This window comes from Lathamus discolor, chromosome 2 (genome assembly GCF_037157495.1).
Source record: "Lathamus discolor isolate bLatDis1 chromosome 2, bLatDis1.hap1, whole genome shotgun sequence".
Classification (NCBI taxonomy): Eukaryota; Metazoa; Chordata; class Aves; order Psittaciformes; family Psittacidae; genus Lathamus; species Lathamus discolor.
The window spans coordinates 44,180,245-44,324,423 of NC_088885.1; the positions used below are offsets into that span (position 1 = coordinate 44,180,245).

The following is a 144,179-nucleotide window of genomic DNA, read 5'->3' on the forward strand; positions in this document are numbered from 1 at the left end:
AGAGACTGTCTCCTCAGCAGGTCTTCTTCAGTTCTTCAGAAAACTAATTTCTTTAAACATCTGGAACATGCAAAAGCAGATTGGTTCTGAAAACACCATTGGGCAGGGGGTTTAGAACAGATGGTCAAACTACAACAGTGTCATGTGAGGTCAAATGGGAGAGAAATGCATTTTAGAAGAGTCCTGCTGACTGGAGCAGATTACATCACAAATGACAGTCTAAGTAAGATGGTGGAATAGGGAAAAATAACAGCAGGGTGGATTTGAGCTTTTGGATGCGTTCTCTAAGAGAACTGGCTACAAACAAAAGTGCCTGTATCCTGTTATTCTTGTGTAGGGCTCTTCTGAAATTCCTCAGAAAACAAGAAAAATGAGAACACGGGATGCTAAGAGTTTACAGGCTAGCACCAGTATAGAGGGTAAGTGCAGGCATAGAGCTGAATTTAGGTGTTCTTAAGAGATCTTCTGAGTGTTTGAGAGACCTGGACTGACAAAAATCTTTGTGGCCTTTTTTTTTTCTTTTTGGGTGGGGTGGAAGGGGAAAAGGACACAATAAAAGCATAACCAACAGTCTGAAAATGTCCTTTGTACTTGGCTGCTGCCCAGTATGTTTTGTTACATGCCTCTGGAGCATTAAGACATGACACCTCAGCTGAGATAGTGTGAAGGAGGTATTAGACTGGTTTAATTGAACTCTCTGTAATGATACATGGCCTCACAGGAAAGTTGTTGCACTCCTCTGCCTCTTTCCCAGATTTTTCCAAGCTACATTTTTTTTATCCTCTGTAAGAAATAAAGAGATACTAAGGCTTTGCAGAGTGGGGCCTTGTCAAAACATCTCCAGTTTTTGTGGTGTAATGCTTTATTGTGTTGGCTTTGAGAAGCATGAGAAGATGATGGCTTTGCAGCACTGTGATAAAAATCATTAAGCAACAGTAAAACATTCTAAAAATTTCTTTTCTTTTCCTGTCCTTTTGACATTGGAGGGACACAACCTTAATTTATTTTAGTGAAACTCTTTAAGATAAGCCTTGTAGTTCTGGAGCTCTTATGTTCAGAACAGACTTTAAAGAAGAGAAGCTATTGTAGCTGTTCCCTACCCAGCCTAGTGGATAACCTAATGGGTCAGTGCAAAGTCTTGCAGAGTAGCTATATTTCTGTCTGCTGTGCACACTGTCTTTACTGTTCTTTACTGGTTCAGGTGTAACCGCTGTCAGGTGTTAAATTAGTCCAAATATTGATGTTATCTGCATCCAGAAGAATCTTTTTCTAGAAAAACTGCAAGCTTGATTATTCCCCTGGATCTAAAATGATGGATCTTTGTGACTAATCAGAAGGGGTTATTCACTGGCCCCTCTTTCTAGTTTGTAATAATAAGTATCCAAATGATATTTTGATGTCTGTCTTTCCTTAATAATGTACTGACAGATTCCAGGATCTATCTATTGTGCAGTAAACCAGAGTACATCAAAAAGTAAAGAATTAATATTTGAAGTGCCTTTTCCTGCTTTTGTTCTAAACTCTCAAAATGCAGGAATTATCAGCTATACGGTTCAAGTGGCTTGCCAGACACCTCTCAGATGAACTGGAGAGAGAGTGAAAAAAATCACAGCCAAGGTCAGTCTTTAGAAGGTTGGAATTCAATTGCCAGCTCTTGCATTTTGATTTCAGTCTCAAATGTTTCCTAGTGGGTGATCTGTAGTTCTTAGGCCTTGGGTTTGTCTCATTGTGTGTTCTTGCCAAAACTTCATGTAAGACTTCTGACGGTAACAAGGATGTATGGAATACATTGACATATGCAAATATAAAAAGAGAACCCCAACAATTCTGAGAGGATAGTTCAACTCACACCAGATATTCAAGGTTCATTTGAAAGCGTAGATTTTGACAGGCTTCAAAGCCGAAGGCTTTCAAAACTGCAGCACCACAGTCCTCAATCTCTTGTTCCAAGCACAAATGTGGCATTTTCAGAATGAGAAGAACTAATGAAATATACTAGTGGGATAGTGGCAATGTGCACCAGGTTTAATGCATGCTCTGCATTATAAATGTCACCTCTTCCCACCTCACAGTGGCTTCCAGGAAACCTGTGAAGTAGCTGACCAAAACTGTAGCTGGATTTCAAATTCTTCTGCCTTTTCTGTCTTTTTAAATGTGGATACATAAAGAGGAAAAGCCAGGAACAGCAGAAGTAATGGAACAGCCCTACAGTTAAGTAGTAAGAAGGAAGTCAGAAACTTAGCATTATGTGATGGTGAAGAAACTAGTTTATTTTACTTTCAACTATCCCTTGGCAACCATCTTTTTTTCTTCAGGTTTCCTACAGGCTGAAGTGAGTCCCCATTCATTTACCCCTCCTAAGTGCAGGAATGCTCATTTGAGATTGAAAGTTTACTTTATTCTGGGAACTTTAGGCTAGTTTCCTGCCTGAAATACGAAGATAAATGTGGGTAGACTTTAAAAACTGTCTTAGTTAAAATGTGTGAACAGCTGCATATCATTAGTAAGAAGACTGAATTGGTGCCTTAGCTGTTCCCATGTACTCTAAGGTAGTCTATGTTTGGAGTCTTGTTCATCTTCTAAAATCAGAGTTTTTCCCAGCTCTGGCAGAATTCCTCTTATCTGTCTTTTTTGTCTTTTCAATGTATTACTTTTGTTTTGACCTCTTCTCTAGATGTCGTTATTAGTGTCTGACATGTTCAACAGCTGCAGTGGAAGCAAAGCAGTGACCTGACTTCTCTTAACAGTTGTTGCTATGGTCACATAGGATATCATGACTTTATTTTGTGTCTCTTAGTAGATAAAAAAAGAAAGTTTAATAAAGCAGCTGTGAAAGTAAAAGGATATGACACCTAAAACTATTTGCAGGTGATCTGAACCTCACCATGCAAAAGTAAAAGCGTTGGTTTAGCTACCAGCTGTATTACAGGAAGGAGATAATAATCAATTTAACAGCACAGACTGTTTCATGGAGTTCAGGTCTGCACTGGAGAACTTGTCACTGCTCTGTAGAAATAAACAACTGCATTGGTGGAACCGATCAAGCCTGGAGTAGTTCATGACTGTGAGCATTTAGGAGTTCAGGGGCTTGGCATCTTCAAGGACAATGTGGTGCTGGGATAATTCAGTTAGTTTGAAACAATCCCAGTTCAATACTACATCAGTATGAATCTCCAGACGGGCTAAATCACTGTGTGGGAAACCAATTAGTGTTACAGGGAGAGCCAGAGATGTTTTATATTTGTCAGAGAGGAAAATAAAAGCAGTTGTGATTCAAGGTGTGGGGATCAAAAATCAGGCAACATGGAAGGTGTTGCCCACAACACTGAACTCATTTGAAAAGGGTATGTGCTCCTCACTGAGAGAGGTCTCAGGTCTGTCTCCTGATGGCTGTGGTTCTGGGAAGAGAGCTGGCTCTTCCAGTTGCATCCACTGATGTTTAAAATTTTTGAGGGTAATTGTCTTTTGGTAGATGTTGCCTTCAGTGCTGCTTGACCTTACTGAAAGGTGTAATAGAGACTACTTTCTGTGAGGTGGTTAAGGGAAAGCTTGGCATTTCTGGGGAAATTGGTAGCTCAAGGATATGTCTCATGTGAAAGGCTCAGCCTAGTACATGCAGGGTCAAGTTGCTTGGGGTTCCTGGCAAACTTGCAAGACCTCTCTTTCCCCATAAATATGTTCTGCATGAATAGTTGGGCTTTGAAAAGTGCTGCTGCTTGTGGTGATCTTGTCTATATGAATGGACAAGGTTGCAAGGTACTTGAAACTGCTTCATTCTCTGTAGTCAGTCAGGTCATCCCCTTTGTGCATTTGTGGTTCTTACCCACAATTTTTTTTTGTATTTATTTCTTGTAGGAGGAGTTGCCTTTTGAATTGTGAGCCAATTGTGGATTTGGTTGTGGTGATGCAGATCTACCTAGAGGGTCAGGCCTGGATGGCTGGGATTTAAGGTGAGGCCATGCTGAGAAATGGATGCAGATGTGAACCAAGAACTATGGGGTGTTGTTTTTCTTTTTTTCTCCTGGAGCTGTTTGTATCAGACATTTAAAGAATAACTCATGTATGCCTCCTAGTACGTATGTAGCAGTAATAAAATGCAGTGTTATAAGAGAACTGATGTCAGGCAGTTTCTTTCTTGGAGGTATGATATGCACCGCTTCAGTTGTTTTGCTCCAAAATTATATGGGAACTGTTTTCCTTGCAACTTGCTGTAGCTTATGAAGGCTAGGGGAACACAGTGTAAAGTGTATAAGTTTGAACAAAAGCTTATTCTGCTTGTTTTGACATCTTACCAAAAAAAAAAAAAAAGAGAGAGAGACTCGGGACAGTGCTCACTTTCCTATGTGATCAAGATCTTGAAAAGTTGGAAGGACTTGCAGTTGAAAAGCAAGACCTAACCTTGATTCCTGAAGATTTGAGTTTGGATTCCGTGGAGAAAACGGACTGAATATTGACAATTCTGTTGTATGAAGTCTCCTCCAAAAATGTTTGGAGCAAGCATATTCAGATCACAGTTATTAGCTGTATGCTTTCTGTGTAGTGAATAAATTTAATGAAGATGAGTGGAAGTAGCCTGTTCTTGCAAGACTAAAGCATGTACTGAAAACAGTCCTTGAATTTAGGTTTTTAAGGGTAATACGTACTTAAATAACTTCCAACAAAGACTCAAGTCAAGCCTTCAGAGAATTCCTGGAGGAATATGTACCATCATAAACTGGTTGTAACCTTCCAAAGATGATGCTGTTAGACCATGTAAATGGGTATTCTGGCTGTATTTAAAAAAAAACAACCCATAAATCAACAACTAAAATCCATAATGATTATTTTAGTAGACAATTTAAACAACCAGAGATTGTTAACAATACATAATTTACAGACTTATCATGACTAAGATAAGACAAGGCATAGCTTAAGAAGGTCTGATGACTAAACCACAGGCTCTTTGGATATAATCTTCAGATGAATGTATTTAAGTTTTTCCACAGCACCTTGAATACTGTGCAGTATTTAATATATCCATAACTGGCTTATAGTGTAGATTCAGTAAGATATTATATGGACTATCAGACTGTAAAAGGGTGGAAGAAAATTAGTGATCTCTGGAGGTCATGACCTAGCTTTCTGCTTTATTGCTGGAGTTGCATCTGGGTAAGATTGTCCAGTTGACTTTAGAGGCTGGGAAACGCGCAGGACATTATTAGATTGAGTCGCTTATAGTCTCTTTCAATGTCATTCCAGTAAACACAGTTTATGAACAGATATTTTGGGCTTTTTTTTTTTTCCCCTTAATTTACAGTGCATTGGCTTTGCTAGCAGCATAGCATTTATCATGTACTGCCTGTATTGTGTAATGTCCACATAAGACAGCAAAGCCGAGGCTTCATGTGTAAGTTCACGTGCTGTCTTGCTGGACAGTTTAACAGCCCTGCATATATACAAAAAACATGCAAAACCATTAAACTCTTTCATTTCTGCTGTCCAGGATGGAACTGAAACACTGGGGATGCCCAGTTTTTATAAATCCCCTGTCACTGTCCTTCAGGTTACTGTCACATGTTGAACACCTGTGCTGCTTTCCCTCTAACCTCTCTGGAAACTTCATCCTCTCCCTTCTGGGGATAAAGGCAAAACCATTTATTTCTTGTTCATTTTCTCAGATGTCAATAAGCCTGTTCTCCCCTACTATGTTTTCAATTCAACTACTTTTCTGAATACTTTGTAAGCTGAATTGTTAATGCATGCAGTGTTTTAAAAAAATTATGCCATGCAGTACCTCACAGTCTCTTGCTGTCCCAGAATTTTTTGGGCTTTTTTTCCTGTTTTGAGAACAGTTTGCTTGAACTTTTGTGCTTTACTGCTACAGAACACTAGTACCAGACTTACTGCCAAAATTAAGCTTACAGGGAGTGTCATCCTATGAAAAGTGGTTTGCTGTTCTACAACATACCGTAATGCTTTTGTTAAAATGTGTTTCGCGTAGTACCTGTTGTGCCTGGTGTTCTCTGGCAGTGTTCCTCATGCTCAGTTTGCCTGAGGGTGGAAGTGTTAACGCTGGATTAGCCTGGTGTCTTGTAGACAAGGTCCTCAGTTGTGCTTAACAGTGTACCAGCTCTTCACCTTCTACCTTGTTGGTAGAGACTGGTCTTTTGCTATTTTTGTTCGTACAGCTCCTCTCAGGCTTTGGGAATGCACCACTTGAACACATGCTCAAAGGTTGGATTTGTTTGTTTGATTGTTTAGGCATTGTGGATTTTTAGCAGATGTTGCCAGGTGAAAAACGTGGGATGGAGAGAGAACACAAGCATCTTCCTTACTGCTGCATCTCTCTTCAAATGAATAATTATTGGTAAGAAAGGAAGCTATGCCCAGTGCCACTCACAGAAATTTAACATCGCATCTCTGCACATGTCCTGGGTTGTTGCCAAATGTCCATAGCTATTTATTATGGTCAACAAAACAGCATCCTGACTATTTGGGAGCTGTAAACTTCAGATGAAACCACTAATCCATTCAGTCTGCTTCTTTCTGTAGCAAGGCTTTTGAGGAGCAGCCTGTCCACCTGGGTCATTTCTTCCGAATTTCTATTCAGTGACAGTGTTTCTAGGATCTGAATAACTTTTGCCTCTTTCCAAAGCTTTGGTTGCACTGTCCTACTGAAAATGTCAGAAATTTTCATTTTAAGGAATATTTTGTTTCCATGAAGCTGTAATGATTCTATTGGTGTGAAGCCATGCAAAGCAAGAGAAGGTCAAGAAATCTGAGAAGCCTACTCAGTTATATTGCTTTTGCTAATTTCTTTGAATTGCAGATTCTAACTTCATTAGTAGCTCTACAAGCCTTGGTGTTCAAGACTAGCAACTGATACCTTTTCTAAAAACAGAGGGAGGGAGGAGAGGGTGCACTGTGTTTATTTCAACAATCAGAAGCAACATTTCCAAAATATACTGCGGTTGTATTGCAGAGTTATGAATCTTAAGTTATCTAGCAGTGACTAACATGGTGAGACAGTAGCCTAATATGTCCATGCTTTATTTAGAAAAGGTAGTACTTATCGGAGACAAGGAACACTAGTGTTTCATTCACTGTGTTTGCTGAATCCCTAAGTGCAGATATCTAAGGCTGTCAGCAGTTCACGCTGCAAGATACAGAAGTTTGCCTCTCAGGGTCTGACTGCAAGTTCTTGAGGATTTTGCAGTACAGAAAGAAACTCCTTTTCTCCCTCCACCTTCTCTCCTTCCAAATGCACTTTTTAGCCTGTCCTATGGTTTGATCAAAGTTAGCAAAGGGCTGTGATATCTCTTGATCAGATAGATCTTTTTCACTTACATTGTGGTGAATTCTTCTAACACTATTATCTCACTGGAATGGTGGTTCACAAATAGATTCTGAGTGCTTTCTACATTCTTCAGGCACAGCCTAGATGATATGAGTTGTGACATTTAGAGAACCCTACAGGTTAAAAAAAAAATTATTACTTCCTCACAGCAGAGTTTAACCCATGGAGTCTATGTGTGTGTCTACTGTTCCACATACTTCAAAATAAAATGGAAGAGCTAATCTTCCCTTGCAAACTGGGAGATCCTCAGTTTGGGGGTGGGTATATACAGTTTGCATTGAAAATAAACTGGGTTGGAGGGCATAGGCTTTAACACAAAATACATGGCTTTATTCCTCCAGACAGTGCAGCCAAACGGGATTACTGAAATCTGTGGGACTGTACCCCCTGACTTGCCACCCACCCTCTCATCAGGCATAGGGAGTTGCTTGGCCTGTGGCAAGCACACCAACTGTAATATGCATCTGATAGTAAAAGAATGAAGAGTTAGTTCTCTTAGAAAGACAAAAAGTGTTTGTGTTGTTTTTTTGTTTAGGGTTTTGTTTTCTAGGGTGTTTTTTTGTTTGTGTTTTTTTTTTTTTTTTGGGGGTGGGTTTCTTTAGTTTGTTTTTGTTTTTAAGATAAATAAAAAAATCCCCTATGGGTCATTCTGGGCTCTCACAGAAACTTGAATATGCTAAATGAGCATGGCTCCCTAGCTGAGCCAATAGGGATGGCCAGACACAGGCAACACTTTTATCCCACGAGAGGGAGGAGGGGTGAATGAGCTAGAAGATATAAGCTGAAACAAAGCCATGCTGTCCTTCTGAGTCATTCGCATACACTGGATGGGTAAGGCTTCCTGCTTCCTGGGACGCAGAAGTGGGGTCATGATTCTAACAATGGATGCTGGTAAGTCACTTTTTATTAAATTTGTTTGTCTGTTTTGTTTGTTTGTTTTTTTGTTTTTCTGAGAAGTCTCTCCTTCCCCTTCCCAGCTGGAAAGAGATATTTGTAAACTGGGAAGCTGAATTGTTAAATAAATGCAAGCTTAATCCAGACTTCTCCAGCTGTGTGCACTTTACTGTGTGTTACACAGTGTTACTTCTTGACTGTTACTTATTCAATTATATACCCTCTCTTGCAATGCAAGGCAAAAGTGCATAAATCATCATCATCTTCCATGTTGTGGAAAATTATCAAAAGTGTGTCTGTTAATTTGTACTCTGTCTTTCTGGGGACAGAACCTGTGGCATGATGTCTCACTCTCTTTGATAAGAGGTAATAGCCTCTGGAAGATACATGCTAAATCTTATGCTTGCTGTAAAGAGCTGGTGGTGACCTAATGTATTCACTTCCTCTATATTTACAGAAATTTTGTACTGGGGAGTAAGAGGGAGAAATTGCTGCATTTCCATGGTAATTTTGCTTTGTGTGTTTACAGCCAAAAAAGTCGATGTAAAAAGAGCACACACAGGATTGTCATTTTTTTTTTTTTTTCAAGTTAGGTGCAAAGTGAAATCTTTAACATAGTTCCCTGGGTGACAGGGAGAGTGGTTTCTATAAAAGAAACAAGCAATCCCAGTCTTGCCTCTTGAGAGGGGGTGTGTTTCCATGTCATAACTCACATCCTTCAAATTCCAGAGTAATAAAAGACCTTGGGTTTTAAATGGTTATGGATAGGACATAAAGCACCAGTGGTTGTGCCTTGGCAGCATGCTCACGGCTGCTTTCTCTGTTACCAGTTGCAAGCATGCCTGCTGCATTTTTAAGAGCTCTGTTGAACTTTTGTCAGCAGTTGGTTCAGCTACTTTTTTTCACCACTGTGCAGAAGCATAATGTGACAAGTTCTACAGGCTGAGTTCAAAGTGATAAACTTATTCAGGCAGATCTTGCTGGTCTGTTTTGTCTACTTGTCACATGCTCAGTTTAGTCCAATGCTAATGGAAAGCTCACTGACTCCTGTTGGGCATTTGCTAGGGCCTAAGGGAAAACTCTGTGCCTTCTTCCAGTTCTTTGATTTTTCTGAGACTTCCAAAAGGTGACCCAGCTGTGATCTGCATGCTCAGTTTAGAGGAGATAGCAAACCACTTCATTTAACCCACCCACACTTAACTGAAGTTGCTTTGTCACCATCTGTATAGGCAAGATTGACTCTTTTTGTGTTCAGGTTACGTTACCTGCCTTGCAAATCAGTTAAAACCCAGACCCTTTAACTGAGATGATAAAATTCAAGACAAGCTCAGAGAAGCATAGAATGGCATATGGCTGATAATTTTCCATGATGTAGAAGATGATGATGATTTATGTACTTTGCCCCTTTCATTAGGGTACTTTCTAGAGGAGGCATATTTCAGGTACTTAAAGCAGTTTGAATACCCAGAATTAGCAATCCCCTTCTACCCTTGTTTGTGCAAGTATAACTGATGCCCCAATGGAGGATGTCCTGGTAATGTTCAGGATTTATGTGCTTGTGGGAGCTACAGATCCAGGCTTTGCTCGTGAGACACTTCTTCCCCTTTGAAGTCCAGAATTCCTGTACTGCACTGAAGTAATTGAAGTCTTTGTTTTGGAAAGACTGAGGAAATGTTAATAACATATGGTTAAAAGAAGTACCTTTTATTTGCATATACTTACGTACTTGCATTGTGCGCTGTTTCTTTGTGCTGTGAGGTGAATCATAAAGAAGTGACCCTGCTCACCTGTGTTTCACCGGATTCAAACCTGTATTTGATTCCAGAACGGTGTCACTGCACTAGTTTCTCAGAAATTACAGTGCTCTAGTAGTCCTAGTGGTAATTTTCAGAGTTAACACTGACTTCTAAGGTTAGTAAACATATCTTTTGGAACCTCCCAGCTCCTTAAGAATTCTTAAATTACAGTTCTCTGGTTCTTTGTGGGAAAATGCTTCTAACTACCTGAAATGAAACATTATAATTCAAGGATTTATAACAGTGAGTTCTAGTACTTCTCAAGTATATTTAAGTTACAGAAAAAATATGCCAGCAGTCCAATGCTCTATGACTTAATCTGGGGCACAGATAGTGCTCCATGAAGTTTATCTGCTTGGTTTCACCTGCCTTTTAAAGCTGAGCTTGCTGTTCTTGGAACTGTTTGCTTATTTCAGATTTTATGTTTGCAATACAAGTCAGAGCTAATTAATTAATTTACTTAAATGGGCATCACGTTCTTAAGTTGTTTTTTAACAGAATAAAACTTGTGTTCCTTAGGATAATTGTAAGAATACTTGGGCTTGTGTTTCAGATTTTCATTAAATGCATTTTATTCTGGTGTATTTGCCATTGCAGCTTTTAAATTCTTGCAGGAGCAAGACTAAAAAAGTTTTGGATGGGGGGAGTGAAAAGTAGAGCTGCAAGATAGAGTTGAGAGTATAACTGGATTTGAAGCTGCTACAGGCTAGGACTGCTGCAACAGCTGATTTGATCCTTCTGAGTTTCAAGAGCTATTTATGGTAGATTAGCTGTATCAAAGCTCTACTGTTCCAACCATAAAAGGCTGGTCCTATGTGAAGTTGCCACACTGCATTTGGCTTAGTCTTCCAAGGCTGGAGAGCCTTATAGCGTTTTATGTGGATAAATCCAGTGATGGATGGAAATACTAAAGGCAGATCAAGGAATAACACTGTTGAGGACTTCAGATGGCAGCGAACACTTAAAAGGAGATTTTCACTAATAAATTTTTTGCTCTAGTGTTTGGAATCAGCACTTGGATATAGCTCCAGCATATTTACTGCATTTGGTGAACGCATGCTTTTAGGAAAGCTCTGTTCTAAATTTATCTGACTTATCTGAATCATCTTGACTGCACATATACTTGCCAGCCTTGCATGTTGATATTTGGTAACTTTTGTGAAGTCACTTTTCTGTTTTCTTAGTGGGTGAGCATTAGGTCCTTCAGAAGGGAATCTTAGCCGAAGTGAGAAGCTTTTCTAAAACAAGAATTATGAAATACCTGACTAAAGAGAGCCTTGGGCATTATCTGTAACTATTTTGAGAAGACTTTGACCCCTTCTGCTGCATCTCTTACTTCTTCCTTTCTTCCCCTGTGTAAAGGCAGACAAGTGGATTTTTTACAGGATTCTGAAGTAAGTAGCACGTCATTTGGAGAGCTTGTGCGCAGTCACTCGAGCCAGTTGTAAGAATATTTGCGGCTTTGTCAGGTTGAAATGTGAGTGGGTTTATTCCAGCCTGTGCATGCCACTCATTCAACCTTCCTTAAGGCATTTTGTGTTTTTATTCTCGTGGTTTTGCTTAGAGGATGAGTTCATTCTGCTATGAATGGAAAATCCTGCCACTAGCTGATTTGTGTGTGAGGTGTCTCTCTTTCCTTTGTCACTTTTAATAGGTTAACCTAAGCCACAGTAGTACAACCAGCTATAAGAACACTTATATAAACCCTGAATCTTTCAGCAGTAATTTTCTTTTGTGTTGAAGAAATTCTATAAATACATATGAATACTGTTGCATTGGATAACTCTGTATTTTGAGACTTGGAGTGTTTTGAAGAAAGCCTCCTCCAACTTTCCACTCTCTTATTTTTAAATATTACCAGGACACCACAGGTGGAAGTTGCTTGCAATGTTTTACCTTGCTTTTCTGTAGCAGTATCAGCTGGGGGGGGGAGGAGGAGGGGAAGCATAAGGAGCAGTGAGAGGAGGTTCCTTGCTTCAAGACTATTCCAGGTGGTGTATTCTAATCATAGAATCTCCAGAAACACAAGAAAGTTATCATTGCCAGAAAAATGAATTTTGTATTTTTGAGTTTCCCTTTCAGGAACTAGCAATTTAAGGCCATCTTCCATTTCCTTTGTGTTACAGACCCGTATTTCTCTGTCAAATGGACCTAGAATTTTTATTCTGAGTTATATAAACTTCTGTTTTAGCCTAGAGAATACCAGAAGACAGAACATGTCTGGAGAATTACTGTATAAAAACTACTTTATCAGTTTAGGTATAGGCATATTTTGTAGAATAAAAAAACCCCATATATGTAATCTTTCCCATGTGGACTTTGTGAGATATACATTTAAATATTTGCCTCCATCTATGTGTTAGATTTATGCTGATGAAGTGATTTGAAAGCTTTATATAGTCTTAGTACATTTGTTTATGCAAAATATTAAGAATGTGTAGAATTTGTGTTGTTTTTTTTTTAATGCGGCACTGTCATTTTCATTGCTTAAAACATGTTCACAAGATCAGCTTTTGTCTATGAATCGTTTAATGTAATGAACATAGGTGCAAATTGCACAAGCTTATTTAGTTAAATTGCCATTGTTTGTGTTCATGTTTGTTCCCCAGTGTCTTGCCTGTTACAGGTGGCAATTTCAGTGCAAAGAGGCAAAGCCTCTTTGCAGACTGTTTGCAGAAACAGGGCAACTGAGGCTTAAGCACTTTGCAGAGGCATCATGGTTCGCAGTGTATTTCTTGCTGAATGCATAGGCTTCTGTTTCTCCACAGAAAAGCCTGAGTTTGGCATAATAGAGGGGAATAGTGAGCTCAAAGGAATCTGTATGCACACTGGTCTTGCATTATTAATTCACTGTTTTTTATATTTTGCCAACTAGGCACATTAGAGTTAACAGACACCCTGGAAGGTCGTGATTTTTAATGAGCAAAACATGTCCTAGTTGGAATCTGCTTTAAGCAGATAAGAATGCATTGGGTAACTGGTGATAAAAATGTTTCTGATGTCACTTTCTCACGTGGTGGTGTGTTGAAAGGGAGTCTTTCAGTAGAGAGGGTACAGCAGTTACACAGTAAGTCTTTGCTGATTTGGATTTGGTGGGATGGTCTCTCTTGGCTGTAATGATGCCAGTTCTCAGAGTTTAAAAAAAAAAAAAAAAAAAGAAAAAAAAGTCTGTAAAGAGATTTCACAGACCCAGATTAAAATAATTCAGATTTCCAGACATGTGTCTCCTTAGGTACACAAAAAAGCATCATGATGAACTTGGACATTAAGCATCATGTATCGAAATTAACTAAGGCAAGATAAGTTTCCAAAACAACTTGGGGCTCCATCAGACCGTCAGGCAGGAAGTGTGTAATTTCCCGACAGAATGCAGCCTTTGATGCCAAAAGCTGCCATGGTGTTACCAGCGGTCTGTTACAAAGGAACGGCATTCAGGTGTTAGTCGGGAGGAAGACTGCTTGCCAAAGCACAGTGAGAAGTTAACAATACTTCCATGCAGTTAATGACTGCCAAATGTGCTCCTCGTGGCTTATACCTATAAAATTCTTGGCAGTCAGCTAAGACCTGCAGGATTTCATTCTTGGTCCATCATATCAGCCTTAGATTTAGACAAAATTACTGTCTATTCCTTAAAATAAAACAGCACTGTCTCCTATTTGCTCACTGTGGAAGGAGGGAGGAGTGTGGATTAGTGTTTCAAAACAGTTGCACCAAATAACCAAGGGAATATGCGGGTTGTATGCACATGTGACTTTTCAATCTTGTCCTTGCTGACAGGAAGCTCAGTTAAGACTCAGAGACAGCTAGAATAACTCTTTAGCTCTTAGAAAATACTTGCCCCAACCCTTTATGTTAGAGTGAAAAATGGACAGTATTTCAATGTCATTTCCCATGAAGTGCCAACTGGCCTTGAAAACAAGGTGAGAGACTCAAGGGAACAGCATTTCAGGCAGCACTCCAGTGGTGATTAGGGGTTGATAATGCTGACCCTGTAGCCAGAAGTTGGGTCTGGGATTTGAGACCTGGCTTTAGTGTCAGTCATTGTAACACCTGCCTGCTTTCAGTTTCCAATCAAAAAACCTTGCATGATTTGTTAACATGGGCAACTGGAGCTGAACAGCTGAGGCAGCTGTTGTTCAGCAGCATTGGATTTGTTCCTCTTCGTTGTGAAGACAAGTGGCAGTTTTTTTGCAGTGAGTAAAGCTAACCTTGAATGATATATTTCTCGTTGTAGTCAAGCCATCCATAGCATGTAACTTACTTGAAAGAAACAGACTCAAGGATCAGCACTGGTAATTCTAAAGAGCATTATAAATTCCTGAAGTTGAGGGAAATAAAACTTACTGAATGCCTTAAAAAACCCTAACTAGAGTGCGTTTATACTAAAACTATTTCAAACAAAACCCATATGCTAACTCCCTGAGTTGCTCTCGGTGAAACCTGTGTGAATTGTACAACTTAACTTTGAAAACATAGCTCAAAAGCCAGCCTTTCATTCTGATAGTACGGGTTCACTTTGCAAGAAGGGAATATTTACATTGATAACTGGAGGTTGTGTTTCAGAATGGGAAACTTCATTTTATAACTGTAACATGAATTCAGGTCTGTAAAGACTGCATTACAGATTTAAATACCAAATTCTCAGGTTGAGTTTTTTGTAGTTTTTTACTTCTTATTCTCATGAAATTATCAGTGGGAAAACACCAGTAGAAAAAACACTACTTTATGAAATAGCAAAGAATACATTCTGGTTATAGTGCTCTACATACAAGTATTCTGGTTATCAGCACATAGATATCTAAAGGTATGCTAGAAATGTAATTGTAACAGATACAATTTCGATATTGTCCAAATGCATTTGTCAGTTTATATATGCAAGTATTACAGAAACAGCAGTAAAGAAATGGCTGTCTTTAGGTATCGCGGAGCTCAAAAGAACAGATTTGATGATCATATGCTTATACGCAGCATACTTAATAGAACGGTTAGGGTTGGAAGGGACCTTAAAAATCATCTAGTTCCAACCTTCCTGCCCTGGGCAGGGGCACTTTCCACTAGACCAGGTTGCTCCAAGCCCCATCCGACCTGGCCTTGAACACTGCCAGGGATGGGGCATCCAGTTTCTCTGGGCAACCTGTTCCATATTGTGCCAGATAAGAATGCTAAGTGTTCAGCTTAGAGGAACTCTAGTAACTTAGAGCTGTGAAGCTGTTTTTTATAAAAGCTCCCACACATGCAAATGGTTCTCATTTCCCTTCTGACCAAAGGCTGGAAGACTTTGCTGATCAGTCATTAGATGATGCCACAATCCTTTCTGTGTAAGGGTTCTGTTTTGGTGGGCGCTGGAAGAATGATCCATCCTGGCACTTATTCAGAGCCATAAAGGCTTAGATTTTCCAGTGTTAATCATGTTTCTAGTTATGTGGATTATGTATATTTGCTGGCTATAAGGATTCGTAATGGTTAAGTCAAAGGAGAAAACATAGGATCAACACACATTTTGCTCGCTGAGCTAATAATGTGTCAGACATTAACTAGGAGGATTTACAGCAATTACTAATTGCAGAAAAACCATAATATTGTTGATAAGACTTTGTGCTCTTCATAGCTGTCCTGCTTTAAACAAGAGAGGTCAAGAGCAGCCTTGCTATTCAGTTATTGTAGGCTGGTGTTTAGGGTTGACCTGAAGTGGGTTCAGGCTTCAGGATGGTGAGTTTCAAACTGGGGTCTCCTCATTTCTTCTGGAAATACCTAGGCAATTTGAACACTGTTTGGTGAGGCCAGCCACATTCTTTCCTACTGCTGTCAGGAATGATGGCTGTTTTAGACACATATGCACACCTACTGGATCATGTTCCTGCAAGTGTTTAAAGCTAGGGATACCAAATTTGTTCTTCTGACTGCTTCAGGCAGCTGATGGTTTGGATTGACATACAGGAATAGTGGAAGTGACAAACCCACTTTACAATACCAGTTTAGGAATCCCTCCCAGTTGCCCCCCCATGCCCAATTTACTCCTGAACCACTCTTTTCATGTGTGTCAGTTGGCAACATGGCCACACAGATAGAGGAACTGTCTCTGTTCCCTGAGAACTTTTTCCCCTTCTTCTCTGTGGGTTGCCCAGTCTTGCTTACCATGGCTATGCCAGTGTGGGTGCTGATTTAGTGGGTTGGGAGGAGTCAGGGAAGAGCTGCCGTATCCCAGACAAACCCAGAACAATTACAAACGTTTCTATGCTGCCTGTGCTGGGTTTTTTTGACTTCAGTAAAAATAGGTGTAAGTAAAGTTAGGGCATAATTTTGAAGTGCAGCTACGAAAGATGTGTTTGATATCACAAGAACTTCACAGGTTGATTGAAGCCAGCATAGAAGTAGCTAGTTTCTATTAAAACATTAAGTGGATAAGTATTTCTGATTTAAATGTAGGGCCAGTAATTGAGTAGACACTTACAAGTGACTTGCAATTGCCTGTGATGATGCAAGATTGAATGCAGACAATGAAATGTCATGACAACGCAAGTCAGTGGAAGTTAATTGCCAGAGAAAAAAAAGTGACTCTATGCACATTCCTGTCAGCAAACACTTAAGATAAATCAAGGTCTGTTAGGCTTAGTTGCCCTGGCTTGTCTTCCTGGTGTCTCAAGTATCCTTCCACAGCAAGCCTGTGTGAGGCTTCAGAGAAGCAGAGAGAGAGAGAAAGAGGAGAGAAAGAAGGAGCTGGGAGGGATCAAGGATTAGGGAGCAGGCGTTAGGATGAAAACCTAGAGCTGGTTTCAGGGAGAACCAAGGGAAGCACTTAAGAGCTTTCTCATGCTTTTGTTTTTACTGTCTTGATTGGATAAATGGGCTAGTTTAAACAGGATCTTTGGGTCACCTCTCTGCTGGGAACAGACAAGGCTGATATGCTGGGATAATAGTCTAACATTTAATCTGAGTATTGCATCATAGGATTACACCCTAGGAGGCATAAACGACTTGTTCTCAACATGACTTCATTTACGTCCTGTACTCTGACAATGCCTCACTCAGTATCTCAAGATATTTTGCTCATTTGTATCTTTGATTCAGTGGCTGTGAAGTGCAACCTGCTGCTTAACTTCAGAGTTTATCAAATGGTTTGAGCTGAAATGCACTCTGGATTAACACTTCCAAATTGCTTCTCTTTTGTGACATGTGTCAATTAGTTGAATTACCAAGCAGTTTTCTGGTGTCTGTATTGCTTACACGAACCTGAATTTTTGTGTTGAACGCTATTTCCCGGATAGCAGGGGAGCAAAATTTAAGCATGGCCATTGCCATATCCCATGACTGGTGGGCTGAAACCCAACCATGAAAGCTGATGGAGCTGAGATATGCCCTTCTGACTGCAAAGGGATGCTTTACTGCAGTTCCTGCTAGGCAGATGTGTGGATCTTCCTGACAGAGAGGAGTAATTTTGTCAGTTCACAGCGACTTAAGTGTATTCAGTAGAGTACAGTAAAAAACACTGTAGTTGGTGGTACTGTTCCCATGGCCATCAAGCTGTCTTCTCCATGGATGGTGTATTGAGGCAGACAAGCTCTAAAGGTTTAGAAATATTTACACGGTTCAGGACCCTGACCCTGGCCAATATGGCTGTATATCCTGTGAGAGTATCAGATGCCAAAAAAAAATTGAACATTCAAATTTACCCAGCCTATCATGTTTTCCCTTGATGCTAAAAGTCCTTTCTACAACCACCTGCCAAGTGTTGCATATGTTTAGCTTTAAGGGCTGACAAGTAACCAAACCTGGTGTGGTTGCAGGCTGGAGATTTAGCTTGCAAGCCACTAAAAAAAAAAAAAGTAAATGTGGTGTGTGGGGATGTGTGCTTAGAGTTTTGCAGGGCATCCTTGGTTTGGGCCTTTTTCTCCTCCTTTTGGAGCTCTTAGCAAAGCAAAAGATCAAGCTTTTAGCTCAGGGCTTCTTGATGCAAATTATTGCAACCTTCTGTTGTTTTTTAATATAACAACAACAAAACCTCCATTCTGCTTCTAAAGGAGATCCCTTCCCCCGGCATGACAAAGGATCTATCCCTGTTAGGGCAAACAGGCAGCTTGTGACTTTGACAATAGGTCTTTGTGTTCTGAAGACACAGCATAAATTATTCCCTCCCCAAAGAAGGCTGTGAAGGAAAAAACAAGGCCAAATAACCTGGTTTCTCTACAGAAGCAAACCAGAAACACTGTAATTCAACCACTGTGATGCTGTGCTTGCTGTACCCTGATCAGTGTCCAGGACTGCCAGGAGTGCAAAGCTTTTTGTCAGGTTTTGGTAAGAATTTACAATTCTGTTCTCAAGTGCTAGTCTCTTGTCAAAGCTGTGGGCTGCGACTCAGAGGAAGCATCACATGAAAAATTGCAGGTGATGATGTTCTATAAAAACATTTTATTTATGGTACTTTAAACTTTCCGGACTGGCCAATAAGCCATTGTATCAGTCACAATTTTAGCCTTTCCCTTTTTAAAACAGGATCATGATTACATCCTTCAGGACTTCTGACCTTTCTTCCTTACTGACCAAGTTTCTGGTCTCTAATTTCCCCTCCCTTTCCCTTCAGGGATAATAATCTTTTTTATTACCTAAGTTATTCTTTATCTGCATTTGTCTCCCCCTTTTCTTCTGCTAACTTTGAGTAGTCTACAGGTTTCATTTGGAGACATCTTTAAATATTGTGTTTGCCAAATGGTACTGTTGAAAATGACTCTTCCAAATTGAGAGCTTTCTATCACTTTGTAAATATTTGGAGCAGTGTTTCTTTTTTGAATGCTCATTTATGACAGCTCAAACCTCTTACCATGTTTGTTCTGAAGTGGTGGTAGTGAGGGGAAAATCACATAATTGAATCAGTTATTCTAAGTTTAGGTTTTACGATGTCTTCAGAAAGATCTATTTGAATTCATTTTGTTAGGAAGTGACAGAAGTAGTTCTGAGTTTTCTTGAGCTGTCTTTCTGCTGACAAAGTAGAAGCACAGCCAAGGTATAGATAAGAGAAATGACAAATACTATTCGGCTTTCCAGTTTGCGTGAATATTGGGAGGAAGCTTCTAAATAATTAAAAATACATCTAATGTAGCCTTAAATTTCACATCTTACAAATTGTGCTCTAAACATTCATTGCCTGATTCACATTCATAAGAGTTTTTGATCTACTTCCACTATGAACTTTTCTTGAGCTCTCCTTTCAGAACTGGGGATGCTTTACATCTGGGCATGGTTGGGTCTGTGAAATACAGAAGCATCTGAAAAAAAAAAGAACAACTGTCAAATTATACTTTGTGGTACAGAAGAACTGTTTATGCCTCTTGGTAATGGAATAATGTGTCACAAACTTTATTTAGCTCTTGCAGCGTGCCAGTTTCATCTGGCTCATAGCACTTGCTGAAGCAAGCTGACTGCGTGAAATAGTTGTCTGTACACATCTCATAAACCCCTCCTGGTCTGAGTGACTATTCTCTCGCACAGAAGCAGGCTTTGAAGGGCTGGTTGTCGCGTGCTTGGCTTGTAATTGCAGTGACAGGTAGGAGGAGCGAAGCAAGAGGAGATAAGCAAGAAACAGGTTTTATAGCCTAGAACTGATGAGGCCTGTGAAGAAGCATCATGTCCAGTGGAGGAATTAATAGGCATCCTTAGCAGTAGCACTCACATTTCTGCTGTGTCTGTTAATCTCTATGAAATGACCTAGATGGCTGGACCAACTGCAGGCTTGATGCACTTTCTGACAGCATAAAATTGGCTTGTAATAAATACACTAAGTAAGCAGCAGGAATAATGGAATCTATTTAGGAACTGACATGCCATTGGGTTTTCATAAATCCCTGGAAGTGTAATGCTGGCAAATGAATATTCATAAACCAGGCTATTAAAATTTTAAGAGAACCTGGAGGGGATGATGATGTCAGACACCAGAGTTAATTACAGAGATGGTTAAATTCTTGGCCGACTAGGCTGAACATGCTCTTGCACTAGTTTTTACATAACACAAGAATTGGAGGGAGCCACAATATTGGATGTAGATTCTCAGTCTCTTATATATTCTCTGAACTGAAAGTCTAACCAGTGTAGAGAACAAGTATTTACATCCAGCTACTGTGGAAATGAATCAGCTTCAAGTAGCTGAGTTGCCAATCACTTCTTTTGTGCTTATTTTTTATTACTTAACTGGTCCCAATTTCTGGCTTGCTTGCTTGCCATGAAGTGCCCTGCTGGGCTGGGAAGCATGTGGTGGTTCTCTTGAAAACTGCCAGTTGTTAATGCAATCTGTAGTGTTCCCTAGCCTTATTACTGGGAATACTAATACTACAGTTAACTTCACTTACTCAAGGTAGCAACCAGTTTTAAGGATTTTTGCTTTAAGATACACTATTCCTCTTAAAAGAGTTATGAAAAGGATATGATTTCTATTTTGTAGGATAGCAGTATAATGCTCTCAGAATTGCTGAGGGGTTGGAGCGAGCTACAGAGGTCACAGTTCTAGTCCCACTTGGCAGAAATAAATTGAAAAATCTCTTAACTTTAGGTGGTGGTCAGTGTACTCTTTATTTTTCTGCATTTTTTTCCACAGCATCGATTGAAACTGTAGAAGCCATGCTAAAGCAAATCCCACATACATGTTCTTGTAGTGGTATGATGGGCAGAAAGACTGAACAGGATTCCAGCTTCCCTGGAATCAGGGTAAAGTTTTAAATGTTAGGACCTTACTGAAATTAATGTTACTGTTCCAATTCAAATTATACATACTTCCTTTCTTAACTAGAAAGGATGAAAAGGAAGAGCATGTTACTGTATTTCTTGAATCAAGATCTGTAACACAGGACCCTTTGAACAGGAGAGCCCTTCCACAGATGGATATTAACAAAAGAATACTTGGATATTTTTTTAAATGTATAGTTAAAATCTAAACCAAACCAAACTAGTAACTTGTTTTGGTCAAGGAAGTAGAACAGCTGATCACCCCCTTTATTTTGCCAGAGCAAGGAACAGTAAACACCGTAAACATAGATGAAGTGGTTCTTAAATCCCAGCAAAAAGCCTGAAAACCACTGAAAATCTCAAAACATGCTAAATAGGATTCTGAAGGTTTGTGAGATTTTTAAGAAAATCTTTCCAGCTTGTTTTGAAATTGAAATCTTTCAGCTTAAGAGGCAACTCCTCAGCAATCTGATAGAGATGCTACATGGCCATAAAAATGCAGAAGTCTTAAATTTCAAAATATCAGAAATCATGCTCCCAAGAGTTCTTACCAAATGGGGGCGTGCAACAAGAAATCGCTGATGTCTAGTGAGACATACTGCAATTTTGGGAGGAGGAAAATAACTTGCTAACCTCAACTTTCAGCAGCCCTTGTTGCAGGGTGACTAAAGAGGCAGTGTCTGGTTTGGGTGTAGAACACAAGCTTTCTTTTTGAGAGAGGTCTTTGGAATCCTCTGAAAGGACAGCAGATTTATCACTTACCTGATCTTGTGGGTTTTGTGATTAAGTAAGCATGAATTCTTCCATACTTACTGCCCAGTCTTGAGTTCTTTTATTACAAAGGGACTTGTGCCACAGAAACTCTCCCCCCAGCCACCTCTTTCTGCTTCAAGCTTGACTCTTTTAACTGTGTAGCTTCTCTAAATGAGCTCCGGCAGGAAAAATAAAAATATACATTTGCAAGATGTGCTTCACGATGGAAAAAAAAGTTCAAGACTGCTCTGGATGACAGCCTTTCGAATGTAGCTTCCAGGCAGCCAAAGCTGTGTTGATAGCATCAATGCAGAAGGCAGCAAGGCCACTTGGCATGGAGGAGGAACTGAACAGATGCCAAACCTTGATCACAAGTCTGTCCTCTGGGAGTAAAAGCTTGTTTGTTTGAAATCCAGACTTTTCCTTAGCAAATTAAGGTTTTTTTTTTTTTTTTTTTTAGTATGCATTTCCCCTTCTTTCTCCCATAGTTGCCTCATTCTTATGTTGCTGTTGTACTTGGTTTTGTTTTCTTGTTTAAATTGTTCAGACTTTCTAGATGGGGAATCTCTATTTTTATGCAGATGCAGACCACATGTTGTTCAAGAGATTCTTTGGGACTCTAATCTTCCAAGATGAGTTGTATGCACAGGCCTAAGGACTGATATAATCAAATCAAGCATTCATCAGAGGATGGATGTGAATGGTTTCTGTCATTAAAGTCAGGTGTTTCCATGGACCCTATGGTCTAGAAAGGTTGGAAGTGGGAGACTGGCATGGTGGTAATAGTCCACACAGCACCAGTGCTACGCATCTGCAATAAAGTGGACATTTTCTCCTCAGCTCAGCAGCACTAAGCCAGTGCTTCAGGAGAAACATAGGGGATAATCCAAACTAAAGATTGTGCAAAATGTAATTTATTTTTTTTTTTTTTTCAAAAAGAAAAATTGATGAAGGTATGGTAACTTTCCTAGCTGGGAGCATTTCTTGATGTGAGAGAAAACAGTGTGGAGAAAGGAAATGCAAAGAGATCCTTGTGTTGCACTTCATGTCAGGCTGTAACTTCAAATTCTTGGGGTCACCTCTTCTCACCTGGTCTCCTCTGCTACTAACATTCCTGAGCCTCCTGGAAGACAGGAGTATCAGGAACATGGCTGGCCTCAAGTTTTAGTTCATTAGTTATTTTTGTCAAAGTGAGCTGGTCAATGGCTGTGTAAAAATAGTCTCTGTCTGTGGGAAGAAGGGGGATGTGATCTCAAGGAGCCATCTTGTAGGTATTGCAGTGAATAGACAAGCACTAACACCAATCAGTGTGTGAGCTGCGTCTCATTCCTGCTTTTTGGTACACTGGTGCCTGATTTGAAGCTTCATGTCCAGTCATTTACCAGCACTTCAGTTAGCTCCCTCTCCCCCTCTCATTCATAACCAGTGCTTCCTGTGCATTTCATATGACTGTGCTCTCTTATCTGAAGCCAGTGCTTGCTCTCAAGAGTGAACACGCTACAGTCCTGAAGGTAGCACTGTGATACAGTTAGTTAGTGTCCTAAGGAGTATAACTGTGCGAGCTTCAAGCTTTGCAGGATTTATGTGGAGCTCTGGTCTCTTTCTAAAAGCAGAGACCAGAATTCCCTTCTTTCCTTCAATGATTAATAAGCAATTATAAAGGGATGGTTTTTGTTTGTTTGTTTTTTTCAAACTGCAAACTCTACATATGTTTTTCTGTCCAGGGACAGTTAGAGGAGCATATGGCTGTATTGATTGTGTAGAGCTGTCACTCATTTTACCAAGTTGCTGTTTGCATGTGGCCAGGCAGTATTTATGAAATAAGCCCTGCCTGCTTCTGCACTGTTTCCAAATAAAGGCATGTCTGAAAGGGGAGTTAAGCCTCCAACAGCCAGACCTTAAAAAAAAAAAAGACCTTATACCCATGGACTGAAAAGAGGTGATTTATCTGCAGCAAACTGTTCCTTCCTCACACTCCCCACCCCAATTCCTGTTCTCAAATTAAGGGTAAAAGTTGCTTTGAAATTTAAGTCAGGGAAACTGGTTGTTTTGAGCTCATGCTCTATAGCAGACAGTTTAGGAACCCAACCATCAGCCCTGGAGTCACCTCAAACTTGCTAAAATGTCTAATCAATACATTTCTTTTTTTTACATTGAGAGCAGTTTAAACAGAAAATGCTTTGTCTTGCTGGAAGGTACTTAGTAAGTGAGCCTTTCCTTGCATATAAACCATCTTGTACATGATGAGTGGAGAAGTTGAACTACCTTTACAGCGCAAGGTAGTAGTTTGGGTGACTTTGGTTTTTATTATTTCTTAAGCCAGAAGAACTCTTTGTCAGGGTTTAATACAAGTTTGAAGTAACATAATGGTGTTTTGCTGTGTATGATCTAAGGACATGGCTAACATGAGGTTGTTAGGAAGAGGTAATTTATTAGACCAGCTGGTATAGGGGGAAAAAATGAGACAAGCTTGCAGGCACACCAGCACTTCATCAGGCCTGAAATAGAAGCAGCAGATTTCAAGGTTAAACAGAAGTTACGAAAAACTACTCAGTTTAATCAGCCATGCATTGAACTGTCAAAGAAGAGCTTGCTGGTATGGTATTCCTTCAGTGGAGAGGGGAAGGTGAGAAAGTAATTGTTTTATGGGAGAAAGAAATGAGGAGTTTACAGTCTGTTAAACAGGGGGAGGCTATAAAACCAGTACCTGAGGAGCCCATGGCTGTTTGTGGTATCTGGGGGAACTAGGAAATTTTAGTTATTTGTCTTCTCTTTGGAAGGTTTTATTTCTGTAGGTTTTTATTTGAGAATCAAGACGGCAAGATAAGTCACTTCTAGACAAATAGACTTGGGTTTATCTAAAAGAACTTTATCGGGCAAATCTAGTTTCAGACATTCTTTGTCAGCTGGTTTCCATCCTTTGCCTATATTGCTAACTTAAGAAGTTACCTAGTAGTCAGTTCACAGTTGTAAAGGTAATAGCAGAAAGAAAAAAAAAATCTCTGTTGTTTGTACAAAGTATTTACCAGATCAGATCTATTCTAACAAGAAGGCCTGAATGCTAGTAGAATTTTTAAATATTATTTTCCTCAAGCAGAAACCAAATTTAGAGTTGAAATATAAAAAAAAAAATAAATTCAAGGCTTTACAGAATGATAGATGTTTTACTTGTGCTGCTAATAGAGCTGTCAATGTGCTGGCTTTAAGCTTTGAATCAGGATGTTTTATCAGCGTGGTTTCAATACATATCTGATATATTGTATTCTGTTAATGTATACCGGACTGTGGAGAGCAGGAGGAAAACTATTCTGTGCTCTTTTTCTAAAGCTGTTCAATGTTTTTCTTTAGTGCTGTATTATAAAGTGATTAGTGTTATAGTTAAAGCAATGTCAGATTAAACCTGTTAAAGTAGAAGTCATTATCTTCTAACTTGCTCATCTTCTAACTTGTTCATCTAACTTCTTAGTTCTTTTTAATGGGCTGTACAAACATCCTGTAAATTAACTTCTGTATATATTAGCAGTTGCTTTTAAAGATATGGTATCTGGCTTTATCATGCAAAACTGACTTCCATTATCAATGATAATGCTCAAAACAACTGATGTTGTTTGAGTGGTGTCAGGAGTCTGCCTATTTTTTTTTTTTTCTGAGTTCCACTGCTTTATATTAAGAGGGCAGAGCTGTTTACTCAGCTATGTCCTGTTAGTACCACAGGGGCTGGATAGGTAACCCTTTCATTTAACCCAAGCTCTGGGTAGGTGGAGAAAGTCAGAAAAGCTTAATCTTATTCAGATAAACTACTTGCCGGGAAAGGGGTGTACCTGTGCTGGCATTTGTCCTTCTCTGCCAGAAGACAGCTTCCTCCAAACCCGCTGAACCAACAGTTTGAAAGGAGTTGTCATGCATTGGAGCCATTTAACAGCAAGTGGGATATACTGACAGAGAGAAAACAGCATCTTCTGTGATTCTTGATGTTGTAGGATACGGCATATCTGTGTCTTGGTGTCCTTGAAGGCAGTTCTACAAAAACTTTCAAAGATTAAGGTATGTTAAAACATCCCTTTCCCGTGGTGCTTCAGTCACATAAGTCTTTGGTCAGTTGGCAAGTGTGGGAGCCAAGGTTTTTGTGTTCTGCTTTCAAATTTTTCAAGAAATTGCCTGGAATTAGTTGTGAATGTCCTCCACCACCACCACTTTATTAGCAGTACTACTGCTTTGTAAACCTCTAATGGGTCTCAAGAGATTTCCTGAAAACCTAAGCTGGACACCAAATCAACCTAAGGCTGGTCTTGAGACATTGGACGGCTTGAGTATTGCTTCTGTATAGCAAATTCACAGGGAAACTAATATGAGAAGCTAAAACTAATATAGTGTTTTAATATTTGACCAAAAAGGAGTAGCAGCAGTAGGCATTAAAATAATTTTTGATACAAAATCATAGAATAGTTAGGGTTGGAAGGGACCTTAAGATCATCTAACTCCAACTCCCCTGCCTTGGGCAGGGACACCTCACACTAAAAACTGTAATCTGACTGGAGCTTAATGGAGTATAGTGGCTCAGTTCTAACAGATAAGGGCTGTGTTTGTATATTGGCTGCACATTGTGTAAGTAGCTTTTATCTATGGCAAAGGTAACCAACATGCTCTGTAGTTAGAGCAAAAGTAAAGTTGGAATAAGAGTATTTATAGGATTCCATCCTGATAAATTAATACTGCCAGTGCTTGGAAAGACAGAGAATAAATTGGCATGACACTTGAGGGTATTAAAAATTGTGGGGGAGGAGGGAAAGTGTATTTGTAGCAGTTCCAGAAGATGGAGATGGGTATAACTATATTATTATTGTGACACAAAGGGACGTAAAATCTGTTCAGGATTCTTCTCACCCTATTATTTTCCAAACCCTATCTCTTAGTAAGGGTAACAGAAAGGAAGTCCAAGTCCTGTTGCAGTCTCTAAACTTGAAAACTCAAGTACCCTGTATGGACCCTACACTTACTTATTCTCTTCACAATGTAAAATATTAAGGGGGAAAAAATGTCAATGAACAGGAGCTGTTAAGCCTTTAGATGAGGAAATAGAAATAAAATCTAAGTTTTATTTTTCTGGGGAAGGGGTAAATTTGTTATAGTATTTAACAGGGTGTTGCTGGATATTACTGCTACAAAGTATTGAATGTGGAACACCCTCAGTGGCATGCTTTACCAATAGAAAGAAAGCGCCACAACTAATAGTTTATCACTAACACAGAGAAGTAACTGCTTATGCTAAATAATGACTTTTTAAATAAAACAAGGCAGTGGTCTACACCAATATAGATTTCTGTCATTCCTGGTGCTGATTCACCTTGGCATCCCTTAGTCTCCTCCCATCTCTTCCCTGCCTTTCTATGTTTGGAAGTAATTTTTTAAGGTTACCTACCAGGCTGCCTGTTTTCTGCTTTTCTTTGCTTCCCAAGTTACAGGGCAGAAAGATAGGATAGGTGAGTAAGACTCTTTCAGAGAGTTGCGAGCTCATTTCAACAGCAATTTTTCTTACAGTCAATAGATGAAAAAAATCTTCAAAAAATCTCCCAACATAGCAAACTTTTTTCCTGTGAACATTTTGTAAAATCTAGTTGCTATTTAGATGGCTTTTACACACCCTCAGAGCCTTCAAATATCAGAAGCTGGATGCTCTTACACCATTTCTCATAATGACTTGCAAGAAATACAGATAATTCTTGGCAAACAAAAAGCTCTCAGGAAAGGAACTAGCTAAGAACTTACATATGCCAAACTGTTTAATAGAATAGTTTCACACACACATATACCCTTGAGGGAAGAAAGTGAGAATTTGACTATAAAAATGAAGTTATGATTTCCAAGTGAAATCCCTAGATAGTGTCCTCTCTAGAAGCAATCTTCTAGTTTTGTTCAGCCTTCATTAAATATCAGTCTAGTGTTCTGGATCTCCTTGGATAGGATTTTATTATTTCACTGTATATTGTGAGCTAATGCAACTCCTGGACTTACTCCAGTTTGTGCTGTCTTGACATCCAGACTTTGGGTATAAGCTGCTGATTACAGTTTCAAACTTCCCAGGAAACAACAATAAAGAACTGAAGAAAATGCTGCAGGTTTTCACAGTGATCTCATGCACGGCCACATGCTGTCAAGATGTTTAAGTTTCTTGTAGTGAGCTTTAATGCAGGCATACTTTCCATGGGAGTTTAAAACACTGCTGTAGTTTGACTGAAGGCTATTGGCAATCAATACACTTACAAGATAGTTTAAATGTCTTGAATTGTAGCCTTGACTGAGCTTTTTTTCTGTTTACTATTAAAGAATTTATTTTTTTAAGTCAAAGAAAGACGTGTGTATGCTGAAGTGCAATACAAATTACTAAATAATTTATTTAGATAAACTGCTGGATTACCTAGCTCTTCTACTGCTTAATTTTATTGAGTTCTTCCACTAGCACTTATAAAAATCTGACCAGATATACAAAGTCACTGAGGAAAACAAGCATCTTGCTTGGACTTCAAAATCCTTTGTGTGAGGCATTGATATAGAACTCAATAGTAAATGTGCCAGTAGTGCTGGTGTGCCGAAATAAAGTTCCCAAATGGCTAATGGAGGCTCCTTGACATAGGAAGAGCGACTGTTTTCATGCTATGAGAATACCTTTCTGCACACTCTGTGAGTAGGACACTGTGCTGACAATAAAGTAGGTGCATTTCAATGAATTTCTTGTGTATGTCTGCCGTATGTGCTTTCTTAAGGTGCTGAAGCTCACACACAATTGCTGTTTATTGCTTGGATTGCAAACTGTGGGAGCAACCTTAGCTGTGGCTGTGGAGACTGGGAGGATGGTGGAGTACTTTAACAATGAAGCTTCTCAGGGCCCATGCGCCCCAAAATTCCCCAAGGCTTGTAACATCTCAGTCGTTGGAAGAACAATACAGCAGCTCAAATGTCATCCATCAAGTTCCTGGAATGCCTAGAGGACTGCTTCCTCAAACAAATGTTAGATGTGCCAACCAGGAATGGGGTACTGCTGGAGTTGCTACTCACGAACCAAGAAAACCTGCTTTGTAGTATCTTGGCTAGTACCAGTGCTATCTGTGGTGAGCACAGTAGTTTGGGATCTGGCTGACCATGCTGAAGGTTAGTACTAAGACCAGAGTTTTAGATTTTAAAAGAGCAAACTTGAGCTCATTCAGAGCTCAGCTGGAAGGGATTCCATGGGAAGCTTCCATGGAGGACAAAGGAGCTAAAGTGCTGAGAGATGTTCAAGAATGCTCTATTGGAAGCACAAAACGAGTTTGTTCCCTTTAAAGATAAGGGAAATAGGTGGGGCAAGAGACCCCCTTGGCTAAACTGCAAGCTTCTGAGTCTGCTCAAAACCAAAAGAGAAGTGTGCCAAATATGGAAAAATGAATATCTGTTGAGAACTACAAGGGCATTGCCAAGGTGTGCAGAGATGGACTTAGGAAAGCAAAACCTCAAGTTGAATTGAAATTGGCAAGAGATATTAAAAACTGCAAGAAAGGGTTCTTCAGGTACATAAACAACAAGCAGGAATAGTAGGAAAATATTGGCCCGCTGTTAATCAGGAGAGCTGAATTAAGTCACCAACACCACTAAAAAGGCAGAAATTCTCAATGCTTTCTTCCCCTCTCTCTTTACCAGCACATTTGGCCTTGGGAACAAAAATCCAGGTTTATACAAACACAGATCCAGCATCAGTGAAGGAAGAGTTGGTATTGGAACTATTACAGGAGCTTGACCCCTACAAATCAATGGGCCCGGGCAATATCCACCTGAGGCTGGCTGATGTCACTGGGAGGTTGCTCTTCATAATCTTTGGAAAGTTGTGGAGATTGAGGGACATTCCAGAAGACTGGAAGAAGGCTAAGATAAGGTTTCTCACAGCCTTCTTCTAGAGAAACTGATGTGTTATAATCTAGACAAGTGGTCTGTGTGGTGGGTGGTGAACTGACTGGCTGTCCACAACTAGAGGGTGTGATAAATAGCTCTTTTTCAAACTGGCAGCCTGTCACTAGTGGGGTCCTCTAGGGATCAATGTTGGGCCCAATGCTGTTTAATATCTTCATAAGTAATCCAGAAGATGGCATCAAGTGTATCCTGATGAGTTTGCTCATACCAAACTGAGTAGCGAAGTGGACACTTCAAAAGGGAGACCCACTCTGCAGAATAAGCTTATGTAGCTTATTCTAGCTTATTATAGGCCGGAAGAGTGAGCTAACAAGAACCTTATGAAGTTCAGCAGGGACAAGTGTAAGGTTTTTCACCTGGGTAAGCACAATCCAAGGGTGCAGCACAGGCTGGGGCCCACCTAGCTAGGGAGCAGCTCTCTGGAAAGGTCCTGGTGGACAAGAAGCTCAGTATGAGTGGGTAGTGTGCAGCTGCAGCAAAGAAAGCTAACAGGGTGCTGGCTTGCATCAACAAGGGCATCACCAGCAGAGATATTATCCCACTCTACTCAGTGCTTGTCAGGCCACATCTGGGATACTGTGTGCAGTTTTTGTTCCTCCTGTGCAAAAAGAGATGTGGACAGGCTGGAGAGCGTCCAGAGATGGGCCACAAAGATGATGAAAGGACTGGGAAGTCTGTCATATAAGGAAAGGCTGAGAGAGCTGGGTTTGTTCAGCCTTGAGAAAAGGAAGCTCAAGGAAGACCTTATCACCATATTCCAGTATTTAAAGGCTGGATACAAAGAAGGAGATTACCTTTTTACAAGGAGTCACATGGGAAAGAGGAGGGGTAATGGGCACAAGCTACTCCTGGGGAGATTCTGATCAGATATGAGAAAATTTATTCACACTTGGAACAATCAGCCACTGGAATAATATCCCCAGGGAAGTGACAGATTCCCAGATGTTGGACACTTTTAAGATTCAGCTGGACAGGAAAGACTAAGATAGACTGGACTGTATGATCCTTGAGGTCCCTTCCAATCTGGTATTCCATGATTCCATGATCCTATTGCTCCTCAGAACTGACAGGTCCTTGATTTGGAGTGTGATGTGGGTGGTAAAGAGAAGTCTTGCTGCAGAACCTGCCCCATTTCCCTGCTGGCTTTTGCAGCCCTCCTGAGTGTTGTCTTCCTGCAGCAGCTGAACATATTGCTGCCTCGTCTGAGCTAGCAGAACACTTGGCTCAGCGCTAGACTGTGCTCACACATGACAGGCCCCTAGTGACTGATGATTTTGTAGCATCACCTGGCACAGGGCTGTGTCCTCCTGGCTAAGAAGCATTGTGCTATGCACATCTCTGATTTTAATACAGGATTCCTCAGCAGTGGTTTTGCTTCACTTTTAGACAAATACTACTGTAGGTATATTTTCAAAACCTGAGTTGTAAGGCCTGCCTCGCAAGGACCTAGTCTAGCACCTTTATGTAGCTGGTTGTTAGTATATTACTTTAATAGCCAATTACCATCACGACATCCTGGGAGACCTCCATTCTCTCCAGCTCTGATTTGCTCACACTGCCTGGCCTTTCTTTAGGTGATGTCTGTTTTCTTTTTTCCATTATGTATGCTCCATGGCTCTCTTCAAACAGCACAGCGTTCCTTTGATGCTATTCATGGGACAGACAAGTTGACTGGTGAAGGAAATTTACCTGCAAAAGAAAAATGTCCAAGACTATCAGTATGCTTACACTATTGCGCTTTAGTTGTTGTCCTGCTTCATAGTGTGCTCTGTGTGCCCCAGGTTGGTTCAGTTCTCATGAATGCAGGTTGTGTAGTAGAGGGGAGAGTAAGTATCAAGTACATAAGAAGGAGATGGACCTGTTGGAGCGAGTCCAGAGGAGGGCCATAAGGATGATTAGAGGGCTGGAGTACCTCTCCTGCGAAGGCTGGCTGAGAGAGCTGGGCTTTTTCAGCCTGGAGAAGAGAAGACTCTAGGGAGACCTTACAGCAGCCTTCCAGTACATAAAGGGGGGCCTACAAAATGCTGGAGAGGGATTATTTACAGTCTTATTTACAGTCTTATTTACAGTATTATTTTAGTGATAGGACAAGGGGGAATGGCTTTAAACTGAAAGAGGGTAGATTTAGACTAGATAGTTCTTCACTGTGAGGTTGGTGAGGCATTGGCACAGGTCACCCAGAGAAGCTGCGGATGCTCCATCCCTGGCAGTGTTCAAGGCCAGGTTGGACAGGACTTTGAACCTGGTCTAGTGGAAGGTGTCCCTGCCTGTGGCAGGGGGTTGGAGCTAGATGATCTTGAAAGCCCTTTCCAACCCAAACCAGTTGATATGATATGATAAAATCATGATTTTATGATTCTAACTCTGCTAAATTAGGCAGCCCTTTACTGAAGCCTCCTGGAGAAGGAAACCAAAACTCTGCTCAGTTAGGTGGCCTGGTTTGGGGAGGGGTAGAGTGGGCAAAGAGAGCCAGTGGGGTGGAACTGGGTCTCTGATGGGAGAGTCTGCAGTGAGAGCCAGAGAAAAGCCGGGGATAGATCTGTAGAGATACTGTAGAGATTTGTAGAAGTAGAGGTAGATTTGGAGATACTGACGAGTGTAGTCTGATTACCCATAGTATGGGGTGCAGGAGGAAGGTGAAGTATGCAGAGGTCAGCAGAAATAAAATCAGGAGAGAGGGATTAGTTGTGATGAGAGCTAGGAGACTATAAGGAGTAGAGCCAGGAATGGCAGTCCAGTCTCAGGAAGATGTGTGAAATTTGGGGTAAGTAGAGCTGAGCTCCTTCCCTGTGACAGTAAAAGGTGTGGTGTGCCCGAGCATTCCTTTCCAGCTATCACATAGGCATCAAGGTTGCACCAGCCTTGGATGCTGTCCTCTCTACATTCCCAATGTGGTTCCAGGAAGCTGGAGTGTAACAGACCTCCTTGCTCCCCAAGCAGCTGCCCTTGTTCTTTCGTTTGTAGGCTGTTTCTCTGCTCACCACATTTCATTTAAACAAAGTCTTGATGGTTTTGCTTTTGAGCTTGAACTGACCATCGGTACACCAGGGGAAGAACACCTCTTCGTTACCTCACTGAAGCCCCAGCTGTTTTCCCAGTGAATGTGTGCCTGCAGCACGTAATTATTGACTATGTGGTAGATGGATTTCCTCTCGTGTGACTGAAGGCTGGGGTGGCAGTTGACTCCTGTAAGGTTACCAAGGAAGTGGCCTGTCTGGGGGAGTGTATGAAGAATAAAATCTTCAACTTTGATTTAAAGGTTAAGTAGTTATATGAGCCATTACTCTATTCTTTCAGCATCACCTTTGATATGCATAGATTTTGCCAAAATTACGTTTCTGCCCTGTTCCTGGAGAACTTTACTTGGTAGCTTTGCACCAGACAGGTATAACAGAGTACAAAACTGTTCATTGTACTGAGGAATGAAAAAGCCATTCTGCTTTGTGAGGATGACTTCTCTGTTGCTTATAAGGTATTCAGAATATGGATTAAAAAATGCAATTTTTTTCATTGTTTTCCATCTTTAGCAAAGTGGAGGAGATACTGCTGTATTTCTAAACTGTCCCAGAAGTTCCTTCCTGAATCCTGTCCTTTGGAATTTTTAATGTCTGTGAGCAAAGATAGAAAATGGGAGTGTTAGAATGGAGAAAAGTCAGCTGTTACTTTACCTCCTATTTAAGATTAAAACTGCGAAAGCATAAAAGCATTTGAAAGCAACTGTTAGTGTGCAGTTACACAAACAGTCCTAAATTAACTTGTGTAACCGGTAAGAGTGTATTTTATTCTTTTCCTGGGTGTGCCCGAGTTTACTGACATTCTCCTTTCTAACCAAGAGGAGAGACAGTGCTCCCCCTGGCACCTAAAGTTTGTCAGTGTGTACTCTGAGAGACTAGAAACAAATGAGTGAACCTTTTTCCTCTAGCAGGTAGTGCAAGCCCAATAGGTTTTCTCTCATTTCTCTCTTTCCCAGCCTGTATGTCTGTGAAGTACTGACTGACTTCCCTAGTTCAAGGTTATCCTGACTTCTTCCTAAAACTCCGTTAACAGGTCTAATGCACACAGAATTATACACTAGTTTGGGTTGGAAGAGACCTTCAAGATCTACTGTCAACCCCCTGCCACAGGCAGGGACACCTCCCACTAGACCAGGTTGCTCCCAGTCCAACCCGGCCTTGAACACTGCTAGGGATGGGGCAGCCACAGCTTCTCTGGGGAACCTGTTCTACTGCCTTGCCACCAATGACTGAGTTTATCTCATTCCTAATGTGTTTAGTTTCCTGCAGCATTCATTATTGATTATAGTCATATGAGCATACTGTGCTGCTGATCTAAGCAAATGAGACACAAAGTGAGTTAGCTTATTTTAGGACTACTTGTGTGTAATCGTGTCTGACTGGTCCTTTTCTGAATGCATGTGCCCCACTTCTTTGTATTCTTGAGGCATATATTGGGTGAGAATAGACTTTGAGCAGAAAATCAGCAGTTCTGAGCCAAAATCTGTGTGTGCATCTAGGCGCAGCTTCAGCCCCAAAATAATAAGCCTACACACTGTCAGCATGATTCCCAGCTGCATTTTAAACATGCGCTGTTTAAAGACTAAGTGGCCATAGATGTTAATGCTTTTAATTATAATAATGTGGACCCCAGGTTCATTGCACGAACAGGACATAACTGTGGTAGTTTGATTTCTTTCAGTGGGGTGATAATCACAGTTTAGTTTTACTCCCTGTGTGTTAAGAGATTTTTCTAGCTGTGAGAAATATTAGGTAGATGTATTGTCATATCTCATAGTGTTAGGTAAGTATTTAAGCCTTACAGGGTTTAAATACCCAGCAGGGTGGTATTGTTTTGCTAGTACTGAGAAGCTAAGATACTGAGTTTACAAAATACAAGAACTACAAGTCTCCAAGGCAATGGGCAGGATGCTCAGTTTGCTGCCCAGCACTCTCCCATAGACCTGCACTCTCTGTGCCTGTCCCTGCTGCCTGGGGACAGTCTCGCCAGCGCTCCAGCAGTGCCCTAACTGGGGATGCTTCATTCAAGGCAGCAAAATGCTTAGGAAATTGGATGCCAATTTTAGAAATACCAGGATACAGATAACATCCGAACTGTCCTGGTATTTTACTGTTCGGTGCCAGTCACGGGTGGGAGTAAAGGACACAAATGCACTGCCTGTACTGACCTGTAGGGAAAAAGGCATTCTGAGCAGCCCCTTGGAGGGGGGGACCTGTGCGGATCTCCTCTTGTCTGCCGACTCTAACCAGGGTGCGGTCTCCGGGCTCTCCTTGCAGACTCTGTCCTGGGAAGGAGAATAGAATGGGGTCCAAATCGAGCATCTTGACATTACCTCAAGGTATAAAGGAAAAACTAGTCTGAATCACAGGAGAGGCAATGAGCAGCAGAAGCAGGGGTTGGGGTTTTTTTGCTAGATACAGCTATTTTGGGGACAGTAAGTCATTACTTTTGAAGCCACCTGTCTGACTTGCAGTGAATCTCACCGTTAACTGATAAAAAGTGTTAAATAATTAAGTAGTAGTGTTCTGATGAGTATCTGCACCTTGCTTTCATCTCGTTCCCTTGGTTCTGATGTTTGACAAGTACCTGTCAGCCACCTCAGCTCTGTGAAAGTGGCTGTTTATCCCCGCGCTGCTGCCCTACTTTCAAGCAACTCATGCAGCGAGAAACCTGATTATTTTTTCCAGCCTGTTGGTCCCAAAATGTGCTGCAGCGAAAACTGTACCTGAACTCGCTGCACTTTGCCTCTGGTAAAGCTGAAGTACGTCTTCCTCGGCAGAGAGCTGCTGGCTGACCTTCCCTCCCGCCTGGGAGCAGCCAGAGCTCCGGGGCTGATGGTCCTGAGGGGCAGGCCCCGCCGGCGGTGCCCAGCGGCTGAGGGGGGCCCGCGGGCCCTCTCCGGGGCTGGTGGGTAGGTGGGCGGGCAGGCAGGCTCCAGCGGCCGCCGCGCAAGGTAAACACTGGGTGACCCCCCGCCAGCCAGTCAACTCGCGTGTGGCCTTATTAGGCAAGCTGCGGCTGCCGGGACGGAACATGCGGGATGGCGGCGGGGGGGGGGGGGGGGTACGCGGCCCAGAACGAATCCAGCCCAGACCCCGGGAGAGACGACCCAGTGCCGCGGCGCTGCGGGCGTGCTGCCAGGCAGCGCCTGCTGCCGGAGCCCAGCTGTCAGCGCCAGCATCGGGGGTTCTGCGAGACCTGGCTTTAAAAACTAAAACCCTGTTGTGCAGACGTTAGTGACAGGCGCTCTCTCTCCCGGTGCGCCTTTCGTGCGCTTGGTTATAACCTTAGGACCCCAGTTCATGCTGTCATCCCGCATACTGGAATGGTTTGTGGTGGCCTTTGCTAAGTGTATTTTTGTTCTTGTGCTGCCTGCTTCTAGAGGCACACCTGAACTAAGAGGAATTATTTTGTTGTTGTATGACTTCAGGACTTGTTTCTTCTCTCTTGCACAGTTTTATGCCCTTTATTGGAAGACTGACTGTTACTGGCTGAAGCAATGATCCTGCTCCCAGGAGAAGGGGAATATTGGCACCCACTGCCTTTGTGCAGACCAGGGTTTAACTAAATTGCTTCATACCCACCTCATAAAAGCTGACTTTCAGATGGAAGAAGGCTTTAAAAAAACCCAGCAAAACAACAAAGCCCCCCCCCGTGTGTTTTTCCTATAGTAAAATCCCCACAGCCTTAGTACTGTGTAGTACAAGCAGATGCGTGCAAGCTTTCCTGGGCAGCCCTGGGAAAACTCTGCAGCTGTGATTTGTGATTAACTTACTATTAGTGATGGGTACCCTTCTGAGCACTGGGCATGTTTGTGATTTTTGCAGAGGCCTTGGGGGTGTATGATGCCAAAAAAGAGAAAAGGCTGTGGCTGCTATGCATTTGAACCTGTTCTCTAGAGAACAGGCTCCAGAAGTGCAGCATCACTGTGCTAACCAGATTTTCTTTCCTCATGAATTTTTGCTGAGCCACGCTGGATGCAAATTAAGCCTGGTGCATGTGCTTTTCATAGTGACATTATTTTCAATGGCAGTACTTGTAGCTGAGCTGTCCTACCTTGACCATCAGCTCTTGAGTAAAGTACCTGCTTTTTCTTCATTTCTCTTACTAAATATTTAATTTTCTGAGAAAATGTTGCAACATGCTATAAACAGGATGGAAGCTGGGGTCATGGATTTGTTGTCTGCAAGGCTGCTGTCTGCCTGAGGCTTGAAAATGACAGTTATATTTCAAGGTAAGTATGCAGGGATATGATGTGGCCTGTGAAATGTCACATCACAGTGGTAAACAAAATTGATGTTTCCCTTAGATGACTATCATGAAGAGCCGGACAACTTTGTTATAAATTCTTCCCTGTGGTATGCATGTCTCTCTCTGCTTCCTTATTGGGCTCTTACATGTGTGCAGAGATAGCAGTGCAGAGGTGTTCAAGAGCAGCCTGGAAAAGACTCTGTAGCGTGGCTGGGCTTTCTGCATCGCTTAGCTCCATAGGGCCACTTACTGCCCTGGAAGTTCTCTGTGGACTGGAGAGACTAAAAGTGTCAGGAGATGGGGGAACCTGTCCTGGAAACACTGGCCGCTTGTTTGGAGGACAGTTTGCTGACACTCTCTCACAAATGCAGTTTAAACCCCTGGTCACTGCAGCAGCAAAGCTCTTATTCACTGCAGGAATAAAGAAGCTGCTGCTTGTGCCACGACTTCAGTGAAGGATGTCCACAGAACCGTGGCCAACACAGCTGCACAGCCTGAGTTGCGGCTGCCTTCTGGTGAGCCGTGATGTGAAATGCTCTCAGATACTGTTTTGCTATGTAAAAACCCATGTCTTCTCAAAGTCCCTGGGCTGTTTAATCATTTAAAGTGTACGTACTCTGGGGGATGAGTTTCTGCCTTATCCTCATTTCCAGCCATTTGCTCAGTCTGTGCCTAACTCTGCTCTGTACTTGACATCTTCTGTTACTGTTTCAGGCACACAGACAAATAGGTCTGACTCAATTCGGATAATGTGCTTCGCTGGTATATGTGATTACCATGAGAGTGGTGTGTGTGTGGCCTTTGAACTTCCTTTAAGGAGCTAGTCTAGACTGATCCTTCTCCTAAAGAGGAAAACTTTAAAAATCTTTTAATTATGCTACAGTCTTTCCATATGGTTTTGTGAACAATGATACAAGATACGGGAATGTCAGGGGACATAACCCTGTTCTCTAGTTTTAAAAGGTGTTGCAGGATTGAAACATACCAAAATCTCCTTTTAGGAGAAATTCATTGCTAAAATTAATGACTTGAGTAAGATTTCAAATCTGAAATAGTAATCTGGAGGCTAGAAGTTAGTGGTGTTCAGTGTGTGGTGTTCTCCCTTTTTCCAGAGCACATGAGTAAATACCCGGTACAGAAGACCATCCGTATTATTTTTAACACATCTGTCATGTTGTACTAAAATACTTTAGTCCCCTTTATGACACTTATTACTCCACTTTTTGCATACGACCTGTTTTAAAGTATACCACACAGATAACACAGTGCTGAAGTTTAGCTGAAGGCTTGTCCAAAACAGAATCACTACCTGAACAGAAATCTTGTTGCCAGGACTACTGTTCACGAGTGGTTGCACAGAGTGGGGGAAAACAGTAAAGTGAAAAGGATGATATTTGCTTTCCACTGGAGGGATGATACCATGTCAGGAAACTTTATCCTGATTTAAAAGTTTGTACGAATGGCCTTCATTTAGGAAATAAGAGTATCACTTGGCCAGGTACGTGGGATTTGAATGGAGAAGACAAAATGGATTGGCATTGCTAATCTGGAATGATACTGTGTTTGCAAGCTGGGATGCTTGAACATGGCTTGAGATGTTAACTGTCTGTTAAGTAATTATACTACAGTATTAATTTTCTGTTAGATTATTTTATCTGTCCTTTAGCTAAATTATTTCTTGAACACGTTGGCAGGCATTGCTGGAGAGTGGGAAGAAAGAGAAACACGAGAAGGGAGGTTCTTCCAGCACCCTGCCACTTACCTTTGGAAACGCATGCCTACATGCCAAAAACTGACAGTGTGGCTTGGAGTGGATGAGTAGCCTGGGAGGGAAGGTCAGATGGAGTGATGGAAAGGCTGGTTTAGTCCTCTCTCCTGACCTTTGTTCCTGTGATCATCCACAGCATCTCAGGTCTATGTTCAGCTCACTTGTTATTCCAAGAGTGCTCTCATTGTCCAGAAGAGCAGCAGTGGAATAAAATTCATGAGCTTCTTTAGATCTCTACCCATGAGATGTGGATGAAAATATGTTTTGATTATCTTATTTATACAGATCATTTCAGTTTTCTGTGCTGCTTGGGCTCAGTTTACCTAACTAGCATATTTGCTGAAAGTGTCTTTGCAGTCACTGTGGGTTTTCTTTCCTCTGCATTCTTGATTTTATTTGTTTTCAGGCTTTCTTCAAACAGCTGTCATGGGTTGCTTTGATTTTTATATTTATGATAACTACAAGTCACAACAAAGTATCGAGTTCTCCTTATCACAGAAGAACACTTCTAAATATAAATTCGTAAGTGATCAAAATTCAGCACGAAAAAAGACTTGATCTTGGTGGGGCCTGATTCATGGCTTTTCAGTGCTTTGGGGTTGGCAGCCCTGGAAGTTGGGAACGGTTTTGCAAGCCATTTAAACTCCAGCTTTGATTACAGTGATTAGTTTTGCCAGACAAGAGGAAGATATTTTCCTTCTCTTCCTGTGGGAAGCTTCAGAAAAATATTTAGCTGCCAGCTGGTCTTTCATGAGCAGTCTCAGATTTGAAATGTATGCATGCTTAACCTCTAGCTCTTTGCCCAGATGACTGTAAACTTAACTTCCAGCTGGGCTGCCCCCCTTTCTAAGGGCTGAACTGTTGTTCTCTCTTTGTTTGCTTATGCTGGAGACTGCTAATGCTCAAGAATTACTTATGGCAGAGGAGGACAAGAACATTACTACCGATTTGTAACACAGCCTTGATAAAGTAGTTTGGATGAGCATATTTCTAGGTCCTGGAGACTAGATCTCTTAAGAGGACAAAATACTTTTCCTTCTCTCATCAAGCATTTGGAGGTGGCTCTCTCTTCTTCTGGATAGACTTGTTCTTAAACCTGTTGTTTCCAACAAGCAGCAAAAAGATAAACCTAAGAATTCTTTTTCTTTGTACCACTGCTTGGCCCTGCTGACTTACTGTTTTTACCAAGGTGTCTTCTCCATTGCCAAAGCTGGTGAAGGGACAGAACAGAAACCTGTCTTGCAGTCTTTTGATGGAAAGGAGGGAGAGAAGTTGTCAGTTACCTACAGTTGTATCTTCCCAACGATCTGTGTGAAGCACATAGCATTGGTGTAATACCCTAAGTCTTCAGCATCTCATAGTTTGAAGAGTTTTAATATTGGAGGCAGTGTTGACACATACCTCTCGTCTTGAAGTGACACTGAACAAACTCTGGACAGTAGCACAGTAGCACAGTTTCAGTACTAACAGCAGTGACCTGAATGTGAATTCACAGATACCATGCAGAGAGCAACGAGTAGTGATCAACTTCCAACCTAACATGAAGAGAGCTTGAAGCTCTCTGTGAAGACCTTGATTCAGATGTTGCTTTTACCCGGTATTTTGCTTTCCTTTATAAGAATTCTCATTGGTCCCATGAGATTTCCCCTGTATTGTTGTCCTGCCAGCCATAAACAGCAGGGAGAGGAGCCCTACTTGCACCACAGCCTGTCGCAAGTATTTTTTCCCCAGTGGTACCCAGAGCTGTTGGAGAAACTGGCTTCTTGCTGTTGTTCAAGTAGAATTCAGACAGCACAAGGAAGAACCCATTTAAAATAAACACATTTATGAAAGGTAGTCTGGAGTTTTTCTGTCTTTCTGCGGCTCTGCATGCTTTACCTTCTGCACCTCATTCACTAGAAGGATGCTGAGGACAAAATGTTGGAGATAGTGTACAGCAGGGGAATGTGGGAGCCTGATCTCTTCCTCCACAGTACACCTCTGTCATGAAAGTCATTGCCAGACATGGGGATGACAATCAAGTTGAGCTTACCTCCTCTGTTAGCCAGATGGGTTGATCCCTTTCCAGATCATAAGATCCTGTGCATCTCCTGGAAAACATACCTAGCAAATATAAAAGGAATATTTACTACCGGTTAAGTCATCTGACTGGGTCACTAGGGGAGCAGGACCTAAAAAAGGTTCCACAGAGAGGAATGGGTAGGACTCTTTCTTGGCAGCCATGAGCTATTGCATCAGCTCAGCTGTCAAGTCTAACTTCTCCTTCAGCCTTGCTAAAGACTACAGCCACAAGATTTATCAAGTAAGTGTTATTTATCTGCACTTTATGAGAAACAGTTCCCATACTGTGTACCATATGAGATACAGATGCCCCAGGTAATAATACCTCTATTCACAAGATCAAGTAAACAGTCTTCACACAAGCAGGACTCAGAAAGGAGGAACTTCTTCAGAACTGGGTGACTTTCTTATTGTTATACCCACACAGCTACTGGTCCCGAATGTCCTTGTTAGCTGTTACCAGCAGCCTCTCCGTTCCTCCACTGTCTTGTTTTTTTTGTGTTTTAAGCACACCTATATTTATGTCTAGGCCATAAGGAGGATTTGCAGGTTAACAGCAAGTTTGGACCAGTGTTGACAAATTATATTTTTTGTTAGTGCTTTTGTATGTACTAGGCTCGAGTACATGTAGGCTTTCACAGATGGTCAAGAGAGCACAGCAGTGTTTGGTTTGTGTGCTATGGGTAGTGCCGTGGTTAGAATTATGTGTGAGCACTGGTAAGGTTGCAGGCAAATATTTCTGGACAGAGGATGTCACTTGGTGAGTCAGAGGCTTCAGTGACATGTTCCTTATATCAGATGACTTATGTTCAGGGAGCTCTGGACTGTTGAAGTACCACCTATTAGAAGGGGCTTTGGTTAAGGTGACTCCAACATTATTCATGTTTAAAATAAATAAATGGGTACAAATAGCAGTGGCATTAGACAAGATGGAGCACATATTCTTCTGTCCATGGCAAGAACTTGTTAGCATGAAAAAGAGTGTTTTGATGACCTAAACAGGCTAAATACAACTTCATGGTGAGCCAACAGAAATTAATAGGTTTTTGATAGATTATATTTATCACTTGTGGTTAAGCAGTCCCTTTAACAGCAGCACTGCTTACTTTTTGTCTGTCCATAGAAGTTCCCAGTGTGGATCAGGGTCCTGTTGTACCAAGTATCCTGAAAAGAGGTAAGGAAAGTCAAGAACTTCAGTCTTGTGTTTCTAGGCTACCTTTTCACAGTCCTGACAAACTTGTGGAGAGTTTTCTTCTGATACTAGCTGAAATCTTTTTGAAGGGAAGAAGTCCTTTGGAGGGAAGCTGGTAGGCAGTTAGTGCCTTTGGCTGGATAGGGTTAAGAGCATGGACCTGCTTCAATCACATATTTAATGTGTGCTGTTTTGTGTGCATGTGTGCGTGCATATGTGTGTTAGACCATCAGGTAGTTCAGTGTGAAAGACTGAGCCAGGGGCTATTGCACCATTTCAAACAAATACTTGCAGACTTTCAAAATTAACTATAAAGTGTTGTGACTCTTCAATCCAAAAATCCATCAAATCCGTTTAATAAAAAACCATGGTAGCTGGACACTACTTTTGTGCACTTTTACACCTTCTGTCTCAAATTAAAATATTTGGAGCTGTGGTGTCTATTCTTAAATCCCCACCCCCACCAGTAATTTTGCTCATATGTTATCCATAAATCTTGTGTGTTTTAAATATTCCAACTAATAGGCAAAATGTTTAGCATAACAATATGATTAACAGAGTCTATTTTTTTGGCAGTCTGGATGCTGTTTTTCTTAAGCAAGCATTGCAGTTTATCCTGATTAGAGATATGAAGGAAATACTCCTCTTCTTGGAGGATTTTTTGTGTGTGTGTGTGTGTTGTTGGTTTGGTTTTTTTAAATATGAGGATTTAAGGATTCTGCATTCATTTTGCAGGAATATAATGTGTAATTTGGCTGGATCTTTGAAGTGGCAATATTATAAATCTCCCAATCACCATTGCCAAATCTGTTTTAACATTCATGTGCCTAATTTCTGTTTGTAATCTGATTACTGGCTTGAGCTGCTCCAGCTTGCAGCCTATTGCTATGCATTTACTGTACTCACTGGGACGCGATAGTCTGACAGCTCCAGTCCTGTGCTATGAAAAATCTCTACACGATATTGCCAAGACAGGCCTAGGGCTGTGGCTGCTGGAGAATTAGCTGCTGTTGTAGTTTCTCTTTGCTGAATCCTTTGTTTGTGCAACCATGTTCAGAAATCCTTGGATCTCCAGCTATCTGGGAAATGTTAAATACTCTGAGGAGCAAGGTAAGAGTTCCAAGTAGATAGAAGAAAATGCAGTTCGTTTGTGGCTGTTTAATCTCTCATATATATGTATGCATGTGTAAATATTGTTTGAGTGGATCTTCTGCAGCTACATTAGCTACTTTAACAATCAGTATGCAGTTAGTCACCCAGGCTATTTCAATTATTTCCTAAAGGACACTTTTGAAAGATCCGATTAGATGGATCTTTTAATTAGCTTAGCTTGCCACCGACTTAGGGCCTTTAAATATACAAAGTAACACTGGAAGGTTGCATCTCTCTCTTTTTTTTTTTTTTTTATATATATTTATATATTATATATAAATTCAGCATTCTTAATTTCCCTTGTGTTAAGTTACGGATAGGGCTTTTATCTGGTAGTTTGTACTTGAGAGGGAGGGGGGACTGGACCAAAGAAATGGTTAAACTTGTGAGCAAGTTTGATTTGCAATTCTGTAAATATACTCTCAATTTTAAATACAAATATTTGAGATTATTTTAATGTGGTAATAAGCATGTTTACAATTCTTCAGTGAAAGAAGGAAGGAACAAAATGCTGTTGCAAAGATTTTCCTGCTCTGTATCAGGTACTGCGAGGGAGCTTTCTTCTTTAAATTAACCATTGAATTAAGCCTGTGTTAAACTGATATTTCTTTTATGAGCATATTTGTTTTCTTCTGAAGCAGAGTTGTTTTACTTTTTCTCCTGTGTTTTGTATTTAATTTTAAGACTTCTACATGGTAGTAAGTAAGTTTTATTGGACTTTAATCCTCCCACATGGGGTTTAATTTGCACAGGAGGAAATACATAAAATATCAGAACTGTGTAACAGATATAATTGTTTGATTTTCTCTGTGTGTGTGGGAAGAGAGGAGCTTGCCCCTGTGAAATACAGCAAAGTTTTAAGATGTTTTTGAGGCATTACAGATGTGGTATGTATGAATGTTACTGCATGTGTTTAATGGTAGCAAGAGTCAGAATGGCTTGTGTACCCCCTCTTAACAGCCCTTCTCCCAGAAAAGCAATGAAAGCTACTTTCTTCCCTTTTCATTTCCCTTCTCTGGTTTTGGCTAGGGTAGGGAGAATTTCTCTGTGGTCTACTTGTGGTTTTCATGGTGGACAGCTGTTTTAGTGCCAAAAACTATAGGATGGGTTATATCCTGTTAGAACGCTGTAAATCTAAAATATGCCTGGTTCTGATTAGCTAAGCTGATACTGAGCTGGGCTTTTAAAGTTACTGCAGACTTCTCACAATAATGTAAATCTGGCCTTTTTAGAAGAGACTTACGGCATGGAATTGTGTAAAATACAATGATTTATATATCGTTCATACTGTTTTCCTTATAATACTCTGTTTTAGTCTAACAAGATATTTCTGTGTAATCTGCATGCTTTATTCTCCATTTACTTGGAAAAAGAAAATGAATGTTAACAAAACCAGGAAAAGTTGCCTATTAAGGTCAAAGACAGCTATTAGCAAAGCTGCCGTGAAATCTGCAGTAACTTGGTAGCAGATGCCTAAAAAATGACATTTTTGCACATTTTAAACCTCCTCTATCGCACTATTAAAGTGATCTTTATTTTTCTTTAAACGTGTATGTGGAGACGTGGAAGAGGAAAGGAGGGTAAAAAGTTTTGAAAGGCGTAAGCACAAGATACGGTTTCTAAATAAGGACCCATGTTGTCAGCTATGATAAGTTTCATTAAACCCTTTCTGCAAAGATAATAAACATCCTACCTAGATTTCAACATAGTTTTTATAAGCAAAAAATACTTTTTTTTTTGCCAGCTAGCACTTAGACTTTTCTTTGAGATAGTTTAATCTCACCTCTGAGGTAAAGGGATGTAGCTGCTTTTGAATCATCTTAAAGTCCAGGCTGTGTAATATTCAGGCCTGTCTTTGAAAAATAAAATGAATACTGCATCAGAGACCACTTAATTTGGGGTCTTGGGGTAGTTGACTAAGTATAGATGGGCATGGAAGGCAGTTTTCCCAGTAGGAGTAAATTACTGGTAGCTTCATGTTTTTCAACAGCAGTCACAGTCCAGGTGTTCCTCTGCTTCCTGGCTAGCAGTTCACTAAAGTTTCTTAATAGCATCCTAATTGAAGGGAGCCAGTACTTGGATGACTGGTCCCCTTTGTCACTGGTTGTTGTCAAGACCCTCCAATGATGCTCTTGACTGCAGAAATGAAAAAGTTAGATGTGGGAAAGAGAGGGGAGATTACCCATTGCTTGCTATGGTTCAGAAAGGTTAGGGAACCTGCTGGCTTTGTAATCCATACTTTTTGAATATAAGACTGCATCTGACACAGTTTTGCTCTCAGTGTAAACATGTGTTCCTTTCTGAAATCATGTTCTAAGGCTATTCAGATGAAAATGGGAGCTTCCAAACAGAAGACAACCTTCAGAAATATTTCTGTCATGGATGGTATAATACTGTTGTTGCAACAGATCCTCAGCTGGGCATCTCTGACTTCTGCAGTGAATATGCAATTTTTATAATATAGCTAGGATGCAGCCAGAAAGGCTCTTACTGCTTGCAGTAAGACTTATTTGCAGAGTGCTTCATAAATATGTCAACCGCCCATCTTACAAGCTGGAAAACTGAGTCAAGGAGTTTAAATGATAGCCCCAGACTGCAGTGCTACACCAGGTATACTGGGGTTAGAACATCACAGTTCCATAAAACATTGATGCTTTTGATATATTTACTGTCTGTACTCACTTTAGCAAGGCTTTGGTTTATCACCATCTTGGACGTGCCAGCTTATGCTCCTCTGACTGTGGGGGAAGGCCTTTATACAGTCTTTTCCAGTGGACTGGAAAACTCTAGTTTCTAGTTTCCTAAAAGTTCCCCATTTATTAAAGCATCTTCACCACGGTATGGTTTGTTTTTTTGTTTTCATAGATTTTGACAAAGAAAACTCGGTCAGATTTAAACCTTCACGATTGCTCCAAAGGAAGAGAGCATTAAGGTAAGAACAAGTTTTTCTTGCCCAATGAAGATGACTGGTTGCACAATTGTAACTTGCAGTCATTGCTTGAATATACACTTATTCTTTTGTCAGGGAGGATGATTATTGGTCCTCTCACAGGATCAAACCTTGGTATCAAACAGGTGCTCTGAACAGGTATTGAAGATACCAACTGCCTCCTAAGTAATGTGAAATTTATAGCTGACATTGCTAAGGGAGAAGTTCCACTCTGCACTGAGCCTCCTACCACTGCAGTGCCCATTTTTCCTTGCATGGCATAGACGCAGCACAGACGTGTAGTGAGCTGGGTTGGAAAACTGATCTGTCTGAAAAAGAAGGTGGCTGAAGTAGGTGAATTAATTATACAGCCTTGCAGAGAGCTTTGTCAGCGCATGAGAGGGGGACACTGCAGACAGGAATGAAAAGGTGAAGTTGGTGCTTCTTTGCAGAGCCATGCTGCCTCCCGCCTGCAGTCCTAGGGCACGGTTCCATGCGGCTAAGTAAGGGGATACAGTTCACAGTCAAACAAGGTGACAGGTCTCTTTTCTCATCCTGACTCCAGCTGCCTTTTTGTGTCTGCCTTTGTGCCTGCTGGACTCATTCATAATGGTGGAGAGAGGAGGTGTGGGAGCTGGGAATTGACTCTTGCCCAAACAACCAGCTGTTTTGTTGGCTTAGCTGCACAGGAATCCACCGGCCTTAGGCACCCAGGCTTATGTTTGCAGGCATCTTTTCAGTCACCACACACCTTCTGGAGCATACCTGATTCTCTGCCATGCTGGATTTTAGGTACTGTAGGGAGGTGGAGGGAATAAGTGTAAAAGACGCTTTGTGTTATGGAAGGCAGGTAGGCGAAAGTAGAATGAGAGTAGTAAAGGAAGAATGTGACTTGTAGAATGGACCTTTTAAGTGAGAGACCAGGGAAAGACATTGTCCTGGAGGCAGAGAAAGAGATGAAAACTGAATGCCAAGCACTGAGCTGGTAGGTATGCAAGGGGGTTTTTAAGCATGTGTTTGAGTCACAAAATCTCAATATATCCTGTAGCTTTATCCCAGATGGCAGGGCAGTGTTACTAGTGGCATTTGGATCAAACTTCTGCTCGCTTTTGGGCATTTAACTAGGTTACTGGGGCAGCTATTTAGAAACTTCATGCTGCAGCAGCAGCAGATGAAGTTTTCAGCCTAGAATCCCTGATGTATGGAAGCAGCCCACACTTACTGTGGAAGTTGCAAGAGCAATAGAACTACTGAGACTGTCAAATACTGTACTAATGCTGCATTATACATCGCTTTTAAAGAAAAACTATTGAGGTTGTGAGATATTGTTGCCTGTGTTTTAATAGGAATTGTATGGATTCCTGAACATTGGGGAATATAATGAGTTTGTTTGGAACCTGAGGCCAAACCACGCACAAATCCTGTGTGAAACAAATTTGTGGGACCTCATGCTGTTGATGGTATTTCATGAGCATGATCACAGGCTGTATTTTGGGCAAGCAAAAAAAGGACAAGTTCTTCTTTCAGTATCCAAAATTAACAGGGACCTTAAGAAGAAAGAATTCTTGCAACTTTTTTCATTTAAAGACATGCATGTATGCCTTAAATTATTTTAATAATGAATGTTGTCTGTTAAGTACAGAAACTCCTCGTGCTGCTGCTCAGAATCTGCACCTAGATTTGTAGCAGGACTTGAGACATTAAGAAAAGCACAGGTGAGCAGATGCAGCTGTGATAATTCCAGAATAGGGTTCTGGATGAATTAAAAGGTAAAATATAGTTGGCAGTCCAAGTCTGACTTTCTGACTTTGATTAAGCAGCTAAATTGATGCTGCAACTGCTCCTTTAGCAGGGAAACAGCTGGATAGATCCCTGTGAGGAAAGCCTTAGTGAGGAGGTACTTAAGAGCATATGTTTTTTAAAACCCTTATGAGTAGTGTCCTGTAATTTTATTTTTTTATTTTTTTATTTTTGCTATTTGGAATTGCTTTAATATCATTCTGACTCAATTTAGATTCCTAATGAACGTTCTTGCTGAATACCATGACATGTCCTAAATATGCCAACTTTCATTTTTAGAACTAATTTTATATATGTATCTATAAATACCCAGTTGCTTGGCTTGACTGTTTCATCTTCAGAGCAGTGCTTGGTCATTGAACAATCTGTGCAAGTGAAAGCATTGTAATTGTTACATTGGTTTAAAATATTTTGTTTCTAATGTACAAATATTTAAAGCAAGCAATGCCACCTGCAGCTTTGTGAGAGAGCACAAAAATGCCTCTGAAGAAGAAAAAGTCCTCGATTGTGGATTAAATAATCAGTACGTGAAAATAGTTAAACATTTAAAAATAAGTAAATAAAAATTGACAGCCTGTCCAGAGGGAAATGAAAAATGATAGCGTAAGGGAAACTGTGAAGGGACTTTCACAAAACGGATAACTTGTGATGATGTGATATGGCCCAGCAAGGGTTAAGCTTAAGAAGTTTGTGGTTATTAAAAGAATTTTAATGAAATCTGCTAGTGAGCAAAGTTTGTACCCATCCTCAGTACAAAGGAGGAGGGAGCTCACATACAGAAAGAACTGAATGACCTTGAGCAGTAATAGAGAAAGGGTGTAATGTAATAATACTAAGTGCACATTGGAGGCTGATAAGTTTTTCTGTTACTTGCGACTGATGAAAGCAAATCCTTGGCATACTAGTTTCTCATGCGGGTTTGAGCAACCAGAGAGTACAGATGCAAAAAGGCAAATGTGTTGTAAATCCCAACATTCATCTGGTTGGTCATACAATAATGATTTCTGTATTAAAATTACTATTTTTATAAGACCCTGCTAAGACCCAGGTGCGGAATCGAGATTGTCCAATTCTGGTCACCCTGTGTGAAAGGATGACTTAAAACTGGAATAGGTAAAGAACATTATTTACAGACAATCAATGAAAATCAATAAAACTGAGAGCCTGTCTTGAGACGGCTGAATAGATGTGGAAAATTTCTCTTAAGAATAACAAGTAAGGAAACCAGCAACACTGACCTGAGAACAAATGGGTGGAAACCCAGTGAAAAAACATTTAGACTGGGTTTAGAGGGTCTGTCGCTTCAGAGTCCCTGGAGCTCCCTGGAGTCTGGAGGTAGGGACAGGGGTGAAGTTAACTAGTTAACAGTGTTTAGAAGTTTGTTGAGGGTCCACAGCAATGCAGTAATACAATTCTTAGAACCACTGTGTTACGTGTCCCTTGGAAGTTCATGTGGGGCTGAGGCATAGTTGTAGATGTTAGTGCACAGTTAATTTAAATGAGGATTTTGCTGTTTGGATGAATGCTTTTCTGGGCAGAATCCCATGTTATAGAAACTTAAGGTGCTTCTCTGTCACAAGCATTATTAAAGCAATTGGAGATGCTTCTAAATAAAGCCCAGGTATTCAAAAATTATGAGCTGAGTCCCTTGGCACTTTTGAGACAAGCTTTAAGTACTCAAGTTGATTTGACAGAATAGATTTCTCTTTGATTTATAGCCTTAGGCCAATATTATTCACATTTTTCAAACTCATCCTCAGCCAAAAGGAGTAGAAACTCCTTCCAAAAGGAAACTGGGAATCTCTCCTCCTAAAGGTACTCCAGAAGCTGTGTCTGTGAGAAGAAATGCATACGTTGTGAGGCTAGTAAGAATCACAAGTATTGTCAATATGGAGTTAGGGATATAGGAACATGAGGTTAACTGTCTGTGTCTCTACGCAGTCTCAGATGATACATGCACCCATTTCCTTGTGGCTGCTGTGCGCTCTTTTATTTTGGTTTTGTTTTTTTGTTTAGTTACATTAAAATGCTTTCACCCTGTAAGGTTACACAGTTTTCCCTAATGGACAAATTATTGCACCTCTCCGTCTTCTGTGTGCTATTTTTTGTATTGGCTAACATTGCTTTTGTTGGCAGTACCTGGAATAATTTCTCTAAGTGCAGTCATTGGAGACGATTTGCAGCAGGTGGCACGGTGCCTGCATGTGACACAGCCCAGTTTCTTTAATGTCATTTGAGGGGGTTTATTCTCCCCTCAGTATCTTACAAAAGTATATTATTTATAAACTATAAAAAAGCAAATACTTCATTGAGTTCATGTAAAATGTTATTAGTCATTATATGTTAAACCCCTTTTCAATAAGAAATGTGCTTCTGGAATAGTGAGTACAGAATAATTTTAACCTGTTTTTTCTTTTCTTACCAAATACCCTTGATGAAAGGGTATTCAGTTCTTTAAAAGAGCCATTTAAAAACTGTTCTAAGGAAGGAGTTGCCAACAGTAAGGCTGTGTGCAGTTTGTCTTAATGAGGTGACAGTAAATCGTATGGCACAGCTCTGCCAATGCGCAGCTCTAAGGTCACTATGCTTAGGTCACTGAGCTAAGATCACTATGGATTTGTGTCTGTTACATCTGTCTACACAGTTTACTAAAGGTTTTAAGACAGTAGTAGATTTTCTTATGCCTGGCTGGGATAGTTTAGAAGTCATGATGGCAGAACTAGATGATCTTAAGGTCCTTTCCAATCCTAACCATTCTATGAATACACCAGTTCTCTCTCTGTGTTTAATAATTGGAAAGAATAATCTCACTTTGTTTACCCACAAGAGGGTAAATCTCCAAAAAAGTATCTGTGCACAGTTAGTATATACTTTAGTCCATTATGGCACCTACATTTTAAAGTTAAAATTTGTATATTTAATGAACATATTTAAAGTAATATTTTGTTTTATCTAAATGGCCACTTTTGCTGTTTTGAGAAAACAAAGTATAAAACTAAATTATCTGCTGCTCATGTTAGTGTATTATAAACCACAAAATATCCAGAGATCAGTGGAGTAACAGCAATAGGGCAGTCATGCAGAAGGCTTTTAGGCAGAGTGTACATACAGTACTGTATTTGATGAAATATGTTTTAATATTTATGAAGAATAATTTGATACAGATTATTTCAAAGGTGATTGCTCATAGAGCATTTTGAAGTAGTTTCCAGTCAGCAATTTAATGCAAAAATGTGTCACAGTCGGTTCCAAGCAGGTTTCAAATTATGTTAGGTTTGGCTTTGTGAGTTTTGTGGGGTTATTTCTTATTTTGTTCTTATGGAAAATATTTTCTTTGGTATCTCTATTAGACTATCTTGCCATAAATTGGTTACATCTTGGCTTTATTTGATTTGTAACAGAAACATCCACAGTTCTGTAAACAAGATGTTGCTTTCAGTTTTCAGAAGGAGTTCTCATTTGAAGATAAAGAAGAACTTGCAAGCAGCACAAAGGATATTGATGCTAATCTCTTAGCAGTACTTCCAAAAGGTAGGTAAGGAAGACACATGAACACAAGTGGTAATTTAACACTATGTGAAGTTTAGTCTATGCACAGTTAAAATCATTTGGGCATAGATCCTTTGTAAATGAGTTTCCTTTTCCCTGCGAAGTATGCATATGGCATGAACCACAATGCTGTTTTACAAGGCATTACTACATCCTTGCTTCGTAAAGTTCAGCTTTGCTTACCTAGTTTTCAATAGTTTAAGAAGTAGTTGAAATTCAAAACATCAGAGAGGTTGCTTTCTTTGTACAGTTCTGAATTTAAAAGTATTAACTTGGCTTGTAGTCACAGCTCTTTCCAGTCCCCTTCAGTGGTTAGTAGAATCACTGTGCTTGCACCACCAACAGACTACATGCTGATTTTTAGTCTTGCATGCTAAGGGGTCTGCGCTACATATAGGTTTGGGGATTGTTAATTTTTTTTTTTAACTTCTGTCTTAGTCTGAATAAGTTAAGAAGAAAACAGCAGTTTCATCTTTATTTTTTAACACAGTTGAGGTAGTAGTGAGAGTTAATTCTCTTTAATTGTTAAGAAAAAATCACAGTCTGCTGGGAAATAGTTCTTGACCAGTAAAGGATGACATTCGAGCTATGTGTAACTGGCATAAAGATGCTCCCTTCACTCAAGGATGTTGTGGATCTCAGAACTTCACTTAAAATTTCAGGCAAACTGCAAGGCTAGATGCACTAACCCTAAATGTAAAGGAACTAGCTTACTCTTCTAGTGTCATTTGTTGCAGAGATCCTTTAGGAGTCCTTCTTCCAGCACAACATTTAAGTGGTACACTTGCTTTTAAATATAGTCATTACAGATGTTCAGAAAGACTTCATTGACACAATGATGGTATAGAGTGATATGGATTTACCCAACACAGATGTCCTGAGAGCACTAGTCAGAAAGTATATGTAGTCCCTCATTTTTCCAGACGCTCAGCTTTACAGTCATGCTGGCCAAGTTAACTGTGAGAGCCTTTGGTTGAGCAGCCTTGTCTGTCAGTTGCTTCTCAGTGAATTTCTGTTTTGAAATGCCTGTATTTCCTAAGAAATTGTTCTCATAATAAAGGCATCAGGTTTAGTGTATACCAGACTTAAGAAAAAGTTCACAGTGGGAGCTACTGGAGGCTCTTTCAAAGACTTACTGAAAATGCAGGTTTATTTGTCTCATCTAAGGCCTAACTTTAACCTGGATTTGTACATGTTGGAAAATCAAGGCAATATATTTAATTTTCAAGTGATACAGACTGAACTGAGGTTCAAAGAGTCTAGCTGAAGTCTCACATATTGCTACATGCAGATAAACATTGAACATGTAGGTATGCCTCTGCTAGTGTAACCAGATGATAAGTGCTTCTCCAGCCTGGTTTGTAGACCATCATATCTCCAGGTAAGGACAAGAGGAGATAAGAACAAGGAGCTAGGCTTCACTGCCATATTAAATTTTGTTCAAAACGAAAATACTTGTGTTGCAATGTTTATTTACTATCTCTGAGAAATTCGGGTGAATTTTTGATTTATGTCTATTCAGGCTTCACAGATGTTCCCGCTCACTCTCTACTTGGACTTCTAGAAGGCTTGATTTAATTTTTACAGTTTCCGTATTTTAAAAATAAAACCGCTGTCACATGCCTGCAGCTTTATCCACGTGTATCCCCTCTGCTGTTACCAAAGAGACCTTTCAGCAAAAATATATTTATATTCTGTAAGAAATGTTTCTGAAAGATGAATGGATTCTGTAAAAAAACTTTCACCTTAATTTAAGGACTTTTTAAAACATTTTTGTAAGGTGCACTCCAAATGTACTTTCTGGTTTTTATTCTGGGACGAGACAAGGAACAATACTGCTTTTGCTAAATTCTGGTATTACAAAGAAAATTCTGTTTAGAATGTCTACAGTTACAAAAATTAAGATGCCTCTTGACAGTCTAGGTCAGAGGGTATCCTACCACAGCATCCTGCTCAAAATCCTAAAATAAAGCCTGAAGCCAAGGACTGCTTCTGAGCTGTGGCTGTTCTTCCTGTTGGCCTTAACTATACTGACCAACAGTGCCTACAAAATGTGTTGGTATGAAGTAACATAGATAAGGAGCTTTTATTGTAAAATTAGTTATTTGAAGCGTCTTAGTCTTGTCTTTTTGCTGAATCAGATCTTTGTGCTGCTTTTTAGGTAGAAGTGTTGCTACTCTTTAACGCTGTCATGGGTGTCTTTGAAATGGTGTAGTTTCTGATGGGTTATGTTCCCATACACAGGTGTCAAATTGGCACCAACATATTCAGATTGGAGATAGCCAGAAAGGAGATATGCAATCACCTAAGCTTGCAAGGCCCAACCAGTGTACTAGGGAGTGAAATTTCTCCAACTGGCCTTTCGGTTTTGAAATTAAGTACTCAGGGGGAAAAAAAAAAAATAAAAAAATCACTAGAGTAGAAGACTTCCTGCATTTTACCTTCATTTCTGGGGGGAGGGGAGTTGGTGTTGGTTTTTTGTTTATTTTCTCTTTTTTTTTTTTTTTGGTGGTGTTTTTTTTTTGGTTTTTGTTGTTCTTGGGTTGTGGGGTTTTTTTGGGGGGTTGGTTTTTTGTCTTTTTTTTTTGGTGGCTGTGGTGGGTTTGGGGTTTTTTTGGGGGGTGTTGGGGTTTCATTTTTAGTTTTTGTTTTGTTTTTCTTTCTGTTCCTCACCTCCCCAGAACCCTATTGCTGAAAATACTTTCACAAAAAACCCCTGCAGATGTTGGCCAACCTAGCTGAAATTACTGTCTGGAATCTCAAGTGTGGAAAAAGTGTAAGGCAGCATAGAGTAGTCCCATGCTATTTTTGTCCCATCTTGTTTGGGAAGGTGTTGGAGAGATTCTTCATGAAGTCAGTGCTCTTTTAAGGGCTGCAAAGCAGTAGTAGAATCTCTGGAACTTCAGCTAACACGTAGCAAAAGGGTGTTGTGCTAATGTTGCTGGGAGTTCTTTGGATGTTCCACATTTCTTGTATGTGGACTACTTTTTTTGGGGGGTGGGGGAACAAAGACTTCGGTATACAAATCTATGCTTTAGAGCTTTAAAGCTGTGTAAAAGACCTGTTCTGTGATGCTGGTTTTAGGGTCTGTATAAACTGGTGACTAGGGAAGAAAAATTATCAGGGTTTGAGTGGAATGTGATTTTATTAACTGTGAACTGTGGAGGCCTTTGACCTGTCTGAAGTGGCAGAACAATTATGAGGTTTGTTTTGACCATTTTATGTATGTATAGCTAGCAGATGGAACAGAAACGTTCTAATAGCCAAACAAACAGAAGTAGCTTTGGCTGAGGTGAGAGCAAAGTATTTATGAGAAACCATTTCTTTGGGGTGAATGTGAGATGAAGGCTGGTTTCATATGGGTAAATTCTCTGTTTAGCACAGTTCCGCTGCTAGCACACCTTGAGTAGGCCGGGCAGCAGCAGAAACTGCTCATGAATTGAGAGAAAGGTCTATGAAAACACTATGAAAAAGGTCTTTGCTTTGGTATTGGTTCAGGATGCAAATTTTGCATTGCCCAGCTCTAGTTCCCATTCATCTCCAGAGATCTGTGCCTGGAGCTTGCTGACTTTCAGTGTCTATCTTGCACTGTCAGCCTGGTCAACAGCAAAGGCTTCAATCTCCTTTGCTGCAGATGCTGGAACTAGGCATGGAAGAAGCACCCCTTTGTGTTGGTACTGTTAAGTAGCTGCACACTTTGCTATTCTGCACTGCTCGTTGCCTCATATTGTATATGTGCACATATTGTATATTTTCATGGCGTGATCACAGTCTGAGCTAACTTGGCTTGACAGATTGAAATGGATAGCTGGAGTCTGCTTTCTTTAAAAATGTAGACTAAAGGGATTTTTTGGAGAGTGGCCAGTTGGTTTCTTCCCCTGTTAATCACACATTTTCAGTAGGCACTCAGCTGTAGCCTCAGACGCTATATTTGTACCTCATTCATTTGCTTCTCTGAGTAGTCATGATCAGAATACATTAATTCTTGCTGATCTAAGATATTTTACCTGGAATTTTAGTGGCTTTTCAGCACATAAGGTTGATGTGACAGGCAATGTCAATAGTATCTATGGGGTATGAGCACTTGTATTGAGCAAACAGCAAACTTCCTGGATATTTGTCAGCTAAGCTGAAACCCTGACTTAGCTATGCATGTTAAGCTCTTGCAGTAGAGGAAAGGGAGAAAAGGTGCATCTGACCTTTAAAAGGATGGTGTTTCAATAATGTTTTATCTTCTAGGTATCTAGAGCAATGGAGTCTGGTAGGGAAAAAAGCTGACAGCTTTACTTCTGCAGTGGTGTGGAACAGTGTCTTCTGGACACTCCTGACTCATCAGGCATTTCTGGTGTTAATCTAGGGCTGATTTAGCAGGCTGTAGACTTCAGCTTGCTTTTTGATCCTTGGGTCAGCAGGATCAGAACTTCAGAGTTGTGTTGTATCAGAGTAAGTACACACACCTTTTAGCACCACATCTTCACATCTTTGCTAAGGCAATGATATGATGAGTGTGGTGTATTCACCACCCACCCACACCCTCAGTTTACAGCATCCTTTGATAGCCTTGGGGTTGGTTTCTCTTCCTAGTGGTAAGGAGCCACACCACACTTGTTTTTGTAGCACTCACTGCTCCAGTGTGGTTTGCAACCATCACTGATAACTGTGCACATGTATGTATGTGTGTATATATATATATATATATATGGATTACTTCATCTCTCATGCCTCCTGTTGGTTCACTACTGTTTTTTGAACTGTCACAGCTGTCTGCTAGCACATAACACCACCAAATAGTTCAGGGGGAGAGAGGAAAATTATGTCTGATTAAAACTATAAGGGAAAATTAGCAAAGTAGAGAGTGATAACCATGAAGGAATATAATGAGGATACACAGTAATTTTCACTCCAACCATGAATTACTGGGATTTGCTCAATATAAGGGAGTGGAGGAAGAGTAGAGAATAGGGGACACTATTTCTCTTTAAATAGGTCAGTCCTAGACCTCTGTGTAGACAGGGCAAGCAGTAATAACATACTACCTGATTTTGAAATGAGTTACAATAGTATGTAAGCTTGACCACATCTAATCAAAATATATCTTGCCCAGTTTATACAAGATCTTGAAAGTTCCTAGGATAGCACAACAGATTCTGTCTGGAGCAGAGGACTCCTTGATGCTTACACCTATGTGCCTAGTGCACTTTTGACAATGCAAGCTTAATAAACTAGGAAAATAGAGGAAAATACTTGTACCCTGACAAAAGCAATTTCAAACCTCTTATTTGATTGTTCCCTTTTATGCTAAAGCATTTTAACAAGTTTCTGAGAGTTGCTGAAACTTAGCAGCTTATAAACTGCATAATCTTTTGTTGTCTCAGTTTCAGAATTAAGAAAACTGTTTGAACCAAACAACCAAGATTTTTTGGAAATGAAAAGGTAAAAGAACAAAAAGCCTTTGGCCTGTAAAACAAAACACACAGCTTGTTTTGTTACCTCCTCTTAGAAACTCTCCCCTCAAATCTTCAAAGATGCTGGGTTTCACATTTTTCACATCTTTTTCAGAAAAGAGAGAATAGCTAGACGCTTAGAGGGAATTGAAAATGATACACAACCTATGCTTCTACAGAACTGTCCAGGTTCAGTCACACACCGTTTATTAGAGGAAGATACACCAAGATATATGCGTGCAACTGATCCATACAGTCCCCACTTAGGTAAGTAGTATAATTTAAGGCAATTTTGCATTACTGAATTACTTCATGTTTACTACTCTATCATTTGTGCTGTACATGGAGAGGAGCTTTATGGAAAAGCCATAGTCAGAGGGCTTTTTAACTTACCTTTTTAATTCTTCAGCTGTCTTACTTGAACAAGATTGGTTATCCATATTGTTTTAAAAAAACAATCTTTTGATATGAGACTCAACATATTTAACTAATAAACATTTATTTACCATTTGCGTATGCTTTTGGAGGCCTAAGTGCCAAAATGTAATGTCTGTGCAGTCACAAGTACACTTTGACTTGTAAGAAAATGGGAAGCTTTTTGTTTACTCATTATGAGTGGTAGGTAGAGTACTCAGAGTTTTGGGATGGATTTACTCATATCTGTTGTACTTTCAACAGGAAGATCAAATGAGGAGGAGGAAACTTCAGATTCTTCTGTAGAAAAACAACCCAGATCATCCAGATACCGAGCAGAAACCACAGGAGGTAATACAGAGCCCTTGTATAGTACAGGAAACATGGATGTCCAGGAACTAGAGTCAAAAGCAGAAAGAATAGCTAGGTACAAGGCAGAGAGGCGGCGACAGCTAGCAGAAAAATACGGATTATCTCTTGATACTGATTTGGATTCTGACTACTCATCCAGATATACGCGGGCAAGGAAAGATCCTGACAGTGTGGAAAGAAAGGGAGTGAAAAGTGAAAGGCAAGATGATGAAAACAAGGACTGCAGCTCCTCATATTTGTCCAGAACTGAGATGAAGGAGTTAAAGAGTGTGATTTCTGAATCCAAAGAGTACATGAGACATGAAAAAGATGGTGTTCCAGATAAAGAAGACCTCTCAAATGAAAAGAGTGATAGAAAAGCAGATGATGACAGTGCCATTAGACAGGCTTCTGACCCTTCAGCAACCTTGGATAGTTCCATCTCTCTTTCACTTTCTGGACGAGAATCTTCCTCCTACAATGAAGTGCCAATATCACCAAAGCAAATCCCTAGAGAGTCCCTCTCTTCACCAAAGCGGGCAGCCTCACCAATCCATGTGCAGAATGACCAGCCCTTGCACAGTAACATCAGACAAAGGTAAGCATGGTTTTATTTGTTTGTTTATACAGTAGATTCCTTTACCTTAATCACCTTTTGCAGCAATATCTACAGTATTTATGCAAACATATTTATTACCCTTGAAGAATAGTGGCTTTGGATGTCTCAGGATGGATTGGTTGGGTTTACTCTATCACAGTGTACTTCTGAAACAAGGGGGTGGGTATCTTTTTCTATTATTAGATATGTCCTTGGTTTCACCTCATATTTATAGAATTTATGCTAAAATTAGGCACTTGCAAGGGGAGTGGAATAACTATGTTTAAGATACTTACACAGACTAGAAATTGAAGCTGTTGTGATGTTACGGTTCTAAATCTGTTGGGGTTTTTTTGTTTTGCTTTGTGAGTAGGTGGTTGTTGTGTTTGTTTTTTTTTTTCCATAACCTGTTAGAGCAAGCCTTTAGCTTTTTTCCTCTATAGCCTGAAATTGTTTGGGTGGGGTTTTCCTCTTAAAAGCAAGTTGTTTCTCCGTGAAGATTTCAATAGCGTCATGACAGCTTCTGCCAAAATAAAGCAGTTCTCAGAGTCAAAAGCTAAAAAGTGTCTTGGGTCATTTGAAATAGTAGTTGATTTGTTTTCCTGCTGTGAAAGTGTAAAAACCCTTTTGAACTGTGGTAGTCAATCTTTCAGATAATATCGAGGTTGTGTGTGTGAAGGGGCAAAGGTGACAGTTAAAATTCCATGCTGAATTTGGAAAATGTAGCCGCCTCCCTCACATGATTCTGAATTACTTCAGATTTGACAAGTTTACTTCAGTAACAGGGTAACCAGATACTTCCAGAAGGAAAAAAAATTGTTTTCACTATTTTTCCATTGTAACTTCATACTGTAGTGCGAAAACAGACTGTCAAAATGTGCATTGTTTTCAGTCACCATAACAACTAAGCATTTTTTGAGAGTATGATTTTCTTTAAGTGTGATTCTTCTATTTCTAGGTAGGTGATAGATAGAAAATAATAATTGTAAAAACCTAAGTTAAAGTGTTGCAACTAAAATGATGTAAATTATAATGAGAACTCAATTGTAGACACACCTGCATCAGGCTGAGCAGTGCTGACTGTTTCTGAGAAACTGAAATGAACTGGCATAAACTGGACCATTCACATTTCTTGGTATTTTTTGCAGTAGATTTAAAACCAAGCTATGAGGTTCAAAAGCAAGCTACGTTGACTGGACTTTTTTATCCTTCCCATCTAAATCACAAAACTTAATTCTTATTTGTTGTGGCCTTTTTATTACCTCTCACAACCATAGCTTTGAGTTTGAATGATGAAGGAATCTTCCATGTCAAAGGTTAACCAACGGGTGGATTGATTAAGTCATCTATTTACAGTGCCTGTAAACTGCTCAAATGTACTTAGCCTTCTTTTTTGTTTCACTTTATTGCATAGGGCGCACCAGTAGTAGTCTGTTAATATTTTTCTCATAGCTTTCCATTATTCTGGTGACTTCTAACCCTGCTCACTTTCTTTTGCATGGATACATTGCTATATAAGCTATTGTTGGACTCTCCCAGTTAAGGAAACGTTTTAAAGGAATATTTTCATTCAGTAAATCCATCAGAGGGAAAGTAAGTCAACATACTTAGGAAGTACTGTCTTATATTTAGTTTATGTTTTAAGCTTACAATTTTGCTACTACAGTAGGTAAAATAGTTATTGCAGGGTCATCCATACAGCTGAGACCAGAGTTGTATGAGTTGACTGGGTTATTCTAGGCTCCAAAAAAATTGTGTCTGAAGCAGTCTCAGCTCAGATATTACAAACCATTATCCCTTATCTTCAAACGGTCAGTTTGAGATAAATCTATTGACTAATCCAGTTACTGATAGTAAAGGGTATTGGAGCAATGGACCTTTGGCAGATTGTTTTCTTTGTTTTATAAGGTGAAGGAAGGGAGAAAGTTTTCAGTCTTAGGAAACCAAAGAGAATAGCCCATCAAACTTCATAGCCAAGAATGTCTGCTGCAGTGGAAAAGGGGGTTTTACTTTATTTATTCTCATAAAGCAATCCTAGTCACTGTTTCTGTGAGGGGAAACCAGTGAAACACTGAACGATGAAATGCCTTCTAGGTTGTCTCTTCCAACACAGGAGAAGCTGCCCTGGTGAATCAGCATGCTGGCTATAGAAAGACACCTGATTCTGCTCATTCACAGATTAGCCTTTAATGTTGAGACAACAGGCCTCCTTATAAAACTCTCTCATTTTTAGCTAGCAAATGTGTTTTTTTCTAGTGCATCTCTGTAAACCAGTGAAGAGGTCAGAGGGAGCTGGCTGAAGGCATTATCAAATCATTCACAAATTCCAGTGTTTTCTTTTTAAAGCTGCCACTCCTGGCATTACTTAGTTTTTGATAATAAAAGGTTCTGCAAAAGTTGGTCAGAAGAGAAATAATTAAGGCTACAGTGTTTTTAATGGGAGCATGCTCTTTCATTTGTTAAAAATTCAATGTCCCTACAAGATCTGATGCTGTGTGAAACAGCAAGGGATCACCTGTGTTTAGTAAGCACTGGTTGAGACAGGCCCCTCCTGCGAGGTCTTTCTCTTTTGAGACTTAGTTGTTCTCTGTTTCCAAATAATGAAATGGTGAGATCCATTTTCAGGTGGTTTCTGGTGTTAGGACAGTTCCAGAGTTTAAACTCCATCCCATTTGTGGTAGGGTCGGTTTTACTTCACTGTTCTGCATTAGTGAAATACTAACAAATGACAGAGGGGCAAAAGCAGCAGGAACAGATCTGGCAGATCTTTTAAGAATAGTTTCCATAGAGTACAAGAGCTCTTGATCACCAGGTGTAAGAAATCAGGAAAGGAAAGCAAGAGACAAGAGGTGATTCAAGACAGCCAATATGGCTTCACCAAGGACAGCCCTGCCCTAGTGGCCTTCTGTGATGGAGTGACTGCACCAGTGGACAAGGGAAGAGCAGCGGTTGTTGTCTGTCTGATCTTATGTGAGGCATTTGGTGTGGTCCTCCACAACATCCTTCTCTCTAAAGTGGAGAGGTATAGATTTGATTAGTGGACTGTTCAGCAGATGAGGAGTTGGTTGGATGGTCACATCCAGAGCGTTGGTGGTCAATGGATCAGTGTCTAGATAAAGATCAGTGACAAGTGGGGTCCCTCACGGGTCCATATTGGGAGCAGCACTGTTCGGTATCTTCATCGATGACATAGACAGTGGGATGAGTGCACCCTTAGAAGGTCTGCAGATCACACTAAGCTGAGTGGTGCAGTTGATGTGCCTGAGGGACAGGCTGTCATTTGGAGGGGCATGGACAAGCTTGTGAAGTGGGCCTGTGTAAGCCTCATGATGTTCAACAAGGCCAAGTGTAAGGTCCTCCACCTGGGTTGGGGAAACCCCTGGTATCAATACGAGGTGGGGATAAAAGGACTGAGAGCAGGCCTGCAGAGAATGACTTGGGGGTATTTGTAGATGAAAAGCTGGACAATAGCTAGCAATGTGCACTTGCAGCCCAGAAGGCCAGTTATGTCTTGGGCTGCATCTGAAGAAGCGTGGCCAGCAGGTTAAGGTAGGTAATTTTGCTCCTCCACTCTCATGAGACTCCATCTGGAGCCCAGCAAAGACATGGACCTGTAATAAAGAGTCCAGAGGAAGGCCACAAAAATGATAAGGGAGATAGAACACCTCTACTGTGAGGGAAGTCTTGTTCATCCTGGAGAAGGCTCCAGAGAAGACCTCATTGCAGCCTTTCAGTATTTAAACGGGGCATATAAGAAAGATGGGGAAAAACTTTTAAGCAGGACTTGTAGTGATAGGACAAGGGCTAATTATTTTAAACTAATTAGTGTACATTTGGAATAGATATAAGGAAGAAATATTTTTTATTATGAAGGTTGTGAAACAATGGAACAGATTGCCCAGAGAAGTTGTGGGTTCCCCATCCTTGGAAACATTCGAGCTCAGGATGGACAAGGCTCTGAGCAACCTGGTCTAGTGGTATGTGTCCCTCTTAATTGCAGAGTTTGGACTAGATGACCTTTAAAGGTTACTTCCAACCCAAACCATTCTATGATTCTGTGAATAGGTCGTAACTTAATACAAACTACTGACTGCAGTATCACAAATTTCAGATTCTTTTTGGATGAAGCTAGGATCAGTATTTGCATAAAACAACTTTCCCACAGTTACAGTCTGCCTTAGCTTTTGAAGGAACTCATCTGCGTCCACCAAGATGTGATGTAGAACTTACTGCAGCCAAGAATTTCAACTTAGGATTTGGTCTTGTTTGGATATGCATGTAGGTAGTAGGTAGTATTTTAAAGGCCAAGTTTCCAAGAGCCTGCTCTTCATTTTGATACCCTGACAACTTCCAGTGCCAGTACCTACTCAGTACTCAATAGTGTGATATTCAGAGTTTTAAGAATAACCTCTCAGAAACTTTTGTCCCTGTTTCTGAGTGGTAAAGAAGTTATTGCCTATTTCCATAAAGTCTCTTTAAAGTTTTTTGTGGTGGTCTTCTCTAAGGCCATTTGCACAAGCGAAATAAGGGCTAATGCCAGTTTTCCAGGTGGTTGCTGTCTTGCAGTCAGTTCCACATTATACAGAGTGCAAGATTGGTTTTGTAAAATTTGCTGAGTTCAAATTCGAAAATAAATGCAGCTGCTTTGGAATACATATGAAAGCTTTGTGCCTTCAGTCCTAAGAAGATTTAATAATTAATCCTGTTATCCATCACTGAGAAGACAACAAAGTTCTACATTTAACATTGTCTGCATCTGACTGCTGAAGTGGTGGATTAACTCTAAATTCAAAACATGGCTTGCGTTCTTCTGACTGCTCTCTTCAAAGGATGAATGGTCAAGTACAAATAATTGCTGCTTGGGCCATACCCACTATAAAAATGTGCCAAAGTACACATTAAGAGAGGAGAAGGAAGTTTGCTTGCTTCAAAGCAATTCCAGCTACTGAGTCAGCTGCTTTGAAAGGTGTTTACCTCCTATTTGGTCAGTTTCCTTCAGAGTTCAAAAACATTTGGAAAAATGAAAAGTGTTCTAATAGTTGGTGTTTGACTTTGTTCTAAGTGATTTGGGTAGGGTGATAACTGTAGGTGAGTTCTCAAATTTCAACTTATATGCAGTAAATGCACTGTTACCTTAAGAACAGTTGATTTTACTGTTTCAACTATTTTCATTAAAAGGCCAGCTAAGAAAAACTGAAGTAGATGACCTGGAGCTTAATTTGGGATTTTCATCCCAAATGTTTCTACTGCCATGCGAGTTCTTTCAGATGTATCCATGGGTAATGGAAAGCAGCCTGGATGCTTGTCCGCTCCAGGGAGTTTGTTTGTAAATGATAATGTGGCCAGACAGTCTGTGCCTACAGGGTTAAAAGTGTTTGATGTGATCTACTGTAGGTGAACGTGGGCATTAGGAAAGTATTTGAGAAAAGGTACGTAGGTAGTCTGAAACACCCTTTCCTGCAGGGCTTCTAAAAGTTTGCAGTGCTCTTGTTCCTTTTTGGGCTTTCAACTCCAAAATGGAAACAAAATCAAGACAAGATCAAATTGGGATTACTTTGTTTTTTTCAATCTTTTCCTTTCCCCTGTCTCCTAGTGACACAGCATGTTTTACTTGATCTAACTGGGTTTGCATTTCTGAAGCTGCAGGGCTACAAGGGGTTCCAGATGCTCCTGAGAATTTCTTGGGAAGTATGGTATAGCCATCTGAATTTCTAATTTCATTAAATTCATATTACTACTTTGGTTTGGACCCAGTGATCTTTACCATGTTAAACCAGAAGTTAAAGGAACGGTTTTAGCAACTTTTCTAGGTTTTGCTTACATAAACCCCTTCAAATTGACCTGCAATGGCAAATGGCAAAAATAAGATTGTGTAGTTGCTTTCACTTCTCCAATTCTGGAGAGTACACACTTGGTAAAGTTACCTTTGCAGAATATTTAACATTCAGTATACTTTTTAGATGTTTGTGGACTTAATATGCTAGTTTGTTTCACAGTTTATACCTCTCAGTTTGATTAATGTGCTTGTGCTTTTGTTTTTATGAACAGTCCTCTGTAATTAAGTAATTAGAAAACAAACAGAAAGTGGTGGGGAGAATAAATGGGAGCATGTGTCGAGATTTCAAAAGTTACCTGAAGTTCTGTTTTCTGTAGTAGTGCAGGGAAAGCAAAACCTGAATGGTTTCTTCAAAAAGATTCTGAAGGGGACACACCTTCACTTATCAGCTGGCCCTCCAGGTATCATAAAACATAGCTGTGTGGCTAACAATCAGACTCAAACCTCCCCTTTCTTTCCCTTTACTCAGTCTTATTTTAACACTTGACATTTAACAGCCCTTAATTTTCCTTTAACAGCAGCAAGTTAAACAGGTGTTTCTTGTGAATAAACAGCTGTTGAAACTTTTCAGAAGCATCTGCTTTTATTGTAGCTTAAAACCAGTTGGTATTTTGATAAAGTACAAACACCCCTAGCTTCTTCCACAGCTACTATCATTCTGGCTTCTGCTAATTTTTATCACTAATTTTATCCCACTTTCTACTCCTCAAACCAACAGATTTTTATACCACACGTCAGTCCTCTTAGCATACGCTGTAATTAATTCCTTGAATTCCAAAGGAGGTGGTACAAGAGAAATAAAAAAAATTCTATTGAAAAGTAAATCAAGATCTTGGTTGGAGCTACAAGCAGCTGCTTTCTCCCCGTTTGGCAACGCATGTAGTTAGTCCCATGTGAGGTGCATTGCAAGAAGAATCTTTTCTATGTTCCCAATTCCCAGTATAAGTAATTCTTATAACCCACTGCTAACATCAGTGTGAATGTTCTGGAGAATGCTCTGTACATGTAGTTTAAAGAATCACTTTTTCAGACTGAACACACTGTACTTAAGTAACTGTGAGATGTTTCCTGGTAAGTGCACCAATCCTCAGAGATAAGGAACACCAGAATATTAGAAAGGTTGGTGTTTCAGATAACTTTGGATATCCAGAATTATTCTTTCAGATATTTATTTGCCTTTTTTCCTATATCTTGGAGTTTATTTAGTAATGTAAACTCCAAAAAGTTGTTGGTAGCAAGCCTGGAATTGCACATACTTACAGCTGGATTACTTACTTTTAAGTAAAGAGCTAGTCTCCTATTGTACTTGAGTTTCTCTCCTTCTTCAGAATTAAAATAATTTTTTATACCCATTGGGCAGGGAGGAAGTACAGGGCTTTCATTTTTAATGCCGTATATGCAGTGTTTACAAACGCTCACCCTGTAAGCTGTGTGAACATGCGGCATGGCTATAAAGCTGCTGGAGAGCTAACCTGCAGTTGTAGTCATAGAGCAAAGGCTGCCTCTGGCTGCACACACTTGTCTTCCCTTAGTGCAGTCACATTAAGTGTCTAAAGGTACAAGACAACTCTGGTTTGCATGGATGTTAGCAAATCTGGAGGTGTTTCTAGAAAATACACTTAAGTAAGGTAGCTTTGGGGGAACATTCCTGTAAGTTTTGCATGTTAAAATGTAATGATCTGTTCTAAAACAGTGCCTGTTTTGGTTTTAATCCTTTTCTCCCCTGCAAGCCCTCTGAAGAGCAACAGCCATGCCATAGTTTCACTTTGAGCTTTGAGGCTTGCATTTTCAACGTTGTTTTTTTTTTTTACTTACTGAAACAGGTTACACTACATGTAAAATTTTTAGATCTTATATGATATACAAAAGCAGAAATAAAAAGGTCTCTGGCAAAACATCTGAAGGGCTAGGTGGAGGTAACTGTGTGTTTTTTCATCCCTTCCCCCAGTGCAACAGCATCTTGATAATGACCTAAGCTGCCTACTATTTAGACATCTTCAAAATTCTGTTTAAATACATGGTTGTCAGCAGAATTTGCAATTTCAGGCTGAACCCAACACTTTGATAATATAAAAAGCAGTTTCAATCATCTTGTTTGTTTGAGACTATGGGTATGTGCTGTTTGACAAGCGCAGTTGTGACCTCATGGGAGCATGCTGTATGTTTTCAGAGCTTGCTTGGTTTCCTTCTGAGGAGTCATGCATGTTCAAGGTCCTGTGAATCACTTGAACGTTTTTGAGCAATGTTATTGCTAAGATTTAGGGGGTGGAAGGTGTTGCATCATACCATTGCTTTCTTCTATGTGTTGATTGCTTTTATTTTAATATGATGTTGCTGCCTGTACCCACAGTAGGTGTCTTATGATCCTTCCCAGTTTGGGTATTGCTGTTCACAGCTTTAATCCTTTTTCTTTCTTAAAGAGTAAAAGTTAGAGAGAAACTGGTGAAAGAGGAAAGTGCTCGTGGAAGCCCTGAACATGGCACAGACACAGTATCTCAGAGAAAATCCCATCCAGTGCCAGCCCACTACATGCCTCTTCAGACAGAAAAGTCTGCCTTTGATAGGGTTATAAATCAGCCTGTCAGTTCAGTTCGCCAACCGATACATGGCTATATTCAGCCTGCTGGCATTGCTCACACGGCTCAGCTGATGGCAACAGAAGAACCAGCAAACATCTCTCTTGGCAATCGCCTCCTGCCAGACAGTGTTAGCCTCTTAACAAAATCATCAGCAGCCACTGCATCAGAGAGTGAAAAGAAAGAGACACTCGATTATGGAGCAAAGCCTGATGAAGAAGATTCTTTAGAAGGTGAACAAGCTTCCAAAAGCAGAAGACCACTTTTACCATCTGAGATTCTCAAGCAAGGGAAGAACCATGAAGACCTCTTTGGAGGAGGAGAATTGGATACTCCCATGGGGAATTCCTCTTTCACAAGCAAGCTGAAAGTTAACTCAGAAGTTCAGAGAGAGCTGGAGTGCAATAAGAGGCAGGCCCCTGAGCAGCAGTTTAAGACCACTGAGAACATAGAAAGGAGTGAAGCTGTTATGTACATACAGAGTGGGTCTGTAACGCAGGCTGACAAGGCAAAGGCTCCTGTTTGGAAAGTGTCGACAGCAAAGCATAAAGTCCTGACTCGTTCAATGTCTGACTATGCTGTGCCTCCTAAGCTAGAAGCTTCTAAAAGTAAGGAAAGTGTGGAAGCAAATGCACCAAACGGTGAGATTGGCATGGTTGACACAAAAGTCTCTGTTGCCCAGCTCCGTAATGTCTTTCTGGAGTCTGCTACTGCCAACAAGAAAACAGAACTGTAGGTGACATTTCAGACATATTTTCGTGTGAAACTTGCACGTCCTTGGCAAAAATTACACACACTCAACAGCAGTCGTGTTCGGCACTTAAAGCACACAGCTTAGCTCTCACCAGTGTGTACTGGAGGCTGAGATGGTTTGAATCCTGCTTTTGTGCTTCTGCTTGCTAGTTCAAGTTGTGATGTGGGGTAGCTGGAATGTGTACATCTGCGCATGTTACCGGAGGAGCATGCAGAGTGATCTGTAGTGAATTGTTCAGATGCTTACATCTATGCTTTACCTCTCTCTCCTATTTTCTTTTCTATGCACTTTCTATCATGTGGTCTTAAAGTGAATCTCGGTTTGAGATGTCAGCGGCAGGTGGCACTTTGTCTGCCAATGGTGACCGTGAAAGAGGGCCACGAAGGCCGAGGCGCTATTTTACTCCTGGTGAAAATAGAAAGACTTCTGAGAGATTTAAAACTCAACCTATAACATCAGCAGAACGAAAGGAGACAGATAGGTAGGCATGTACGTAGCTCTGTGTAGCATTCCGGTACAGGTAGACGTGAATGAGCTTGTGAAGAGACTTTGTTCATTTGTTAGCATAAGCATTTTGCAAGATTATTGTTTATCTTTATAACCAATCAGTATTTGTTATAGTTTCTTATAAAATAAAAACAAAAACATCGCCAACCAAACCAATTTACTGCAAATCCCCTCCACGTAAAATGATGAACAGAGAATCATCATAAAGTATTATAGCCGTCTGGTTCTGTCTAATGATAAATGCTTTTGGTTTTATAGAAAGAATTTTCTTTCCATCTACTCTGCCTTATCATTTACTTTTTTTTTTTTTTTTAAACAACCAAAGCTATGTATTTTATGTTAAAAGAGCTGGCAGCGAATCTTAGACTTTTATCTTCTGCAAGTTGAACTGGAAATCATTTTCCTTTACTGTATTTAAGTTTGGCTGCAATTGCTTGCCTTTCTGCTTTATTAAAGGATGTCAAAGTGGAAACTGTTGAAACTTGAGAAACTATAGATAAAGTTTTCCAGCTCTTAAGATTTTTGAGGTCTTGCTACTTCAGATGGAGTTTGAATTTAATTTTTGATGTCTTATTTCCAACTAACTTCTTTCTATTTGGTAATTTTTCACCAGGTCAATTTTAAGTGCAGAAATACCAGCTGTTGAAGGTATGGTACCACACTACTTTCTAAGGAAGAAATAGGAGCAGATGTGTTTTGTTTTGTTTTCACTGAACTAGATAATGCAAAGTCCAGTTGAAAATAGCTTTTGTTACCTGTATGTTTGAAGTACCACTTTTCCTTAGGCCATGTCTACTACAGACTTGATTTCGAATTTATTCAAGTCCAAAAGTCTGTCTATGGATTCCAGACTTCATATGGGAGGCAAAGAGGGGAATGAACGGCTTGACACTTTTCAGTGTAGGGTTGTGAGTTTTTTTTCTGATGTAGACGATAAATAAAAAATAAATTAGACCACACATTTTCATCACTGGTCTAGGGCTAATAAATAAAAAAAGCCTTAACTGATTTTCTAGCTAAGGAAGTTATGCTGGTTATTAAATTATATAATTCAGTCTGCCATCTTGCTTCTCTTTCCCTCTTGTCACTCTTGGCAAGTCTGTCACAAATCAAGTAGGTAATCTCCTGAATAGCTAAATTTAAATGTAATGCCCCATGCTATTTGGAAGCTGATATTCTCTGCAGCTTTGAGATGCAGGTTCTTGGATCTGGAGGATTTTGATTTCAGCTTTTATGGATACCAGATGAGTCTCTGAAAAATGTGGACGCAAGGTGGCAATCAGAATGACCAGCTTCCAGGAAGAACCATCTTGTATGGTCAATAATAGAATATAGATGTTCTATACAGCAGGATTAGTACTGACCTTTAAGACAGTCTTTCAGTCCGATTATATTCTTAATCCATGTGTCTAACATAGACCGATAGAGTAAGTTTGATTATATTCATAACGGGTTGGATTATATTTATAATGGGTTGTTTGGATAACTCAAATGCACAATAACTATTCTGAAAACAAATCTTTTGTTCTCAAATCATGTTAAGAATTTTCTCGTGAAGCATTGCATGTAAAAACAAGTAAAGTTTACACAATCTGTTTCCTGAGAAGTCTTCCGTTAAAAGAGAGTAACAACCAGCGTACTTGCTAGTGATGCTTCTTATCTTACTCAGATATAATTTTTGAGGAATTCAGAAATCATTTAGTTAAAAAAAAAAATTTGCATTTAATATGAGCTTGATTAATTACATTCAGCCTCACTTATTTTTTCCTTTGACTAGATGAAGAAAAAATGGATGATCGAGCCAAACTAAGTGTAGCTGCAAAAAGGCTGCTTTTTAGAGTAAGTATTACATTTTCTTAATAGAAGGCTGAGTTAAACATTTCATATACAAGATGCTAAAGATCCCAAAGTGCAGGAGAATGAAGTGTAATGCAGTTAACCAAGTCCAAGCTACATATCAAAGCTTTTTAATCTTACCTGCCTACACAGTAGACCTGTTGCTCTAAAGCCTTCTTAAAGAACATCTTTTAGAGAGATGTGTAGTTTGGTTTAAGCCCATGACACCTTCTGTGCAATTACATCCTACTTCTAATTCAAAGATGGGTATTTGGGAAATTTATTCTTTGGATGCAAGAAAGCTGTAAAGAAAGTACTGGTTTAGAACTTTCAGCCATGGTTTTAATTATGATATATGTCCTCTTAGGAAATGGAAAAGTCATTTGAAATGAAAAATATTCCTAAACCACCTACAAGAAGTTCAGCAGTAGAAAGAAGACTGCGACGTTTGCAGGACAGATCGCACACACAACCAATTACCAGTGAGGAAGTGGTCATTGCAGCTACGTAAGTCTTGTTACATATGTTGGCTATAACTTTGGTTCCTGCTTTTAAATCTGGGAATAAGTTCCATATATGTGGTATTTACAACTTTGTAGCAAGGAAATCATTTATTGTTAAAGGCTAACTTCCCTGAGAACCACAGGGGAAACTATATTGAAATTCCTTTTTAGAAGTAGAGGGACTATTAAAGCATAACTTGCATGAACTGTAATTTGGCAGAAAGCTTATGAACCTGTAGATTAATCATAACCCTGGTTTGTAACTCAAATGAAAAAGATACTTTGAGCTGAGGGAAATCTTACAAGTTCTTACGGAATGCATTTGTATTGGGGAAAACACTTCACACTCTGAAAGCTCGAATGTACTTTTTGGAAATGCATTTTTTGCACTCTGGTCATACATCTTGAAATTTTCCTAAAGAAACAAAAGTTGGTTTTAGGGAATACAAAAAAAAAAGTGAATTAATGTTCACCTAACGATCTACTAAAAGATAGCCTATGTTATGGGTAATCGGTAACTTCAAGAGACAGTCTGCTCCTCTAGCTTTTTAGTTCTTTCAACGTATTTGAAGTTAGTTTTGTAAAGGCCACAGCAGATAACTCAGTTAATTAAAAATCATTGCTGTTTGGTTTTTTTTCTGTTTTGTTTTGGTTTTGGTCTTTCTGTAGTTAACACTTAATGCATTGCTTTTCTTAATGCTTTTTTCTTCTCTCTCCCTGTGAATATTCCCTCCTTGGCAATTCTTTAAAGTGAATCTACCCCTGCTTCACGTTCTATGAATACCCACACAGTAGTGACAAGAGTACCTAGTCCCACTGTAGTTAAGAGCACTGTACAACCCATCAGGTACTGGGGGGGATAAACATGCATGTTACATGGAGCACAAGATTCCTCAATAGCAGATGCATCTTTGAAGTCTTGAATGCCTTTTCAATATGTCACATCAATACTCATTTCAGGAATATTTAAAACATTTGTCAACTTCATTTATGTTTGCATGATAAAACAATGCAGCTTATTTTTATGTCAAGCATCTGTTTTCAGAACCTTTCTAACCACACGTACCTGTTCTAGAAGCATATTTTTCTTTATGAAAGAAATTAATTTGCATGTGAGCAAACATAGCAGAACCCTCTTTGGTCTTGTACTTTTTTTTTTTTTTAATACAGTAATGTCGTCTTAAATTGAAAGTATCGAAGCTGGGTGCTTGATTTCACAAGGAGTACATATCCACTTTGTCTGTCTCTACAAATATTTTTTTTTAGCTTGCAAAATTAAAGATAAGAAATTGCACCACCTATGGGTAAAGTTGCAGAATACTGTTTGCCTATTCTGAAAGAGAATACTACTAATTCCATAAATGTGGCAGAAGGTGAATAAAATATATTATGGTAGAGGTGACTAAAATATATTATTGTAGAGACAAATGCAGTTGCAGCTTTTATGAATGAATGTGTCTGCCTTCAGCATTGGTCAAACAATATTCAAAATTAATTGAGTATATTTCACAATTATTTTCATTGTTGAGTTACCCCAGAAAACTCAAAACAAAAGACAGTCTGAATTCTGGTCAATTTCAAATTACAAGAGTCATAACAATTTATTGTAACCTAAAAGCAGCACTAACTTGGAATTTAAATTTGTGTTTTAAATGTTTTTACGGTATATGATACACAAATTATTTCTAATAATATCAAATTTTACGTAAATGGCACTGTAGAACCCATGTTTGTTCTACAGAAGGCATCTTCACTGTCTCTCTGTATTCTCTATGAAGAGATCGGTCTCAAAAGACTGTCTTCAATCTTGAGTTCCCCTTTTAAAAAAATTGTTGTGTCCTAATCCAGTCAAGTTGTGTATGAAAATTTAACCTTTTTGAAACTTCAGCTGTTGAATTAGAATTCATCATGCCAATGTTGAACCACTGCATAACCACTTAGGCTGCTATATTACATTGGCTGTTGTGCTTCATGTGCAGTTCTGCTTCTATTAGGTTGAGATTTTTAAACCTCAGAACGGCTTTTTCCAGACTCATTTCCAGTTCTGTTTCTTCAGCTTGCAGGCATCAGCACACCAAAAAATTTTAGCTAAAGAGGAGATAAGAGCAGCCAAAGAGGCGATGGGGCAAGATCAGTCTGAGGAACCAGATTCTTCCACCTTAAGTCTGGCAGAAAAGATGGCTTTGTTTAACAAACTGTCTCAGCCAGTATCGAGGGCCATCCCCACGAGGAGTCGAGGAGATATTAGGCACAGGAGAATGAATGCTCGTTACCAGACTCAGCCAGTCACTCTTGGAGAAGTTGAGCAGGTAAGTATAATCTTAGTTCTCTTTCATTTGTTTCTTTTCATTGGTGAAAACAGCTTCAGTGTAAGATGTCATAACAGATGGCTTTCTCTTTGCTCTGAGCTATACAGTGGGGTTATGATATATTTGCAGGAAAAAGCTTGTCAGGAAGCAGTCTTCTGACATTGAGGAACAACATCCTCTGAAATGTCCGATTTCATTTGTGTGTGTTAAGTAATTCAAGAGTATAGAATCTTCCAGATTAGCACATGTTGTACCTTTCAGAGGTCTGTCTTTTCTGGTAGAGTATTACATGTCTTCTAAAAGTAGATTCCTGACCGAAGGGGTAAAAATGGTTACACATATCATTGTGCTTCAGAGTTATTTTCAGAGAATTTTGTAACTTTGTCATGTGCAACTCTCAGACTCTTTCCTGAAAGCACTATATATTTCCATTATTATTCAGGACATATTCTGTCATTTTCCTCTGGAAGGGGGACATATATTTTTATTTGTATTATTTTCCCACAAAGCACGATATGTTTGAAATCCTGTTCTGGAATCCTTCATGTAATTGGAACTACAAGGCAATGTCTTTTAACTGGAGTTTGAGCATAAGATGGCCCAGCAGTGGTCTTTCAGAGCTGATATTCACGCAGAAACATCAGTCCCTTAGTGTCTGAACTGTAAAAGAAATCACTCTTAACAGTCAAGCACAAGTCCTGTGCATGTTATATTTCTAGGGATTTGGATCAATATGTGTGTTAGAAAGTTCCTCCTGGTTTTTTTTTCTATATGTTTCATTTGTGCTTATGCATTTTCCATATTATAACTGAATACTGAGAAGGTAGGCTTTCTCTAACCATGTTGGTGCAAAGCTGTACGGAAATATAGTTTACCTTTTATGCCTACTTTACTTAGGCATGAAGTAGTAGTAAATATTTGGCAAATTTCTTTAGCAGGATTTCCACACCTAACATGGTGCTCTTTTAATGCGTTTTCCAAATGCCAACCACTGTCACAGCCTGTCCTCTTTAATGACTTTGTCACGAACTTGTTTGACAGCCAGGAACGTGGTCAACAGAAATGGGCTTGGAGCAGATGGGAAGGGACAGTCACATTAGTTTGTCAGACTTTTACAGATAAACTTGCTTTTCAAGCAAGGAAACACAGAGGAAGCATATTTTATTATCTCTTTCTGAACCTAGCCGAAGAAACCAGAGTTGACTCTGAACCAAGTTGAATGGGAATGTATTTTCAAAAAAACATTGTACAGTGAATTGTTGGAGTCTGAGATGTTTTGAGTTGCAGTTACAGTTTTTCTAGGAAGGAATAAAAGAAAGATATCGTAATAGATAACTAGAGGTTATGTTCCCAGCATATGTAGTTGCAAATGTAAATATTTTCTGATTAAAGCTGAAATCCCTTTGCTGATCTCCTCTAAATTTCTAATTCTGATAGATGCAGTGGAACAAGAGTAAACTGGTAACTATTCTCTTAATCTTGCTTTGGAATCCTTGAGCTAGTGAAGTAGTCTTTACTCTGCTTTCCAGTTTGTTTAATGAATGACTGTGGTGTCCATGCTTTATGGAATTTGCATGTGCATTTTAAGTTTTCAGTTGATTTCCTCTTACTGGTGTGATTTTGTTTGTTCCTTTTGCATGCTGTTCACCAGCCCAGCAGTTTAAGAAAACAACAAAAAAGCTAAACAAAACCCTCTCCTGATGTGTACAAAGGCATGTTTGTTGATCTCTTTCATAGTTCTGTGGCTTCTTTGGAGAAAACATTAAGCGAAGCCCATCATTTCAGAAAAATTTTGCATCTTAACTGTCTGTAGGAAAACTCCAAAAAATTATTATGTTAGAAGAGCAGAAAAGATAATTGTTCCACTGTGGAGGCTGGCAAAGCAACTTTGGAGGGGTTTTTAATATGCTTCTTAGATTCAGATACTTCGCTTAGAGGTATACATGACTGCCAATGTTATATTTGAAAAAGTCTTACACTAACAGTCTCTTGTGAACATGATTTATGTGGCTGAAGCGTCAGGAATGTCTGCCCTATGTAGGACAGGACAGAGTAGTCTCTCTAGTGCTGAGCTAGCTCCAGAGCTGGAAGCTGCATAACTGTATCAGAGCAGAGCTGTGCCAAAGCTAATTAGTCCTGCTGAGATGCAGAGTTGATTAGCCAGGGCACATGGCATGTCATCCAGCGTCTGGAACCTGAACTACTCATTTCCTTCCCCAGTCCTCTGCAGTACCATGCAAGTATGAGCCTTTTCGTGGAGCCCTGTCACAACATCATATTGCATGCTACACATACACCTGTTATTACTAAAGATGTTGCTGTTCACATGCAGTTATTTCTTCCCTGAGTGGAATAATCCATCTGCAAGCCAAATTATGGGGGTATTGTTGCTCTCCTTACCTATATTTATTGAGCACTACATTCATACAGAAGCACACCTCTGAAGAACTGACACAATGGGACTGTTTTCAGGAACTGATGATTTCTGAGCTTTTAAGTTCATTTGTGTGTGTGTGTTCGTAGGTACAGAATGAAAGTGGAAAAATTACTGCCCTGTCAACTGCAGTTGCAACATCGATTTCAACAATGGCATCTGCCCTTTCTACATCGTTTGCTGGAGACCTGCAAACGAAGCCAGCTAGTGATGGAAATGTGAGTGCTGCCACTAGAGCTGATTTGAGATTCCACTCTTCAGCAGAAAACTCAGACTCTTCAGGAAAATGCACACAGAAGTCAGAACAATGGCAGCCTTCAATTGAAGCGCTAGAAAGCAAAAGAGCATCAAAGAAGCATGAAGAAGAAAGAAAGAGATTTATAGCACATGAAGCTAATGAAATTACAAAGTACAGCTCCTTTGAGGAAGAAACCACACATCCTGTTCCTGAAAAAACAGGCGACTACCATAAAGAGACACCATACAGCTTCCTGAGGAAGGGCAGCTTGGAACTGTTCAGTTCTCAAGCACCTTTTCAGCCTCTTGAACAGAAGGAAGTGGATACTGGCATGCAAGGTAAATGGGAAGTCAAAGAAGGCCAGTCTTTTGAAGAAAAGATGGATTTGGGAAGTGTTATGAAAAGCAAGACTTGGCAAAGAGGTGTAGTATATACTTCCTGTTGGTGTAGTCTCATTCAGCAAACGGTGGTGTTTCTGTCCTTTTAAACATCATCATGTAAAGCATTATTATGACTGGTTATGTTTCCTTCTTTTAGCACTGCTTAAAAGTAGAGAAATAAGTCAACCTTAAGTTTTACAAAAACAGTTTCTCTTTGTTGTTGTTTTAATTCTTCAGCCTTTAAAGATGGGTCAATTTTACTCATATTTTCTGATTTTGAAATAAGTTATGTTATACATTGAAATTAAGACTTAGCCTTTCCTCTTTTGCCTTTGCCCCTGCCCTCCAAAATACTGAACAAACCAAACTTGCTGCTCTGGGTCAAATGTCTTCTCTTAAATATTGCCTTCTTGTGCGTATATAGGTATGTATTAATTGCATGCATACATATATAGCTACTAGTTGATAGTTTTCACATAACTAATTTTGCAAAACCAGTATAATTTTCTCTTCAATGTAAGTAATTCTGAGAGCAATTTCATTTCTATATGCACAGCATAATTCAAACTTAATATGTAAACTCACCCATCTATAAATAAAAAGCTTTGGAAAGAATCAGTTATTTTGGTCATTGCATAAAGCCTTCTATTCTCTTGAATTTAAGAAGGATGTTGTATTAGTCTTCTGTTTTATGATGGGGTACAAGACCACAGTACCCTGTAGTGCTAGAAACATTTTTGTTTTCATCTTTTGTAGCTGTCATTTTTAATTTAATGGTCTTCAAACAAGCATAGGGTGGTCTTCAAACAAGCATAGGGAGGAAGCTATGATTCTGCCTGTATTACTCAAAATCAGTATCCATTCTATCCAATTAACTTTTGGTGACTTAAGGGGGGACCGAAACTGGCATAAAACAGCAGCAGTCATATTTCCTTAAGGATAACTGTAATGGTGCATTTATCTTTCATGAAGACAGTTATTTTCTCTGGTTTAAAAAGCCCCAACACCCTCCTACAAAATAATACCTTTATTAATCTATTGAATGTCCTCCTACTGTGCTACTTATGTATTCAACTGCTTTACCAATATGTTTATTTCTTACTTAATTTTTGTCTGCTTCTCTTCCACTACTCCTTGGTCCCCTCTCACTTTCATCTGTCCATTAGTTTTCCTGTTGATGTGATAACAGTAGCAGCAGTTTGTCCCTCATCCATATGAAGTTCAGAATTGTGTATTGAACATATTGTGTAGCTTCATGTGAATTTCAGTCATGAATGGCCAGTCTATGCAGCAGATAATATTGCACAATTCATCTTTGTACTCTAGCTCAGCCAAGGGTTTTCTATTCCTCTGTTAGGATAGCATGTAATTCGAATGTTAGAAACCAGATTTGCTGCTTCAGTGTTAGTAATGTGAAATATGATTGAGAGTAGCACTAAGTCTAATTCAGCACTTCTCTTTTGAATGGGCAGACCGTGATGAGCCTACTTCTGAACTCACCAGCACATCAGCAATGAGAACAGCTTCACAAACTGCAGCTGCGGCATCTTGTAGACTGCAGGAGCTCTCCGAACAATTGGAAGGCAAATTGTATAAGAATTCCTGTGAGATGTTTTCTGTTGGAGAGAACAAAGCACAAACAACTGAGGATGTCCTTGATAATTCTAGCAAAACAATGTCAATTAAGGAAAGGTACTGGAATTTCACTTTTTTTAAATTATCTCTATAAATACAGTAATTAGGCTGGTGGTATAAAAAGCAGCTTTAAACCTGTTTCTGAAAAAGCTAAGCAGTGATTATTAGGCTTCATTAGATGTGAAATGCTAACAGCAGAAACATGAAGTTAATCTGCCTGACATGCTTGTATAGCAGATGGTGGTGAACAAGAATTACTGCTCAAGAGAACATGTTAATCTGATTTTGAAAGAGCCACCTGAAGAAGCAACAAGTAGTTCAGAAAATGAAAGTTGTAAAAATACATGTTCTAGTTATATTTATAAAAACACATGTATAAAAATACATGTTGTAGTTACATTTATACTTGATATACTCAATATACTTTGCAAGGTTCTGATTCCAGTTATAACAAGTATAATGTGATCTTTTTTAAATAACCTGTTTTTCATTGGTCCATGGGAGTCTCTTTTAAATTAGTTGAGAACAGGGAGTCAGGGATAGACTGCGATGTTTCGTTCTCTACTTCAGAAATACATGGTTGCCATTTTGACTTCTGAGAAATTACTGTAGGGATTTTAAAAAGGTGATAAGTTGGATGGGTTTGTGGGAGTATTAGAATTATTTTTCCAACCCAAGATCATTCTGATCTGAAACAAAATGTTACTGTCTGCGAGTTCATGGCTGGAGCTCCAATAGCTGCTGTATTACTTGTAAAAGTCATTCTCATTTAGTTAAAATGTTAAGAGTATAAACTCAGTCCCAGACTGTAAAAGGATCTGGTAGCAGTCCAGTAAGTAAAGTTACAATTGTTTGCTTCAGGGTGAAAAATAGGCGTATTTTTACTTCACATTTTCTACAGTGAAGGCAGAACCAATAAATAAAAATAGCTGCCTGATTAAACTTTGACTGTGTAAAAGTATTCCCTCACTTGATGAGGTGAGTATGATATTAGGAACTCCTAACCATTTTTTTTTTTTTTTAATTTTTAAACATGATTCCAAATCATGATTCTTAAATTAATGTATTTCTAGGATGTATGTGAGTCCTCTTTATTGATAGAGCATCTCCAATCCCTGTTATCCTCTTAACACAAAGAAGAGGGTGCAGGGACTTCTACAAGAGCTGTGCAGTCTTAGTCCCTTTTCTGAAGGATGTACTTATCTTTCTCAGTCTACTATTGGTTTGTTTAAAGCAACCTTCATTATTAGCTAATGTGTTCATTCCCCTTCAGTAAATATATGAAGTGTCTAGGTAGATAAGGATTAAGATCAAGAACTTCTGGTTTATAGGTGGTAAACGATGAGTCTTCCCTGATTCTTGTGGGGAAAAAGAGCTGGGAGGGAAGATCCAAGTATTAGCAGCTGTTTCAGTCCTAAATTTAATGCTTCGGTTGAGTTGATCTCTTGGTAACTGATGTTAAAGACTGTCAGTCTGGAATCATTTCCATTAGGCCCCCAAGACTGTCTGGTCAGTCCTAAAGCTGACAGAAGAAAATACCTTCTGTCTTGTCAGGAATTTGTATATTCTGATTCCACAAACGTCTGTAAATGGCAGGGCTGGTACCAAAATGTTTTAGCCTTCCAAAATACCACAGTAGTCTACTTCTTGGCCCAGAATTAAAAAAAACCCTACAACCAGTCATTTTCTTTTGCTTGGCTATAGCTGATGCCAAGTATTCATAAACCTCAAAGAACATTTCTGCTAAAAATTAACTATTAGACTTTGGATTTATTTTTTTTTCACCCCGTTTACATTCACTAACTTCATCTTCCCATCCAGTGGATCTTTCTGGCTGTGTCAGACATTATTTCACCTTATGGAAGAACAGCTTTTCCACAGATGTAATGATACTTGGGCAGGATGCATGCCTGCTGGTCTGGACAGAAGTGATTTTCCACAAAGACTTACTTCACTGAACTAATATTATCCTTGTGGAGTGAGTGTATGCCTGGCATTTTCAGAATTACCAGTATTACATGGAAGAATGAAAATCACGATTTTTCAAGGAAGACAAGACACTCTCTTCTTCTGCAAACACACAGCTTGGAGGTGAGAGGGAGCAAAGGCTCATATATTTGAGTAGTTTTGGCTGTGTTTTGTCTTAGGCAGCCAGGGCCAATCCACTGATTGAGTGGTGGAAACCTTTTTTTGAATTGTTTTCCCTTCAGGAAGAGAAATGTCTTGGAAGACTTCAAATGGCACATCAGTTGTGTGTAGCTACCTGCCTTTGTGTGTTTATGGAGACCAAAGTTGCTAGGCGGCCATCCAGTCAGCTCCACTTCAGAAGTCAGTGGCATGTCATGATCACCATTTAAAACAACTTACAGATAATTCTAATTTCTGTCAGACCTCTTAACCATTGTTCATTCCCTCTCAGGAAGAGCCCAACCTAAACTGAATTTTCAACCTTTTTTGATGTATGGATGCTAGAGCAAGAATTTCTTATGCAATCTAGATTTCTGCACTCTTTTAACAGTCAGCTTCCTTTTCATAGTTACTTATCTCATATTGGCCATTTTCTGCCTGATATGCTGAGCAGCTCTAGGCATTTAAAAAAAAAAAAAAAAACTTAGGCCAAAGCTGACCAAAATGCTTTTCAGCTTCAATTATTGCAGATCACTTCTAAGCAAAGCTGACCTAAGAGAACATCATACTGAAGATAATTCAACTGCACAGTAGCAGTTCGGTCCCATCTTGATCTCTTCTGCAGTTTCGCACATGCACTCCAGAAGATTAGTTCTGGGCAGTGAAATCTTGTATACACTTTGGAAACAATGGCCATGGTCTCAGCTCCTTATTGTGAGCTCTTCTCAACCCTACTCATCCCGTGCTGTGAGGTATGAAGCAATCAGGCAATGTGAAGTCTGCCAGCTCTGCCTACCTGGGCAGGAAGAAAGGAAATAACTGCTTTCTCAAATACTAACATTCTTACTGTCATTCTATTCTGTGAGTTTACCATTTTCTGCATTTTCAGTTCTTCTCAAATGACTGCCTCAGGACCAATTGGTTATCCTTGAATAGGCCAGTAGTATGGTTTCACCCCTTGATTTTTGCAGGAAGGAGCTGTCTGAAACTTGACTTCTGGCTACACCTATTCCTACCCTTTCCTTCTCCTCAGTTTCAAGACAAGAATTTTACTGTGACGGTAACAGTAATCACATCTCTATGAAAGCATCTTGACACCAAAATAGGTTTAACTGCTGAACCTCTTTGAATATAATAGGGTTAAAGGTTTTGTATAATCCTCATTGAAATGCCCTAGATCAAAGAAAGTAATGTAGCAAAACAATTCAACTAAAATAAAAACTACTTAGTGGACATCCTTTAAATGAGTTGCATCTTGCAGATAGATTTCAGGGCGGCAGTGCAGTTAGCACCAAGTTGCTGCTACATTGGCAGTACTGATTTGTGTCACAGCAATGCCTGAGTTAAGCATGGAGATACTAAGTGATCCTTAGGAGTCTGGTAGTAACCTCAGTCACTGGAGTTGTAGTGAAAGCAGTAGCAGTAGCCTGATGGGATCTAATTTGTGGGTGCCTGTTGTATAGACCTCTCTTCTTGGGTTTTAACAAAATATTTTTTAAAATCTTTTTTTAATGAGTACAATAAGACCAAAGGTAGGATTCGTCTTACTAACTTTGGACATCTACAGCATAAGTATCCATAGCTGAGCTAGCCACTCTCTGTGTCTTATTGACAGAAGGGAGGGGAAAAAAAATAGTAATTAATCTAACCTAATTATATATATATATATTCAGGACGATCTGCATTGTATCTTTTCCGCCCTTGACTGTATTGGCAATTTCCATTGACTACACAAATTAACTGGGGTGTGTGTCTCAGATCTAGATGTCTGTATTTTGACAGATGATTCAACATGTTCAGTAAAGACTTGGTGTTCAATTGTGAGCTTTGTATTATGTTTATGAAATGTAAATAACTAGTTAATGTTAGAAAACTTAATTTCAAATTATCTTGAATGTAGCATTAGTGAAAGGGTATCTTTTGAGGATAATAAAATAATGTTTAAAGGTAACTGCTGGCATGGCTTTTATTCTAGGTTGGCATTATTGAAGAAGAGTGGTGAAGAAGATTGGAAGAGTAGGCTCAGCAAAAAGCAGGAGTATGCGAAAGTGCCTGTCACTGATCGTAGCACACAGATACAGGAAGTTGAGCAACTGTTGAAGAAGGTAACTCTATTCTTGTTTGGAAAAAATATCTTGAAGCGCTTCAGCTTTTTGAAGATGCATCCAACTAGACAGGCATGCCTAATATTAGCTACTAGTTCTTGCTATTCCTCTTGTTGTTAGGCTTGCTTAAAAAACAGTTCTCCCAACACGAGAGCTCTTTGAAAGAGAATGTCTTCACTGTCTTGGGACATGCAATATTAGTTGCAGTGTTTTTACATCAGCAGATTATGAATACATTAAGTGGGCTTGTAAGGCTTCTAGAATACTTACAGGTATAATGATTTAAGCCTTTACACCTCAGTGAAATTGGCTTAAGACTTTAATTTCAGGTGTTATCTTTAGTATGGGTGAGCTTGAAAAATTTCAGATTCCTAAATCTGTATTGTCTGTGCATATACTTCTGTTTTAGCAGTAATTTTGGATCTTAGAAACATTGAAGAAATGCAGCTACCAAAGCATTCATGAGCCATTTGGCTGTTGGTTATCTTGCACAATCTTTGGTGTTTGTGGATAGCCAAAACCATCTGGACAAGGATTTTACCTGTCTTGTCAGCGTTAGTGAATAGTAGGAGATGGATAGAAAGGTGTAGAGGAAACGGAAGTCCACATCAACTGGCACACTCTGGCTATGTCTATGCATGGGTATGTTGTGTTGCCCAGCAGCAGAAGTGGATCTGTAAAGCAGAAGGATTACTGATAAGGAACTGCTATCCATGCCATATTTGCTTGTTTTGCTTCAATATAGTTTTGCTTCAAGCTACATTTTGTCTGCTCCTGTGGCCCGACTGCTGTTAGCAGCTGCTGTGTTACATGGGAATCCAGGAGTGCGTTTCAGGGCTTAGTTTGATCTAGAAATCTGTGCATTCTGCAGTGTGAACCAAAGCACAAGAAGTGAGGATGACAGGGAGGTTTGCTTCAAAATGGACTCTGGTTTAAACTACAGGGCTAATGTAGACTTGCTTCCCTTCTGAGTCTAGTATTTTGAAAATGATAGTGTCAGATAAAATAGGCTGTTTCAAAAGCCTTTAAATTTGAAGGAGTATTTTCACAGAGGACAAGTGAAGATAAAATTTGTGTTATAAATTCTACCAGTGGGGACAGAAATCTTTGGATGCAGTTATTTGGCTGTTAAAATGCTGCTTCTATTAAATGCTATAGGCAAACAATAACAAACAGTCTCTCATCCATCAGTATATTACAAGTAAGGAGCTGTTAGACAGGATATCGTTATCGAACATGTGACTTAATGGTTGTGTGTTAACCGGGCAGAAAACCAAGAAAGCTGAATTTTGCAGTTTGGATTTAAGGGTTTGTTTTGGTTTTGCCCCGTGAACTTACTCAAAAATCCAGTTGCAAGTTTGAAAGATATCCTAAAGCAAAAATAGTTTCAGCAAGGAAAGCAAAATTGCCGTCACATTTTTAACAGGCTGGTCTCCCAAATGACAACTGTTGAGATCAGATAACAAATGTACTCCAGCTAAAGACAATGGAGTTGGGAAAAACCTTTAAGCAGCTGCCAAGATTTAGGCAGAGACGAAGCCTTTGTTCTCTCTTCTCATTCTGCAGCACTCATATCCCCCCTGCTGTGTTACCATGTGTGCTTAGACTTCACTCAGTGTAGCACAAGTTAGGGTTTAAATCAAGCGAGCATGAAGTGCTTGAACAGTACAAGCTTGAAGTAAGAATGCTAGCAGTGGGAGTTTCTGTGACAGTCTGTGACAGTGGGGTCACCCACTCTGTTGGTTCGTGTTAGCTCTTGGCTATTTAGAGCCTAAAGCAAAGGATTTGCATGTCTGCCAACGGGTGAAATCTTGGATGTGTAAGAAAAAAATGTCAGTCTTGTTAGATACACAACTCCCTAAACTGTGTTAATATTTGTGATGCTGATTCATTTTGTGATACATAATAAAAATAATGTAAAGCTTCACTAATTTGACCACAGTTCTTGTAACACACTGTATCAGCTGCCCTTACATCTGGAAATACTGTTCCTGATAATTAAGCAATGTGATGGTTATTATCCTTTGAGGACCGTGAAGCAGTGTGCCGCGAAAGTCTCTTGTTTGTAGAAGAGCTTTGAGACTACAGTGTACTTTAGAATCTTAGTACTTTCTGTTGCTGGATTGCAATAAAAATGCAGGAATTGTACTGATTACTGTGTTTTGAGCTAAAATACAATTTCCACACATGGCAGTCATGAATCAACAGCAAGGGTATGTAAACTTCTGTCATGCCCTGCTGGTTCAAAATGATGCCTGAAGTTTTTAGTTTCATTATGTCACTCCTGTTAATGCAGTCAGACACCTATTTAGGTTTTCTTGTGTGTATATGTTATCTAACTTATTCTGGAGATTTGATTATTGAAGCATAGCTGTATAAAATAGAAGTTATTAGAGTACATTTATATTTCTAATAACAGAAGTTGAAAGATTCCTACTCTTAATAAAATAGTTATTTTGAATAGTGTTCTTTGATCACTTCTATGCAAAATGCTTTTGCACAGTTGTCTACATGGTGAGATATTTCTTCAAATGTGTTATAGTTATTTATATTTAGGCTAAAGTGTAGAAACCCCATGAAATTCATGGAAAAGCTTGAGGGAGCAACCTCAAATGAGAAAAAAATAGGGCCTAAGGAATTAACTCAAGGAGATACAGAAGGGGGGATGTTGAGATCTACTTTGAGGTCCAGCATCTGTTTTGATGATTGCTGCACATAGGAGGATAATTTGTTGGAAGCTGTGAGACTTATTAAATTATCGTGTGTACGGTAAAACATACTTGGACAATTCAAAGAATAGCTCTAACACAAAGGGAACAACTGTACACTGAGGAATGTCATTGGGGAAAAAAATCCCTTTTATTTGGGAAAAATATTTTTGATTTAGTATACCTCTATTCGTCATCTTAGGTTGGATGGAAGACTTCCAATTTTAGGGTTTTCTTTCATGGGTAGAAAATTTAACTAACTTTAAAATCCTACCTTAGTGTTAAAGTAGTAAAATTTACTGGAATGAAAATTCCTGGTTTATAGTCGGACACTTTTAACAGAATCGCTGATTAATGTGATTACCAGCTGCATTGCAGTCAATGTTAAAGCAGTGAATGACAATTGAAATGCACTTAATTCTTACAGCTAGTTCGAACTGCAGGTCAGCACTCGTGTTAAAGGCTAACGCTAAGCATTCAGTTCAAAACTACTCAGAGAGGAAGCATATGAAAGTCTTAAAAGGGGGTAAGCCCTTAATGAGTGACCTTTAGGCAAAATATCAGTCTCTTGCTGTGGTAATTTGGATGGATAAAAAGTTTCATCCCTTTAATATATGGCATCCACCAAGTGTTCATATCCAGTTCAAATCAAAGCTGAAAATAATGGCTAGGATTCATTTTGAGCCACCCTAATGAGCTGCATTTATCCATATTGTGAAGAGAATGCAATGTGGAACAAATGTGTTCCACATTTGCTTTAACCTATAGAAAGGAAGAAGAATTACAACTGATAAAGCCATGTCTAATCAGCTTTGGGTAAGGCCAGCTCTGAAGCAGGGTTATTTGTAGGCTTTAGAATGGTGAACCCACCTTCGCTGAGTGCTGTGGGCTAAGCAATTCCCTCCAGATGGCTTTTGAGTATCCCAATTTTTGTAAGCATTCTTTCTGTTCATCCAGAAAATAGATGGCTTGTTACTGAGCAAGATCTGATTAAACTTATAGCAGAATTATTCATGTTGTGGTTGACATGGTTCATCAATTTAATGGTGCATGAAAGCAGGGACATAAATTTTTTCAGCATATGAGAAGTGCATTTTTCTGGCTGTGCTGTTTTGTTCTGTGTTGAGTCGTAGTGATACTGTTACTAACTTGTCTAATTCCTGCATGGAATGGCTTTGGTAAACATGCTGTTGTGTTGTTTCTATTCTCTGGCTTTCCAATAGGAGAAACATTTCTAGAAGATCAAAAGATTCAGATTTACTTCATTTTAAGAAATTAGGAGAAGATGAGATATGTCTGCCCCATCTCCATTTCTGATAGTCCAGTCCTTTTCTGATAGTCCAGTCCTTTTCTGACAGTACAATACTACTCTAATTCCTTTGCTTTGCTTCTGTCCTTGTCATAGGAACCTGTATATGCTTCTACTTACTCTCCCGTTATACCTGCTCTCCATAAATTTCATCCTTTTCTACCTATTAATCAGGTGAGGAAAAGTCTGTGCAATTTAAATGCTCAAGAATTTCAAGTAAGCACATTTTGACAGGTTTTGTTGGGGTGTTTTTACATAAGAAATTAATAATCCTCTTAAGTGATTAACCAGCTGAGCAAATGCTGTGTTAAAGAAACATAGTATTAGGCCCCTATGCTGTGAAGTCTTCTTCATATACATTCTGCTACTGTTTCTATTATGGTTGCATTTCTAAAAATTCTGTATCTGTTGGACTATATAGATGAGGAAGTAAATAAAGGAGGCATTATTGTATTCATTATAAAATGCAAAAAAACTTGCATGTTGTTAATAAAAGCAATATGTAACTGTACAGTATTTATTCTAGCACAAAATGCTGTGTACCCCTGACTTCTCTATAATTATTGCGCATATACAATGTAAGGCATAAAATCATCTAATTTATTGACTACTTTTGTTCAGAGGTGACTTTCCTATAGTGATTTTCCCTAGCCCCTGTCTAAACGATTTTTGCCTTTGCACATCCTGCTTCTAGTCTTTGACTGTCCCATCTTCCTGCTTCTCTCTCTTTCTTCCTTAAAGGTGTGTAGTACTAGTTTGAAAGAATCAAGCTCTCTGATTTCTGATGAACGTCATCCTTGGAGATGGAAGGTGAAATGCTGTATAAACTTCCTATTTAATTATTGGAGGGAGGACTAAGGAAATTACATTAGTATCTAAGATGCACATTCCCAAAGCAACTCGTGGCAACAGAGTAAACTTTTGAGTTTGCCTGAGAATAGAGTTCTGGCGGCTGTTCAAGATGTTAGAGAAGCTTCAAGTGTTACTTAAAATCATGTCCATACCTCTGCAATTCCATCATAAACAATTTGAAGAACTTATGAAGAACTAATAGATAATGAGATCAATTTTTTTTCACTAGAGCTACATAACAGAGTTGCATTGAGCAGAAGCAGAATACCGGATCTTGATCTGAGCAAACAGATACTGTTCCATGTGATTGGAGGTAAAAAAAGCTAAGGCAGGAGTAAGCAAAGAAAGTTGGAAGAAAAACATGACAAAACAGGGAGAGTTCACTGAAAGGATTATGCAAATCTAATCCTGGTTTATTCCACCTCCTTGTCCCTTGGCTTCCAGCTCACATCTGTGTTTCTAGGACTGTAAGGAATCCATTGGGTTCTTTATTCCCATACAGAATACAGTGTATGTTGCATGTGGGAAACATTCTGACCAGCATGCATAATGGCAGTGAATTCAAGGGACTGATACTGGCTGCTGGAACAAAGGATGGTGATTATGGCAGAGGCTATTCAAACTGTGATAAAAGTTTCAACTACTGATACTTACTGTTTCCACATTCGTTTTCATAGCTGGCTTTGAGCATGATCATTTGCTTTGTTGTTTGTTTTTTTTGTTTGTTTGTTTTATTTTTCTTTTTTTTTTTTTTTTTAATTAAAAATTAAATTTGGGGCTAGCAGCTGAAAAGTGTTACCTCTTCTCTGTAAGCTCTGGATTTAAGATAGCTGTATTACTATTTACTTCAGATAACCTATTAATTCTGTTGTGACAGGATTCACCAGCTCTATGTACCTAGAAGGTAAATACACAGTTAACTTAATAGCATAATATCCCTCCAGTAGTGAGAGGAGGTCCTCCAATGGGCTGTTCATCCCATCCATTTTAAAAGTGGAACACCCGATGGTGAGCTACATCCTGCTGTCTTAGAAAGCTGCTTCCTTCTTAGCACAGTGTCAAGGTGCATAAAGATTTGTTTGGGATTCTTCTGGCACAATTAATCATTTTTTTTGTTTGCAATAAACACAAGTTGGGTATATCCTACTTTGCTCAAACTAATTTTGAACAGAAAGCCATGCATTTGCATTTGCATTTTCTCCATATAACAAGGCCCATATAAAATTGCAGAAGAAAATAATGCAGAAACTATTCCATAGTTGTATAACTGTTGGATTCTTTCTGTGCTTTTTTTTTTCTTTTGTCTTAGGAGCCTAAACTAGAGAAGTTACTTGTATTAAAAAGCAAATAGGTACTTTTAGGATTATTATTTTATATAATTTATAACACTGGTTTTAAATGGATTCCCTTTTTGCAAAATACATTTTTGATACTCATTCTTGGTTTGACTTCCCCATGTGGGACAGTTGATCTTTGACATAGAAAACCATAAATTCTCTTACTTCTTGCATTAGAAAACCAAAGCAAACCCCAAACAACAAACCAGCATGCTTACAGACCACTCTTAGCTCTGTTCTTGCAAGCTAATGGGATACTGCTTGGACTGAAAAAATGTATGGTACAAAATGGAGCATTGCTGGGATGTGAGTGTTTCTGTAGGATGAGCTGTTGCTACAAAAGCAGCGGAATGCCTGTGCATACCCTCAAGAAATGTGTCGCAGTGCTGGAAAAGACCAGTGTCATCATCCAACTTAACCATCTGGTGGGGAGAAAAGTAATCCCTGGTTCTAATTGTTCTTGCATCAGGTCTACAGCTCCTTCTCAGACTCAAGTATTTTAGAAAAACACGCAGTCTTTGTGCTAGGCTGTCAACATACAGAAAATAATTCACTGCAATATTAAGTATTTTTTCATTTGTTACTATTCTTGCTGGGTAAAGCTTAACTCTTGACCCTCCCTTCAGTAAAAATGCATACTCATCTGATTTAATCTGAGGTCGATTTTTTCAAATCTTGAAAAAATATTGTAGCTCTTTCCTGAAACCTTTCAAAATTGTCAGCATTGTGAATAGAAGTGTAGAGGCTGGAGATGGGCGAGCTGTTGCGGCACAGATTATCTGCTCAGAACAACTTTGGTTCCATGGGAATTTTTCTCATCTATTTCAGTCTTTTTGCATTTTTTCCCCCTTTTAAATAACATTTCTCTGAAAAGCCTAATTGATTAAACTTTTCTGATAACCTTCCCCCTCACAACCCTGTTCCCAGTCTATGTGATCATTTTTTCATCACTCTTCTGTGCGTTGGTCTCATCCTGAGGGTGTTCTCAGCAGAACCATATCCTTTTTCCATGTGCAAGTAAACATTTTGGTCAAAGTTGGGGTGAATCAGTTCACTGCATGGCTTTTCTCTGTTTAAAAATAATTTTTCAGTCAGCTAACTAGTTTGCAGCCTGTAAGCTGCACTGATATTTTTATATTGCTCAAAAAACCCTCAGAATATCATCTGTGATTAAGTCAAATATATTAAAGAAATCAGAGATAACTGTGTTAACATATTTAATCATACTTGAGCTCATCAAACTTACCATTTTGATTAAACCTGTTTTCCATAATGCCATGTGGAATAGCATTAATTATGTGCCTGTGCTTTGATTCTTGATTGATTGTCTTCCAGGCGCTCATGGAAGTGTAACTGCTGTAACAACACATTGCTTGTGTGACCTGTACCTGTATGCTTCAGTTTTGCTTCTGAATATTGTCTCTATCTGAGTTTTTAATCAATCCTATATATTTTTCCATTTTTAAGAGCTTTTTTTTTAAATTCACTGCTTGTTTTTGAGGCATCTCCCATTCCAGTTATTTCATGCTCTTGGATACCAGTTCTTCTCATCCTTTTCCTTCACTTCATTTTACCAACTTATTATTTGTCTGAAATGAGATATAAATGAACATATGGATGTATTTTTCATGATAAACTAGAATGTTTCATTGAATGTAACCAGCTTTTATGTTGAATGGAAAAAATTGCACTGGACCTGTTGTCTTCCAAAGCTTTTTTCTTTTTTTTTTTTTTATTTTTATACTTGACACATTAATTCTCGTTTAGACTTTTTTATTGGGCTCTTTAGGTCCTGTTATCAAAATGTCGGAGTTACAAATTAGAGGTTTAATCTTCTCTCATATCTTTTTTCACTTGGAAGTAAAATTTGCACTTAAAATCTTGTCGAGCTTTACCTTTCCTGCCATATCTTCTTCCAGTTAGAGTGTGTTTTGAACAACTTATGTCTTTTGACAGTTGTGTTGGCTCATACTAGTTCTCCAACTATAGAAAATTACTCTTTCCTTTAATCGTCATATATACCTTTGGTTTTTCACCAGGACTGTTATGGCAAATTAAATGGGTTAGGGATTGCTTGGTGTCTATTCAGTTTATCTTTTTTTTTTTTTTTTTTTAGTTCATGTGTTCATTAACAGACAAAGCTGGGAGTCATCATGCGTTAGGAAGAGATCTAATGTGGAATTGCTCTGAGTTTTGTAACTTACACATCCAGTCTGATTTAATTTTTTTGGGAACTCCAAAGATGTTTTGCCCAATGGAACAGCTTGAAATCTTCCATTAAAAAAAAAGAGTTTGTTTCTGCTGTTAGACAGCTGCTTTCCTTTGTCCTTTGGCACAGCTCCAGAATAATTTATGATGTTTCTCCCAATTTACATGTGTAGTGATTAACACACACACTGTTTACAGGTCTGTGTCTTCAGAATTTCCGGTAGCTCTGCAGACTCTGAAGCTTCAGGTATTTGCTGGAGACACAATTCAAAATCAAGCACCCTGCCACTTAAAAAAAGAAAAAAAGGGAGAATCCATATGATTCTACCTGTTCCTGCCTCTCCATCACTTCCCCTCATACTGTAATGGAAGTCAGCACCCTCACTAAGTTAAATGTATTTGTTTTGTGTATGAAATTTCACTTGTGGTTTCATTAGGTATTTATTAATTTCCTGCCCACATCTCCTTTAGTATGTTGCTGTGAGTTTTTCTACCAGCTGTTCATCCCAGAGGCGGCTGTGCTGACACTGGAATGGGTAGAGACTGGGTGAAGTGAACACAGATTATTTCTAGTGTTTTTCTTCAAAGCATCCAGAGGCTTTTACAGATGAGGAAGCGATATTGAATAGATTTGCATCTTGTTATTTCTATGGAACATTTTGGAGTTCCAGGGAAAAACAGAGGTTTTTATCTTGATTACCATAACTTGTAGTCACAGCGTCTGGCTATCCAGCTATCTTTCCTAATAAACTGAGGGCAAGCGTTACTATAGAAGGCTGCAGAGATACATGGGACTAGAGAAAGGAGCGGAGGGCTCTCATGTCCTAGTCCTTGTACAAGTCACTTCTTCAATTATCTTTACACTTACTGTGTTACTTTTGTCCACTTACTGGTGGATACTGCTCTTGGTAAATGACAAAAGCTAGAAATCTCTATTTCAGTGTGTCCCCTGCAGTTAGAATTGTTTTTATAAAAAGTGACTGCTTTATTTAGAGTGATTATTATTTTAAGAAAATTTTAAATAAGAATATCTGGACTTACAGCTCTTCCTTGTATCTTGAAAGGAGAAGAGTGTTTACTTTGTGTTCACAAGCTTTAGCATACTTTTTCATTTCCCCTCTGTGGTTGCATGAGCTAGAGCTGTGCTAAAGCTTTAGATTTTCATGTGGTATTTCAATTCTAGCAGCTGGGTTGTGAAGCAAAATGACAAATAGCACACAACTTGGAAGTAATTCTAGAGTTGACAGTCACGTGCCCTAAAAATACTTTTATGCTTGATTTCTATGCAGTATAATCCCTGAAATGTTGCTACTTTTTTAAGATAAGTACACTGAAGCAGTATTTCTTCGGCCTGACCTGGCTTAAGCAAAACATGCAAATTCAGTTTCTTTCCTATATAATGTATTGTCATCAATCTTTTGTGTTAGATAGGAAGGCACTAAGATAGTCAATGCTCCTAGTTGCTTCTGATCACTCAAGCTGTTGGCTGTTACCCTCCAAAGCAAGCAAGAAAAGCTTAGAATGTCCTTTAGGAAAAAAAAAAAAAAAAGGAGGAGGCAGGGATATTGATCACAGTCATTGGAAAAGCACTCAGCAGAACAAGCTGACATACGAACAAAAATGAGCAGCCCTGGAAAGATAAGGTTGCTAATCCTGTGTAGAGAATTGAGTTATCATAAGAGACTGATTCAGAAATCACCAACTGAAGTTACACTTCTTCATTGTTATTCCCTGTGCCACCTACAGATTTGCGTACTTTAAAACATCTGCTGAAAGTCATTTAGTGATGTCACTAGTGTAGCAAGTCATGCTTCAGAAGACCAAAGTCTAGAAAATTATGTACAGAGTAAATGGTTTACTTTGCTTAGAGGGATGCCATTTGCCTTGTAAATTCAAGAAATGTCAAAGAGCAGAGATCAGAATCGTAGCTTCACAGTGTTAATGGGGCAGCAAGACAGTGAAGCTTCTCAGGATCAGGGTCACTAAGCTGAGTCTGTGACTTTACTAGTTTTTTTTCTCCTGTTCTTTTCCCTCTGCAGCCTGCAGTTGAAATGCTCAGACAGTCTTTTGCTGGATCCTGGTCAGTTTACCTATTTTTTAACGTCTCTTTCTGCCCCCCAAAAAGCAGAGAATGGCAGATAACCAGGAGAGCCAAATGACCATTGAAGAAAGGAAACACCTGATTACAGCTCGAGAAGAAGCCTGGAAGTCTAAGGGTAAAGGAGCAGCCAATGACTCCACACAGTTCACTGTAGCTGGCCGAATGGTAAAAAAAGGTCAGTGATGAAATGATCCCAATATAAATAAGCCACTGCTTATCTGTCTAGTCAAAGTTAAGCTCAAGCTATGCAGAAACAGTATCCATGTTTAGCGAGAGGAGGAGGACTATTTATCTTCAACCGAATATCATGTCATAAGGCTGTTCGCTCTAGCTTCTTTTGGCTGTTGGTATGAATCCATTTTGGTCTATCCTATTGCACTACCATCCAGTTATTACTGCGCTCCACCTGACCGGTGGTAGTCAATTACTTGAAGAGTCATGTGTTTCTTTTTTCCTTCTGATACAACTCAAAGTGTACAATTGGATTATTCTTTCTTATTCATTCTGTAATAAATAAGAAATTTATTCTTTAATTAATTTAAAACCCAGGTGCACTGTCTAGAGAAAAGTTATGAAATCTAGTTGTTGCTGTTGCTGGCACTTTCCCAGCTCCTAGGATCACTGGGAATATTTAGCAAACACGTGTTATTTTTATGGATGCTGTTTTGGACAACAACTTGAAGTGTTGTGCTTGGCTGAAGAAGCCACTGAACAGGTTTCTGCATAGAACCAGGGAGTAGAAATAACAAGGGAGCAATGTTGACATTTTTGGGATCTCTTGGACTCAGTCACTGTTTCCAGATGCAATCATTCTTCTGAAGTGGACAGGAGTCTCTGAACTGTGGTAGAAATTTAGCTGTTCGTGCAATGTGCCTGGGAAGATGATAGTTTTGGGAAGAAGACATCTAAACTGATCTCCTGTGGTTAATGGAGACTAAATTTTGCTACAAGAACTTGGTTATTAAACACAACAACAGTGAGCCTTAAGTTAAATGACAACCACAAAAATAAAAAAATCATTGTTTGGTGAGGGCAGTATTACAATAGGGAGTAACTCCATTTGCAGTCCAAGCCACATTTTGTTGGCAGATAAAGAGAGACATGGTATTACAAATTACATCTATTGATAACATCATTTAGCTGCTTCTTACACTGTTTTGCTGCTGGAAATGCCACTGGTCGGTGTTCAAAGACTAACCTATTTTGGAGGGTTGACAAGAGAAAGTGTTCAGTGGCCCAGAGACTGGTTTTTGAGATTGCCCTCCCCATTGCCCTAAATATATTGGCCTTTTGAAAGGAATAGAAGTGAAAGTTTTGTTTTTCTTAATGGGAAAAGTACCTTGAAAGGATCACTTTAGGTGCCACGATCATTCATGTGGAGAAGAAAGGCAATCCAGTGACAGTGGCATCAATAAAAGTAGCCCAAGTGGGATTTTATTCAGATGTGTGCTATTTTTGTTCCCTAAAAGAATAAATTATCATGATGAGTTTTTTAATTTAAGAGATGATGAGAAAGCAACGCAAAATTAAATCTTTGTTATGTACATGTGCACAGATGCTGTATTTTAATTGCTTCTTACGGCTGAAAATTTTTCAGTCCTAATTGAAAGGTGGTCCTTTAGTAACATCTGAAGCAATTCTCAATATGGTCTTGTGGATAAAGTCCTGGAAGAGCTGCTTAAGAGCTGTGTCCTCTCAAATACGCCTTGATGAAGGCTTAAGCGGTTGACTTAAAACCTGCTGGAATTTTGAGACTCTTTAGTAATGGGGAAAAAAATTTTGTTTGTGGAAAAGGGACTTGGTTATATTCTAAATCTCTTAGCATTTGCCAATTATGACTTGCTAGGACTTGCAGTGAAGACAGTGGAAATGTGGCTAGTATATACTCTCCCAGCACAATAATGGTTCAATCTGATCAGAATAACCGAAAGCTTAAACTTATGTAGCTCAGTAATCAGTAAGCTATGCTAAGTGGAAAATAGATTATTAGAGGAAAGTTTAAATATCAATTTTCCCATTTTCTGAATGTCTAGGCAACAAGAGGTAATAGATGCAATTCTTTGCTTTGATGTACTTTTCTACCTAATAATAACCATGAAACCTATAGAGTGCCATTTCTCTTACTGGAGCAACATAGATTCACATTAAAAGAAGCAAACAAGAGTAATCTTATTTTATCCACCGGGTCCAGAATGATTTTTTTATGATTTTTACTGAAAAGAATGGAGGAGAGTACAACAGAAAGAGGGAGCAGTGCTTGCTGTGATGGGGATGATGATTTCCACTTCCATTTCCACGTGTTCTTAAAACGTAACAGGGCCCAAGAACTACCGTTTCATCCAGGGACAGAGTTCACAGGCCAGACACATCCAGCTATATATATTAGTAGTGGTGGGTTTAAATTAAAAAGGTGGCAGGGGAGTGAAGGTGCCAAGCAAATTCTTGGTGGTTTCCCTGCTATAACCATATCTTTTTGTTCAAAATGGTTGCATGTTTTAAAATGTGGCTTGTGGTAGAACTGGAGTCCAAAATGTAGACCAAGTGAACTGCTGCTCCCCTGAAAACAAGCAAAATGGCTGAAATCAAGAGAAAGTATGTATCTTACTTCAGTGTGCTCACAGACACTTGGAAACAAAGTTTTGTTCTTGTGACTGGGACAATTTGTGAGGCTGCTGTTGATTTAAGGAGCAAGCAGGGCAGTCACACTGCCATCCCTAATACAGCAGGGATATAGTGGAGGCTGTAGAAGAACGAGGGACTGTACAAAGTAGCCAGCACTTTCCCTGAATTGTCCCCCCTGTGATCGTTGTTGGAAACGTGGGCTGACCTAGGACCGTACTTCCTATGTTCTGTGTTCTTATGCAGGCCTGGCTTCTCCGAGTGCGCTAACACCAGTAGCATCCCCTTTCAGTAACCGGCAGAAGTCTACCACTCCAGTTACAAAGCCCTTGGAAGGTAAGGAATAAAAATGTCTGGAATATCTTCAGGCTTACTTTACTTCCCTTCAATTAACAACTTTTACTCTCTGGTTTGCTTAGAAATTGAAGCCAGGCCTGATATGCAATTGGAATCCGATCTGAAGCTTGACAAGTTGGAGTCGTTCTTGGGAAGGCTGAATAACAAAGGTTAGTAGAGTTACCAAAGGTGGCTATGTGTCCACTCTCCAACTTCAGTAAATCACTTACAAAGTACCTCTTACTTAAAATACCTGGCAACAGAAACTGAATATTTCTTTGTTCAGACAGCACTTAGTGATCACACAGTTTATATTTATGGTTCAGTCTATGCTAAATTTCAACAAAAAAGCCTTATGCTATTGTATTTTGAATGCACAATAGAATAAATCACAAATGCCAAAAAACTTTCTTCTTTCCCTGCACATTCTGAGAGCAAAATTTCTTAGAACCGCACATTCTGAACCATATTGCCATAAACAGTGAAACAGCTTTAAATGTAGTTTAATCTCACTAAAATCAAGATAAGACACTAAGCTGCTTCCAAGCACAGTTCATTCAACTTCCTGCATTTTTGAAAGCTGACTCTCTGTAGCAGCTCATATAGCTTCCTCATACAGCTTGTTGACTACCTATGAAGTTGTCTAGAGTTCTATGATGTTTCCATATCATATGCATGTCCTCCATTTGTAAGACAAAAATCCATTTGTAATTTACAGAATGTCAAATACCGATTTATTCATGTTTCAGCAGAAGTGGCACTAGCATAGGATGATGATTGTGCCAGACTCGCTAGTCTGAAGTAGTGAATTTTCCACTTATAGTTCTAGTAGATATTTCCAAAGGAAAGAAATATGTGGTTGGAGGCAGTATGGAATATACAAGATCATAAAATGCTTATATCATCCTATCAAAACAACTCATTTTTGATAGTGCCTAACTTTTGATTCGCCATATTTCCCAATCATTCTGTAATACAGATTATTGCATATTTAGAGAGCAGACTTTGGGCTCTTCAGGAACCTGCTTAGTAAGGTTCCATGGGATATAGACCTAGAGGGCAGGGGACCCAAGACTGTTGATTGATATTCAAGGATCACCTGCTCCAAGCTCAGGAGTGCTGCATCCCAACAGGAAGGAAGTGCAGCAGGAGGGCCAGGAGACCTCCTTGGATGGATAAGGAGCTGCTGAGAAAACTTTGAGGGAAAAAAGAGGCTTATAAAAGGTGGAAGCAAGGACAGGCAGCCTGGGAAGAATACAGGGATGTTGTCTGGGAAGCTAGGAACCAGGTCAGGAAAGCTAAGGCCCAGTTAGAATTAAACTTGGCTAGGGGTGTGAAAGATAACAGGAAGGGATTCTATAATATCATTGCAAATAAAAACCAGACTAGGGACACTGTGGGCCCTCTCCAAAAGCTATCAGGAGAGCTGGCTACCCTGGGTTTGGAGAAGGCTGAGGTTCTTAATGACTAATTGACTTAGTCTTCACTGGCAAATGCTCTGACCGCACCACCCAAGTCTTGGAAGGCAGACACAGGGACTGTGAGAATGAAGACTTTGGGCCCACTGTAGGAGAGGATCTGGTTCAAGACCATCTTAGGAACCTCAAAGCGCACAATTCCGTGGGACCTGATGAAATCCATCGGCGGGTCCTGAAGGAGCTGGCGAATGAAGTTGCTAAGCCACTGGCCATCATATGTGAAAAATCACGGCAGTCAGGTGAAGTTCTCGACAACTGGAAAAAGGGAAATATAACCCCCATTTTCAAGAAGGGGGAAATGGATGACCCAGGGAATTACAGAGCAGTCAGTCTCACCTCTGTGCCTGGTAAAATCTTGGAGCAGATTCTCCTGGAAAGCATGCTAAGGTACATGAAAAACAACAAGGTGCTTGGTGACAGCCAGCATGGCTTCACTAAGGGGAAATCCTGCCTGACCTATTTGGTGGCCTTCTATGATGGGGCTACAGAACTGATGGACAGGGGTAGAGCAGTTGATGTCATCTACCTGGATTTGTGCAAAGCGTTTGACACTGTCCCGCATGACATCCTTGTCTCTAAATTGGAGAGACATCAATTTGATGGATGGACCACTCGGTGGATAAAGAACTGGCTGGACGGCCGCATACAAAGGTCAATGTCTCAGTGCCCAGCTGGAGATCAGTAATGAGTGGTGTCCCTCAGGGATCAGTGTTGGGACCAGTTTTGTTCAACATCTTTGTCTGTGACATGGACAGTGGGATTGAGTGCGCCCTCAGCAAGTTTGCTGATGACACCAAGCTGTGTGGTTCAGTTGATACACTGGTCGAAGGAGGTGATCCTGCCCCTCTACTCTGCTCTCGTGAGACCTGGTGTCCTCAACATAAAAAGGACATGGAGCTGTTGGAACAAGTCCAGAGGAGGGCCACGAGGATGATCAGGGGACTGGAGCACCTCCCGTATGAAGACAGGCTGAGAAAGTTGGGGCTGTTCAGCCTGGAGAAGAGAAGGCTGCGTGGAGACCTCATAGCAGCCTTCCAGTATCTGAAGGGAGCCTATAGGGATGCTGGGGAGGGACTCTTCATCAGGGACTGTAGTGATAGGACAAGGGGTAATGGGTTAAAACTTACACAGGGGAAGTTTAGATTGGATATAAGGATGAAGTTCTTTACTGTTAGGGTGGTGAGGCACTGGAATGGGTTGCCCAGGGAGGCTGTGAATGCTCCATCCCTGGTGGTGTTCAAGGCCAGGTTGGACAGAGCCTTGGATGGCATGGTTTAGTGTGAGGGGTCCCTCCCATGGCAGGGGGGTTGGAAGTAGATGATCTTAAGGTCCTTTCCAACCCTAACTATTCTATGATTCTATGATATGAGTAGCAGTTACACTTTATTTTTAACGTTCTTTTCCAACTGACTTTTTTACCGTCTGTCCTTCAAATTCCATCAATTTAAAACAAACAAAACCAACAAAGACACCACCACCACCCAAAAAAGCTTTCACCCCCACAATTATCAAACAAGCCATGTTTACCTTTTCTAGAATTAGAAACTTAGTATGATTATTTATTGTGTGAGGTGTTTTTTTCCTGCAGTTGCTGGGATGCAGGAGACAGTGCTGACAGTTACAGGAAGGTCTGTGAAAGAGGTGATGAAGCTGGATGATGATGAAACGTTTTCCAAATTTTATCGCCATGTGGATTTCCCTTCTTCCTCAGTGCCTTTGGACCTTGATGAGGACTTTGATGCCATCTTTGATCCTTATGCACCAAAGTAAGAACCAGTTTGTTTGTTTGTTCATTTTTCTATTGTTTTGAATGCAGACACAGGGCAGTGGTCAAAATCTTCAGCTAAAAGTCATCTTGTAGATATCTTTAGTACTCAGCATGTCTGGTTTGCTACACATTTCTGAAATCATTCTTTTGCATGTATCAAGGAACTGATCCTAATTTCCTAATAAATGTCACACCCAGAATTAAAGCAAATCTCTTGTCATTAGGTGATTCTTACTCAGAAAATTAACTGATAGTTATAAGCACTGCTTGTTTTTCAGGTTAATATCTTCTGTAGCAGAGCACAAACGGGCAGTTAGGCCTACACGCAGAGTCCAGTCCTCAAGAAACCCTCTGAAAATGCTGGCAGCAAGAGAAGATATTCTTCATGAATATACTGAACAAAGACTGAATGTTGCCTTCATGGAATCGAAGCGAATGAAAGTAGAAAAAAGTAAGCTAACAGGATGATTTGTACAAGATATCGTCTTGCTATTTTAATTTGAAACAAAACAAAAAATACCAACACTAAAACCACAGCTGAAGAAATGGAACATATTCTCTGAGACACAATAAATTGATTGAGGTATAAGGCTGAACATAGACTGCCTAGGAGGCTGGAGAGAAGGGCATGTGTGGCTTTCTCAGGGAAAGCTACCTACAGCCACCTCTTGCGCATAGGTCTTATTATTTGTTTTTGGCACAGTCACCTTGTGCAGAGAGAGTGCCATTGTGCCTGCAGGGCAAGGACAGGAGATTAAGGCAGGCAGCTCTAACATTATTTTATGCTGAGGAGGAGAGCTGGGAAGAACAGATAAACTTTTGTTCAGGTACACTGGCCTCAATTTTGGGTCCTGGTTTTCTCTCAGAAACTGGAGTTAGCCTTCTTGACCCCAGAAGATTAATTTCCATAAAGGATCAGTGCTCTGTGGCAGGGCTTCGTGTTTTAATTGTGACATTGCTTTGTCCTAACAACAGACAGCAAAAGACATTATTGTAAAACATATTCGAAGGCTTGTCAAGGCACTTTTACTGTTTCAGGTGCAAGTTTTACTTATTGCACTTGAATAAAGAGACATCATCTTTAAACATTGTCTGCATTGATCAAAACACTAATTATATGTGTAATACTTTTGTTGCCATTTGATGAGAAGCATTTCCCAGAGTTACAGATTCATAAAGTGTTTGATTGAGAAATAAGCAAAAGGAGCCAAGAATTTAGGCTTTAAGTTTACAGTAAAACATGACAAAGACTTTGAAATGTAAATGGCTATTGCATCACACTGGCAGAGAGAAATTTGAAGGGAATTTTAGTTAATTAGCCTTGGCTACTGTGTTGTCTTTTATCATGAATCAATTGTAAGGCATTAAAGATCTACACACCACTTCACAAAGCACTGGATAAGATGCGTTTCCTGGCAAAGTTGGTATTTCTGCCAAATGACATAATTCCGACACTGACAGTTTACTCTTGGATGATATTTAGAAACTTAGGTACTGCTAAACCCTAAAAAAGCTTTTGGGCTAGCAGTTAATCTGAGTTCAACCTGGTTTTGCTGTTGTTATTGAGAAGAAGAAAAACTGGAAATAATGGGGGGAAGTATATAATTTTTTTTTTAATACAACAACCGATTTTTTTAGTAATTTTGTTCTTTTTTTCCCCCGCCTTCTTTTTATGCACAAGTGTCTACAAACTCAAATTTCTCAGAGGTAGCACTTGCTGGCTTGGCAAGCAAGGAGAACTTCAGCAACATTAGCCTGCGGAGCGTTAATCTTACAGAGCAAAACTCTAACAACAGTGCTGTGCCATACAAGAAGCTAATGCTGTTGCAAATTAAAGGTATGATAGAACTGCTTTTACTCTCAGTACATGGTAGGCTGATTGTAACATATGGGAGCTGCTACCGCAGTTGGATGCTTAACTTCTTGTAGATCACTAGCTCAAGACTGATGTCCAAAACCTAACAGAATAAGTGAGAACTGTGTGACAAATGCAAAACCTTACATATAGGTCTGCATTGTGTTCACTGGTGTGTGTTTTCCAAGAAGAAAACGGAATATTTCAGGAATTCTGGCCACTCCTGTGGAAATCTTTGAACTTTCCCATTCTTCTAGTGCTCAGTATAACTTGGAAGTGGCATGACAGTGTTGCTGCTCCACTTCCCCTTACAGCACTTAGTAATGTATCTGATTCTGTGAAACAATAGCTACTTTTTTAGCACAGTAAAATTCTTACAGCTTTTTACTGACTACAGAAACTGTGCCATAGCTTCACTTAAGCAAATGTAAAGGATTCTGGAACTTGGCTGCTGTCTGCCATTTACTTAATTCACTTCTTTCCAGAAGGACACAAAGTTGTTAAAGCAAGAAAAGGAAATAATAGAAGTATTAGTTGATAGGAGGCAACATTTTTTTGTTTCCTGTGAGTAAACTCTTTTTCCACAGCAGTAGACTTTTTATTCTTCTTTAACAGTCATATATGGACAGTTTCCATATATTTTTTCTAAATGTGCTGGGATTGTTTGTATTTCAGTCAAAACAAATTAGATCTTGGCATTTGGTACCAGTAGCCAAAGGAATATAATTAGCTTTGTTTTCTCTTTAGGAAGAAGACATGTTCAAACAAGATTAGTTGAACCAAGGGCCTCATCACTGAACAGCGGAGACTGTTTCCTGTTGTTAACTCCACATTTATGTTTCTTGTGGGTAGGAGAGTTTGCAAATGTCATAGAAAAAGCAAAGGTTAGTACTGGTTGTTTTTTCTATTACTTATTTTTAAAACTGTTGCGGTATATGTCTCTGATGTAATTGAGCCTTGGTGCCAGCTGTCTCAAAAAGTGGCATATAACTGATAGCCAGTGACAGGTAGATACGCAGGATTCCCGTAAATATATGTTTTAGCCTATGCACTGAATGAAAGCTGACGTAGGAGTGTGTAGGTTATGAAGCTTCAAGAGAAAAGAGGATATCCTCAGGAAACAGATTTGGACTCAAACAAAAATAGTCTGAATTGCAGGATGTCCTTTGTGTTCCCATGTTCATTAAGAGCAAGTCTTGTTTTAAGGCAAATGAAAGAATGAATGTATTTCTGTAACATTTTCTCTAGCATCTGTTTATTTAGTGCAATAAATAATAACAATTTTTCCTACTATTTGCTCTGTTATTTCCTATCTACTTTTGCCTTCTCCCTGAACAAGACATGCACAACTATTCAAAAGACTTAAGCAATCCTATTCAGATAACTGTTAATCTCTTAGGCTTCAGAACTTGCAACTTTAATTCAGACAAAGAGGGAACTTGGCTGTAGAGCTTCTTATATACAGACTATAGAAGAAGGAATAAATACCCATACCCATGCAGCCAAAGACTTCTGGAAACTCCTTGGTGGACAGACAAATTATCAGTGTAAGCATTCTTACAGTTACAGTATCTGATGTTTTATCACAGTAAAATAGTTGAGTCTGTTCTCTTTACTGAAGGCAGTTGGATGTTAATGTTTTTTTTATTATTTCTGACAATCTTTCCCTTAAGCTGCTGGAAGTCCTGAAGAAGATGAAATGTATGAAGCTGCAATAATAGAAACAAATTGCATTTATCGCCTCGTTGAAGATAAGCTTATTCCTGAGGATGACTACTGGGGAAAGGTGCCAAAATGTACCCTGCTACAACCAAAAGAGGTATTGTCCCACTTACAGCTCCTGTGGTAAGTGCAGGAACATACAGGCTTATAGCGACTTTCATTAACTGCAAATGCTCATGGAGAGGCTCACTAAAAATTGAGTTCTCTGTGTTTCTGAAAAGCTTCTGAACACTTTGCTGTGTAGAGTGTGCTGCAGGTCTCAAGAAATTAGATCATGTTATCTTTAAAGTGAAATTTTGTTTTAGGAAGTGTAAATCTTTTCATCAATAGTGCCTCACTCCAAAGTCATGAAGTACAGAACAGGTAGCACTTTGGAAAAACAAAACAAAATAAGCCCCTGCTTTTATTTCTGTCTTAAGCAGACTTCTCACTTTCAAACGATTTCACCCATCTAAGTAGGAATGAGAGCAGATTTCCAAAATAAAGACACAATGCATTTTCTTGAAAGTATTCAAGGAGCTGCCTGTTTGCTGACCCAGTCTGTATATTCTCTCAGCCTTCTCTGGCTGCAGGAAGAAGCAAAGGTCTGAATGTCAGTGAAAGCTAATGTGACTGGACATCAATCAGTCATGCAACAGAATCAGGTTTTTGGTAATAAGAGATCTCTAATCAGCCAGTGATTTAGCTACCACATGAAGATACACCTCATAGTATTCTCTATATAGTTGCTTCCATTCCTCAACAATTAGTTATCACAGTGCAGACCACTGACCTGGCCTTACTTGCATTGCAGTGCTAGTTGTTAGTGTCACTGCAGAGGCTCGGATATTTGGAGGAGTTTGTATTTAACATACTGCCAGCTTGCAGCACGAGGAGACTGGAGGATCAGGGTATCACCTAATCTAATGGTAGATTGTTTTATTTTTTGTTCTTGTTTTTTTGTTTGTTTTTTTTTGTTGTTGTTGTTTGTTTGGTTTTTAGGTGTTGGTGTTTGATTTTGGCAGTGAAGTATATGTATGGCACGGAAAGGAAGTTACTTTAGCACAAAGAAAAGTGGCATTCCAGCTGGCAAAACACTTGTGGAATGGCACCTTTGACTACTCCAACTGTGATATAAATCCTCTGGACCCAGGGGAATGTAATCCCCTTATACCCAGGTATTGAAACTCAAGTTTAGTCTCATTGCAGAAACTTTGTTTTCTTGCCCTTATTTCACAGTGTTTAATTTGATTCTTTTATTCACTTACACAGAAAGGGACAAGGACGCCCAGACTGGGCTGTGTTTGGCAGACTCACAGAACATAACGAGACAATATTGTTCAAAGAAAAATTTCTTGATTGGACAGAGCTGAAGAAACTCAATGAGAAGAATTCTAGTGAATCCCTTCATCAGAAGGTGCATATAATAAGCATGATAGATATTTCAAACTAGATGACCTAGCTGGGGTGGAAGCCAGGGAAGCTTGTTTTCTGCGATCTAGAGTACTTTCTTTATCTTGTGAGCTTTGACCTCTGATGGTCAGAACATCATCACCTACAGTGAACCCACAGAGTTGCTTTATATTTAGTGCCAAGCAGCTGGGTGAATACTGCCAAGGTGGCTTTGACAAGGCATCGAGTGATGACAAGATATTAGAGTACTGAAATATGCAGGAGTCAAACTGGCTGGAACTGTGGGGTAAGAAGAAAAAAGCTGTGCTGAAAGAAATCTCTTGTGTTTTTTGACAGGAAGAATCCAGATCTGACCCTAAACCGTATGATGTCATGCTAATGGTGGCTGTGCCTCAAACAGCTGTAGGCACAGTCTTGGATGGAATGAATATTGGCCGGGGCTATGGACTTGTGGAAGGAGAAGATGGGAGGCAGTTTGAAATTATAACTGCATCTGTGGATGTCTGGCACATCCTGGAATTCGATTATAGTAGACTGCCTAAGCAAAGCATAGGGCAGTTCCATGAGGGAGACACATACGTGGTGAAGTGGAAGTACATGGTGAGCACTACAGGTTAGTGAACAGTTCCATTTCATCCTGCTGAAACATGGAGAAGTGCAGCTAAAATTGCTGCTGTTAGTGGTGAGATCCAAATCTAGACTTCCTCAGATGTAAAACTGTTTTAAAGGTTAGGAATGCTAATTTAGCCTTCCTAGCACATTAAGAAGTACAGCTTCTTATTTTATATTGCTTAAAAGAAAGCATTAAAAAAAAGGAAGAAAAACAAGAAGCTGTAGTTATTTTTCATATGTCAAATTGTAATACTGTCCATCTCTGCTTTTACCTAACAGTGGTGGTGTACATGGTCACAGGACAGCTGATTAAGCCAGAATTGTGCCCATAGCTTAACACCAAAATAACTAGGCAGCTGGACTAATAACAGTGTCTGAATGTCTTGCAAGAGAGGTAGGCTTAGCAACAAGGAAAGCCTTTTCTGGGTAATGGAGAACAGTAACAATGACAGGAAGAGCCCTTGCCAACTCATTGCTTGTGCTGTCCTTTTTGCTGTTTCTGGAAGCCCTTTGCTCTGGGATTCAGTCTCAGATGGGAAACTTTAGCACTGTTCTGACAAAGAGCCTGAAAGCAGCAGGTATATGTATTGTAACTCTCCCTTCTGGCACTAAATGAAGAATAGGTGGCTTTTATGATATGTAAAATAGTCTAAAAAGAATTGCTCCACATAGGAAAATATTAAAATTGGTTGGAAGCAGTATAACAGCTATACAGATTCAGGCTTTTAGCCAAAACATGTAGGAAGGTCTTATTCAGGATTGTTGAGTTCATATACTTGCCACTCCAAGAAAAATACAAAAGCTTGTAAATCCTGGGAGAAGTGGGTAAAACTAATACTGAACTGTAAACAGGCTCCTAATCCAAATGGATGAAAATATATTCCATCATTCCAAAGCAGAATAAATTTCTATGTAGGAGGCAGTACTTTTATGGGCTGAATGTACAGATAAGAGTGAAAACCATAAATTTTAGAAGCGACTGGTGGCTTGGGTATTCTCAACTTGAAAAACCAGGATGCTTTCTCCTGAGTATTTCAGTTGGATGCTGCTCAGCACTGCTGAAATCAAGGCACAAGTTTTTATATTTATTTTTTAAATCTGTTTTAAAGCTCTTGGTTTTTTTTTAAACCTTTGATTTCATTATGTCTGTTTATTCAGTATTCACTGGAAAGAGTACAATAATCCATAACAGGTTGTATTTTTGAACTTCCATTTGCTGAAATATTATTTGCTTATCATAACAACTAACTGACGATCCTTTAAAACAAAAGAAACCATTCACTGCTAACCCACTATCCAGACCAACGTGAAATACTGAGTTAATTCTAAAAAATAAATAAATAAAGCTTACCCAACTTTTTTATGACTGCAAAATACTGCTTTGGTGTTCTTTTGTTCTGTAGTTTTAATTTCTAATATCACTTTACCAAGAAAGGTTTTTCTTTTAGGCCTGTATGTTTCTCAACTGTTGCTGTTTCCAGTATCACTCATCAGCCAGCTACTCTCCTGCTGCCAGAGAACAGAGTGTAATGTGGAAAATGAGCCATAATGCAGTCTTCTGGTAACATGACTGGACATACCATTTCACATGCAGATTGGCTCAAGTGATGACAGTTATTTTTCTCTAGATAGTACCAGTTCTTTCTACATCTCTTTCTCCAGCCAGCACAGGCTTCTCTGACTGTGGGCTTACATCCACCTGATGAGACAAGGCCGACTTTGCACGGGGATGTACTGGCTTGGAGACCTAATGCTCTTCCAATTGGACATTTTACCTTTCCTGTTCTGGACAGGATAGTCCAGAATTTAATCTGATCTGCTTAGATCAGATTAAACCATGTGCTTTCCAAACCTATAGCCAGAGTACTTTCTTCAGCATGTGCTTTCTGTTTTGCAGTTGGAAGCAGGCAAAAAGGAGATCAACAAGTAAGGGCTGTTGGAAAAGAGAAGTGCGTGTATTTCTTCTGGCAAGGAAGGCACTCCACAGTGAGTGAGAAAGGGACATCAGCATTGATGACAGTGGAACTTGATGAAGAGAGAGGAGCACAGGTGAGCTTTCTGCAGACCTAGATGGCAGATCTGGTAAGACTTGCCTGCCTAAGCAGTCACTACTGGTAAATGCAGATTATCTTTTTTTTTTTGTCTCCTCTCTTTGTGTAAAGGTGTTCTTTTCAGTACAAATAGCCAAACCTCAAAATTACTTTGGGCTTTATTCCAGCTTCCAGGGACACGTAAGCTCCTTTATGGATTGTCGTTCCCAAATCCCACTTCTAAAGATTATATTTCTGAGAATGGCTGAAGGAGAACATCTGCTCTCCCTCCAGGAGTAGGTGAAGCACAGGTACACAAATCTGTGCCTTCACTTCAAGTACATGTTCAGATAACAGGACTGTTTTCCTAGTGCTAAGAACAGGAGAAGCACTTTCAGCCAGGCCAAGGCATAAAAATACATTTGAAATTTTCAATTTATTTACTCTGTATTTATATTATTAGGTTATCTTGGTTTCCAGAGGTTCCAGCAGCTGCAAATGCAGCTACTTTGAAGTTCAAAGAGCTTGCCAGCTTGCTTTGTCTTTAGGTAGACTTGAGCTTTGTTGTGGCTTGACTGTTAGCAGCATACAAGTTTAAAGTTAGTTTCTGTACTTTGATAATGATGTAATTAGGGGTTTTTAACAGCAATGTAGACATGACCAGTAAGAGAGGAATTCATAGAAGTGTTACATAAATACATTTGATACAGAGTGTGAGATTCTGTGCAATATAACAACTGGCTATATCAGTTTCATAATTAAAACACAATGTTTAATGAGCAAAGAACGTGCATGTTCTCATAAAAAAACAGTTTTACATCAAATTGAGAAACAATTTCAGTTCCTACATTATCTCCATAATAGTTTCAAAGAACATCAGACTAGATGGCCCAATCCTGTAAAAATTCAAATGATGATTACTTTAAACTAATTTAAATCAATGTTTATTCGGTATTCCTTATCCTCTGAAACTCTTGATTGTAGAATTCCAGCTAGAGGTTTCTTTCAATATGCAGCTCACATATAAAACCCATTGCATGCTGACAGATATGGTAAATTAAACAATAGCCAGCAGTTGTAAAGTAGAAGGAAAGCCATCCTTGTGGGGGGCCATAACTGTATAATTTTTAGCAGTCCACAGAGATTCATTTTCCCGAGTCTGTATACTTGCTTCATTTTTTTAATGAAGAGTGGTGCTTTCAATTTCCAGGTACAAGTGCTTCAAGGGAAGGAACCGCCATGCTTCCTGCAGTGCTTCCAAGGAGGGATGATTGTGCATGCTGGAAGAAGGGAAGAGGAAGAAGAAAATGCACAAAGTAAATTACTGTTAGTTAAGAGCTTCTGCCCCAAAATCCTTTTTTACTTATTGTGAAGGGCTTTGAATTCGGTCTCAACTACCATACTCTGTAGAAATGAATGCCATGAAACCCATGAGACAGCTTTACAATGCTTTGTTTGAAGGTAGTTTGTTTCTTCTTTGAACATAGAATAGATTTTGTCACTCTAGAGAAAGGTGACTTTATTGTATAGAAATGCATATAAATTGTTCTAGTTATTTTTTAATTAAGCAAAGTGCCTGTTTGCTTTAAAATACGTTCTTTTCTACATAGTCTGGGAAAAAGATTGTTTTCATGAGCAGTTCTCCTGCTCCAAGGAGAACTCTAAGCATATGTTACTCATTTATTACTTTTTGCAATATGTATTTCTTGAATGCTGCAGTTGAGATAGAATTTCAGTACAAGTATAACTTGGAGATCATAGAATCAGAGAATGGTTTGGGTTGGGATGGGTCTTAAGGATCATCTAGTTCCAACCCCTGTGCCATGGGCAGGGACACTTTCCACTAGACCAGGTTGCTCAAAGCCCCATCCAACCTGGACTTCAGCACTTCCAAGGCAGCCACAAACTCTCTGGACAGCCTGTTCCAGTGCCTCACCACCCTCATAGTGAAGAATTTCTTCTTAATATCTAATCTAAATCTCCCCTTTTTCAGCTTAAAGCCGTTCTCCCTTGTCCTGTCACTACATGCCCTTGTAAAAGTTGATGTACCAGTTCTCATCTGAGTGTGGCCTCCTGTGCCTAAGGTGCACAGCGAAAGAGGAGCCAAATAGGAGAACTACCATATTTGTTTCCCTTTTTTCCCTGAATGAAACAGAGCAGGCTCTTCTTCTGTGCTGAACTCTTCAGCTCTTTATACTTGTACTCTTGTAACAAGGTTTCAGAAGGCATCTTTTCTGCAACAGGATTTCTTAAGTAGTATTAGACAAACCTGATGTTTAAATAGTTGATTCTGTGGTAATACAGGCATGCAATATGTGAAATTCATCAGTATGAGAACAGCTGTTCCAGAGCAGAAGTCTTGATTTTCAATCCCGTGTGACTGTGTAATACTGCTGCACTGTTCCTGTCTGCTCCAGGTGACTGGAGGCTATATTGCGTGCGAGGAGAAGTTCCCAATGAAGGAAACTTACTTGAAGTAGCTTGTCACTGCAGCAGCCTGCGTTCCCGGACATCCATGATTGTCCTCAATATAAATAAAGCTCTTATCTACCTGTGGCATGGCTGCAAAGCACAATCTCACACCAAGGATGTAGGAAGAACAGCAGCCAATAAGATAAAAGAACAGTGAGTTTCTGACCTATATTTTGGAGATGTTTATACAGGCTACCAATTGACTTAAAATAGTCTGTCTCAAAGAAAATTTGAATTAAATAAAGCTGTCCTCTGAGTACATCTGCAACATGTGCATGCTTGGTAAGGAGGAGGAATGATGGGTAGTTGACTCGGTGTAGTGGGGAAAACATGTTCTGTAATCATTTTCACCTAAAGTCAAATGCACCTATTCTTCCTACAGCTCTAGTTACAATTGCAAAAAAAAATTGTAACCTCTTTCCGTTTGAAGGGAGGTTCTCAGTATCTGAATAGCAAACTAAGTCCTAGTTGGTAGAAGAATTATAATCAAGCCTTGGGTATAAGGAAGAGGAAATTAATTTAGGAACACAAGTGAAGAGGACAGCAGTAGTTACAAAAACAGACAGTGAGAATCCCTACTGATAGCTCATGCGAGCATCTCCTCCACTGGGAATGTGATCAGAAATGGTACAGAAATAGTTGCTGAAATTCCATATCATGTGTATTGATAATTTCATCATAATTTTCAAAAGGCCTATGTTGACATGAAGTGTGCAACAAGCCTATAGAGTGCTTTTGGGTTCTAATAATGTGAGTGGCCAGCAGGTTTGTGTTTGAGGCAAGAAAGCTGGGTTCACTCTCTCTCTGTGTTTTGTAGGTGTCCGCTGGAGGCAGGGCTGCACAGCAGCAGCAAGGTGACGATTCATGAATGTGATGAAGGGTCAGAGCCCTTGGGATTCTGGGATGCATTAGGAAGGAGAGATCGAAAGGCCTATGATTGCATGTTGCAAGGTAGATGTGTGTTCCTGGATTTGACACTCACATTTTCCTTTGCTGGTCTGCGATATTGTGAGATTGTATGTAAAGATTATATGTGAGATTAAATGTAAAGCTTTTGAAGAACATCTTGGTAGTTGAGATGATCCCTTCAGAGAGATGCTTCCAAAACTTTACTGACTTAAGTAACACTGTTGTAGAAGGAAAGTGCTGGAAAACCAAGTGTTTCATTTTATTCTCTCCCCCTTCTACAGTCCCTCTGTATTCATGCTGCACAGATCAACAGTTAACACCAATGCATTTTGCTTCTCTTCTGAAGGGATTTAGGAGGCAGTTCTGCGCACAATTCTTGTCCAGTCTTTGCTTTGAAACTGCCAGCAAAGGTAGCAGGAGAATTGATTTACCAAGTGGAAAATGTGTCATCTGAAAACTAAACTCTGAGATGGGCTTGCTTCACTCTAAGCTGCAAAACAGCCAGTTATGAAATGGCTGGTAGTAACTAGCCAGGATCAGGTTCAATCTGATGGCAGCCAGCCTTTTAGCTCAAGTTCTTCATAGCTGTTGCTAGTCCTCCAGCACATCTGGTCATCTTTCTTGATTTTTCAAAAACTGGAATAATTACAGTCATTCTTAAAGCCAGCGTTTAAAAAAAATGTTATTTACATTCATCTCTGGCATTTTCTATTGAAAGTCTTCTTAATTTTTTTACTTTAAAGATCCTGGTAAGTTTAATTTCACCCCCCGCCTGTTCAGCCTCAGTAGTTCATCTGGAGAATTTTCAGCCACTGAGTATGTTTACCCTTCAAGAGACCCTGCTGTCATCAATTCCATGCCATTCTTGCAAGAGGATCTTTACACTGCTCCACAGCCAGGTATGTGCTTTAAAATATTTAAGTAATGGGAAAGCAAGTAAGTGTTTCCTGCATTGGGCAGAGAGTCAGTAACTGTAATCACTGATAATATGATTTGTCTCAGGAAGATGTGTGCATGTGATACTTACACAGCAGTTAGTAATAGCAGTAATTTTTCCATTATAAAGATGCTGAGAACTAATCAAATGTACACGTGTACAAAAAGTTTGCAGCAAAAATACATTGTTTATATCAGAGAATCTGAGTTCAGCTGAGGTTCAGCTGGATGAATGACAAAAGGGATTGGTAAGCTTTGAAGTGATCCTGTCCTGATCCTGGCAAGCGTGCAAGACTGGGGTTGTGTAGGGGATTCTAAGAACTAGTAAGTGGCTGATGGTGAATTTGTTATTTTTTGGCTGTACAGCACTGTTCCTTGTTGACAATCACCATGAAGTGTACCTGTGGCAAGGCTGGTGGCCTGTGGAAAACAAAATTGCTGGATCAGCTCGCATTAGGTGGGCTACAGACAGGAAATGCGCCATGGAGACAGTGCTCCGATACTGCAAAGGTAAACGATTGCTGTGCCTGGCTGTCTGAGTGTGTCCTACTTTTCCAAGCATTACTGTCCCCAGCTGAAAGGTACTCAGGTACTCCCCCAACATTATTGATAAACATCAGTGTATTTGAGGATACATTCTCCACTCCTTCTTAGCAAACAGTTTGTCTAGTAATGGCATTGTTCCCAAATTGCCAAGGTACTCTGCTGACTCAGTTCTCAGAGGAAAGGCTTTATTTCTTTTCTGTGTCCCCACTGTGGGAGAATACTTCAGACATCAGATCCCTAAAAGTGAATTCTGAGAACACAGCTTCTTAAACCTGAATGCTTTGTGTCTAGCTTCTCTTAGAATTCATAACCTTCTGTGTATCAAAGGACTGAATGAAGAGACTGCCTGCTGATGTAACTGGGTTTTGATTTAGTGAGGGAAGTGGAAAAAGACTTTGAAGATCAAGAACAAGTCTTACACGGAAACAGATGGCCGTCGGAAATGCTGGAGGACAGAGCTAAGTCTCTGTGCTCATTTCTACAAGACAGAGTTATTGCCACTCAGATTCAGGCTTTAGTTGATCATCATGTTGAGAGTACACAGACTAGATTATTTCCTGCACTAGCAGAGTTTCTTTGAGACACTGTAATGCTTTCCTCTACTTCATCTAAGGTTATGTGAGGCTAGGAACAGACCTTGCATCTTCTGATAGAGAATGAATAAAGGAAGGTGTAGGGGTTACCATCCAGGACAGAAGGCATAAGTAAAGCCAAAGTTCTGTTAATTCAGAGCAGTTTCCCACTTTAAATAAGTCACTAGGGCTTAACTGGTACAAACTATGTCCTCTTGCAAGAAAATCCTGATCACTTATAGACACTGAGACCTCATGATGCCACAGATTTCTTCCATAGCAAATAAACTTTATGACTTGTGACACAGCTGGTGGTAACTGTCATCTTCTTCCATAGACATTTGTATATTTGAAGAGGTAAAGCAATATCCGTACTGGATTCCACCCGTACAAAGATAAGCCAGTGTCTCCTTCGCAATCTGGAGGTGGAATAGGAGCAGGAGCAAATGCTGTGTTTCTACCCAGTTGTCTTGTGTCACTGAGAGGAGATAGTAACACTTGACGAGAGACAGCTGAAAACTAGGACTGGAGTCGGTGAAACGTGATCTTTATTGGACTGTATTATTGCTCTACATGGTTCATCCTCTGGTGTCCCTGGCACTGCCCTACCAAACAGCAGCATTTGTTTAGGAATGGAGTGCTAAAGACAGGGCAGTAATTGAGAGTCTTTGGCAGTTACTGCTGAATTCCTTAAAGAAGAGGCTAGTTACTTGTTCTCCACCACCTCCAGTTTTCGCAAGTCAGGAATGAGAAGATGCATTTCTTTGAAATCATTTCATACAATGTGCTTCACAGCAGAAGTGAATGTCAGCACAGCATCCATGCAATGAAGTACCCAGAGATGCTCAGCAGGCTAGTGAGAGAGATGGAACTAAGATCCTTGTTCTCTCCAGTGTTCCTGATACAGTGCTGTAATCTGGTAATGAAAATCATGTTTTCTGGCCCCAGCAGAGATGGAATAAGATACACATGCTGAGATTTGGATACTTTTCCAGATTTCTGGAACTTCATTGAGTTCAATGATGGGAAAAAGGATTAATACCTTCTGCACTGTATTGAAGTTGCTGCATCTGAGTTTGATGCATAGTGGAAAGCATTTCAGTGACTCCTCAGGGGTCTGAAGTTTAGCATATGTTCATAGGACGAACTTTTTTGTTAGGTACTTACTCTTCTGGCCATGACTTTGCAGCAGTTGTGGCACTTTTCCTTTTTGTGATGGGGGTGTTCTCAAGAGCTTTGGGCTGTGTGGTTGCATAGATATAGAGCAGATTTGCTACTGTTAAAAGACTGATTCTACGTGTACTATTTCTATGCTAAAACAGACTTCAGCAGCTTTTTACTGCTCCAGCTATGCTGTCCTGGTGGTCTGTCATTTTCATGATCTGGAATTCTGTCAACCACTGTCAAAATTTCATTGCATCAAGCTGACAGGGCTGACTAGCTCTTATGTGCGGCTACTTATCAAGGTGGAGAAATTGAATTTCAGGAGATACCAATGCTGCTGAAATTGCTTTGACTACCAGAATATAGTTAAGTGATCAGAAGCATTAAAATGCTTTTTTCTTATTCTTCTCTCTCCATTTCTTTCCTCATCTCTTTCCACCCCCCAGCTCTGTGGGCTTCTTTGTTGTTTTTTTTCTTTTCCTGGCTTGCGATGTTTAACTACATGATGGTATGAAAGAGACTGATTGGCAGCTCTGGATATCTCATGAATATACCTATCAGTTCTCCTTGAGCATAAATCTTATTTAACTTGTCAAAATATCTTGAAAGTGTTTCTGTGGTTTTATCTGCTAAATCAGCAGTCTGGAGAGCTGAGCTGCAGACTGCTAAGGGAGGGAAGAATCTGGTTTGCCCTTCAGTAATTCTTAGTGAGGAGATCAGCTTGTGCTGAGGGCAGAGTTCATGCAATAAAAATGTTTCTCCACTTTACATACAAATTCATCTTGCATGTACCGGAACATTAGCAAATGCCACTCTCCTTTTATTTCTTGGCTGAATTACTGAGAGTGGAACAGTGCAAATAGAGCAGATTCACATGTTTTTTAAATGTAAAGTTTTTAAGTGGTTCTTGAATCAGTCCTAGTAGAATGAAGAAATAAACCGCAGTGAAAATACATGGGAGAGAAGGCTTAAAATCAAATATTCAAATGATAAATCTCCTGCCTAAATGGTACAGTTAACACACTCACATTTTAATACATTTGTTAAACTACTCCACAGAGCTTTCAACTCTAGTATTCAGTTTCTTGTGAACATATTCTCTCTTACCAGTTTGCTCCCAACTTCTGATGTAAATCCAAACCGGTAATGTTCAGGTTTTGCAGACCTAGTGGAACAGCAATGTCCAGCCAGGCTCTCTATTTGCATTCAGCACAGGTTATTACATGAGTATTCTGGGATGCTCCTCAGCAACAGGGAGGAGGGGGTTGTATTCTTTTTGACCCTCCTGCCTGACAGCCCACATGCATCAAGTGCAGGTAGAGAATACAGTGAAAAACGGGGTCTTCTGTAATGGAATTACACACTTCAGAGAAAATCTTAGTGCATGAAAGATGCTCTGAGATTGAATGTGGGGAATAACAGAATTCTGCAATAATTAGTTTTGAGGGCAGCTACAGCCCTTAGAAGTCAGGTGGTATCATGTTTCTCTGTTAGTTTCACCTGGATTTTATAACCTCTTCAGCTTTTCCACTGCCTATCTGGAAGAATGGTTTGGTTAGACTAGTTGTTTGAATCTAAGTAAGATGAAGGTACAATATGTTTTGAATGGTAGCTTCTCCCAGTCGCTGACTGCCTGTCTACGTCTTTCCAATAATATTTGGAGTTTATCAGTGCTTTTTAATCCTTGGGGAATTAAATCATTCAGCCAGTAGGGCCTTTTTTCTACCAGTACTTGGCACAATGACTGTAACTACTTAATCTGATACAGCATCATTCCGAGGCAGGTTTATGTCCATATCCTGTGTAGTGTGCACACATACATGTTTTAAAGAAGCAGAACTTTGAAAATCATCAGTAATTGCCATCCAGCTAGTGCAATATCTCTGTTAACTCTCAGATCTCATTGCTTTGAATTTGTAATACCAAAATTACTGTGTTACACCTCAGTTATCCCAATTTAAGAACAGGTTGAACATTCTCACTTATAACCCTCCAAGCTTAAGCTTTATTTGCTGTTGGCAGGACACTTCTGCTGAGTGTACCAGAAGGTTTTATTTACCTGAATTTGGCTAATTTCAGATGTTCACACTCTGCTTACTCAATTCTAACTCTATTTCTGTAAGATATTAAATAACATTGGGTTAGGAAGTAACTGGGGGGGGGGGGATTTTCAGCATACATGGTTTGATCTTGTCAAATCAGATACAGTAAAAGGCAGATTTAAGAATACCAAAAAACATGTTAAAGGTGTCATACTTCATTTAAAAAAGCATAATGGTAGAGTTTATTCTTCGTGCCTTAGATTAATTCCGCTTTTCAGAAAAGAATCAATTAAACATGCTTACAAGGCAGCTTTGGATAGTGGGTGACATTGCAAAATATGGTACCATTTGTAATTTCTCTTTTTTTTATTTTGACTGGTTTTAGGGAAAAATATAAAGAAGCCCCCCAAATCCTATCTAATTCATGCCGGCCTAGAGCCTCTGACCTTCACTAACATGTTTCCAAGTTGGGAACACAGGGAGGACATCGCAGAGATCACAGAAATGGTAAATCTTTTCATTGCACAGACTGTTTCCTACTGTTAGTAATTGTGTCCCATATTGTCAGTAACATTGGTTGGTTGTGCTGTCAAGCCTCAAAATCCAGAGGATGAACTTAAAAAGTACAGTTCAGGAGTCTGCACAGGAAATAAAATAACGATGTGGCTAAATATTGACTGGGAGTGTGGATATCAGAGGCATTCCTGGTTGTTTTTTCATGTAACTTCTCATTATTTTTTGTTAGAAATGGGAAGACAATGTTATCTGAATCATCTCTTAGAAAAAGATGTGCTAGAATTTAGCAGAACAACTGTTTCAATCATGTGAAGCACATGGCAACCTGCAGTTCTGGTCTGCCCTTCAGGCTCAAAAGTGCCAAAGAGCAAAATGCCTCACAAAGGATCAACTGGCTGCAAGAGCTCCAGCATTGAGTGCCCCACCTGGGAAGCAGAATCACAGCTGAATTACATGAGACTGTTTAAAAGCCTTCAGTCAAGGGGCATCTCAAGGCAAATGACATTTTCTGTTTTGAAAGTCTTCTGCAGCCATCTGTAGTGGAAAATGCTGGCTTCGTGACTAAATATAGAATTCAGCCTTAAACCAAGATTCTAGGAGTACCGGGTGTTCTGCTAATCACAGGCCTTCTTTTAGCTGTGAAATTGTTGTAGGAAAGGGCTGTGTGCAGAACTGGAAGTATAGCTTTGTGCTCCTTGGGCCAGGCAGTGCAGGCTGATCCCATGCCATGTGCAGACTGCAATGGGAGCAGATGGTTTCAGCATTGTGATCCTGTTCTGCTTTCCTTTTCTCCCTATAGGATGCAGACGTTTCTAATCAGATAATCCTTGTGGAGGATGTGCTGGCCAAGCTGTGTAAAACGGTGTATCCATTAGCAGATCTCTTAGCTAGGCCTCTACCTGAGGGAGTTGACCCACTGAAACTTGAAATTTATCTTTCAGATGAGGACTTTGAGGTAAGGAGAGAATAGGTGCACTGTTACTCTGTGCATGTGTATCTAACCATGCTATGACGTTATTTGACAGTTTTGCTACTTATAAGTGTTTTTACTAATGGTATGTCCTCTCATTTTAAATGTAGGTTGCATTAGAGATGACTAGAGAAGAGTACAATGCACTGCCATCTTGGAAGCAGGTTAATCTGAAGAAGGCAAAAGGACTTTTCTAAGTTGTGTTTATTGGAGTGAATACTAAAGGGATGTCTGTTTCCACTTTCTATGCCCTTTAGAAGAATTGTACCCCACATTTACAGAATAAATAGAAATAACCTGAAGTTATTAGTAACTACCTATCTGGAGGTGTGTAATATTATAAAAGGCCAAGAGAACTCTTTGGAAATGGAATTCAATTTTGACTCTTTAAGGTAATGTGGTTAAGCTCTACTCTCCTATGCACTTAAACAGTAGTTTCTTGAGCTACTGCTGCAGGTGTCCTTTGGCTATATACAATACTTGCCATTTTTGTTTTTGAAGAAGTTCTCTTTGTAAAGTGTTATTTTGTTAGTTTGTGGATTACAAAGAATTTATATTTATATAAACACATAGAACAAGTATGTATTTAACAATGCAATATATATTCATTTCCAAGACCTTCATGTCAAAACTACAGAAGAGTAGCTGGATGGCAGTTGCTTGTACTAAATTAGCTATACCACCAATATGTATCTCCTACGCATTCTGAAAAATTCCTCTTTGCAATAGCTAATGAATTGTCCTCAATGCTGCTTCAGGTGCTAAACTGAACAAAGCGTTTGTATTTATAGCATGGATTTCTTGAGAAACTATGTGAATCAACCTTTATACTTTATTATCCAAAAATGTATAGTGCCTTGTTTTTTGTGTACAGTTTATATACCAAAAAAAAAAGATTGGTCTGCATTTTGAAGATGGCTTAGAATGGTCTCCTACATTACTTTTATAATAGTAGAAATAAAAACATCTCAGTTTCTAATCCGTGTTGTAAACATTAAACATGTCTTTTGTGATATAAGAACCAAAAGTAAAAGCTTCTGAATAAACTCTTAGCAATGCTCTGACTTGTCACTATTTTGTACCGTAACCTGTACTGAGTAGTTGGAACCTCCCATAAGGTGGTATTTTATCAAAATATTTTAATCTTTGCTATCTGCAGGTGTTGTACAGAGTTATAATTTGAGAAGCAGATAATGTAGAAAGTAATCAATGTATGAGGTAAAATCAGGTCATGCAACACTTTAATGTTGGAACAGTCACACAACTCCTGCATCCTTTGGGTTTCCCTGTTTTATACATGAAACCAAAATTATTGTGCTGGTTTTCAAACTCTGAAAAAATCTTTTCAACCTTTGTGCAATTGGGAGTAAACTTGAACTGAAAATGAGTATGGCATCGTGTCCATTCTTTCAGTAAGCACCAGATTCAGAATCGTTTTCATTCAGCTAATTAGAACATTGAATCGAGTAAAAATTTGCTATTGTTTGAAATGGTTTCAGGCATTTGGCATTTCTGTTAACTACTCATGTGGTTCCCCTCTGGCAACCAATGGATTTCACATTTTCCTTCCTGCCAGTATAAGTCTAATTCTGCCCTGCAGCTGTTCAGAGCTCCTCCTGCCTCCATAAAAAGTTGTTGCTCTAGTCATTCTCCTAAGCCCAGGGCAATGAGTTAAGATCTCTGAATGTGTGGGGTGTAGATTTCACCCAGATCTGCAGTAAATATTGCTCCGTAGTTAAAATTAATCTTGTTTTGACTATGGGTTCATAAGTTATAAGCTAGCATTCAAGTGAATAAATGCAAAGCCTAGAAATACTTCAGTGCTATTCACCTGACCATAGTGACTACAGGTCACTTTTCAGCACTGGTGTTATTTCCTTTGTAATGTTTTCTATCAAGAACTGAAATGAAATAACCCAAGAAAAGGGTAGCAACAGTATTCAGAGCCAAGATGCTTCATATATAGCCTCCAGCAAAAAAAGGTGTTTAGATGTCTCATAGTTCATCAGAGGTCCTGAGCTACGTCTTCTGCATGGGATACATCATTGCTTGGAAAATGCAGGGCTTTATAGCGACAAGTATCTATTTCAGTCACTGGGAGGTTTCCAAAGTCACTGCTGTATTCATCTAGGTATTTTTGCACCCACATATTTTCCTCTTCCCCCTCTCTGGTGATAAAATCAAGCAGGAATTAAGTTTTGTTTATTCATGTTCAGTCTGTACCATGGAGGTAGCAGGTTCCTCTGTTTTGATTTCTCTCTCCAACAGAGAGCTGATTTGCATAGCATGATTGACCTTGGTTTTTCCTCTGTCATTTGCTTTTGATTTTGAAAACACCGTCAGTCCTCTAAGTGCTGCTGAAGGGCAACATCCACCCACCCTTAAAGCCTTTAGACTCTCAGCTAAACAACAAGCCAGCACAGGGACCTGCAGGCAGTGAAATCGTTCAGAGCTGTCAGCTCTCAGAGTTCCTGTAATTGTTACACAATTTGGTATCTCATGTCCCACTTGAGGAACCAGGGAAGCCAGGGTTTTGCAGAAAATAGAGTATTTTATTGTCTTTAATATACTTGTTATTTACCAAAATGCCTTCCTGAAATGTGAAGCTGACAACAGAAAGCAAGTCAGTGTAAGGCCCCAGTCAGAGCTGTGGGTTATACTTTAATTTTGTGCTACCTTCCCTCTCTGCTGTGGGGATGCCAGTTATGGTTGGAAATTGGAAAGAACCATTAAAACTGTTTCTGCAGCCCTGTATGGAAAATACAGCTGAAACAGGTTTTGTCTGGGTAGGGGGTTGTTTGTTTGTTTGTTTGTTTGTTTGCATGGGTTATCTAGTGCTGTTTCCTTGTTTCAAGTAGACCCACAAGAACACATTTAATGTGTAGGATGAATTCAGAGGCAAAGTATGTGGTGCAGGTACCCTGTATGTGAAAAAGGCAGTACCTTGAACACAGCATTCTGCATTTTCTGTCAGTCTCACAGCTGCCAGGCCCTGAGCCATGATTCTTATCTCCTATGGTTTTAAACCATTCAATACTAACTCTTAAAAATACTGCTCTTTGATTACACAAGCATTCCTGCACATGTAAGGATTTGTTAGCAGTGAAATGGGCTGGAAAGGTGGATACATTACTGTGCCAAAACAGCAAATAAAACATTATGTCTGAAAAATCTGCAGCCTGTATGCTTCAGCCAGAAGAGGAGAGAAAATGGAAGGCAGGTAAGTAGGTAGGGGGAGAAAAAAACAATACTGATCTTTAACAGTTTGGGAGAGCTGGTTTTTGTCCACTAATGTCCCACCAGTCTTGCAAACAGGTTTTTAGCTGAGCAGGAGCTGTTGACCCACACACACACACACGCAACTGGTGAAAGCTGATTCTGAGCTTCTCTAAGCCTGAGGTGCTTTTTGTGATGGGGGCAAGCAGCAGGCTGCCACAGTGCAGCCCAGGTTCTGCAGAGCCCACAGGGTTAAAGGCGTTGTCTGGCCCTTTTGGGCACAGAGTAGGGATGGTGCTCAGCCAGTCAGAACTGCCTCTGGGGACACATGGGACAGCGTGGGTAGATGAACACCTTTAACCTTCCTCCTCAGACTGAATGTGTGAACCGATCTTTGAAGGGGATGAAGGAGGTTGGGGTGCAGTGCTTGAAACACCAGGTTGGTTCTTCCTCCTCTGGTCTTGTATTTATATGCCCTGTAAGGTTAATGCTAATTCTGTGTTGTTTTTCCGTGAGTTGAACCGTGCAGGAAGGTGAGCCCCTGGAAGAACAACTAAATGTGAGTAACTCCTCTTCCTGCTGCTATCCTGGTGAGTTAGTATCTAAAACTGCACAAAGAACAGTCTGGAGAGTCAGTACAGTTTCCTCACTCACGCTGGCTCTTTGGCTAAGTTTTCTTAAAACCTGTGACTATGGTACTGTTGTCATAGTGTTAGTTTATCTATCTAATCCAACTATCCTGGTCCTATAATAATATTTAAAACCCAGCTGAAATATTTGAATAATATTTTCCCTTCACGCTAAGCCTTAGCATGTGTGCTGTGCTGGCTTCTGGCTAGCAGTATTTTTCTGGGTGCTGACTTCTGAACTTGGAGGTGAACAGTGTAAAAACCTCTCCATGGACAGAGGCATGGCTCAAATACCCAAGCAGTAAGTATGCCAAATCCCAGGAAGAGGACGGAGCAGCAGCAGCAGGCAGGAGGGCAATTCCAGGAGTTACACTGGCCAGCCCCTGCCTACCTGTGAAGGAATCTGATACCTCTCCAAAATCAGTGTGTCTTGGTTTAGCAAAGATGCAAGGCAACCCACTTGCTCTGTGACTCACAGGTGGTCTTAAACTGTGGCTTTGGCAGCCCCAGGACCTGCTCTGTATCAGGAATGTTTTGTGTAGGATTTTCCAGTTTGGTTTTTTGAGACTTGCAGGTAGATGGGGGAAGTATGGAGCCAAGTGTCAGTATTTCACCAGGCATGCAGCTGGCAGCCCTATCTCATGGGGAGGACAGCCCTCCTCCACGTTCCTCTGTGCTCTGTGGTGGCCAAGAGAAGCGTCGACTGGGAGCCAGTAATGCAGGGACTACTCCTACAGCTGGAGAGTCACTGAAGAAGCAACCCCAGCCAGCCCATGAAACTGCATGAACTGAAGCTGAAACAAAGCAAATCTTTTATCTCTGGCTTGTGCTTCTCCTGGCATGCAGCATATTTCAGAGGAAAAAGAGTGCCATACACTGTGTGCACACCACCATGTTTCCTGCATCTCAGCTACTTTGCCTTTGGGTGCTTCCTGCCCTTTATTCCTTGGGGAATGGGTACAATGTGCACAAGCACCAACGCAGCAGGCACACGAGATCAGCATTAGGGGCTGAATCTCCAAGCACTTTCATGCCAAATCTTGTGCTCTCTCTAAGGATGTGCAGCCCTAGAGGCAAAGATGACCCCACCCTGTTTCAGTAGTTGTAAGTAAGGGCAGCCTCATGACTTGAGGTCCACATGCAGTCCTGATGCACTGACAAAGCAGAAAGCACAGTGCCACTTGTATAAAGATTTGTCGATTGCTCTTGCTCAGTGTAGCCCCTCAGATTAGCACAGGAATATATTTCCCAGCAAGGACCAGACTCTGGACAAATTTTTTACATCCTGTTGCTAAAAGATGCAACATTTATGTGAAAGAAACAGCTTTATTTTCTGCTCTCTCATCACAATAAAGAAACCAGGGTACTTGAAGAAAACTTTCCTTTGTGTTTCCAAGTAGAAAGTAGAGTCATTTGTTGAGATTCATAAGAGCAACTGAAAATGCACCTGAGGTCCCCAGTTCTGTTACACATCTGCCTGCACACGGTCTAGGCTTTGGACTGTGACCCTTGCAGTCATGCATCTCTACGCTTGTGGCTTTACCAATCTAACCAAGCTGGAAGGGGCCTTGAGGAGGTATCTCTCCCAGCTGCTTATACCACGGCTGCAAACTTTACCTAACCACCCCAAACTTCTACTCCCTCCTCTGCAGGGACCTGACCATGGAACTACTCATTAAGTTACAGAACCAGAGAAAAGACCTAGAGCACATGCACCTGCTGGAAGAGCAAGGGGAGGCAGGAGAAAGCAACTTGGAGTGTCCGATTTCCATTACTAGCTGATACCGGTTCAGCTTCAATTTTGCACTTGAGCTGTACATTCATTTTCCAGTTGCAATTGCTGAGCCACTTGTGCTGTGATAGCAGCACTCTGCTACTTAATCGCTTTAATTTAGAAATAGTCTGTATGAAGTGGTAACTGTTTCTTTGTGGGGCTATTAATTGTCTTTACGTAGCCAGTAAGCACATAGCAGCCTTGACAGGATTGCTACTCTTGGTGACTGCCTGCAAAGAAAGGCGCCTGTCTCCCAGCTCCAGAAATTGGATGCTGTATATAATAATGTTGTTGAAGTGGTAACACTTTATTATAAGTGCCTCTGTTCATTCACTCTATGCTTTATAAATTGCTCATGACTTATAGACAGAAAAGTAATTGATTTGGCTTGGTTTACCTATAGGGACCCAGGCAATCATCTACTGCACTTCTATAGCTTTTTTTGAACTTAACTCATTTATGCAAGTAGTTTCCAAGTAAAATCTCAGCTAGTTCTAATGCTTTTTTCTTTTTCCAACTCTGACTGCTACCTTCACTTCACTGAAGTCTTACAGTTTAGTTGTGTGGGGTTTTATTAAACAATTCTAACGTTTATATTTCAGGAATATGATTGCTGGTGCCTTACTGTGTGGTGGGAAGGTATTCCCCGCCCATCCCAAATTCTTTCCAAGTGGTTTATTAGTGCTTTGGGAAAGATGATTCTCTGTTTCAGAAAATACTTCCAAAATTTGGCTGCAGACCAGAAGCAGAACCGTGCTGCACCATACCACACATCAGTGGGATAAATACTAAGGAACGTGGCACACTTCACAAAGGAAAAACTGCCAGAAAAGTCTGAGGTTTTGACTTTATTCAGAGGCCTCTGGTTTACTTTAGTATCAAAATTTCCAGCAAAACAGGCTTAATTTCTGCAGTGCTTTTTGATTTAAACAGAGCCATGTGTTCTGCCAAACATGACTGCTGGATGAGCAAAGACTGGCAGACAAAATTTGCAGAGGCAGATGCAGCACTCAAGGCTGGAAGTAAAGTGAAGGAGAAAAGAACCAGCCAAAATTACGTAGAGCAGCAACAAGAATGAACTTTGGGAGCCCAGAGTTTGAGCAACAGAGGGACAAGCTGGAGCCCTTCAGGAACGACCTGTGAAGATGAGATCCTCTGGAACCACCACTGGTTTTGGCACCAGTTTGAATGGAGAGGACAACACAGAAGAAGATCTAAAGTTTGTCCTTAAAATATATGCAAAGACTCTATAAAGTGAGGTTTATGAGGAGTCTGTATTGGTTTGACAGATACCACCTTACCCAACACACCTCACCTGTTGATGTTCATAGACCATAAGACCAAGTGCTTGATGAGTATGTGGTTGAGGATCTTACCACAGCTGCCTCATTTCTGATGGCACAGGACAGGGTGTGAGAGCCTGGTAGCAGCGGATTTGCTTCCAGGTTGTATCTTCAGCATGAGATTGACCCTTATCAGACTCAAGTGTGAAAGTGGAGCTTCTGGAAACACCTTGCGCATGTGGCCTATTTGCTCTGATCCTGAGGCGTCACTTAGAGGGTCGCTTCTTCCTGAAGGATGTACACCGAACCTTCCCCTTTCTCAACCAAACTCTTTAAGAAAAGTTAGAAAACCCTAAAAGCAGCAGTTAAGAAGGGACTGTGCATGGGGGACCATCAGAGCCCAGTGAAGGCAGGCGGAGGATGTTCGCTAATGAGAAGGTGTTCCTGGTAGGTGGGATAATGATTGAGCCATCTTGGGAGGGAAGAGACAGGGAAAAAACATTGGAAAAATGCCAGCACAGAGTGATTAAAATGTCTCTTCATCTTATATTAAGAAGTGGCTGAAGGCTGCCAGCCTTGTTTGAATTTAGCAGGAGCTTGTCTTTGTTCAAGGTTCACACCATGTCATGTGAGCCACAGACACAGGACCTCGTGAAGGCAGATGACTGGCTACTGCACTGCACAGAACATGGCTGATGAATGCTGTGCCTTCTGTTCCTCATGAGTAATGTAGGTAAGACGGGTTCCTGCCCAGTCACCACCTCTGCTGCCTGGAATGGACAGCCTGCTCAATACTGGGCTGCCTTGTGCCTCTTGCTTGCCTTGAGAACATTGTCCCCGTAAAGGCTCATGTCCTTCCTCTGGCTAAACCTGTGCTGGCTGCAGGTTGTTGCATTGCCTTGTGGGTCTCACCAGGTGCCCTTTAAAGCCCTTTGGGTGCAGAGGTGAGGCAGGGGACATGAGAGCTGCTGGCCCCTGGGTTGGACTGAGTGCTGCTCAATGCCAGGAGGTCGGTGTTCCCACTGCTGGCAGCCTGCATCTCTCCCCAGTTTTATGAGGAATGGCTGAGGGAACTGGGGTTTACTCTGGAGAAGATTCAGAGGAACCTTATCAACCTCCACAGCTGCCTGAAAGGAGGTTGTAGTGAGGTGGGGGTCAGCCTCTTCTCCAAGTAGCAAGTGGTAGGACAAGAGGAAACAGACTCAAGCTGTGCCAGGGGACGTTTAGATTGGATATTAGGAAAAAATTCTTCACTGCAAGGCTTACACAGCATTGGAACAGGCTTTCCCAGGGAAGCGGTGGAATCGCTGTCCCTGGAAGAGTTCAGAAAACATGTAGATGAGGCCTCAGTGACATGGTTTAGTGTGGTCTTGGCAGTGCTAACGGTTGGACTCGATGATCTTAGAGATCTTTTCCAACATAGCTGGTCCTATGATTAATTGCTGGGCAAGCGCTGTGGCCACAGGAGACAGCGCCTGCAGGACGTGCAGCAGGAGAGCCTCGCTGCCCTCACGCCGCTTCGAAGTCCTTCCTTCCTCCAGCTGCCGGGTTCGGCCGCCCCTGCCCGGTGCCTCGGCCCGGGTGCGTGCCCCGGGCACGGCCGGAGCCGGGCGGCAGGCCTGGGGGAGGCCGCGGGGCCGAGCCGCTGCCGCTCCCCCTCCGCCCGCCGCCGGCAGGTGTCGCCGCCGCCTGCGCTGCCCGCGTGGCTCCGGCTGCCCGCACAGCGGCCGCGGCCGGGAGAGCCGGGCGGGGCCTGCGGCGAGGCCGGTGCGGGGGCCTGCCCGCCTCGCTGGTGGCGGGCGCGCTGCCGGCAGGGCGGGCAGCTCTGGTTACCGCTTGTGCCAGCCAAAGCTGCAGCGTTTCACTTCGCGGCTTCGTGTGAGTTTGTTGTGATCAGCGACGGTAAACTCTGCGAGTGGCAGCGGTGCGAAGCAGGCGGAGGGCTCCATGGGCAGCCTCGCATCGACGTGGGAGCAGTCGGGCACTTGAGGGAGCACCCACAGAATTATGCCGGGGTTGCTGTCCGCTGCCACATTCGCAAGGGATCTTTCTCCCCTGCCTGCCCATCGCTGCTGGCACTGGGCTTCAGTGCCTGACTCATACAGCCACGCTGGGAGGGTTACAGAGGAGTCCCACAGCCAGACCACTGGCCGCCATGTGTCCGCTGCGTTCCACTATGAAAGGCCACTACCGTGCTGCACAAGCCCCTCATCAGATGCCTTTACCAGCCACATTTCCCCCTGACATCCCAACGGGAATGTTAAGAGCTGTCCTGACCCAGCCTTCTTCCCATGCAGGTGCCTCTGATCCCAGACTGGGGACGGTAGCTGTGGCTGACATGAGCCACGCTCCATCCAGAAGCACATTAAGAAGGCAAAACCATCCTCTGGCTGTGAGAACAGGAATGGCCCCTAAGGGCCCACCCATGGGACAGAGGAGAGGGCAGAAGACTGCCCTCCATGCTGGCTAGTGCTTCAGCAGGGGCAGTTCTGGGGCTGAACATTTTCCCTGCCAGCTGGTTATCTGGTAGCTGATCTAAGCAGGCTGGTGCTGGGGTCCCGTTCCCTGTGGCAGCTCAGGGAATGACTCCCTGACAGACGCAGGCTTGGGTTTGTGGCATTCCCTGCTCTGGGAGCATGACCGCTCTTTCCCTCTCCCTTGGGCCCCAGCCTTTTGGGATTGCCAGGCTGTGACTGTGCATGGAGCGCACCCCAAATGCCAGGCACTAGGGAATTTGTGATGGCTGCATGTCAGTGGGTTTGGGTGAGTCTGATCCACACCATCTTCCAGCCCCGTTGGCCACAAACACACACACAGCTAGTGGCTCTTTCGTCCCTCCTCCAGCAAAATAATTGACACATTGACTAGGGAGCAGTGGCTCACAGCTGGCACAGATCAGCCGTGGCTCGCTGGCCCCAGCCGCTTCACTTTGAATTTGCTCGCTTGCTGTTGCCTCTTCCTTCCCCCTTTTCCTCCCAGAGACACACAAAGAGAGCTGGCAGGGCTGCCCGCCAGCGCAGCAGGCACCACTCACCTTGCCAAGCAGGGCCCCCTCTGTGCCCCCTCCCAGCCATCCACCCAGCTGCTTTGCCCCCCTGTCACCATTGTGTTTGCTTGCCTTTGAAATTGGCAGGACACATCGGCTACGCTCAGATGATGAAAAGAGAGGAAGAAGCACCTGCTAGCGTTTGGGGCTTGGGTTTAGAGCAGTGCTTGTGCTGAATACATACACCCTTATTTGGGTGCTTGGGGACGGAAGAGTTGGAGAGGGGCTTTTATTCTGCTGCTGACGTATTCAGCCAGAGCACAGTGTGGCTGTTTGGAGACTGGATTTCCCCACTCTGCACACACACAAAACTATTATTTTTAAGTACTTTATGTGCTGAACACTCAAGTGGTTTTTACCTTGCAATGAGAACACTGTTAGGAAGGACTAAATGGACTAACCAGCAGCATTTGCCCTGTTACAGTAGTGACAGTGTGCATTGTCACCTGCATACATCATGCCTCTTGAAAGCATTTTGGGACCACAACAACTTCAACCTGTAAGACACATTTTAATACCTAGGAGGAGACAGGCAGTCTCTAACATCAAGAGAGAAGTGAAGGACATTTTTCCTGGATCTGGGAACTAATAGAGTGAGGGTAAACTACTCATGCCAGCTGGTTGTCGGCAGTTTGCTCATTTCCAAGGCATAGATCCAAATGGATGACCAAACCCAGGCTTGGACTTTATTCTGTCTCACTTCCTATGACTTTTTCATGGGTTTTATTAATGTATATATAGAAGGGGGAGGAAGGTGGGCCTTGAACATTTGGCCTGAAGCAACTAGAGGTTATGAGCCCTGTATGCTCCAAATCAGGCAGCAGCTCAGGACTGCCTATGCACAGATTGCTGGTAACAGTGAAATGCAGCCTGGTGTCACGCAGGCATAGCAGTGGGTCTGATGGCAGTACTGATGCGTTTGCCTGGCATTGAACCTAAGCTAATAGCCCTGGGTTTGTTAGCTTGGGCACAGCACCACACTGACATCAGGGGAGCTGCGCTGGCTCCTCACACACCAACCAGGGTGCCTCTGGGCTGTTTCCCACCCAATTCTAGTGCTGGATAGGCACAGACAACTTGAGGGACAGGACAGCTATGTCATTCAGGGTCTCTTTTCATCAATTTTTGTAGTATTTACTAAAGGTGAAGCCCAAATTGTTCCTCAGCTTTTGTTCCTGCCTACAAAGTGGAGATGGCCCAGAATAGGTAGGCTAAGGGAGGGCATGGAAACAGCTTTGTCACTGTGATCACTGTGATGCTCTGCCTGCCCTCTCTTCCTTTTGCACATTTTCAGCCTTCAGACTTGCAGAGCATCTTGCACCTGAATCTGCCTCATGTCTCCACACAGGGCCTAAGAGGAGGTTTTAGGGAAGCAATTACCACCACTCAGATCTATAGTCAGCAGAGCTCTACATGGTTTAGCTGCTGGATTCTAGGACTGGAGTCACCTCATACAAAAGGATGCCAGTATATCAAGTTAGGTGAATTGTATCCAAAGGGTTTTTCCCTCTCCCCACTGACTGTAAAGGAGTCCAGGACATATGGCTCCGCTATAATGTGAGGAGAGAGAATTCCTGCTGTTGCAGTCTAGAGGTCCTAAAGTTTTCCAGTAACCCAGAGCTTTGCACTGGAGATCTGCCTTGATCCCATGCCATTGCAGCAGGACTCCTCACATTCCTCATCAATTACCTGAGAGACTCCCAAGGCACATGGGTCCCCACTAATAACCTCTGCACAAGACACATCAGAGCTGGCTGCTATTATGCTGGTGGCAGGAGCACTAGCTTGTATTTACTGCGTAAGACTGGAAATGGAACTATGGAGAGATTTGGGGTTGGTGCCTGGCCTGAGGGGCTGCAGAGCCTTTACCTTTCAGGACATCTTCCTGACCATCCGATGTCAGCCTGCTGGGGCAGTGGAGGGGACTGAGCTCATACAGGAGGAGCCTGGGCCAGCGGTTCCTGTGTCGTCTACCGGGTGCTTCAGTGCTGGGTATTAAGGGTCTGAGAGCCATACCACATCAGCTGCTCCATGGAGCTGGCTCTGCCTGCCCAGGTATTGGGCAGCTGGGTACCAGGAATGTTCCACAGGTTGAGTCTGACTTAGTAAATATTAGTTTGCCAAATCATTTGCAGTCAGTGAAATGTAAATCGCTTCCCGCTAAAGGATCACTTCTCTAAAAGCTGAAGGCAGTGAAGTTAGGAACGCTCACTTTGCGTCAGCAGCCATGATGCCTCAGTCGTCAAGTGGGAAAAAGCCCCAAAGAAGTGAGAGGTGCAATGATGAAAGGCCACAAACAGCTGCTGAAAGTGTTCATGAAACAGGAGTAACTTTACATAAATAACTAAAACAGATATAAAGCTTGGATTGATTAAATGGTTGGATTCAGGAAAGCAGGTCACCTGCTGGAAAGCAGCTTATGTACGTGTAAAGTGATTCAGACTATTTCTGAAGAGGGAAAATATGCAACAGCTTGTTGGCTAAAGCACAGGCTATCCCACTCCTAAGTAAGGCCACAGACTTCCAGTGACCCTTGTCATCACCCTTGCAGTCCCTCTGTTCTTAGAGAGTGCTAATGTCGCTCTGCCTGCTCTTCTGCCTCCAGAACCAGAACACACATGTGCACAAATGCACACACACACATATAAACAATTCCAAAATTGCTGAAATTCATTCACCTACACAAGAGCAATTTCAAAGGTGAAATTCAGAGGTGGTGAGTCTTTCTGCTCTCAGTCAAATCACACCCAGAGCTCCATTCTTTAGGTAGCATGATGGCCAAAATCACCAATGGAAAATATGAGCACCTGAAAATCGGGACACATTCATTTTTGTGTCTAACCTCAAATAACTGCTGGGAAATAATACCTGATTATCTCCTCTAAGGACCTTGCAGGCTGCTGTAGGAGCTGGAGACCCTCAAATCCCTGTGACCACGTCGGTCAGCTGGCAGCTGCTACCAATCCTGCCTGTGTGATCAGGTAGGCTGGAAACAGAAAAGCCATTTGCTAGCTCACAGTTTGTTGCTGTGACTTGCAAGAGGTGGAATCCAATGGCCTGGGTGATTGCAAAATGGCTGGCAGAGAGCCTGGATACACATCCTGGCTCATCTCTACTTTCACTGTAATTTGGCCCAAGCAGTCAAAAGCAAATTAGGGAGGATGTAGCAGTAACATGGAGTGAGCTGGAGAGGTTAGAAATATGAGCAGGAAATAACCAAATCAGACCGCGCCTGGGAAAACTGAAGTTAAGACATTTGGGGGAAATAATTGGGAACACTGCTAGTGAATAGGACAGAAAAACCTAGAAGGCAGGTGTGTCAGTTAGCAGCCACTGCTGCAATATGGGACAGGACAAGCCTATGTGATTTGTTGCTGCCCGCTGAGGTATAGCACTGCAGAGTGAGGATGTACTGGTGTTGCAGCAGGGCTTTGCCAGAGCTGCATTTGGGCTGCTGCAGTTGTTACTGTACACCTCAGGCCCGGGGTGGTGCGGACAGGCTGGAGGGCTTTCAAAGAATACCACCACACGAGAGGTGGGAGGGAATGGCTGGATGAGGAAAGCCTGAAAGAATTCTGCATAAACAACTTTTCCAAATGATGACTAAAGGAGGAGGAGGATATTATAACCCTCTGCAAGTATTTGAAGGCTATAAACACCAAGGGTGGGTCATTTGGGATAAGATTAGATGAAATGGGATGAATTTACAGGCAGAAAAATATGTGTTTTATGCAAGTACACAGGTACAAAGTAAAAAAAGGTTATAGAGTTTCCCAGAGCAAGGGGCAGAATTCTTCTTGGCGTATACAAAACTGCTTTGGGTGTGGAAAGCAAACAAGGCCATGTGCTGCTGGAGCAATTCAGCACATGAAAAGTAGATGAGGTAGCTCCTTTACCTTCAGGTATTTTGCTGTGAGACTTGCTGTTTTGCAGAAAAGAAAAACTCACATTCATTGCCTTGCTAAAAATTCCCACCAGAAGCAAGTTGAGAACAAAAGTAGGTGACAAGACTCTTTTCCCATGCTGGTGAAGGTCATTGCTCATCATAAGCTGGAACTTCCCCTACTTGGACAATGAAGGAGGTGCAACATCCTGCTTTGTGTGGGTTTTATTAAGGATGGCCAAGAGGACATAAGAAGAGATAATCAGCTGCAGCCAGCTATCACCTGCCTCACAGGCAGCATGCTGGCAGTGGTGAGGTGTTTTCATCCCACACTACGTTCTTCCTGGAAATTAAATTCATATTAAGTCAGGGTGATAGTGACAGAATGTTTCTCCTATCCTGTGGCATTTGATTACCCTCTGGGAAATGAGGCAAATAGGCTTTATACATCTCCAAAAGGAGCTTCCATACTGGCATAAAAATTGAGTTTGCAGTCTTGTTCCTGCAGAGAGCAAGGCCTGGTTGGACCCCTTCTCATCCATGGAGGGAAAATGATCCTTATACCGAAGCTTTTCCCAGCATGGCTGCACCTTTTTAGAGAAGCAGGAAACACAAACACTGCTCTATTGAGAGGTCCATCCTACACAGCTCTCAGCCCACTTTGCATGATGCTGCCAGATATAAAATGTTTGAGTGCTTCAGGCCCCTCTGGCCAGCACAGTGAACAAAGAGAGAAAGAAGAAAAACTAAGGAGTTTCAGGGAGGTTTGCTTTGTCTTAAAAATGGTGAGGTGGCTCATGAGAGAAGCACAGGTCCCTTCACCTCTCACTGGAATTGATACAGAAGATGAAGTCATACCGCTTGCCTTTCAGCGCCTATCTTGAATGTCCTGGGTCACTCTTTGGGTGTTATTTGTGGTCCCATGGCCACACAGCAACTCAGGTGCTCAACTTCAGGTGCCCCGAGCTGTAGTGCAGTATGACTATCATAGTGCAATCTGTCTAACAGATACAGTACAACCATCCACTCTGTTTATTTATTTTCTAAATAAAACCAATGGCCGGGCACTCTTTGATATAAATGAAGCAAGAATTTTTGTCAGGAAAAGACATTTTGAGACAGTTAAACAAATCTATACATGCAATCTATTGGGAGTGCTTGTTGACCAGGTACCCAATGGATGAGCTATAATTAATTCCTGGATTGCAGCGACAATCAAACCAGGGAAGGGGCACTCCTGTTCCACTGCTAATTTTTCTTCACAGTAGAAGTGAGGCACAATTTTTCACCTCCTGTTTTGTTCAGACTCTTTGCAGGCTTTGGCTTTTACAGGCATTTTAAAGGAAAAACTCAAGACTTGGATGCAGTCCGGTCACCTGCTGATGGCTCTCTCCACTCCAGTCAGTGTAAAGGAAGCAGAAAAGGTTTATTCCCCCCTCTCTGTCTCTCTGTCTTTCTTTCCCACTCCCCTAAATCTGTGTAATCTATAGAGGCTGGGGTATTCAGTGCTGCTCAGATCCTGTATTGTGGCTCATTAAAATGTCAGGCTCACCACTGCACACCCAGGGCACTCCTTCCTGTTGGCATCAACGGACAATGAAGTTGGTGGGAGCTGGGGAAGCAGAAAAAGCTCACAACTTTCTTTATGATGAGATTAGTGATCAGAGTAGCTTTAAATTACATTAAACTCTGCTTGTGTCATTAAGCGGAGTTGTCAGGCTGTCCAGTCCAACACAAACACACAAACATTTCAATAAGTTTTCCCTTCTTGTGTGACTCAGGAAAGAAACGTGTGTCTGACACTCACCCGTGCTGCACTGACAGGATGTGCCAAGGCTTTCATGGTGCTGGTGAAGGACAGTACATGAGGAAAATGGATTTTGCTGCTGTATTTCAAGCTTTTATAATGCATCACACAAAAGTGTTTAATAAATACAGAGTAAAGTGAAACATAAATCATTCTAAGAGAAGCCTGAGGTGATCTGAAAGTGAGAACGAATGTCACTCTGCTTCCCTGGGACAAAACCCTTCCATCCCTTATTTCCAGACTGCAGAATTGAGTTAGCAGCTACTACAAACTCAGTTGTTCTTTATCTAGTTGCTTCCAAGCCTCATCTAACATATTTCTTAATGGGAAGACAAGACTGCTTACAGAAATAATGCAGAATCTGAAAATAAACATTGACCAGAGCTAAAATTTCACTTTGGAACCCTGAACTATTGCTGTCTGTCATCTTCCTCACATTTAAAAGGATCTTTATATTTTCACATTCAGACAAATACATGCCTTTTCCATAGACGAGAATCTTATATCCCCAAATATATCTAATAACACTTCCAGTTTAATTCTGGAAATTATTTTAATGAGCACTGTCTCTCTTCTAATAAACTGATATAATGGAAGCTCATTAAATATAACTGAAAGGTTTCTCTTGTACTAAATCATTGTAATATTTTGTCATGTATGAAAGCATAGGTGATTCTCAGCACTGCAAAACATCCCATACATGAACTTGTATGAATACACGATTTTACTGAGGAATTATTTTTTTTCCTTGGTTTTCCCCAAAGAAAAGCAAAGACTTGATGCTTCTACTTCAGCTCTCATTTTCTGCTGCACTGGACATTTCTTAGGGTGGCCAAGGGGACCTTGCAGCAGCCACATCTTGGTGCACATTGCCCTGTGGCTTGGTCACAGCACAAGACAGCACCGGGCAGCAGTGCTGCTCCAGCACCAGCTGCTTGGGGAATTTTCAAGTAAGTGCTAAAAGGGGCCAGGCCCTGTGTGGCACAAGGCATTTAATTACCATGTTAAATACTCACATGTACATGTCGAACAGTGCCAGCTGAGCAAGAAAGCAGCATAACTCACTGTTTGAAGGAAAAAGTCATATTTGCAAACTTTCCTCCCCGCCTAGATTGATTGTTGCCTTCTGAATAGTAAAGGGGAATCTGGTTTTTTTGGAAGCAGGATGTACACTGGAGCCCCTTGTTAAATGAGCTGGCCGAATTGCAACTGCTGAAGGCAATGGTGAGAACTTGCCAGCTTCTTTTGAAAAGCATCCTCTTGTTTTGGGCATGGCTTACGCTGTGCAAGTTTATTGCAGATGCTGAGCACTGCCTCAGAGGGTAGGGGCATGCACTTTGGTGTACATCATTACACATTTCTGGAACACTGAAAAGCTGCCAGAACAAGTTATCTTGCTCCACCTGGAACCAAGTGAAAAGGAGATTTCTTTCTCTTTGATTCCTTGGTGTCTCGGCCAGATGAACTTGGAAACTCCACCTGCCAAATTCACACAGTTTGAGAGGGTTCATATTAAACCTATGGGACCTTACTGTGCTTTCCAGAGCTTTCTCCTGGCATTCTTCCTCTAGCAGTCACTTTCAGCTCCAATGGCCCTAAGGCCTGACACAAAGGAGAACACCTCAGTCACAGTCCTTTAGCTGCCACCTGGCATGAAGCTGGCCCAGCACATACACACTCATTTCTCCCATTTGGGCCATCTTCACTGCAGGGCCAAGCAGCAGTGTCTTGTGCAGGCAGCAGAGGGCAAGCAGGTATCTCATCCAGGATCGGTCAGAAACAGGCATGGTCCCACCGCAGCCACTGTTGCCCTGCAAATATTTGTGCTGGGGACAGAAAGCACTCACGCTTAAAAAAAGCCAACAGAAAACCAAAAGCCAAAGAAACCCATCATCCCTCCACAAGACCTGTTTTAGAGACACTATGAGGTGTTTTAAGTGTAAGGAGTAACATCAGCTTTCAAACCACCAGCCTAGAGCAGTGCTGGTCAGGAGGGGCAGAAGTGTAGCCTTGCTGGTAGGTGCTCCAGGGGCCTACAGGAAGAAAATCAATGCTCCTTTGGGCCTTGTGTTCTGACACAATCCCTTCCTCATTATTGCAGAGAGGCAGCTAAAAAAAAGCTGCTGCTATCAGAGAAGAGCGGTAATGGTTGGACTTGGTGATCTTAAAGGTCTTTTTCAAGCTGGTTGATTCTATGATAAGGGGCAATTGTTTTAAGTGGAAACAGAGTAGGCTTAGACTGGACATAAGGATGAAAGTTTTTTTACAATGGGAGTGGTGAGACACTGGCACAGGTTACCCAGAGAAGCTGTGCCCATCCCTGGCAGTGTTCAAGGCCAGGCTGGATGGGGCTTTGAGCAACCTGGTCTAGTGGAACGTGTCCTTGCCCATGGCAGGGGGGTTGGAACTGAATGAGCTTCAAAGGTTCCTTCCAACCCAAGCCATTCTATGGTTCTAAGAGCCACAGGCAGCAGAGGCCCAGTGAAGGGGGAGCTGAGTTGCTGGGCACATTGCAGGGTCAGGCAGGGCATAAAGACAAGGCCCTGAAAGGCAGCCTTGACCGGGCATGTTTTGGTCATTGACTACTGGTCATTTGGACTCAATATGCTGTAAAAACATATCAGATCACAAGGTTCTGGCTGCTGGGAGCTGATGAAAATGAGAAGGTACCTGGGGAAATCTTAAAGCAGCAAGAAAACAGGAGGTTGGAGGCAAAACTGCAATTTTAAAATCCCTTTCTTCTCTAGAGTTTCACAGTCTACTAGGTTTGGCCTAAGCTGACATGAAAGATCTGGTGTGTTTCCTGTTGCACATGAAAAATGACATACACACCAGTAACATCAATATTATTATAATATTTTAAATTGGACTTCACACGTAATTTTTACTAAAAATATGTATTTTGAGATTTATAGTTCATCTTAGCCTGGCTTTCATCATTGAGCGTGACCGGAGTTTTGGGAAGAGTGATGAGATACTGGGTCTCCCAGGCAATGCCCATCACTGCCCAGAGCTGAGTCAGTAGTGCCAATGTGCCACCTGCATCTTTAATAATGTCAAACAGCTTCAAAACACTGACATCTGCTCATGAAGTTTGCAGCTTAAGTGATTTCTCAGATATGCAAGTCAACACTCCCTACCTGGAACCTTGCTTGGAAAATGTTTGACATTTCTATAGCAGGCATTTGCTCACTTAGGAAAAAATTATCCAGAGAAAATAAGGGCTTTCTACTCAGCCAGTTCTTAGGCACACCACGAGTGAGCTCCCCTATCTTCTGTTTTCTCTACGCTGTCATGTTTCTACAAGGGAGAGATGTACCACAGCCATCAATCTTCTTGCGGGCTTTTCCCTTCCTGCAGGAACTCCGCTTCCCTGCTGATACACTGGCATATTTTGTTTTATTTTCACTTGACAACTCACTAGCAGAGGACCAGTAAAACTCGGGGGTGTTTTAATTATTTAACTAGGGGTACTTGTAGGTGTTCAATAATGTAACAAATCTTGCAGAGGGATTTCAATTTTCACCCAAATAGCAAAGTCTCTGGCAGAAGTTCAGTATTTCTTACAGTTTAAGCAGGTCTTTTTAAAGCCCGACCGTATTTTAAAATGTCTCATCTTTTTTTAATGGCTTTGTGTACATACCATGGGGATTGGGCTGTGTAATCGCATGAAGACTTGGATAAAAGCCAATCCAGATCAGCTGCTATTACAGCAACAAACCAAACAGGGTTGGGTTTTTTTTCCTTCATTTAAAACCAAGAAACAAACAGGGCTGGAGATGCATTGGTTGCCAGCAAGACAGAGGTTAACCCCAGCATAAAGAATCTGGGGTTGGGTTCATCTTTTAGCACCAGGCACACTCGCCATGGAGAGCATGCGTGTTGCTGTTATGCACACACATACATATATGGAGAGAGCATGACAGCCGAGCATGGTTATATACACCAAACCTCCCCAAACCTGCCCCATACACCAAAACAGGGCTGTTTGATGCCGAGGTGGTTATGAAGCCAGGCTGGAGTTAGCACCCTGTTCACTCAGCAACTCTAGATATATTCCACAGCTTGCCCAGCTAGGCCCTTGTGCTTTAGTAAACTGGGGTTGCAGCACACCAGCAACCCCAGGGCAGGTCTGGGGGGAGCTCCCATCCCTGTTCTTCCCACCACCGCCGTCCCAACCTCCAGCCCTGTTTCCCTCACACATCAGCACTGGGGAGCAGAGCCTGATGACACAGCGTGGTCCACACACATATTTCTTCCTTATAAAACCACAGAACAAGACATTTGGCTTCTGTTACCAGAGGCCTGGGGTATAATTAATCCACCCTATCTTGCATTTTTAATTACATCTGCACTCAAGTATCCAAGTCTTTCACAACCCCAATACTTTTAAGATGCTGGGGAAAATATTACATCCCTGTTTTCACAGGAAAAGAGGCTGAGGCATAGAGACTGTGAGTAAGTAGGGCAAACTCAGAGAAAACCCGGACCACAACTGAGAACAGAACCCAGATGTACACAGGCTCCTGCTTTTCTTTAAATACAGCACTAAGATCCCTCGCATTCATGATGCCAGTATAATGGTATTTCCTCTCCTGGAATGGTGCATTCAGCTTTGGCCAGCACCCCTCTCCCTCTCTCTCTCTGTAAAGTCAGAGAGAGGAAGGCCAGAGAAGCACAACCAAAACAATTTTCGTTGTGCAGAGGAGCTCCATACAAGGCAAGGAAGAGACGCAGGAGCCTTTGGAGGGCCATGAGGTGTTCTGTGCCTGGGGAAGCAGCAGGCAGGCCAGCAAGCTGGCCACATGGGGCTGGGCTTCAGCCAGCCACAGGGTACCAGAGCTCAGTGTCAGAGAAGTCGGGCTCAGCGTGGGTCTGCTTCTGTTTTCTCTGTCTACTGGAATGAGCCGTTTAACACTTTGGGGCTTATCTACTGAGTTGGGGGAACTTTGGCAGGATGTTCAAAAGTGCAAGTTTAACATGTACCAGCTGCCTTGAACTCCCCAGGTCAGCCCAAATGCAAGGCAGGTTTCTGCGCTTGTGAGTGACTGCTCCCAAAGGTGCTCTTAGACCTCTTGTGTATATACAGGCAGTTTGTGCACAGTATCTGGACATATATGTCATGATGAATGTGCTGTGCAGTCCCAACCTTCATAATGTATACAATGGTTCTGACAGAAGTAAGCCCTTACTCAAGACAAGCAAAGTACAGCTTCACCAAACCTGAAGACCCTCAGATGCACCATGGTAGTAGAAATGCAAAGTTTTTTCAAGCCTTTATTTTTCCAGCATGGCCTGTCTCAAGTACTCCCACCCTTAACTGTGCAATGGTAAAATGACATTTACCTAAGGAAAAAGAAAAACCTCGAAAAACACAAGAGAATAAGTTCATGGGGCAAAATGGACTCCAGTGGTTTAGGGAAACACCTCCTGGTAGGATTTGGAAAAATCTTTGTTTAACAGAGCTTCTGAACCATGAAACCATGAAGCAAAAAAGTTTTCAGAAGTTTTCATGGAGCTCTTCTGTTTATGCTTGCAACCTGCAGAAGAGGGCATCTTGTTTAATAAAAATCTTGCTCTCTGAAAGCAACATGCTTCAGTATTAGAGTTTAGAAGATGCACAGTTTCACTGAAGACACTGGTTTTGACTCCAGGTCTGTGTGAGAGCCATTAAAATGCAAGTACATTGTGTGCTTTGCTGTAAGGTAGCTGCGAAAGGCTCACAGCCCAGGCTCGGAGGTTGCCTCCACAGCATGGGTTAAGTCCTGATGGGCCCTCTTGCCTGAGCTGTCTGCAGGGCTGTGTCCTCCTGCTTCAGCTCTTTCATCCCAGACACCACAAATCACAAAGGCATCCTTTCCTCCACTGCATCCAGATTCTTTATTGCCTCTGGAGGTCCAGGTTACCTTGCATTCCTGATACCACATCCTTTGACTTGTACCTTTGTCTCTAAGGAACCTTGTTTTCCATCTAGGCATACACAGTGACCTTAGCAATTTGTTCTCCTTAAAGCCAGGGGCCTTCTGTGAGAAAGCACCTTTTCCCACATCAGTAGCTCTTGTACCCACTTTGAAATCTGAGATATACTTATGGTTTTACTCCATTGCTTTGTGCACATGTTAATGTGAATGTGGAATTTCCATGCAACTTGAGACAGAGATTTCATCTGGTATCACATACATAATCTGCCTCAACCCTGTAGCTTAGGGATACCTTGGCAACCTCTATCACCCATTTTTATTTTTCACAGCTCTCTCCATTACCATTTACCCTCTTGTGCAAGGAGACTCCTATAAACATTTGCCAATTATCTTCACTATGAGGGTGGTGAGACACTGGCAAGAGAAGCTGCGGCTGCCCCATCCCTGGCAGTGTTCAAGGCCAGGCTGAATGGAGCTTTGAGCAACCTGTTCTAGTTGAAGGTGTCCCTGCCCATGGCAGGGGCTGGAACTGAATGATCATTAAGGTACCCTCAATCCCAAACCAGTGTATGATTATATGATATCTAAAAATCTCTTCTGCCATGATGTCTATGAAAAGCTTTCTTAAAGACCGCTGTTTGTTGTTTATGATGCTAATTCTGTCTCCCTGCTTGCTCAGCCCCGGGCCTGCCTGTACTGTAAACTGCCTGGGCAGGACCGAAGCTTGTCATTTCTTTGGCACAAGGGGAAGACAGTCCAGGATGAATGATACTCTGTGAGTAATAAAAGTGGTAAACAAATAATCAGACTAATGCAAGAGAAGGTACTTACTGAAACACTAGTAGGAGAGATCAAACTATGTCTCTAAAAGAAGCAAGTTATTCTAAATGCCACCTTCCTTCACCCAAATCAAACCACCAAGACCAATGCTGGTTTGACTGACCATGTTTGCCCATTTGCCTTAATCAGAACCTGCTTCTGCACTAATTCCCCAAATTCTGATACTCTTCGATTTCAGAGCCCACAAACATAAATCAACTAGAACTAAAATTAAATTTACAGCATCAAAAACAGTCACATTTGGAAACAGTCTAATTCCCTGATACTCAAAAGCACATCACATTATAATTTATCAACCATCACATTTTTAATGATGTCAGACATTTGTCATAAAATCACCATTAAATTGGTAGCTAATGGCTTCTAATAAATGTCAAAATGAACTTGCAGATGCCTATTTGAAATATATTAGGAGCCATTAAACAGCAATTAAAAGGAAGTTTCACAAATAATATTTTATATTAGATAGGTCACAGAGGAACAGCAAGGAAGGGACAGTGACATTTTGAGGAACCTCTGAATACAATCCCTTGTGCCATGTATTTCTGCAACAACAGTCTATACACTGCCCTGGAGAGCAGCCCATGCTTCCAGGGCATCCAGAGCTCTCCCTGCAGGATAAAGCCCTAGCCGCTCAAGATGTGGCTGCCGTAAGTTACTGCTTTAAGTGACTCATATGGACAATGGATAGTATGTGGGATAATAGCATTATCCCCTCTATCCCTTGTCCTCTTCTGATCCAGAGGCAGAAGGATGGCCTAGACCTTTTCTCAGTGTTGCCCTTCAGGATGCCAGGAGGTGCTGGGGCAGGCAGGGATGTGGGGCAGGGTGGGAGAGCTGCTAGCAAATCCAAGATAAATGGGCAGTGACATTTGCTGGTGTTTGGAGGGGACGGGCAAGGAAAGATCTCCAAGGGGGGGTGCAGAAGATTTTGGAGAGGATGAGTGGAGAAAGGGACATGAACAGCCATTCTCCCTCTGCAAATATGAGTGAGAAAGAGGGTTACAAAGCTGGGTAGAGGGACAGCCTGAGGCCACCTCGTACTGAAGTTTGCGTATGCACTAAACCCTGAAATGTGCATAGTTTACTACTGACTTAAAGAAAAAGAGCTCACAGCACTGGCGCTAGCCTCCCTACCACCTTTTTCTTCAGTCCACACTTGAACAAAGCTCACCCTGGTGAGCAGTCTGGTATGAGCACATCCCAGGTTCTCTCAGGAGGGCACTGAAGACCTTTGCCTTGTGGCTCAAAGACAGATTATTTTCATCTGTTATAGAATCATAACATCATTTAGGTTGGAAAAGACTTTTAAGATCAAGTCCAACCATTAACGTAACACTGCCAAGTCTACCACTAAACTATGTCCCTATACTTTGAAAATGACTGTCAGACATGTAACTTTGACATTAACAAGAATTTCATGGTATTCACTTGCCTATTTCAGCCCAGCCACAGCTTAGAAATAGTTAAAAAGAACTTAAGCCCAGCTTGCACCATTGTCAGATTCTCTTAAGAAAGCAGCTTGCTTTCTCCCTTTTTTCTCTTCTTTTTTTTTTTTTTTTCCACATCATTCCTCACAAACAGGAGGGAGGGATGGATGGGACTGGATGTGACCATTAATCCTGCCGGAGCTCAGGCCAGTACGGTGAGAATTAGGTAAGCTGGAGTCTGTGGAGCCCGATGGGGACAGCACGTTCTGGTGTGCTGGTCAGGAGAGCCAGCAACAAACCGGCGCCTTACACAAGTAGGTATCAGCAGCCAGTAATAGACCCATTGTGTCAGTACACAAATATGTTGTTATGCTCCACCTTCCATCCTATTTGTTTCTTGCAGTACTATGGCTACTTTCCTCTCCCATTTACGTAGCTGAGAACTGGTCCTGACACAGAAAAGCAAGAAAAAAATCCCATTCCCCACCCCCTGCCCATTGCTCATGCTGTAAAGGACCTGTTTATACAACTGTGGGAGAGGGTGTGTATTTGCATACTAAATGGAATCAAGAAAATATGTAACATATGTTGCAAACAGAACTGATGTCTAAACACACATGTAAACCTGGGCTAACAGGTCCTGCCAAAATATTTTAACCATCTGTTTCTACTTAGATGTTTTTGAACAAATTATGTTTATTATGTTAATTTATTTTACTGTCAACAACACCAAATGACAGAGTTGCCACTAAACAACATCATTATATATCACATTCTGGCATAATACCAGCAGTTTTTTTAATGCGGCAGGAATAAATGCATATTAAAATGTCAATTTGTTTAAAATCTAGTTCAGGATGGTAAATACATCTGCACAAATTCATCATGTTCCAGCAGATGCTGTTTGCACAGAGACCAGTTTAAGATAAGGCTCTTCAGTCCTGCCTGGACTCCTGGCTCCAGCTTTGAAGTTGATACGAAAAGGAGAGGGAGGAAGGGAGCAACGTGGGGGAAACTCACATTTTAAGAAGTAGTGATTAAACTTCCTATGGGTCTGTCTTCATTTGAAGCATCCAGGAAATGTCCCTTACATGAAGAAGAACTGAAATTGAGATCAACAGCAAAATAATATTGACCTTCAGCCCAGGTCCACATCCTATTCCCCAGTGTACGCCATTTGTGTCTGGCCAGGAGGCTCTGTCCTCAGGCTCTGCCCTGGGGTGGTGCAGGGCAGGGACACCCAGTGGCACAGGCAGCTGCTTCTGGAAGCATGTGAGGACACTGAGGAATGTTCTGGAGGCCTTAACATCCTCTCAAAAATCCCCATTAAGTTGCATGGTATATTCTGGGTTAGTTCTCCTCTCTTGCTCAAATGATTTTCTGCTCGTTGCCCAAAAGCAAGTCTTTGTTTTAACAGATTTTTGCTGACCCCCCTGAGAAGAAAGATCTCTGGAAGTGGAGGGTCCGGCAGTGGTTTCTTCACCCTCCTGGCTGGCCACCATCATCACCCACAAGTGTAAAATCATTCCTCTTCTGATTTACAAAGTCAGTACGGGTTCTATATCACTCTGCTCCCTGAGTCCTGTTCCCATATAGACAGTTGCTCACATTTTCCCTGACAAAACTAACCTTTCCTCTAAATAACTGGTGCTAAATCCCATCTTCTTCTCCCATGCAGGCAGTGTGATCTTCTCTGGCCACATTCCTCTTCCAGTACCATTCATGGGATGGCATAGGCTACTTGTGTTGCCTTTTCCACCTCTCAGTTCCAGGCAGGTCAGGAAAGTGGTCAGAAACCCCAGCCTACCTCAATGAATCCTTTGCAGTGGTGGAAAAGTATACTATGACCCTGTGCAGCTGGAGGCAGAGATTTTTATGTGCTCCAGAACACAACTAGGAAACTTGGAGATGTGGGGAGAGCTCTGCGTTTTTAGCCAAAAAACTGAAAGAAGACAGATATTTGCACCCAAACATTCCCTCTTTTTCTCTTGCGCTCATATCCAAAGCGCTGAATCCCATATACCACCTTCCCTCCACACCCCACACCCCACACCCCCCCCATCTAGTGCAGACCTCTGGGGGCTGTCTTGATGATGACCAGGTAGTATAAAAGCAGCAAGCGGGACATGGTAGGACAGACTAGGCCATTTTCCCTGGTGTTTTTTTATGGACCTCAGAGAGGATAAGAGAGAGCAAAATGAGCACGTAATCTTCAGAAACACTGAAAAAACAGAATGGAACAAGAGGAAAGTGGAACAAGTAAAAAAGCCCAAGATGAGACCATGAGCACAAGGAGTGCTCTCTGCACATCATGAACCACACTGTTTCCAACAGTTTGCTCTGGGAGCTGAAGGAACTGGTGACAATTAAGCCAGTGTCATTGTGGTATATTACAGGATGTGGTACAACATAAAATACAATCAGACCATGGTCCTGCAAAGACCCATGCATATGTGCAATGATGCACATGGCTGAGGCCTGAGTTGTTTCTCCAGCACAGATGGCTGCACACATGCACAAATCCTTGCAGAATCAGAGCCGCAGAGAAGTATGGTTGAGGAGAAACTCTTCTGCCCTGAGAAATCCTAATGCAGCATAACACTGCCTCTGATATTGAATCAATTAGCTGAGAAGCAACCAGCAAGGAAACACAGTACTGCTTTCCGGGGATTAAGGAGCAGGCATCTTGGGACAAGATTTTGTTTAAGACAAGGAACAGGCTCCTTTTGATTAACCTCAGCCTTTTGAGAAGCATAGCAAAGAAATACTATGCACATAAATATTTTGATATCTTGCTAACAAATACTATAAGCCATGCCACCTTTGTTTAAACACCCTTCCCCAACATGACAAGGGCTGCTCATGCAGGATGGTAAAAGAATCATTGTTTACAGCATCCAGTATAGTAGTAGACTTTGCCAAGTGCAGTAACGTATGAGAGGCAATGCCATGCAGTGCAAAGCTTGGGGGAATTCCCCCTCCCCTCTCTAAATTGGGGTTTTATGAAGAGAAAGGTTACGTGGTTTATATTTCAGAGTTAAAGTCCTGAGAAAATAAACCTCAGTCCAAGTACTTGTCCAGCATACAACAGATATTCCATAAAATGTATGGGCTGATTTCACGCATATGGCTGCTCATTTTACAAGGGGATGATTAAGGTGGTCATGGTTATGCTGGCTTTTAGTCCACAAATGCCTCAGCTGTTCTGGATTCGTTTAAAGCCATAATGTACCTCTGTGTGCAGAAAGCAAGCAGCCAGCACTCCTCTGCTCTCACTGTTCTGCAAATCCAGCTCTTTGCTTTTGACTGTATTTCTAACACGATTCTTCAGTCGCTATTGACTTATGCAGTCCATCTATTCCTAATCGCATCCTGCCATCTCCTTCTGCTCTGGCACCAAAGAGACCCATGGAGTGGGCAGGGCTGCCATTGGGAAGAGATGAATTTTTATTGCAGTTTGCTGGCTTCCACCCCCCTTCCTGCTGCTTTTCTTGCTCTTTGATATCTCCCGCCTGACATTCCGCAGCCGGCCTCCCGAGGGATGCCAGCCCGCCCTGCCCCTGCCTTCCAGCCTCAGCACACTGAGCTGCTCTACTGCCACTTTCGGAGGAGTAATTTGTTGAGAAGTGTTACTGTGTGAGTGCAGTTTACAAGTGCTTTCCCCACCACCCCAGACTGAAATACCAGCCCTTGCACCCCAAGCCAAAAGAGAAACATGCCTGGCACCATCAGGAGAGCCAGCTTTACACTCCTGGGAATGGAGAAGGCTTTTTTGCCATGGTCTGGGTGGTGCTGCATCATGCAGTCTTTTTCCTGATGCACGCATCCCCCTCACCCCCCACCCATTCCCCCTTCCGCCAGGAGTCATGCAGACAGTGATTAAAATGGCAGGCTGTGACTCAAGAAACATAACTACCTTTTCCCATTTTAATCTGATTTGGTCATCTCAGGCTTTTCATGCACACTCTGTTGAGACTTCCTGCTTCAGAGGTTTTTCTTGCTGCAGCTGCCCAGCATCCCTTCCCCCTCACCCTCCTCCACATCTTTTCCTGCACTTGCTTTATCTCTTCACTGTAAAAAGGAAAGGCATTTATTGCTTCATTCACATTAAGTGATTATCATGTAACAGATATAAACTGCTTGTTCCTATATAATCGTAGATCACTTTTCAGAATGCAGGCTTCAAACAACAGAGGTAGAAGTCTGCAATGTTTTCCTCTGAAGCAATCTCTGCTTCTTAAAAAAACCCAACAAAACAAACCCTAAAACTCCTAAGTCAGTATCTTCCCGCAACTGCAGCTGATTTCCTGTGTAAACTAAAACCATGTGATATTCCATAAATGCTTCCAGCTCTAAATTACAGGAAATGAAAACCATCATGGAAAAGGAAAGCTTTGGACTAAATTCCCAGATCAAATATCATTATAACTCCATTTCAGTCTGATTACAATTTGGATGCTGTCTAACGTACCTGTTAGTAATTAAAGGTGCTGATAACGGCTGATAGAGCACAATGTCACCCAGGGCCTTGCTGCAGGACAGAGACATCTTCCACACCCTGGGCAGTGTCGCAGAGGTGCCACAGCTGAAATCATGAGCTGAGGTTGATCAAGGGAAGCATTTTTATGTAGCCCTTGAGAAGGTCAGGCTCTGAACTTTCAACTGTATTAAATTGCGTGTGCCATAAAGTCACGGTTTGCAATCA

At 40.8% G+C, this 144,179-nt stretch overlaps 1 protein-coding gene and 1 long non-coding RNA gene across 6 annotated transcripts; one reads left to right on the top strand and one right to left on the bottom strand.

The window, feature by feature from the left end:
- Positions 1-8,163: 8,163 nt before the first annotated feature.
- On the top strand, positions 8,164-116,709 carry SVIL (supervillin). Of its 4 annotated transcripts, XM_065666674.1 has the most exons (40): positions 8,164-8,227; positions 45,732-45,798; positions 51,035-51,126; positions 56,520-56,577; positions 56,704-56,855; positions 57,267-57,951; positions 66,208-67,095; positions 67,428-67,598; positions 68,238-68,272; positions 69,402-69,463; positions 69,828-69,967; positions 70,715-70,810; positions 72,020-72,272; positions 73,710-73,733; positions 74,796-75,282; positions 76,797-77,016; positions 81,062-81,191; positions 85,305-85,382; positions 85,950-86,018; positions 91,731-91,881; positions 94,572-94,661; positions 94,745-94,831; positions 97,728-97,905; positions 98,186-98,358; positions 99,589-99,744; positions 100,510-100,646; positions 101,162-101,309; positions 101,436-101,581; positions 102,466-102,641; positions 102,736-102,880; positions 103,213-103,489; positions 105,386-105,537; positions 106,729-106,834; positions 107,936-108,143; positions 108,808-108,941; positions 109,643-109,798; positions 110,202-110,345; positions 114,545-114,666; positions 115,475-115,630; positions 115,756-116,709. In XM_065666674.1, the coding sequence occupies exons 1-40, from the start codon at positions 8,164-8,166 to the stop codon at positions 115,840-115,842; spliced, it is 6,900 nt and encodes a 2,299-aa protein (XP_065522746.1). In that variant the 3' UTR covers positions 115,843-116,709. The 4 variants fall into 4 exon arrangements, with proteins under 4 accessions (XP_065522746.1, XP_065522747.1, XP_065522748.1 ...); XM_065666675.1 differs by lacking the exons at positions 66,208-67,095; positions 67,428-67,598; XM_065666676.1 differs by lacking the exons at positions 66,208-67,095; positions 67,428-67,598; positions 70,715-70,810.
- On the bottom strand, positions 18,413-35,407 carry LOC136008014 (uncharacterized). Of its 2 annotated transcripts, none has more exons than XR_010609947.1 (5): positions 35,168-35,407; positions 34,610-34,726; positions 30,931-31,116; positions 25,311-25,518; positions 18,413-19,286 (listed from the first exon to the last, which is right to left on the bottom strand). It is a non-coding gene; the product is annotated as an uncharacterized LOC136008014 (long non-coding RNA). The 2 variants fall into 2 exon arrangements; XR_010609946.1 differs by lacking the exon at positions 18,413-19,286 and adding an exon at positions 23,901-23,987.
- Positions 116,710-144,179: the final 27,470 nt, after the last annotated feature.

Coding starts and splice junctions, on each gene's coding strand:
- SVIL (XM_065666674.1), top strand. CDS start 8,164: ATGGGTAAGGCTTCCTGCTTCCTGGGACGCAGAAGTGGGGTCATGATT. Junction 81,192..85,304: donor TTGAGCAACTGTTGAAGAAG/GTAACTCTATTC, acceptor TCCTTGTCATAG/GAACCTGTATATGCTTCTAC. Junction 91,882..94,571: donor TGGCCGAATGGTAAAAAAAG/GTCAGTGATGAA, acceptor GTTCTTATGCAG/GCCTGGCTTCTCCGAGTGCG.